A 139449-nucleotide genomic window follows, 5' to 3' on the forward strand; every position below is an offset into this window, starting at 1 on the left:
CAGGGGGCCCCCTGGACATCCATCCGCAGAGAGCCCAGGGCCGTCAGGGCACGAGCAGACCTGGGTTCAGGAGTGGCCGGCGTCTGCGCTGCATTCAGAGGGCGTGTGGTGCCCGGACACCTGTTCCGGGGAGGACAGGAGCAGCGTGGGTCGGGAGGGGAGGGGTCCTGTCCGTACCGCCAACGGGCCCGGGGGAGACCCGGGACAGCCCGGCCGCCTGCCCCCTGGTCACCACGGCTGGCTCGGCAGAGGCTGCTCGGGCCCGCGTAGCTCGGTGCTGCTCGTGTTGGGGGCCCGGAGGTGACGACACCTCACATCCCAGCACCAAACAGACCAAGCCTCAGGGACAACGGAAAACCAGACGCGGGAACCAGAATAGAGCAGAAAGGGGTCCTGGGCACCGCCACACCCCAAACGGCCAGTGTACCGAACCCGACCCAGCGGTCTGCCCCGGTGATGCCAGGATGTCCTGAGGGAGCGGCCCCAGGACGGGGCTGAAGGGAGGCGGCGGCGGTGGGCGGGACAGAGGGCGTATGGGCCAGGACCCGGAGCTCGTCTAGGACAGCCTGAGCGCCTGGGCTGAGCAGGTCCGTGGTGTGTGTGTGTGAGATGTGTGTGTGTGAGGTGTGTGAGGTGTGTGTGTGTGAGGTTTGTGTGAGGTGTGTGAGGTGTGTGTGTGTGAAGTGTGTGTGTGAGGTGTGTGAGGTGTGTGTGTGTGAGGTGTGTGTGAGGTGTGTGTGTGTGAGGTATCTGTGTGTGAGGTATGTAAGGTGTGTGTGGTGTGTGAGGTGTGAGGTGTGTGTGAGGTATCTGTGTGTGAGGTATGTAAGGTGTGTGTGGTGTGTGAGGTGTGAGGTGTGTGTGAGGTATCTGTGTGTGAGGTATGTAAGGTGTGTGTGGTGTGTGAGGTGTGAGGTGTGTGTGAGGTGTGTGTGTGTGAGGTGTGTGAGGTGTGTGTGGTGTGTGAGTGTGAGGTGTGTGTGAGGTGTGTAAGGTGTGTGTGGTGTGTGAGGTGTGTGGTGTGTGAGGTGTGTGGTGTGTGAGGTGTGAGGTGTGTGTGAGGTGTGTAAAGTGTGTGTGGTGTGTGAGGTGTGTGTGAGGTGTGTGTGTGTGAGGTGTGTGTGATGTGTGGTGTGTGAGGTGTGTGAGGTATGCGTGGTGTGTGAGGTGTGTGTGTTGTGTGAGGTGTGTGGTGAGGTGTGTGTGTGGTGTGTGTGGTGTGTGAGGTGTGTGTGGTGTATGAGGTGTGTGAAGTATGTGTGGTGTGTGTGATGTGTGTGTGTGAAGTGTGTGTGGTGTGAGGTGTGTGTGATGTGAGGTGTGTGTGGTGTGGGAGGTGTGTGAGGTATGTGTGGTGTGTGTGTGTGAGATGTGTGAGGTGTGTGTGGTGTGTGTGATGTGTGAGGTGTGTGAGGTGTGTGGTGTGTGTGTGAGGTGTGTGAGGTGTGTGTGGTGTATGAGGTTTGTGAGGTGTGTGTGGTGTGTGAGGTGTGTGTGTGTGAGGTGTGTGTGTGAGGTGTCGTGTGTGAGGTGTGTGTGGTGTGTGAGGTGTGTGGTGTGTGTGTGAGGTGTGTGTGGTGTGTGAGGTGTGTGAGGTGTGTGTGGTGTGAGGTGTGTATGGTGTGGGAGGTGTGTGAGGTATGTGTGGTGTGTGTGGTGTGAGGTGTGTGTGTGAGGTGTGTGTGGTGTGTGAGGTGTGTGTGTGTGAGGTGTGTGTGTGAGGTGTCGTGTGTGAGGTGTGTGTGGTGTGTGAGGTGTGTGGTGTGTGTGTGAGGTGTGTGTGGTGTGTGTGGTGTGAGGTGTGTGTGGTGTGGGAGGTGTGAGGTGTGTGAGGTGTGTGTGGTGTGGTGTGTGAGGTGTGTGTGAGGTGTGTGAGGTGTGTGTGTGTGAGGTGTGTGAGGTGTGTGGTGTGTGTGTGAGGTGTGTGAGGTGTTGTGGTGTGTGAGGTGTGTGAGGTGTGTGAGGTGTATGAGGTTTGTGAGGTGTGTGTGGTGTGTGAGGTGTGTGTGTGTGAGGTGTGTGTGTGTGAGGTGTGTGTGTGAGGTGTCGTGTGTGAGGTGTGTGAGGTCTGTGTGGTGTGTGAGGTGTGTGTGGTGTGTGAGGTGTGTGGTGTGCGTGTGAGGTGTGTGTGGTGTGGGAGGTGTGTGAGGTGTGTGAGGTATGTGTGGGTGTGTGTGGTGTGTTTGGTGTGAGGTGTGTGAGGTGTGTGTGGGGTGTGTGGGGTGTGGTGTGTGTGGGAGGTGTGTGAGGTGTGTGTGGTGTGAGGTGTGTGAGGTGTGTGAGGTGTGTGTGGTGTGAGGTGTGTGTGGTGTGGGAGGTGTGTGTGGTGTGTGAGGTGTGGTGTGTGAGGTGTGTGAGGTGTGTGTGTGTGAGGTGTGTGAGGTGTGTGGTGTGTGTGGTGTGTGAAGTGTGTGAGGTGTGTGAGGTGTGTGAGGTGTGTGTGGTGTGTGTGGTGTGTGGTGTGTGTGTGAGGTGTGTGAGGTGTGTGTGAGGTGTGTGTGGTGTGTGAGGTGTGTGTGGTGTGAGGTGTGTGTGGTGTGGGAGGTGTGTGAGGTATGTGTGGTGTGTGTGGTGTGAGGTGTGTGAGGTGTGTGAGGTGTGTGTGGTGTGTGAGGTGTGGTGTGTGAGGTGTGTGTGGTGTGGGAGGTGTGTGAGGTATGTGTGGTGTGTGTGGTGTGAGGTGTGTGAGGTGTGTGAGGTGTGTGTGGTGTGTGAGGTGTGGTGTGTGAGGTGTGTGTGGTGTGTGAGGTGTGTGAGGTGTGTAAAGTGTGGTGTTTGAGGTGTGTGTGGTGTGTGTGGTGTGAGGTGTGGTGTGGTGTGTGAGGGGTGTGAGGTGTGGTGTGTGAGGTGTGTGAGGTGTGTGTGGTGTGTGAGGTGTGTGAGGTGTGTAAAGTGTGGTGTTTGAGGTGTGTGTGGTGTGTGTGGTGTGAGGTGTGGTGTGGTGTGTGAGGGGTGTGAGGTGTGGTGTGTGAGGTGTGTGAGGTGTGTGTGGTGTGTGGTGTGTGAGGTGTGTGAGGTGTGTGTGGTGTTTGAGGTGTGTGTGGTGTGTGAGGTGTGTGAGGTGTGTGTGTGTGTGGTGTGTGAGGTGTGTGAGGTGTGTGTGTGTGTGGTGTGTGAGGTGTGTGAGGTGTGTGAGTTGTGTGTGTGTGAGGTGTGTGTGGTGTGTCAGGTGTGTGAGTTGTGTGTGGTGTGTGAGGTGTGTGGTGTGTGAGGTGTGTGAGGTGTGTGTGGTGTGTGTGGTTTGTGAGGTGTGTGTGGTGTGTGTGATGTGTGAGGTGTGTGGTGTGTGTGTGAGGTGTGTGAGGTGTTGTGGTGTGTGAGGTGTTGTGGTGTGTGAGGTGTGGTGTGTGAGTTGTGTGAGGTGTGTGAGGTGTGAGGTGTGTGAGGTGTGAGGTGTGTGAGGTGTGTGTGTGTGAGGTATCTGTGTGTGAGGGATGTAAGGTGTGTGTGGTGTGTGAGGTGTGAGGTGTGTGTGTGTGAGGTGTGTGAGGTGTGTGTGGTGTGTGAGGTGTGAGGTGTGTGAGGTGTGTGGTGTGTGAGGTGTGTGAGGTGTGTGTGTGTGAGGTGTGTGAGTTGTGTGTGTGTGAGGTGTGTGTGGTGTGGGAGGTGTGTGAGTTGTGTGTGGTGTGTGAGTTGTGTGTGGTGTGTGAGGTGTTGTGGTGTGTGAGGTGTTGTGGTATGTGAGTTGTGTGAGGTGTGTGTGGTGTGTGTGGTGTGTGAGGTGTGTGGTGTGTGTGTGAGGTGTGTGAGGTGTTGTGGTGTGTGAGGTGTTGTGGTGTGAGTTGTGTGAGGTGTGTGAGGTGTGAGGTGTGTGAGGTGTGTGGTGTGTGAGGTGTGTGGTGTGTGTGTGAGGTGTGTGAGGTGTGGTGTGTGAGGTGTGTGTGAGGTGTGTGAGGTGTGTGGTGTGTGTGTGAGGTGTGTGAGGTGTTGTGGTGTGTGAGGTGTGTGAGGTGTTGTGGTGTGTGAGGTGTGTGAGGTATGTGTGTGTGCTGTGTGTTCTGTGGTGTGTGTTGTGTCCACGTGCAGCAGCACTGTGGTGCCGTGTCTCAGGACGGGTGAGACAGGAGGTCCTATCCCCGCAGCAGCTGCTGGGCCTGCCAGGTTCTCGCTCCTCGTGCGGCGGGGGTGGTAAAGGCAGCGGGGGTGGTGGCAGTGGCCAGGGAGGGTCCAGCCTCGGGCAGAAGGCCGGGCCCCCGTCGAAGTCCCCGGAGGAGGGCGGGCACAGCTGCGGTGCACCGAGGCAGATGCGCTCTCCCAGCCCCGGGTGCCCTGATCCCCGGGGCCCTGACCCCGGGGGTGCTGCCCAGGACGGGCAGGGGCAGAGGTCCAGCCTCGCAGCCTGTCTGCCCTCCCCAGGTCCCCAGCATTAGAACCAGCGCACAGACCCCCGACGACCCAGCGCAGAGCAGAGAGGAAGGTCTGCAGCCACCGCCGGCCAGGTCTGCCTGTGGGGGCTCCGCGTCGGGTGGGTGGCCGGGCTCCCCGCGTCTGAGCACGGCCAGCGCTGTGGGCTCTGGCTTTCATGCAGACACACTGGCTCCCCCCACGGCCTGGATGCGAGGTGCCCGGGGTATCGGGGTGAGTCTCAGATCTGAAAATGTGAGTAGGTGCCCCGAGGTGCCTCCTTCTGTCCTGCCTGTGGTGACAGCCTGCCTGCTCATCTCAGGACAGGAGACTCGGCACTTGAACTTGATTAAGTGCCAGTTACATCGCGTTGTAGGTAATGCCACTGTTTTCTTCCGGGACACTGAGGACTCTGTCCTCGCAACTCCCATCTTCACCGCCGTAGGTTATTTCTTTTTTCCCTGCTTGGTTCTTGGAATGTGATTTAGGGCTGAAGTCTTCAGTCCCCTGCAATACACACACACTTTTTTCTTTGTTTCTTCTCTTACACCCTCTTCCTTTTCCTCGCCTGGAAACCCTAACAGACCAGCGTCATGCTGTGTCTCCAGCTTTGTGATCTGTGAAGTTTAATCTTATAACCATCGCTTCCCCACACCTCTGTTCCAACACCTGCAGGAATCCTTGACGCGACCTTCCGTGTGCCTGCTGTGTGGGAGTTGACATCAGCCCTTCCATCACATGCTTCTACCTGGGGATCATGTTTCAGCTCCAGGCCTGCCCCTCAGGGTTCTAATTCCCAGATGCCTTGCTCTTATTGCACAAATGTGCCGTTCGATTTGCTAGACCCCAGGAAACTCAGGGCCGCTGTGGCCTCTGTCTGCGTGGCGTCTCATCCAAGGACCTGGGTAGACGGCCAGCAGAGGCAGCAGCTGACATCCGCCCTTAGGACAGCCCCCAGGGGGAGTCACAGCTCACACAAGAGTCGGAATATTTTTCAATGTTTCTGTCAGTAATGAACTCCTGTCAGCTACACTTGCTGTGTAGGCTGTGCACAGGGTCTTCTAAACTCCCCCAGTTCCACCTGTAGCAGCTGTTAACAGTGTCACCCCTCCGACACCTACAAACACCCCACAGCCTCCCCCGGACATGTCCCTTCCATTCCTGGCAGGCCTGCCCACCTGATGGGCCAGAAGGGCCCGGTTCCCTCCCACCCCTGCAGGGCCCACCCCTGGGCCAGGACCCTGGCCTGCAGCCCTCCTGCCCTGGGGAAACACACAGGGTTTCTGGTGGGTAAAAGCATCTGACCAACCTGGCTCCAGCTGCCTTTTGCTCCCACTCTGGGCTTTCCCAGGGATGCGGACCTCTTCCTCATGTGGGTCCCCCACGTCCGTGGATTTTCTGATGAGGTGTGTGCGTTTCTAAAGTGACCAGTAGACAGTCGCTGTAGGTGGCCCGCCGGCTGCAAGGGACTGGTAACTGCCCTCCCTGGGGTCCCAGCAGGGGTGGGGGGGCCCGGGGACCACACCCGCCCCGGAACTGCTTGCCCAGCTGTGACGTCCAGGGTTGCATGGGCTGTGGACAGGCATCCATGGCCCCCTGTGCCCCTGCTGTCTTGCAGATGGCCTTCTGCGCCAGGAGGTCGAGGCGGGTCCTCTCAGAAGCGGCGTCCAGCAGGAACACGCAGGTGTCGCCGCCCCGCCTGTCCAGGGTGAATGGCTGGTCGCGGCCCTTGCATTCCTTCCAGATCATGGCCTGGACCGTGTTCCTGACTCTGGCCTTCACCACCTTCGGGGTCTTCATCCCCCTCCTGCCACGTGACTGGAGATACATTGCCTACAGTGTATCCTTTTCCCGGGGACAGCCTGTGGTCTAAGCTGGGAGGGGCTTCCCAAGGGGCCTCCAGCAGGCCTGGCTCCACCCATAGGGGTGGTCAGACCTGCCTCTGCCCCGGCTCCCATGGTTCAGCCATGGTTCACCCCCACCGTCTACACCAGAAACCCCACAGCCGCCCTCCAGTGGCTGTTGGATCGGGGTCCCGGCTGCCAGTTCCCACCTGTGCTGGGCAGGGGGAGGGTGCCCGGCTGGCAGCCGGGACGAGAGGGTCCTTGGTGGGCAGAGACCCCAGGAGGGGAGGAGCTGCAGACGGGCCGCAAGCTGCCCTGACTGTGGCTACACAGCCAGTCTGTGCTGTCGGAGAGGAACGGTGCGCATGCGCACGCGTGTGCACATGTGTGTGCGTGTTCATGTGTGCGTGTGTGCACGCTGTGCATGTGTGCGTGTGTGCATCTGAATGTTGTGTGCATGTGTGTGCGCGTGTGCATTGTTTGTGCATTGTGTGTGTGCATGTTGCATGCATGTGCACTCACGTGTGCATGTGTGCATGTGTGTGCTCGTGCGTGCACATGTGTGAACACATGTGCACGTGTGTGCGCATGTGCATGTGCATTTATGTGCATGTGCGTGCCTGTGTATGCACATGCATGTGTGTGCCTGTTGTGAGCATGTGTGTGTGCATTTGTATGTGTGCGTTTGTGTGCATGCACACGTGTGCATGTGTCTGCGTGTGCCTGTTGTGTGCCTCTGTGTGTGTGTGTGTGTGTATTTGCTTTCTCCATCTGTCTGGCTGCATTGGGTCTTAGCTGTGGCTCTCAGGATCTTTAGTCGCAGCATGTGGGGTCTCGTTCCCTAACTGGGGTGTGAAGCTGGGCCTCTTGCATTGGGAGTGCAGAGTCTTATCCACTGGACCGACTTGAGGTGCTCACATGCCCCCCTCAGGGTCAGGTGCACGGAGCTCCCCCTCCACACCTTCCCACTGAGGCACTGTTGTCTGTGGCCTCCGGAGTGGCCTTGTTCTGGGCACAAGACATCTGATCCCTCGGGTGGGCGTCAGGGTGGTGTGGGGCTCCGCCAGGAACCCTGGCCCCCACCCAAGGGCCACGGCACATTAGAGCCCGTGGACCGGTTGTGTGTTAGTCACTTCAGTCGTGTCCAACTCTGTTACCCCCTGGACTGTAACCCAGCAGGCTCCTCTGTCCATGGGATTCTCCAGGCAAGAATACTGGAGTGGGTTGCCATTCCCTTCTCCAGGGGATCTTCCCAACCCAGAGATCGAACCCACGTCTCTTACATCCCCTGCATTGGCAGGCAGGTTCTTTACCACTAGGGCTCCCTGGGAAGCCCCGTGGACAGGCTGGGCTGCTGTAAAGTGGGCACTGGAGCCGTCTTCTGAAAGTAGGGTGTTTGCACCTGCGCCATCGCTCTGCACTGAGGATACGGGCTACGCCGCCCACCCGCCAGGCGTCTGAGGCCAGGAACTGGAGGTGGCAGGGCAGGAAGGGCCCTCACGGACTTGCAAAGCTGCCCGAGTCTTGAGCTCAGCATCTTGCAGCTTTGAAAGAGCAGGGAGAACAAAGTGATGGACCTCAAATACCAGGTGCTAATTAAGACTGCCAGTCTTGTGCCGTGTCTCACACATGCTGAGCATCTTTAAAGCTCCCTCATGTGATGAGATGTCGCTGGAACGCCCAGGCTGCCTCTGACAAAGACGTCTGTCTCTACACCCTTCTGCTTTCTCACCTAAAAAATCCCTGGAAAGTTACCACCTGCTCCCTAATACCAAGGTTGGCACTTCCCCATTTCTAAAGTCCTTTTGCAGACGTGGGGCTGCACTGAGCCCCAAAGCACCCCCCCCCACCACCCCACCCAGCCTCCATCAGCCAGAGAAACCAGGGCATCTGTGTGGGCATCTCTCCTTCAGATGAGGCCTGTCTGTCCCTGCCCCTGAGTTAGCAAAGACTTCTTTGTGTAAGACTTGCCATGATCAATTTCCTCAGTATAGAAAAGGCTTTTCAGCTTCCTCTGTTTCATCTTGTCTGTTCTGGCAAGTTGTGTTTTGGGGAAATTTAAGTGTCACATTTCTTGGAGTAAAGCCCTTCACATGATCTCCTGTTATCAGGCCAGAGTCTGTAGGGTCTGTAGCGATGTCACCAGTGATCAGTCTTCCTAGGGTTTATCACTGTTATTGATTATTCAGGTTATGTGCTTTTGGACTTACTGATTTTCCCTGTTTACTTTCTCTGAATTTCTGCTTTTATTTTTACTATTTCCTTTCAATGTACCAGCTTTAATTGCTCTTTTTCTACCTTCTTAATGTGGAAGCTTCAGTCATTGGTTTTATTGTATCTGAAGCTGTAAGTTTACCTCTAAGCACGCACGCACACAGACCCAAACACACACACACACACAAGTATACATACAATGCACAAGGGACCCGCCGGCCACCCACACGAACACCCGCAGCGCTACGCACGCTGAGGCACAGATGCACAGGACGGAAGTGAGACGCCTGAGACGTCTGGGGGGAGCGGGGCCGTGCCCCCTGCCAAGCTCCTGGGAGCCACCCCAACTCTGCTGGCCCCAGGACCAGGAGTCCACTGGCTTCAGATCCGGCCGCCTCCGCGTCCTCACAGGGTCATCCCCATGCATGTCTGAGTCCTGGGCTTCTCTTCTCGTAAGGACACCAGTCCCATGAGATCAAGACACATCACAAGGACCTCAGCTTAACTTGACCATCTGCAAAGACCCTGTTCTCAGGTGAAGCCATGACAGGTGCTGGGGCTGAGACCGGCGCCGTCCAGGGCACAGCTGCGCCTCACCCACGGGGCTCCCCTCATGCTGTTGCTGCTCAGTCGCTCAGTCGCTCAGCCGTGTCCAACTCGTCGTGACCCATGGACTGCACACACAGGCTTCCCTGTCCTTCACTGTCTGCAGATCTTGTTCAAACTTATGTCCATCGAGTTGGTGATGCCATCCAACTTTCGCATCTCTTTTGCGCTTTCTCCTTCTGCCTTCAACCTTGTCCACCATCAGGGTCTTTTCCAGTGAGTTAGTTCTTTGCATCAGGTGGCCAAAGTATTGGAGTTTGAGCTTAATCATCAGTCCTTCCGATGAATATTCAGGACTGATCTCCTTTAGGATGGACTGGTTGGATCTCTTTGCAGTCCAAAGGGCTCTCAAGAGTCTTCTCCAGCACCACAGTTCAAAAGCATCAATTCTTTGGCACTCAGCTTTCTTTATGGCCCAACTGTGACATCCATACATGACCACTGGGAAAACCACAGCTTTGATGAGACGGGCCTTTGTCAGCGGAGTGTTATCTATGCTTTTAACACGCTGTCCAGATTGACCGTAGCTTTGTGCTGGGCTATGACCCAGTCTCTCTGCTCTCTTTTGACCCGAAACTTAGCTGAGTTTTGGCCCTGGGAGTCTTCTCAAGTGGCCCATGTGCCCTGTCGAGTAGCCCCTGTGAGCGCTCGCCTGCTTTGTGCTCGGCAAGGAGCCCCAGGTAGGCAGTCTTTGCTCCCCCCCGCCCCGCAGCCCCCGCCCCTGGGTGGCTCAGCACCCAGTCTCCATGAGCCCCTCCTGCCTGTCCCAGGCCGTGGATACAGGGTGGCCTTCCTGGCTGCCCAGAGCCTGAGGGACGTATTTTCTGATCAAGTCTCCTGCGGCCCAGACCCACCCTGTCACAGCAAAGTCCCTGAAAGGTGGCAGTGCGCTTGAGTGCTGCTCTCTGGCCACGGGGGGGCGCCAGTGCCCCTTGGCACCTGCAGGAACCCAGGAGCAGAGCCAACGGAGGGCCAGGGTCAGGGCTGTGGGGCTTCCGGAAGTAGGGCAGCACCCTACAGGCCCCCTGGAGATGGGGGGGTCAGCAAGTTGGACCCTGGCCGCCCTGTGTGTGCGGGAGGGGCAGGAGGGGTGGGGGTCTTCGGGGACTCAGGCCGTGGGGGTGCAGCCCCAGTGTGGGCTCCCCCCGGCCCAGGGCGGGTGCGGCAGCCGGGGGACAGGGCGGGTGTCCTGGCCTGCGCCGGTGCTGTTTGTTTACTGAACACAGATAGTTGCTAGGGGACCAGCCACGTCCTCCTCCTGGGGCGGCTCGGGTCCTGTTTGCTGGAAGTGAGACGCCAGACCAGGTTCTTTGTATTATTAACTTGAACCTAAGACTCTCCTGAGATAAAATTACATCCGAAAGTGAAAGCCGGCAGCTGGAGGGTGCGCCACCCGCCTGCACCCATCTGTTCTGGGACTCAGTGCCACTCCCCTTGTGTGTGACCAACGGGAATGGCCAGGCGATCGCGGGCAAGCATGGCTGACCTGGCCTGCCCACCTGCAGATGGGCCCAGGTGGGTGCCTGCCATGGACTCTTGATGTCTGAGGGGCCCCAACAGGTTGGCCCACCGTGTCTAGGTGGCACGCTGTCCTGGGGTCCCTGGCACCTGCGCTTTTGGGAAGTCCACAGGGCAGCCTGTCGGCTGTGGGTCGGGCGTCTCTGCTTAAGGCCGAGGGTCTGAGCATGGGCGCTGTGCCCATACTCCCTGCCTGGTCTCGTGGGGAGAGAGCACGTGGGCCGCCCGCCTGCCGTCCTGCCCATGGTCCCAGTGGGCTGGTGACCCCGGTGGGGTCAAGCCCACTGCGGCCAGCAGAGCAGGGCCTCACCTGGGCAGCGAGCCACTTCCTGCCCCCGCCGGCCCCTCCCGTCCGTGCTCCGGATGTGCTCCCGTTGCCCCGGGAACCACACAAACAGAGCGGCCCACTGTGCTCCGGGAAGTGGGTGCCAGGGGTCAGCAGGCACAGACCATGTGGTGTCCCCAGCTGTGACACCGCAGGCTGGCCGTGGAGCCCCGCCCACCACCCCACACCCTGCGCGGGGCAGGGCCCCCGTCTGCTGGTCAGCATGGGAGGAGACGGGCTTCACCCCCGCCCAGCCCTGCAGGGCCCCTGGCCACGGGAAGGGCCCCCGGCCACAGGAAGGGCCCCAATGACTCTGAGGGATCCAGCAGCCCCACCCCCATGAGGGTCCCCAGCCCAGCTGGTCCTTGGTCAGCCACGCTTCCCACGTCCTTCCTACCATGTGCCTGGCCAGCTCTGACTCGGGCAGCAGGTCTGACCCGGGCACCAGCCCTCCAGTCATCCCCACCCTCTGGCCCCACTCACTGCAGACTGCACGGTGGTCTCCGTGCCCCTTGGCTGGCCCGGGCCCCTCTCGCCCCATGCCTAGCACCCAGGGCCTGGGGTCTGCACTGGAGGCTGGAGGACAGGGGGTCAATCAGCTTCGGGCAAAGCAGCACCCACTGAGGCCGGCCGCGCCCTGCAGGTGGTGGGTCCAGGGAGGCCCACGCAGGCGTGAATGGGCACCCAAGCCTGGGGGGCCCTGCCGAGCCAAGCGCCGCAGGGGCCGCAGGAGCCTGGACCTGATGGCAGTGCTGGGTAAGGAGGGCCCGGGAGGCTGGCCCTGCCCAGAGCCCACACACGGCGTGGCCCCGCAGACCCTGCCTGTGGGCGGGGAGCAGACCAGAGGTTCTGCCCGCCGCGCCCAGGCGGCCCTTGTGGAGCAGGCCTGTGCACCCAAACCCCTCCGCAGGACCGTCCTGGGAAGCAGGGCAGGGCTGAAAGGAGCCAGAGCTGTGCTTCCTCCCATCTGTTTGGTTTCCATGGGGACAGTGTGTTGGTCCCTGAAGAGAATGTGCAGAGGGTGGATCTGAGCACGTCAGCTCACCCTGGGAGCCCTGGGGGTGGGGGAACGCTGAGGGGGCTGAGGGGGAGACAGACAGACAGACAGACAGAGACGGAGACGGAGAGAGACAGAGACACAGGGACAGACAGAGACACAGAGACACAGGGACAGACAGAGTCAGAGACACAGGGACAGACAGAGAGACAGACAGAGACAGAGTGACAGAGAGGGGGTGGATGCCGAGAGGGCTGGGGGAGAGAGAGAGACAGAGACACAAGGACAGAGAGAGACTGAGACAGACAGACAGGGAGACAGAGACAGACAGACAGACACAGACAGTCGTGGGCCCACTGGCCACAGAGGCTCACTGGCAGGTGTTTGAACCCTCCTACCCTCCTCATTTTCTGAGGACTCAAGCTCAGCATGGCCCCCCTGCCCCAAGGACTCCCACGGGCACGCACAGGCCTGACCTGCTCCTCCATGAGGCTCAGGGGGGTCTCAGGGCCATGGCCCACCATGCTCTGTCCCTGGAGGATGGAGGGCTCAGGGGTCCTGCTGGGCACGTGGCTATCAGAGGGGCGGGCCTGCTCCCTGCCGCCAGCCATGCAAGGGCCCCCCCAAACCCCGCCGGCGGCTGAGGGCCCAACCACCCACCTCCTGGGCGGGCCCCGCGCGTGCTGCCTGGGCAGAGTTTCTCCTTGACGTCCCTGCAGGTGACCGGCGGGATATTCTTCTTCCACTTCTTAGTCCACCTGATCGCCATTTCCATCGACCCGGCCGAAGCCAGCGTCCGCTTGAAGAACTACTCCCAGCCTATGCCGACCTTCGACCGGTCCAAACACCCGCACGTCATCCAGAACCAGTACTGCCATCTCTGCGAGGTCACCGTGTGTGTGTCTGGCGCGGGCAGCCACGGCAGGGGCGCCGCAGTGTGTCCGGGGTTGAGGAGGGGGTTGCGAGCAGGCTGGACTCAGGCTCCCCTGATCCCTGGCAGGTGCCTGGCACAGCCCCCTTCAGAGAGGCGGGGTCCCAGGTACAGCCCCCTGCCCCCTCCTGGGCCGAGTACCTGCCTGAGGTCTCAGACGAGCTGTTGATCCGGCTCTGCCCGGCGCCCCACCACACAGCCTACTGACAGGCTGCCTTGTCCACCCTTCCTCCCAGGAGTGCCAAAGCCAAGCATTGCAGCGCCTGCAACAAGTGTGTCTCAGGCTTTGACCATCACTGCAAATGGCTGAACAACTGTGTGGGAAGCAGAAATTACTGGTGAGGGTCCCTCCCCCCCCCGCCCCCTGATGGCAGAGGGGCCCTGGTGGAGGGCAGGACCCACCTCTTCAGCCTGCTCAGTGCCCCTCCTCTGGGGCACAACCCCTCAAGGTGCCTGCTCCCTGCCTGCATGCCTGGAGGAGGGCTGAGGGTGCTGAGCTCACGGGCGCTGCAGGTCCTGACACAGAGCAGGCTGAGAGGGGCTCCGGGCGGGGCAGGTGAGCCCAGGAGTCCCCATGTCCACAGACAGGGTCAGCAAGATGGTGCCATCGGGGGACAGGGGGCTGGAGGCCTGGGGGCAGGTGTAAGGGACCTTCAGGAAAAGCAGGGAATCAACTAAGTCTCGGGTGAACCAAGACCCTGTTTAATGTTGAAAACGTTAAAGGTGTAACAGCAGGAAGACTGAAGGAAGACATTTCAGTGAAACCACACTCCGAGAATTGCTGCCTAGGGTTTATTGTTTTGGAGGGAGAGACATTATTCTGGTCACAGGCTCTTGACAAGGGTCCTAGGGCTCAGCGGGTTCCAGGGGGCTTGGCGGGGGTCCTAGGGCTCGGTGGGGGTCCTGGGGGCTCAGCAGGGGTCCAGGGAGCTTGGTGGGGGTCCTGGGGGCTTGGCGGGGGTCCTGGGGGCTCGGCGGGGGTCCAGGGGGCTCAGCGGGGGTCCCGGGGCCCAGCAGGGGTCCAGGGGGCTCGGCGGGGGTCCCGGGGCTCGGCAGGGGTCCCGGGGCCCAGCAGGGGTCCAGGGAGCTTGGTGGGGGTCCTGGGGGCTTGGCGGGGGTCCGGGGAGCTTGGCGGGGGTCCGGGGGGCTCGGCGGGGGTCCCGGGGCTCAGCGGGGGTCCCGGGGCTCGGCGGGGGTCCCGGGGCTCAGCAGGGGTCCCGGGGCTCCGCGGGGGTCCCGGGGCTCGGCGGGGACACTCCAGAGCTGGCGGCACCCCTCCTGGGCCGTCGGGCCCGGACACTCAGCCAGCTCTGCCCTCAGGTGCTTCTTCAGCTCGGTGGCCTCCGCTTCGGCCGGTCTCCTCTGCATCATCATCATCCTTCTGTACATCTTCTTCCAGTACTTCTTCAGCCCCGCCACCCTGCGCACCGACGCACGCTACCGGAGTACGCGCCCCCGACCCCTGAGACCGGCTGCCCGCCCACCCCCCGCCCAGGGGGCCACATGGGGCAGTCTGGGCCCAAGCACCTGTCCAGAGCTAGCTGTGGGGCGAAGACATTTCAGCTGGAACGGCCTTCAGTGGCCCGCACACAGCCCCTCCCTGCTTCTCCTCACTTGGTTTTGGAACCTGTGTGGTTGTGGTGTCAGGCCCCCTTGTCACAGAGACTGTCCTGGAAACGCCCCCAAGGTGGTGGCTGTGGCCTTTCAGCTCTAGGGACAGTGGGGAGGGCCCAGCGCAGTGGACGCCAGGGTCAGGCTCTGTGACCTGGGCACTTAGTTACCCTCTCCTAGCCTCACCTGGACCCATAAGGGGAATCGTAATGCCCACCTCAGAGAGGAGGGGCTGCAAGGGCACTTAGGTCAGGCAGAGCAATGAGCAGGGGCTCACCTGGGCAAGGAGGGGCCCACCTGGACAGGGAGGGGCCCACCTGGACAGGGAGGGGCTCACCTGGACAGGGAGGCACCCACCTAGACAGGGAGGGGCTCACGTGGGCAAGGGGGGACTCACCTGGGCAGAGAGGGGCCCACCTGGGCAGGGAGGGGCTCACCTGGGCAGGGAGGCGCCCACCTGGACAGGGAGGGGCTCACCTGGGCAAGGGGGGACTCACCTGGGCAGGGAGGGGCCCACCTGGGCAGGGAGGGGCCCACCTGGACAGGGAGGGGCTCACCTGGGCAAGGGGGGGACTCACCTGGGCAGGGAGGGGCCCACCTGAGCAGGGAGGGGCTCACCTGGGCAGGGAGGCGCCCACCTGGGCAGGGAGGGGCCCACCTGGGCAGGGAGGCGCCCACCTGGGCAGGGAGGGGCTCACCTGGGCAGGGAGGGGCTCACCTGGGAAGGGAGGGGCCCACCTGGGCAGGGAGGGGCCCACCTGGACAGGGAGGGGCTCACCTGGGAAGGGAGGGGCCCACCTGGACAGGGAGGGGCTCACCTGGGCAAGGGGGACTCACCTGGACAGGGAGGGGCCCACCTGGACAGGGAGGGGCTCACCTGGACAGGGAGGGGCCCACCTGGACAGGGAGGGGCTCAGCTGGGAAGGCAGCGACCCACCTGGGCAGAGAGAGGCCCACCTGGGAAGGGAGGGGCTCACCTGTACAGGGAGGGGCCCACCTGGACAGGGAGGGGCCCACCTGGACAGGGAGGGGCTCACCTGGCAAGGCAGGGGCTCACCTGGGAAGGGAGGGGCTCACCTGGGAGGGAGGGAGGGGCTCTCCCAGTGCCAGGCACTGACCCCAGGAAGCACCTGATGAGGCGCTGCCTCCACAGGTATCTCCAACAAGGACACGTGGCTGCTGTTCCTCCCGATCTCCCCCGTGAGGACCAACCCCTGCGTCCTCCTGGCGCTCGGGCTGCTGGTGCTGCTGCTGGCGCTCATCAGCCTGCTGCTGCTCGGCCACCTGCTCTTCTTCCACCTCTACCTGAGTACGTGCTCCCCGGGTCCCCTCTACCTGAGCAGGTGCTCCCAGGCTCCCCCTCTATCTGAGCAAATGCTCCTAGGCTCCCCTTCTACCTGGGCAAGTGCTCCCAGGCTCCCCTCTACCTGAGCAAGTGCTCCCAGGCTCCCCTCTACCTGAGTACGTGCTCCCAGGCTCCCCTCTACCTGAGTACGTGCTCCCAGGCTCCCCTCTACCTGAGCATGTGCTCCCCAGGTTCCATCTCTACCTGGGCACATGCTTCCCAGGTTCCCCTCTACCTGAATACATGCTCCCAGGCTCCTCTCTACCTGGGCAGGTGCTCCCAGGCTCCCCCTCTACCTGGGCACATGCTCCCCAGGTTCCATCTCTACCTGAGCACGTGCTCCCCAGGTTCCATCTCTACCTGAGCACGTGCTCCCCAGGTTCCATCTCTACCTGAGCACGTGCTCCCCAGGTTCCATCTCTACCTGGGCACGTGCTCCCCAGGTTCCATCTCTACCTGGGCACGTGCTCCCCAGGTTCCATCTCTACCTGGGCACGTGCTCCCCAGGTTCCATCTCTACCTGGGCACGTGCTCCCCAGGTTCCATCTCTACCTGGGCACGTGCTTCCCAGGTTCCCCTCTACCTGAGTACATGCTCCCAGGCTCCTCTCTACCTGGGCAGGTGCTCCCAGGCTCCCCCTCTACCTGGGCACGTGCTCCCAGGCTCCCCCTCTACCTGAGCACGTGCTCCCCAGGTTCCATCTCTACCTGAGCACGTGCTCCCCAGGTTCCATCTCTACCTGAGCACGTGCTCCCCAGGTTCCATCTCTACCTGGGCACGTGCTCCCCAGGTTCCATCTCTACCTGGGCACGTGCTCCCAGGCTCCCCCCTCTACCTGAGCACGTGCTCCCCAGGTTCCATCTCTACCTGGGCACATGCTCCCCAGGTTCCATCTCTACCTGGGCACGTGCTCCCCAGGTTCCATCTCTACCTGGGCACATGCTTCCCAGGTTCCCCTCTACCTGAGTACATGCTCCCAGGCTCCTCTCTACCTGGGCAGGTGCTCCCAGGCTCCCCCTCTACCTGGGCATGTGCTCCCAGGCTCCCCCTCTACCTGAGCACGTGCTCCCCAGGTTCCATCTCTACCTGAGCACGTGCTCCCCAGGTTCCATCTCTACCTGAGCATGTGCTCCCCAGGTTCCATCTCTACCTGGGCACGTGCTCCCCAGGTTCCATCTCTACCTGGGCACGTGCTCCCAGGCTCCCCCCTCTACCCGAGCACGTGCTCCCCAGGTTCCATCTCTACCTGGGCACGTGCTCCCCAGGTTCCATCTCTACCTGGGCACGTGCTCCCCAGGTTCCATCTCTACCTGGGTACGTGCTCCCCAGGTTCCCTTCTACCTGAGCACGTGCTCCTAGGCTTCCCCTCTACCTGAGTACATGCTCCCCAGGCTCCCCTCTACCTGACTACGTGCTCCCCAGGCTCTGCCTCTACCTGAACACGTGCTCCCCAAGTTTGCTGGCCTTCACCCCTGTGCTCACACGGGTCCCCGGCAGGCCGCCCCCTCCAGCAATGAGTTCAGGGTAGAAAGGAACACCCCAAGAGGGCAGAGGGCTGAGTTCTACTCTGAGACCTTCAGAAACACAGAGGGGTAGAAAGTGGGCAGTGCCAGTGTTGAGAGAGATGCGGGGATGGAGTCTGTGAGGCAGGAACAGGGCGTTTAGAGAAGCACCCGCCAGAATCCCGGACGATAAGAACATTGGACCCGCCGACGCCGTCTCCAGCTCCTGTGTGGTTGGGGGGCAAGGAGGTGGAGGACGAGCCCCCGCAGACACGGGGCCCGAGGCAGAGCCACCAGGCCAGCACACGGCCGCGGCCGCAAGGAGCCTGGCCCGGCTGTGGTGAGTGCTCAGCGAGCCAGGGGGAGATGGCCTCAGGCAGAGGCGTGAGGAGGCTCCGGGCAGCTGCACAGAGGCCGAGGGTCAGACCAGGGACGCAGGCCCGTCCCGCGTCTCCTCCTCTGTGGGCTCACCGCCGTCCACACCCATGTCACTCCAGGCGGGCTCCAGGAGACACGCAGAGCCTGCCGGCAGCCTGCGTCTGGGGGCTTTGTGCAGACCTGGGCAGAAGAGTGGATGTCTTCACTAGAACGTCAGCAAGGCCCAGTTCTCATCCCCAGACTGCGACGGCCTCTGAGGGTGTGTGCAGTCAATGGAGAAAGAATTGAAGGCCCGAGAAGAAGCAGCCCTTGTAGGAGCCCCCGGGGAGGGGCCGAGCCCTGGCCCCCCTTGGGGAGCAGACCCCCGCCAGGGGCTGTGGGGGCGGCGGCCTTCCATCTGCTCCTCAAGCTGCAAATAGGCTTCTGTGGGTGGCCTTTTCTCTTTCCAGAAATAATTATAAACCATCTGTTCCCATGTTTGTCAGTTTTCGGAGAAAGAGAAATGGAAAAGTTAGGCCCCACCCCACACCACCAGGGCGGAGACACGTGACTGGATCGTGTTTCCTTCCGTTAGTGGTGGTCTTCTGTTGACAAACACATTAGAGACTCTCATAACCTGAGCCTGTCTGCCACGTGCTGGCCGCTATCTCACCTTATTTAAGACACAGCTGCACCCATACTGCTGCGGGCCTGTGAGGCCCCCTGGGGCCAGGGCGGGTGGGCTCCACGGGTGCGGGCACCTGCCGGCTGCGGCCTGAAGGTCAGCCAGGCTCGGGGTGGCCTTCCGGCCGCTCCCCAGGCTCCAGGCTGGGAGCAGCTCCCAGCACTGCGGGCGGTGGATGGGGGGCGGTGACTCTGTCTCTTGCCTGTGTTCTCCTTTCTAGTGGCCAAAAGGTTGAGCACGTTTGATTACATGACACAGGGCCGCCAACAGCAAAAGTCGAAACACGAGACAGGGAAGAAGGATGTGAGTTTACAAATGGAAGATCTGTCACAGGTAGGGCGCCCCTGCTCCCCCATTTATCCACCCAGGACTGGGGGCTGCCCAAGGCCACCTGTCACAGGTACTGGTGCCCCTGCTCCCCCATCTATCCGCCCAGGACAGGGGGTGGCCCAAGGCCACCTGTCACAGGTACGGGCGCCCCTGCTCCCCCATCTGTCCATCCAGGACTGGGGGTGGCCCGAGGCCACCTGGAGGCCGGGCCCTCTGTGCTGGTGAGGTGGGGGTGGGGTGTTGCACGCATATGTGAGTGTGTGGTGTGTGTGTGTGATGCAGTGCACGTGCGGGGTTCTGTGTGTGTGGGTCTTTGGCGAGTCTTGTGAGTGTGTGTGTTGTGTCGTTTCTGAATTCACTCTCCACAAGGCCAAGCCCACAGGGCTGACTCCTTTCAGACCCACCCATTTCTGCAGCTCCTTATCAGAGTTAACTTTTAGTCTTTAAAGGTCACCATTCAGAAAATGAAAATATAAGCCACAGAGAGAAATAATTATTTGCAAATCATATACATGTACCCAGAATATGTATAGAACTTTCAAAAGTCAATTACAAGAACACCGACCAGGTTTTTTAAATGGGCAAAATATCTGAACACACTTCACCAAACCCAGATGGTCAACATCAGCATCGTTCCACGTTAAGGAAACACAAGCTAAACCACGATAAGACACCGCTACTCGCCCCCCAGAGTGGCCGTAATCAAAAAGCCCAACCACCAGGGCTGGCAAGGCTATACACAGCAGGCTCACACGTGGCTGGCGGGGTGTGAAGCTACAAGCCTTTGCAGAGTTGGCATTTTCTTCTAAAATAAACACATCTCTCGTGACCCAGCCTTCTCCTTCCTGTTTCTTACCAACGAGAAGCAGAGACACTCACACATGAGCAAGCGCATGGGGAAGGGGGCTCCCCCGTGAGACCCCGAGGCACCTCTCCTCCATGTCGGCTGCAGATGCACGGGAGCTGTGCTGGCAAGTGCAGTGTCCACAGTGGCGGCATCCTGTGCTTCCCCCCACAGCCTCTGGACAGCTCCCTGGGATCCTCCGAGCAGGGGTAAGTTGCCATTTCCCTAGAGCTGTTTTGTGCGTCTGAAGTAGCTATATTCTCCTCTACTGCCTTGCTTTAAAAAATCGTTCTTTTTTCCACAGAATATCCTCCATACTCCTTGCTAACACTTTCGTAATTTTTATTTGCTTCATATTTTGGTTTTCAAACCATCTTCAATTAATTTTTTTTATTTAGTGAAGTAGGAGCCAAGGTTGTCTTATTACAGCCTAACTGGTGGTTGTTGTCTCGTTAACTAAATGGTCCTCTTTTCCTCATCCAGTCTTAAGGACGCCTTCCTGATGCCCCAAGTTTCCCTGGAAGCTGATCTATCTGCTTCTGGACACTGGTCTGTCCATCTGCTGTGTGTCCTACAGGACACTGTGCTGTTTAAGGACTGGACTTTACTTGCTGCTGTTCCCTCACTGAGTTAAGTCCGACTCTGTGACCCCATGGACTGCAGTGCGCCAGGCTGCTGTGTCCTCCACTGTCTCCCGGAGTTTGCTCAAACTCATGTGCATTGAGTCGGTGATGCCATCCAACCATCTCATCCTCTGTTGCCCCCTTCTCCTTTTGTCTTCAATATTTCTCAGCATCAGGATCTTTTCCGGTGAGTCGGTTCTTCTCGTCAGATGGCCAAAGGACTGGCGCTTCAGCTTCAGCGTCAGTCCTTCCAGTGAACATTCAGGACTGATCTCCTTTAGGATTGACTGGTTAGATCTCCTTGCAGTCCAAGGGACTCTCAAGAATCTTCTCCAGCACCATAGTTCAAAAGCATCAGTTCTTCAGCACTCAGCCTTCTTTATGGTCCAACTGTCACCTCCATACATGACTACTGGAAAAGCCATACCTTTGATTAGATGGACCTTTGTCGACAAAGTGATATCTCTGCTTTTTAATACACTGACTAGGTTTGTCACTGATTTCCTTCCAAAGAGCAAGCGTCTTTTAATTTCACGGCTGCAGTCGCCATCTGCAGTGAGTTTGGAGCCCAAGAGAATAAAGCCTGTCACTGCTTCTACTTTTTCCCCTTCTATTGACCATGAAGTGATGGGACCAGAGGCTATGATCTTAGTGTTTTTCATATTGAGTTTCAAGCCAACTTTTTCACTCTCTTCTTTTACCCTCTTCAAGAGGCTCTTTAGTTCTTCTTCACTTTCTGCCATTAGAGTGGTTTCATATGCATATCTGAGGTTGTTGATATTTCTCCCAGCAATCTTGAGTCCAGCTTGAAGTTCACCTAGCCCAGCATTTTGCATCAGGTACTCTGCAAAAATAAGCGGTGACAATATACAGCCTTGATGTACTCCTTTCCCGATTTGGAACCAGTCTGTTGTTCCAGGTCCAGTTCTAACTGTTGCTTCATGATCTGCATACAGGTGGTCTGGTATTCCCATCTCCCATCACTTGAAGAATTTTCCGTGGTTTGTTGTGATCTGCACATTCAAAGACTTTAGTGTAGTCAGCGAAGCAGAGGTAGATTTTTTTTTTAGGAAATCTGTTGCTTTTTCTATGATCCAACAGATGTTGGCAATTTGATCCCTGGTTCCTCTGCCTCTTTGATACCTTCACGGTCCACTGGAGAAGGAAATGGCAACCCACCCCAGTATTCTTGCCAGGAGAACCCCATGAACAAACAGTATGAAAAGGCAAAAATATAGGACGTCAGAAGATGAGTCTCCCAGGTCGGAAGGTGTCCAATATGCTCCTGGGGAAGAGTGGAGGACAATTACTAATAGCTCCGCAAAGAATGAAGCGGCCGGGCCGAAGCGGAAACGACGCTCAGCTGTGGGTGTGTCTGGTGGTGAAAGTAAAGTCCAATGGCTGTAAAGAGCAATATTGCGTAAGAACCTGGAACGTTAGGTCCATGAATCAAGGTAAATTGGACGTGGTCAAGCAGGAGATGGCAAGATTGAACAGTGACATTTTAGGAATTGGGTGAACTAAAATGGATGGGAATGGGAAAATTTAATCCAGATGATCATTATATCTACTACTACAGGCAAGAATCCCTTAGAATAAATGGAATAGCCCTTATAGTCAATCAAAGAGTCTGAAATGCAGTACTTGGGTGCCATCTCAAAAAAGACAGAAAGATCTCAGTTTGTCTCCAAGGTAAACCTTTCAGCGTCACAGAAATCCAAGTCTATGCCCCAACCACTATTTCTGGAGAAGATGGAGTTGAATAGTTCTATGAAGACCTACAAGACCTTCTAGAACTAACACGAAAAAAAAAAAAAAATATATATATATATATATATGTCTTTTTCATCACAAGGGACTGGAGTACAAAAGCAAGAAGTCAAGAGATGCCTGGAATGATAGGAAGATTGGCCTTAGAGCACAAAATGAAGCAGGAAAAGGCTAACAGAGTTTTGTCAACAGCCTGCCTGAAGAACTATCGACAGAGCTTGATAACATTGTACAGGAGGAAGTAACCAAAACCGTCCCAAAGAAAAAGAAATGCCAGAAGGTAAAGTGGTTGTCTGAGGAGGCTTTACAAATAGCTGAGCAAAGAAGAGAAAGATATACCCAACTGAATGCAGAGTTCCAGAGACTAGCGAGGAGAGATTAGAATGCCGTCTTCAATGAACAATGCAAAAAAATAGAGGAAAACAATAGAATGGGAAAAAGTAGAGATCCCGTCAAGAAAATTGGAGACATCAAGGGAAAATTTCATGCAAGAATGGGCATGATAAAGGACAGAAACAGAAAGATCTGACAGAGGCAGAAGAGATGAAGAAGTGGCGGCAAGAATACACAGAAAAACTATACAAGAAAAGGTCTTCATGACCCAGATAACCGTGATGGAATGGTCACTCGCCTAGAGCCAGACATCATGGAGTGCAAAATCAAGTGGGCCTTAGGAGTCATTAGTATGAACAGAGTTAGTGGAGGCGATAGAATTCCAGCTCAGCTATTTAAAATCCTAAGGGATGATGCTGTTCAAGTGCTGCACTCAACATGGCAGCAAATTTGGGAAACTCACCAGTGGCCACAGGACTGGAAAAAGCCAGTTTCCATTTCAATCTCAAAAAAGGACTTCATTTAGCTACCTTTTAATACCTGGCAGGTGAATCCTCCTCTCATATTTTTGTTTTTCTTTACATTTGACAATTCTTTCACATTTATTTTTCCCTATAGGCTTAAATATCATTTTGCGCAGTTCCAAGAAACCTGGGATTTGAACTAGAGTTAGGTTAGGTATGCACTTTATGTGAGAGGGACAAAGCCTGCCTTCCCACCTGCCCGCTCAGCAGCTGTGTTGAGAAGAACCAGGAAGCCAGTCTCCTGGGGTGGCGGGGGCATCGAGGGCCTGGAAGTGCCAGGCACACCTGCCCCTCGCGGCCTCCTTCTTCCTGGAAACCTGCAGGGCAGGCACTAGCGTTCCTGGCGGAGAAGATCGGGCTGCTGGGGCTCCACATCTCCCCTCTCTCCAGCCCAGCTGGCAGAGAGACCCGGGAAAGGCAGGCGTGCACCGGGAGTCCATTTCCCCAAAGCTGACAATTGCTGCATATTTCTGCTTAATGATCAGGGAGTATAGCTTAGTGTGAAAGGTCAGTCCCTTTCAAACATATTAGGAACTTACTGGCACTTAGTGAAAATCTTAGTCAGCTTGAATTCCAACTTCAAGAATCACCCAGCTATAGAGTCCTTTACATAAAATCTAAGAATAGTTTTTCCTTTATCCTTTGGTAAGAAACTAACTGGAATCAGTCTGGAAACTTAGCTCTAAAAGTAAACAAGACAAAAGCCTCTTTTTTTTTCTTCAAATTGCCTAATCAATGTATACTCATTACACAAAATTTGGAAACTGCAGAACTTCCCAGTGTGAAAACGAGCATCCCTTCTTCCCCCCGGGCGCCACTGCTGGCACTTCGATTAGTGTCTTTCGAGTCTTCCTTTAAAAATGTTTTGTGTGTATTAGCATACATCATGTCTTATAAAGTTGTAATCATATTGTAGAACTCTTTAGAAGCCTTAAAAACTTCATATATTGTGAATATATGGCTTTTTATGAATATAAGTTATTGCATCTTTGGAATGTACTGCATTCCTCATTTTTGGAATACTATTCTTCATTTTCAGTCTAATCTTGCATTCCTTTACTGAAAGGTTGATTGTGTGGGAACTGTGCAAGTTTCCCACCGTCCAGACCCAGTGAGCAAGAGAACATGCGTCCCTTTTGCTGCGGAAATCTTCCTGGGCTCATCTGCAGTCAGCCTAGCGACGGACTCATTGTTGTTCAGTCAGTCGTGTCCGACTCTTTGTGACCCCACGGACTGCAGCACGCCAGGCTTCTCTGTCCTTCACTATCTCCTGGAGTTTGCTCAAATTCATGTCCATTGAGTCGGTGATGCTATCCAACCATCTCATCCTCTGCTGCCCTCTTCTTCTTTTGCATCAAGTGGCCAAAATATTGAATATTTTGCTTCAGCATTTATCCTTCCAATGAATATTCAGAGATGATTTCCTTAAGGATGGACTGATTTGATCTCCTTGCAGCCCAAGGGACTCTCAAGAGTCTTCTCCAACACTACAATTCAAAAGCATCATTTTTTCAGCACTCAGCCGTCTATATGATCCAACTCTCACAGTACATGACTACTGCAAAAACCAGAGCTTTGACTACACAGACCTTTGTCAGCGATGGTCTCTGAGTGATGGTCTCTAAGTGATGTCTCTGCTTTTCAACGTGCTGTCTGGGTTTGTCACAGCTTTCCTTCCAAGGAGCAAGCGCCTTTTAATTCCATGGCCGACTCACTGTCCACAGTGATTTTGGAGCCCAAGAAAATAATCTGTCACCCCTTCTACTTCTTCCCCTTCTATCTGCCATGAAGCGATGGGTCCTGATGCCATGGTCTTAGTTTTTTGAACTAAGCCCTCCTTTTCACTGTCCCCTTTCACCCTCATCAAGAGGTTCTTTAATTCCTCTTCGTTCTGCCATTAGAGTGGTATTGTCTGCATATCTAAGTTAAACAGAGTGAGAATATACAGCCTTGATGTACTCCTTTCCCAATTTGGAACCACTCAGCTGTTCCATGCCCAGCTTTAACTGCTGCTTCTTGACTCTCATACAGGTTTCTCAGGAGACAGGCAAGGTGGTCTGGTATTCCCAATCTCCTGAAGAGTTTTCCACAGTTTGTCGTGATCCACACAGTCAAAGGCTTTAGCGTAGTCAATGAAGCAGAAGTAGATGCTTTTCTGGAATTCCCTTGCTTTCTCTATGATCCAGTGAGTGTTGGCAATTTGATCTCTAGTTCCTCTGCCTTTTCTAAATCCAGCTTATACATCTGGAAGTTCTCAGTTCACGTACTGCTGAAGCCTAGCTTGAAGGATTCTGAGCATAACCTTACTAATATGTGAAATGAGTACAATTGTCCTATAGTTTGAATGTTGTTGCCCTTCTTTAGGACTGGAATGAAAACTGACCTTTTTGAGTCCTGTGGGCCCTGCTGAATTTTCCAAATTTGCTGATGTATTGACATGCTAACTTTAACAGCACCATCTTTTAGGATTTTAAATAGTTCAGCTGGAATTCCATCACCTCCACTAGCTTTGTTCATAGTAATGCTTCCTAAGGCCCACTTCATTTCACACTCCATAATGTCTGGCTCTAGGTGAGTGACCACACCATCGTGGTTATCTGGGTCAGGAAGACATTTTTTATATAGTTCTGTGTATTCTTGCCACTTCTTCTTAATCTCTTCTGCCTCTATTAGGTCCTTACCATTTCTGTCCTTTTCATTCCCTTGATATCTCCAATTTTCTTTAAGAGATCTCTAGTCTTTCCCATTCTATTGATTTCCTCTATTTCTTTGCATTGTTCATAGAAGAAGGCCTTCTTATCTCTCCTTGCTATTTTCTGGAACTCTGCATTCAGTTGGGTATATCTTTCCCTTTCTCCCTTGCTTTTTGCTTCTCTTCTTTGCTCAGCTATTTGTAAAGTCTCCTCAGACAACCACTTTGCCTTCTTGCATTTCTTTTTTGGGGATGGTTTTGGTCACTGCCACCTGTACAATGATATTAACCTCCGTCCATAGTTCTTCAGGCACTCTATCAGATTTAATCCCTTGAATCTATTAATCACCTCCACTGTATAATCACAAGAGATTTGATTTAGGTCATACCTGAATAGCCTAGTGATTTTCCCTACTTTCTTCAATTTAAGTCTGAATTTTACAATAAGGAGCTGATGATATGAGGCAGAGTCAGCTCTAGCTCATGTTTTTGTGGACTATATAGAGCTTCTCCATCTTCAGCTGTGAAGAATATAGTCGATCTGATTTCGGTGTTGACCATCTGGTGATGTCCCCATGTAGAGGTATCTCTGTGTTGTTGGAAGCGGGTGTTTGCTATGACCTGTGCGTTCTCTTTGCAGAACTCTGTTAGCCTCTGCCCTGCTTCATTCTGTACTCCAGAGCCAAACATTCCTGTTAGTCCAGGTATCTCTTGACTTCCTACTTGGCATTCCAATCCCTTGTGAAGAAAAGGATGTCTTTTTTAAAGTGTTAGTTCTAGAAGGTCTTGTAGGTCATCATAGAACCGGTCAACTTCAGCTTCTTTGGCTTCAGTGTTGGGGCACAGACTTGGTCAGTGTGATGCTAAATGCTTGGCCTTGGAAACGAACAGTGAGCAGGACACACAGCCTGGGGGGTGCTGCTGGGGCAGGTCAGGTGTCTGGGCTTCTAGAGACCTGGGAATATGCTTGAATCCTGGGCACTGCCGCGTCTCACGGGTGCTTAGTGGAAGCACCTTGCAGGACTTTACAGAGTGTGTCTCTAGCAGCAGTGATCAGACCGATTTATGGGGAGTTTCCCTTTTGGACTCTTTGCTGCTGTGGGACTGTAACTGGATTGGGTTATTGGGACTGACCGGCCAGGATGAAAACGTGAGTGGGGATGACCACAGACAGGCAGGCGTGCACTGTCCAATCTTGCAGGTGTGGCCTGCGCCCGTCCCCACTGCTACATAGACCAAGTGACAAAGCGGACACAGTCCCAGCAGCTCACATGCCAGCCAGCACGTTGGGCTGTGCATGGACGGTCAAGACTCCCAGGGCCGCGTCCCCATGGATGGTGGGCCTGGAGCTCTGACTGGCCAGAGCTGCCCTTATGCTCCGCCGTCAGGTCGGTAGTGCAGGGCCGAGCCCCCCTCTTGTTCGTGTGATGACGCCGCCCCCTGAGGGTCCATCTCCTGGGGCCTCCGCGGGGAGGGGCCATGCCATGGCCGCGGGCCCAGCTCTGTGCCCTTGTGCGTTTCTGCAGGCCCCTGCCCCACTGCTGCCAGACTGGCACGCACAGGGGTCGGGGTGCTCGGGGCGGGGGACAAGCCCAGGCAGCTGCTCGGAGCCCTGCGGGGGAGGGGGCCGTGTGCAGCACCCCACCCGCAGCCAGGCGCCCCTGCTGACCGCCCCCCACCCCCGTCCTCACAGAGAGACGCCCAAGGAGCTCCTGCCCTCTTCCCGGCACCCGAGTCTGTGCTCCACCGCCACCATACAGCCAGAGGACACCCCGACATCGCTGAAGGTGAGCCCCCAGCCCCCAGCATGAGCTGCCCCACCGGGCTAGAGCCAGGCTGGGCCCAAGGCCCTCCAAGAACCAGGGCAGAGCCGAGTTTGGAACCGCTCGTGTGAACTGCAGCCCTCATGTGGTGCCTGGGGAGTGCCGCTCACAGGGGAATGAGGAGGTGGGGACAGAAGAGGAAGTGAGGGACAGACTCAGCTGAACCGTGGGCGAGTACTTGTGTGAGTGTGAGTGTGTGTGAGTGGTGTGTGTGTGCGATGTGATGCGTGTGTTTTCTGTGGGATGTGTATGTGTGTGACGTATGTATTCTGTGCGTGATGTGTGTGTGTATCCTGTGTGTCTGTGTGTGTGAGGGTGACGTGTGAGGGTGTTGCGTGTGCACATGCTCCATCATCTCCGCCATCCCAGGATGGAGCCAGCGGGGCCCCTAGAGGTCAGGTGCCCCGGGCTCTCTGGTGGGTTAATGTGAGCAGGTTTGCAATTGTACTGATTCCTGCAGGCAACTGGTGACTTCACTTTCTCTGCAGCAGAGATTCCTCTCACGACCCCTGCAGGGCATCAGAGAGGGGGCTTCTTGTAATAAGGTAGAACTAGGAAGGGGGTCAGTACCCACCTTCGGCAGCAGTGATGTTTTTCTTGTTTACACTTGTACCAGCAGCTTCCACTCGAGGTTTGGAAGCACATTTATGGGAACCTATAATCCTGTCCCTATCCCAGACTCAACCGCTACATGTGATATCCACTCCAAGGTGGGAGCAGGCAATCAGGGGTTATGCTTTGCTGTTGTGGAAGCCAGGGTGACCCCAGGTTCTAACGTGCCCGGGACAGTGCCACTGGACACCTGCTGCCAGCCCTGACCGTGCAGCCAGCACCCTGACGGATGCTTGTCACTGACCGTTGTGTTAAATCTCAGCAAAGGGTCCCCTGGATGCAGCTTTGTTACATTTATTTGGTGGGAAACAGGAGAGAGCAAGGCGATCTCTAAGCCTCTAAGAGCTGAAAGCTTCGTCTCTCCTGCACAGGACATATCAGCTCTGGTATTCAGGAACATGAAACCCAAATCACCAACGTGCCGATGACTTGCCAATGCGAAAATAGTAACGTCATGGGTTTGGGTCTCTTAGACTTTTCTATGCTTGATTGTAAGTCTTCCAAGGTTGAAACATGCTTTGTTACTCAAGAAAGGGATTTGCCATTCTACTTAATTGATACAAAGTACTAAGCGATTCAAGAAGAAATAGAAAACTCAAATGGACATATAACAAGTAAAAACTGGGAACTAGTAATTTTAAATTCTCCACAAAGAAAATCCTAGGCCCTAATGGCTTCATTGGTGCATTCTAGCTGATGTTTTAAGGGAAAAAAACCCAAATCAATCATGCGCAAACTTTCAGAAAATGGAAGAGGAAGAAATACCACCCAGTTCATCCTACGAGGTGGGTACATAATCAGTTCAGTTCAGTCGCTCAGTCGTGTCTGACTCTGAGACCCCATGGACTGCAGCACGCCAGGCTTCCCTGTCCATCACCGACTCCCGGAGCTTGCTCAAACTCATGTCCATCGAGTCAGCAATGCCATCCAACTATCTCATCCTCTGTACATATATGAGTACATAATACCAAAGCCAGATCCTGTCGCCAAAAAAGAATCTTATAAGCTGATGTCACCCGTGAATATAGAGGCAAATATCACTGACCAGACACAGGCATATACAAACACACACAAGAGGTGCATACGCTGTGACTGAGGGAGGGCTATTCCAGAAATGCAAGGTCGGCTCAACATCTGAAAATGTATTAGTGTAATGAGCGTCACTCCAGTCGTGTCCAACTCTGTGCGACCCCATAGACGGCAGCCCACCAGGCTCCCCCGTCCCTGGGATTCTCCACGCAAGAACACTGGAGTGGGTTGCCATTTCCTTCTCCAATGCATGAAAGTGAAAAGGGAAAGTGAAGTCGCTCAGTCATGTCCGACCCTCAGCGACCCCATGGACTGCAGCCTTCCAGGCTCCTCCGTCCATGGGATTTTCTAGGCAAAAGTACTGGAGTGGGGTGCCATTGCCTTCTCCGATTAATAAAATAAAGTACAATAAACATGAGCACACCCAGTCAGAAAGAGCATTTGCTAACAGCACCTCTAGATATGATAAAACAATTTCACAGCCTAAGGGTGGAGCCCCCTAAACCTGATAAAGAATCTGAAGAAACTCACCACTAACTCATACTTAACATGCTGAAGCGGTGTCCTTAAGACTTGGACCAAGACAAAAATGTGCCCTCCAAACGTCTGTCTGACATTTTACTAAAAACCTCCAGCCAGTACAGTAAAGCTAGAAGCAGGAGTCACACGCACGTCTATCTGAAAGTGCGACTGTGTTTATTTGCAGGTAACGTGATCCTAACAAACCTGCAGAAAAGCTAACAGGAATAATAGGATAACTTAGCAAGGTGGTAGGATACAAAATCAATATTAAAAACTGAATTATACTCCTGTCTACTCGCAGAGAAAAGTCTGGAAATAGTACTGAGGAAACTACTCCTTTCACAGCAGCGTCAAAAAACAACAAAGCAACAAATACAAAAGCTGTGCGTGTGAAGCTACACTGCTGTTGAGAGAAATTAAACACAACCCGGACGGACGGGAAGACTCACGACATTTAGGGGTTGGCCACTCAGTATCGTCATGACAGGAGACCTCTCCACACTGATCTACAAACTTACATGATCCCCACTGAATTCCCAGCAAGCTTTTCTCTTTAAGGAAGTATCAAGCTGTATGTGGAAATTCAGAACCCTTACAAATGACCAAAATAATTTAGAAAAAGAAGAAACAAATTGGAAAGCTTCCATAATCTGATTTCAAAATTTACTACGAAGCTACTGTATGGAGCCAGTGTTAAGGACAGACATACAGACATACAGACAAACAGAGTCGAAGCTCCAGAAACAAAACATTTACATTTCTGATCATTGGATTTTAAACCAAGATGCCAAGGCAATTCAATGGGGAGCAATGTATTTTCAATAAATGGTACTGGAACAATCAGATACCCACAAGGAGAAAAAATGAACCTCACGTGCTGTTCCACAGCAGGTACAAAAGTAACTCGAAATCAATCTCAGAGCTAAATTTTAAGGCTAAACCCATAATACTTTGGGAAGAAAACAGAATAAAATCTTGTGATCTTCGTTAGGCAAACTTTTCTTTAATATGACACCAAAAGCACTATTAAATAAAAATATGAAAAAATTGGACTTCATAAAAGTGAAAAATATTTGCCCTTTGGAAGTCACCATTTCAAAAATAAAAATACTTTGGCTGGAATATTTCCAAATCGTCTACTTGTATCCAGAATATATAAAGAATTTTCAAAACTCAATTATAAGAAAAATGACCCAGGTTTTTTTAAATACGAAAAGATTTGAACAAACTTTGCACCAATATATATATATGGAGAAGGCAACGGCACCCACTCCAGCACTCTCGCCTGGAAAATCCCATGGACTGGAGAGCCTGGTGGGCCGCAGTCCATGGGGTTGCTAAGAGTCAGACACGACTGAGCGACTTCACTTTCACTTTTCACTTTCATGCATTGGAGGAGGAAATGGCAACCCACTCCAGTGTTCTTGCCTGGAGAATCCCAGGGACGGGGGAGCCTGGTGGGCTGCCGTCCATGGGGTCACACAGAGTCGGACACGACTGCAGCGACTCAGCAGCAGCGTATATATGTGTATATATATATATGGGTGGCAATTAAGCACATGAAAAGACGGCCAACACCGTTAGACATCAGGGGAATGCAAATCAAAGCCACAGTAAGACGCCGCCGCACGGAGTCAGGGCTTCCAGGCGACACAGTGGTGAAGAGCCTGCCTGCCAGGGCAGGAGACGCAGGTTCGATTTCTGTGTCAAGAATGGCCCCTGGAGGAGGGCATGGCACCCACTCCAGTATTCTTGCCTGGAAAATTCCACGAACAGAGGAGCCTGGAGGGCCACAGTCCATGGGGTCGCAGAGTCAGACATGACTGAGCGCACACGCACTCATGCACACCTGAATCGGAATGGCTAACACCGAAGAGGCAACAATACCAGGTGATGGAGAACCCCTAGAGGAGCTGGGTGTCTGACGCATTAAAAGTAAGACGAGGACTTACAGCGGCACCACTTGGGAAAGCCGTTTGGCGGTTTTCTTAAAATTTAAACATATTCACGCTCACTAAGGAGAAATGAAGCCACCCTGGGTGTGCAGCATGGCTGGGGAGGACAGAAGCTGTCCCCTCGGTGAGAGCCTTCCCTAGGCCTCAGACATCCCCGCAGCAGCATCAGGTGAGTCCACTAACAACAGATGCGAAGTTTCCAAAAAAATAACCTCAACATCGACAATATCTCTTGTGCAATGTTACTGATTTTTATTTATTCTCACAGAAATCAGTTGCCAACTTGAGTTCATCTGTGCAGAGGTAAGTTAGATCAAATAGATCGCTTAACATTACTAACAATTACTCATATCTCAGTTTTACTTATTTTGCAAAAAGTACAATAATTCTTAGCCTGCTTTACAACTAACATCCGGACGAATACACGAAAGTAAGACCGCTCATCTATCTTCTGTGCCACCCGGAGAACATGGGCAGTGTTGTGTCTGAGGGTCTTCTGTACGGTCCCCAATAACATTTGGTTTCTGCTCGATGGACGTGAGTCTGAGTGGACTCTGGGAGTTGGTGATGGACAGGGAGGCCTGACGTGCTGCGATTCATGGGGTCGAAAAGAGTCGGACACGACTGAGCGACTGAACTGAACTGAAGCTCCTGGGAGTCAGGGCGGCTCCTTCTGAGTCAGTTGGTCCGTTACCGTAATGGTTTCGGGCTCCAGTGCAGTCAACTGAACTGAAGCTCCTGGGAGTCAGGGCGGCTCCTTCTGAGTCAGTTGGTCCGTTACCGTCACGGTTTCGGGCTCCAGTGCAGTCAACTGAACTGAAGCTCCTGGGAGTCAGGGCGGCTCCTTCTGAGTCAGTTGGTCCGTTACCGTCACGGTTTCGGGCTCCAGTGCAGTCAACTGAACTGAAGCTCCTGGGAGTCAGGGCGGCTCCTTCTGAGTCAGTTGGTCCGTTACCGTCACGGTTTCGGGCTCCAGTGCAGTCAACTGAACTGAAGCTCCTGGGAGTCAGGGCGGCTCCTTCTGAGTCAGTTGGTCCGTTACCGTCACGGTTTCGGGCTCCAGTGCAGTCAACTGAACTGAAGCTCCTGGGAGTCAGGGCGGCTCCTTCTGAGTCAGTTGGTCCGTTACCGTCACGGTTTCGGGCTCCAGTGCAGTCAACTGAACTGAAGCTCCTGGGAGTCAGGGCGGCTCCTTCTGAGTCAGTTGGTCCGTTACCGTCACGGTTTCGGGCTCCAGTGCAGTCAACTGAACTGAAGCTCCTGGGAGTCAGGGCGGCTCCTTCTGAGTCAGTTGGTCCGTTACCGTCACGGTTTCGGGCTCCAGTGCAGTCAACTGAACTGAAGCTCCTGGGAGTCAGGGCGGCTCCTTCTGAGTCAGTTGGTCCGTTACCGTCACGGTTTCGGGCTCCAGTGCAGTCAACTGAACTGAAGCTCCTGGGAGTCAGGGCGGCTCCTTCTGAGTCAGTTGGTCCGTTACCGTCACGGTTTCGGGCTCCAGTGCAGTCAACTGAACTGAAGCTCCTGGGAGTCAGGGCGGCTCCTTCTGAGTCAGTTGGTCCGTTACCGTCACGGTTTCGGGCTCCAGTGCAGTCAACTGAACTGAAGCTCCTGGGAGTCAGGGCGGCTCCTTCTGAGTCAGTTGGTCCGTTACCGTCACGGTTTCGGGCTCCAGTGCAGTCAACTGAACTGAAGCTCCTGGGAGTCAGGGCGGCTCCTTCTGAGTCAGTTGGTCCGTTACCGTCACGGTTTCGGGCTCCAGTGCAGTCAACTGAACTGAAGCTCCTGGGAGTCAGGGCGGCTCCTTCTGAGTCAGTTGGTCCGTTACCGTAACGGTTTCGGGCTCCAGTGCAGTCAACTGAACTGAAGCTCCTGGGAGTCAGGGCGGCTCCTTCTGAGTCAGTTGGTCCGTTACCGTCACGGTTTCGGGCTCCAGTGCAGTCAACTGAACTGAAGCTCCTGGGAGTCAGGGCGGCTCCTTCTGAGTCAGTTGGTCCGTTACCGTCACGGTTTCGGGCTCCAGTGCAGTCAACTGAACTGAAGCTCCTGGGAGTCAGGGCGGCTCCTTCTGAGTCAGTTGGTCCGTTACCGTCACGGTTTCGGGCTCCAGTGCAGTCAACTGAACTGAAGCTCCTGAGAGTCAGGGCGGCTCCTTCTGAGTCAGTTGGTCCGTTACCGTAACGGTTTCGGGCTCCAGTGCAGTCATCCTTGACACTTGTGGCACGCTGGCTCCAGGAGTCCCTGCATTTAACAAAATCCACCGATGCTCAAGTCGCATAGTTAGCCATCCACGTCCATGCGTTCTGGACCCAAGGGCTCAACCAAACACAGACATTTCAGTCCAAGCTTTGGTGATACTTGGATATGAGACCCATGAATCCAGAGGGCCAATGGTATACTGAAACACACACACACATGTGTTAACCAGCACAGTCCAAACTCGTGTTGTTCAAGGGTCAACCACTCACCGTTTTTGAAGAGACACAATTTGGTCCACATTGTCTGCCCTCTGGCCCCCGAAAGCCCACTCTCTTCTGTCACACAGAATAATTCATTGCATCACAACTTCCCTGAATTCAAGCATCAGCTCTAAGTCCCAAAGCCTGTCACCTAAGTCGTGCAGATCTGTGATGGCTGAGACTCCGGGCAGGATTCATCCTGGACCAAAGTCCTCTCCATCTGTGAACCTGTGAAACCAGACAAGCCATTTGCTTCCAAAATGCACTGAGGGGACCATCACAGGCTAGACACACCCATTCAAGAAGGAAGAACTCAGAAGGAAGCAAAGGCCACCAGCCCTAAGCCTGTCTGAAATCCAGCAGGGCAAATGCCTCAGATTTCAAGTGTTGAGAGCAACCCCCTTTGGCCTGGTCATCTGTGGTATCGCCGGAACCCCCACCCCCGCCAACTCCACGCCAGGAGGCCGGGCTGGTTGCCCATTTAAAGTGTGAGAGTTGGCTGGGATTAGCTCCTCACTGCTTCTTCATTATATGTCGTGACATGGGCTCGTGAACCAGTGTAGAGACAGCGGCACTCCCAGCAGAACCTCAAGGGTGACGCCCGAGCAGCTCTCAGCGCGCTCCATCCACGCATGAAACTCACAGGGTTAGATGACACCGCACCTGTCCGTCTGCTGCGCCCTCGTTCACACCCCAGCCACACGTCAGGGCAGCTCCTGTGACCCTGCGGGCAGACGCGACCGCCTCTCATCGGCAGCATGGTCGTCCTCCACGGGCGAACCATGCCCTGACAGACCGGGAGGCTCTGGCCTCCCAGTGGTTTTTTCTGACAGCTCTCTGGGAGTGTCTGCCCACATTGTCAGCTGCACGCGTGTGCTGAGTCACCTCTGTTGTGTCTGACTCTTTGCTATCCTGTGGTCCGTAGCCCGCCAGGCTCCTCTGTCCATGGAATTCTCCAGGCAAGAAGCCTGGAGTGGGTGGCCATGGCCTTCTCCAGGGGATCTTCCTGACGCAGGGACCGAGCCCGTGTCCCGCACAGTGCAGCTGGACGCTTCACCGTGGAGCCCCTGAGGGGCCCTGTTGTCGGGTACTGCTGGCGGACGTCCACAGGCAAAGGGCTGCCTGTGCTACACCTTCATAAGTCTTCACGGTGACGTTCCCCAAAGCCAGAGGGACTCAGGCTTCCACCAGTTTCCCCAGACTCTGCAGCATAAGAACAGTATGTTTGGTTTTATCCAAGTAAAACAATTGTTTCTATGTGCATTCCTCTTGACACCAGTGGGAACGTACATCATTCCGTCTGCCTTGACTGTTCGACAATCTCTCTTGTGTGCATTGCATTAGGTTTTCATATATTTTCCCCATTTTTATCCTGGAGTATTTGCATATTATCCATTTTAGAGCTCTTTGACTATTGAAAATACTGATTAATTCTTTGTTCTTTGTGTCTCAAATATATTTCATCCAATCTGTCATTTTAAAAAGTTTATTGTGTCTTTTGCAATGTAGAGGTCACAAATTTTTCTGAAGCCAAATGTGTCAAATTTTTATTTTGTCTTTTAAAAACCTTCTTGCTCCTGAGTTTTCCAAACATTCCTCCAATCTTTGTAATATTCTCGCAGTTTTACTTGCTTCCTTTGCACTTTGATCCTCAGGCCATCTTAGCTTTTGGATACAACGAGAGAGGGGACAAGCTCAGTGATCCCCATGGCATAGGTGGCCCGCTGACCCTCCGTGTCTGGACCTGCTTGCTTCTGCCTCCGACATCTCTTTCTTCTGCAGCCTCTCTTTACTCCCTAGTAGACAAATTCCTCCCAAGCCTTTCTCATTTTTCAAATTTTTTGACAATTCTTGCACATTTGTTTTTCCGTGTAAACTTTCAAGTGATTTTGTCCAGTTCCAAGTCACTTGCATTTGGGGTTGGCGTTGTGCTGAATACACCTTCACTCACGGGGGACTAGCCTCCTCCCAGCGTCGCTGCCCCAGGTGGGGGCACAGAGTCGTCTTCTTTGGGGGCGGGGAAGGGGCCTGGAATGACTTCAGGAAGGGCGCCTGGAGCCGGGGCTCCAGGGGCTGTGGCCCTGGGGTCATTGCGTCCCTGTCCTGCATTCAGAGGGGCAGAGAGGGCCCACAGAACCCCAGGAGTGGGGAGCTTAGAGAAAGACAGCACTCGGCAGTGTCCCAAAGGCTGAGCGTTCCTGAGGTTCTTGCTTAGTTAACAGTTGGCCAGGAAATGCAGTTCACCGTGCAAGGCCTGTTCTCTTTCAAACAACCCAATAACTTTTCTTCCAGGTTTTCTTCCTTAGAAATCTGATTGGCAATACTAACATGTAAATCCACATCATTTTGAATTTCACTTCAAAATATCATTTAACCATGATCCTTTAAGTAAAATCTAAGAACATTTTCTATTTTTTCCTTTTCTGGTAAGAAAGACAGTAACTTAACTGGAACCAGGATGATAGACTTTTGCCTTAATTTTTTTTTTTTTTTTTTAGAATCAACGCGTATTTATTACACAAAATTTGGAAATACAAATTCCCAGTGTAAAAGCAGAGACACACAGACTTCCCCGCCCACTAGTAACTGTTGCTGGGACATCGACTTGTGTTTTTTACATCTTTCTTTCCAGTTCCTTTTCTGTGCATATACATACACACACACAATGTTTTATTTTATGAAAGGTTCCTTAGGAGCTTGTTTTACCTCATGTATTGTGAGGTTCTTTCTGTTAAAAGAAAACAAGACTTTGACGGGTGCACTCACCCCCTTGAGCAGGGGCCACGTGCATATCTATGGGAACATTTGTTTTCATTTCCAATCCAGCTTGTGTTCCTTCTCCTGGAAGAGAAGCCGGCCCTATTTAATCAAGGCTCAGCAATGGGTAAAATGTGATACAAGTAGGTCACAAACCCTCTGGAGGAGACGGGAAGTAAACTCTGTAGTCTCTGGCGGCAGGGAGCGTTCTCCGAGTAACGCAGCTCCTGGGTCCCGTTGAGCGAGTTGGCACTGCTGACGGCCATTCCCAGCCCCACTCCCGAGGCTGGCCCTCTCAGAGTGTTAGAGCCAGTGGGGTCGAGTTCACAGCGGTCAGAGGAAGTTTCTAAGCCTCGTGACACCTGCCAAAGGAAGGAACACGCCCAGCACACACCCGTGCGGTGTGTGGGAGCTCCGCGGGCACGTTTCCGAGGAAAGCCTCTACGGAGGACGTTACAAAGTGTCCCTGTGGTGGTGGCGGTGCCGTTTCTAAGAGAGTTTCTTCTGGCCTGTTTTGTCTGTTCTGAAATGTTAAGTGGGTAGGATGAGAATATGAACAAGGATTACGGTCTCACACGCGAAGACACACCGGCAGGCATCTTCTCATGGTTTCCTTGGAGCAGAAACCCGGCCAGGTGAGCCTGGTGTCTGCTCTGCCCCGCAGGGGAGGACCCCCGGGAGCGCCGGGAGACAGGCTCACCCCCTCCTGCTTCGCTCCTTCCCAGCCGCAGCCCCAGTCCTCCTCATGTTCCGATCTCTCTCAGCTAGCCTTCCCGGGCCCTCCATTCCTCAAGGCTCAGATGACCACATGTGGATAATTCAACGTGACCCTCCCGTGCGCATTTTAGGTTCAGTGCGACGAATTCCCACAAAACAGGGGCTTAAGACAGGAGGCCCCGGTTCTCCGTCCATGTCGGAGGCTCCGGGGATCAGCAGGGCTGCTTGCTTTCTGACTTTTCTGGGGCAGGGGGATCCCGCGACCCATCCCAAGCTGTGAGGTCCTCAGGAAAATGGAAAACCAGGATAGAGAGACTTTCTGGGCCCCCAAGAGTCCCCATTTGCTGACACGTGTGCTTTCTCTCTCCTGTGCGTCCCCACCAGCGTGAAGTCCATGCAGCTCTTGCCAGCAGCCCTGGACCACTGGCGGGTCTCCAGCCTCGACACCCATGCCAGCAGCTGCTCGTCGCAGCAGGTGAGCCTGGTGCGGGGGTGGGGGCAGGAGGCAGGGGCGCAGCCACCCCAGGACCCTGCAGAGGACTGCACGGCACAGGAGGTGCTGGTCCAACGTGCTCACTTTAAGCGTTTGCAGTGTTTCAGGCCGTGCTCCTTGCCCGGGAACAGTGGTGGGCACGCGTGCGAGAGAGCAGGTGCAAACCGTGTGCTACAGAGGCCTGTAGGGCCAAGCGTACCGTGTCTGCGTGGCCCCAGCCCGTCTGCTGCGGGTCTGCCCCTCGAGGGCTCAGCAGCCCGCGGGCACGCAGCGCAGGCTCTCCGAGGCCTCCCGGGGCAGCGGCGTGGACACGGTCCGCCCCTGAGGGCGTGCTGGTCCTGGGTCCTCACCGGGTCAGCCTGCAGCGGCAGAGGCCGGTCGGTTCCTGTCGGTCCTCGCAGGCCTGGGTGTGGCCGTCTGGAGACGCTGCATTCGTCCAGCGGGCACCGTGTCTGAGGCCTGGGTCTGGTTAGGGTTGGACAACCATCGTATGGATGCGGCGGTCACTGCAGAGCGAGGACCGGACGGCAACAAACTCCCTTGCATGATTTTAAAACAGCCCCAGCTTGGGAACGCAAAGACAAGACCCCCATTCCCTCAGGGGGCACCTTGAAAGCTCACAGCTAGCATCTTACCTTGTGATGAAAAGCCGAAAGCCTCCCCTTAGGACACGGGGTCCACACTCACCACTTGTACCTGATGTCGTGCGCGAGTCCCAGCCCGGGTGAAGGTGAGGGTTTGACCTCCTGCATGTGGGTCTGTGTTCACTTTTGAGACGTGTGTTTGTGTGGGTGAAGCAGGGTTCTGTGTCCATTCTCAGGTCCAGACGGCACTTAGACACACACTCGTTTCTCCCCGTTCACTGCTTCTGGGAGAAATCGCGTGTGATCTTGTGTTGATTTCCTGTGTAAGGTTTCCTTTGGTATGGCACACAAAGTGCTGCCTATGAAAGAGAAAAAAGACCTATGCGTCCATTGTGAATGACTGCAAGTTATCACCCCTCGTCTCCTTTGTGTGTGAGAGACGACCTTGAGATGCACTCTGAAATTGCAAGTTCAGTCACCATGAGGCATCTTAGGTCGCTGGTTTACTTTTAAAGGGTCTTCCTTTGGGTAAACGCACTGATAAAACTTTTGGACCCAGGAATTGCACTCCCAAGAATTAAAATAGATTCGAAGGCTTCCCGGGTCCGACCCTGTTCTGCAGTTACCTGGGCAGGGGACCCCGCGCAAACCTCCGAGTGTGTGGGTGACGATTAAAGGAGACGACCCACTGGCACAGCCCTCAGCACGCGGGAGCATCGGCTGTCTACCACCATTAACTTAAAGCCCAATCTTAGAAAAACAGACAAAGCTCTATGACAGAGACGTTCCCTCTAACGTTGTTTATAAAAACAAAGATCTGAAATAACCTCAGTTCAGTTCAGGTCAGTCACTCAGTCGTATCCAACTCTTTGTGATCCCATGAACCACAGCACACCAAGCCTCCCTGTCCATCACCAGCTTCCGGAGTTCACTCAGACCCATGTCCATCGAGTCGGTGATGCCATCCAACCATCTCATTCTCCGTCATCCCTTTCTCCTCCTGCCCCCAATCCCTCCCAGCATCAGAGTCTTTTCCAATGAGTCAGTTCTTCACATCAGGCAGCCAAAGTATTGGAGCTTCAGCATCAGTCCTTCCAATGAATATTCAGGACTGATTTCCTTCAGGATTGACTGGTTTGATCTCCTTGCAGTCCAAGGGACTCTCAGGAGTCTTCTCCAACACCACAGTTCAAACTGTAGATTTTAACGAACTCTTCACCGAAAGCGATCTGTGGGTGGCAAATGAGCACCTGAAAAGATGCCCAGAATCAGGCCCTGAGGACGCGCAGATGAGAGCTACAGGAGGCGTCACCACACACCACCCATGAGGCTCCAACCTACAGATGCAAAGTCTGAGCCAGAGGCGGGGAGGCCAGGCCCGTGCCCAGGAGTTAGGTGGGCGCCTTGAGAGCTGGGGCTGTCCCGCTCCTGCCCTGACCAAGGAGAAGCGAGCGCACGCGTGTGTTTCTCTGCTGGGGCTGCAGAGGCTGGCCAGGCAGCTCACTTTCTTCTCCCATCCTGGAGCTAGAAGTCTGCGGTCAGGGCACCGCCAGGGCTGGTACCTCTGAGCCCTCAGTGCCACCTGGGCACATGGTCTTCATCCCGAGCTCGTCCTCCCAAGAGGACATGAGGCCTCGTGCTCTGGGACCCACACGGGTGACCTGGCTCCACTGTTAATAGCCTCCGTGGGGCCCCGTTTCCAAGGATGGTCACGTGCTGCATCACGAGGGACAGGACTTCAATCACGGAAGAGAGGGGACGCAGCTCAGCCAGAGCTCGAGGGTGGGGCCGGGCGCCATCCTCCAGCGCCCTCCCTGGACCCGGGGCCCCCAGGCGCCCTGACACGACATCCAGGGTGGGGCTTGGCTCCTCCTGACCAGCTGCTCCTCCCCCCCTGCCCGCAGGAAGCTAGTGCCAGCCGAAGCACGTCCGCAGTGCGGTGAGTTGCCAGCCTTTCTACCCCACGGGGGCTGGGGGTGCGCCTCAGCGCAGGTCTCCTAGGAGAGCGAGCATCTGTGACGGAGCATTTGGGGCAGGAAACCCCTGTGCGGATTTCAGTCACTGACTCTGGCTCTCAGCTCTGCCCCAGCCTGGAAGGCACGACCCCTCACGGTCACCCTGCTCACGGCTGGCGCCTGAGCTGGACGGACACCAGGCATCACGCTCGTTTGACCTTTGTCTGTGGAAGTGTAGGCAGCCCTTCTGACGGTTCACACACACGCAGACAAGCACACACGCGTGAGCGCGCACACACATGCACACGGGCACACACACACTCTCCCCTGCAGCCCTCAGACACCCCCAGCCCCGCCCCCCGGCTCCCTCGTGGCGCCGCCCCATGTCTGTCTCCGTCCAGCAGAATCAAGCGGAAGGAGTTCCTGCCCGCGCTCTCCAGGTGCTCCAGCCTGAGCTCCGTCAGCACCGTCACCCCTGAGAGCTCCCCACCATCCCAGGTGAGCCCGCGGGCCCGGGGGTCACAATTAGGAATATTTCAAAGATAGTGCTTTGGGGCTGTGTTCACAAATCTTGCACCCAAAGACCTAAAGGAGAGTCTTCGATACTTCCTACCGAAAGTTTAACATGCTGGTCTTGAGAGCTGGGTCCTTTCCTATCTGTGGTTGGTGTGTGTGGTGTGAAGCAGGGGTCTGGCTCCCCAGTTCCCATGGGATTTCTACTGTTTCCTGCTTCATTCATGTTTAAGGTAATTAACCAGTAGATAAGGATTTACTTCTGCTACTCAGCTATTATATATACATTGTTCCTCAATTCCTCCATTAGGAGTCGAGGAATAAATACAACTGACTTTCTATATTTAATTGAATTTTTATGTGGTACCCATTGCTTACCTTCTTCCTTTTCTAAAGGCCTTTAGTCATCTTCTTAATGGTTACCTTGAGGATTACAATGAACATTCTAAATTTATAACAATAAAGTTATACTTTATTGAATAATACTAATTCAGTTTCAGTAGTATTTTAATTCAGTATTCAATAGTGTTCCAAGACTCTATTCTCATACATTTCCATCTCTCCTCCTTTATGTTGTTAATGTCACAGATTATGTATTTGTATACTGTGTGCCCATGAACAAAGATTTATAATTAGTTTTATGCATCTATCTTTAAATCATATAGAAAAGGGGAAGTGTTACGAATCAAAGTACAATAGTACTGGCTTATAAATTAACTTTTGTAGTTACCTTTACGGAGAAGGCAATGGCACCCCACTCCAGTGCTCTTGCCTGGAAAATCCCAGGGACGGAGGAGCCTGGTGGGCTGCAGTCCATGGGGTCGCTGAGAGTTGGACACGACTGAGCGACTTCCCTTTCACTTTTCACTTTCATGCATTGGAGAAGGAAATGGCAACCCACTCCAGTGTTCTTGCCTGGAGAATCCCAGGGACAGAGGAGCCTGGTGGGCTGCCATCTATGGGGTCGCACAGAGTCGGACACTTAGTAGCAGCAGCAGCAGCATCTCTTCATTTTAACCTGAAGAATGTGGAGAGACTAGTAAACTGTGTGTCTTTTCAGCATTTCTTGTGTGGCAGGTCTATTGTAATGAAGTCCCTCAGCCCTTGTTTACCTGAAAATGTCTTAGTTTCTCCATCATTCTCAAAAGATAGCTTTGGGGGCTTTGGAATTCTTGGTTGGCAGTTTTTTTTTCCCTTCATGACCTCATGCCACCCCAGTGCCTTCTGGCCTGCATGGAATCTGATGAAGAGTCACTGTTTATCACACTGAGGAGCTCTCCTTTGTGATTAGCTCTCTCTCTTGCTGCTTTCAAAATTCTCTCCAAGTTCTAAGAAATTGGCTGTAATATATCTCACTGAGAGTTTTTTTAGTTTATCTTGCTTGGAGTTAAGTTAAGCTTCTTGACTGTGTTGCTGTTGTTCAGTCGCTCAGTTGTGTCTTTGCGACCCCATGGAATGTAGCACGCCAGGCTTCCCTGTCCTTCACATCTCCTGGAGCTTGCTCAACATGTCCATTGAGTCAGTGATGCCACCCGACCATCTCATCCTCTGGCGTCCCCTTCTCCTCCTGCCTTCAATCTTTCCCAGCATCAGGGTCTTTTCTAATGAGTCAGCTCTTCACATCAGGTGGCCAAAGGATGGGAGCTTCAGCATCAGTCCTTCTTTGGCGCTCAGCCTTCTTTATGGTCCAACCCTCACATCCATACATGACTACTGGAAAAACCATAACTTTGACTATATGGGACCTTTGTTGGCAAAGTAATGTCTCTGCTTTTTAATATGCCTTCTAGGTTGGTTTAATATGCTTTTCTTCCAAGGAGCAAGCATCTTTTAATTTCATGGCTGCAGTCATCATCTGCAGTGATTTTGGAGCCCAAGAAAATAAAGTCTGTCACTGTTTCCATTGTTTCCCCATTTATTTGTCATGAAGTGATGGAACCAGGTGCCATGATCTTAGTTTTTTGAATGCTGAGTTATAAGCCAGCTTTTCACTCTCCTCTTTCACCTTTATCAAGAGGCTCTTTAGTTTCTCTTCAATTTCTGCCATTAGGGTGGTGTCCCCTGCATATCTGAGGTTACTGGTATTTCTCCCGGCAATCTTGATTCCAGCTTGTGCTTCTTCCAGCCCAGCGTTTCCCATGATGTTCTCTGCATAGAAGTTAAATAAACAGGTGACGGTACACAGCCTTGACGGACGCCTTTCCCAATCTGAGCCTGTCTGTTGTTCCATGTCCTGTTTTACCTGTTGCTTCCTGACCTGCATACAGGTTTCTCAGGAAGCAGGTCAGGTGGTCTGGTATTCCCATCTCTCGAAGAATTTTCCACTGTTTGCTGTGGTCCACACAGTCAAAGGCTTTGGCATAGTCAATGAAGCAGAAAAGTAGATTTTTTTTCTGGAATTCTCTTGCTTTTTCTATGATCCAACAGATGTTGGCAATTTGAGCTCTGGTTCCTCTTCCTTTTCTAAATCCAGATTGAACATATGGAAGGAAGTTCTTGGTTCATGTACTGTTGAAGCCTGGCTTGAAGAATTTTGAGCATTACTTTGCTAGTGTGTGAGATGAGTGCAATTGTGCGGCAGTTGGAACATTCTTTGGTATTGCTTTTCTCTGGGATTTGAATGAGAACTGACCTTTTCCAGTGCTGTGGCCACTGCTGAGTTTTCCAAATTTGCTGGCGTATTGAGTGCAGCACTTTCACAGCATCATCTTTTAGGATCTGAAATAGCTCAGCTGGAATTCCATCACCTCCTCTAGCTTTGTTAGTAGTGATGCTTCCTAAGACTCACTTGACATCGCACTCCAGGATGTCTGGCCCTAGGTGAGTGACCATACCATCGTGGTTATCTGGGTCATGAAGATCTTTTTGTATAGTTCTTGTGTCGCCTCTTCTTAATATCTTCTGCTTCTGTTTGGTCCATACAATTTCTTTCCTTTATCGTGCCCATCTTTGCATGAAATGTTCCCTTGGTATCTCTAATTTTCTTGAAGCGATCTCTAGTGTTTCCCATTCTATTGTTTTCCCCTATTTCTTTGCACTGATCACTGAGGAAGGCTTTCTTCTCTCTCCTTGCTCTTCTTTGGAGCTCTGCATCAGATGGGTATATCTTTGTTTCTCCTTTGCCTTTTGCTTCTCGTCTTTTTCAGCTACTTGTAAGGCCTCCTCAGACAGCCATGTTGCCTTTTTGCATTTCTTTTTCTTAAGGATGGTTTTGATCACCACTTCCTGTACAATTTACAATCCTCCATCTATAGTTCTTCAGGGACTCTGTCTATCAGATCTAATCTCTTGAATCTATTTCTCACTTCTACTGTATAATCCTAAGAGATTTGATTTAGGCCATACCTGAATGGTCTAGTGGTTTTCCCTATTTTCTTCAATTTAAGTCTGAATCTAGTAATAAGGAGTTCGTGATCTGAGCCACAGTCAGCTCCCAGTATTGTTTTTGCTGACTGTATAGAGCTTCTCCATCTTCAGCTGCCAAGAATATAATCAGTGTGATTTCGGTGTTGACCATCTGGTGATGTCCATTTGTAGAGTCTTCTCTTGTGTCATCGGAAGAGGGTGTTTGCTCTGACCAGTGTGTTCTCTTGGCAAAACTCTGTTAGCCTTTGCCCTGCTTCACTCTGTGCTCCAAGGCCGAACTTCCCTGTTACTCCAGGTGTCTCCACTTCCTACTTTTGCATCCTGGTCCCCTGTGATGAAAAGGACATCTTTTTTGGGTGTTTAGTTCTAGAAGGTCTAGAAGGGCTTCCCTGGGGGCTCAATTGGTAAAGAATCCGCCTACAATGCAGGAGACCCCAGTTCGATTCCTGGGTTGGGAAGATCCCCTGGAGAAGGGATAGGCTACCCACTCCAGTATTCTTGGGCTTCCCTTGTGGCTCAACTGGTAAAGAATCTGCCTGCAATGTGGGTGACCTGGGTTCGATCCCTGGGTTGGGAAGATCCCCTGGAGAAGGGAAAGGCTACCCACTCTGGTATTCTGGCCTGGAGAATTCCGTGGACTGTATAGTCCTTGGGGTCACAAAGGGTCAGACACAACTGAGTGACTTTCACTTTCACTTTCTAGATGGTCCTGTAGGTCTTCATAGAACCACTCAATTTCTACTTCTTTGGTATTACTGGTCGGGGCATAGGCTTGGATTACTATGATATTGAATGGTTTGCCTTGGAAACGAATAGAGATCATTCTGTCATTTTTGAGACTGCATCCAAGTACTGCATTTCAGGCTCTTTTGTTGACCATGATGGCTGCTCCACTTCTTCTGAGGGATTCCTGCCCACAGTTGTAGATATAGTGGTCATCTGAATTAAATTCACCTGTTCCGGTCCGTTTTAGTTCACTGATTGCTAAAATGTAGGTGTTCACCCTTGCCATCTCCTGTTTGACCACTTCCAATTTACCTTGATTAATAGACCTAACATTCCAGGTTCCTACGCAATATTTTTTTACAGCATCGGGCTTTACTTCCACCACCAGTCACATTGACACCTGGGCATTGTGGATTTTTTGCTTTGGCTCCGTCTCTTCATTCTTTGTGGAGCTACTTCTCCCCTCTTCTCCAGTAGCATATCGGGCACCTGCCAACCTGGGGAGTCCCTCTTTCAGCGTCCTATCTTTGCCTTTTCGTGCTCTTCATGGAGAGTGTAGATTGGATGTGTAGATTCATGATTTTATCCGTTTTGGGAAGTTTTCATTATTTATTCAGCAATTTTTCTGCTCTGTTTCTCTCTCCTCCTCCTGGGAATCCTACAAGGTGTATCTTGATATCTTTGATGGAGACCCACAGGCCCACCAGGCTCCGTTCACTTCCTTTCATTGTTTTTTCTTTACAGTTCAGACTGGATGTTAATAATTTCAGTTTAGTCAAGTTTTTTTTTGGATCCTTTTTTCACTCGTCAAATCTGTTGAGCTCCTCTAGTGAATTTTTAAATTTCAATTGTTACACTTTTTAGCTCTAGAATTTGTTTAGTTTCTGTTCATAATTTCTACTTCTTTGTTGATATTCTGATCTGTTCTTACACTGTTATCCTGATGTCCTTTAATTCTTCATCCTTGATGTCCCCTGACTCATTGAGTATTTCTGAGACAGCTGATTTAATATTCTTGACTATTAACTTGAAAGTCCAGACTTCCTATTTCTTTGTAATAAATCATGTGATAACCATGGAAGTCAGATTTGTTCCTTGGGGATTATAGATTTTTGCCTGTTGAAGGCTGAATTTTGCAAAGAGTGTGTTTCTTGCCACTGAAAATTTTCTTCCGTTGCCTGTCTGGTCAGCCTGTGGCCTGGGGAAGACATCCTTGACTGTCTGGCTGCAAGCAGGAGGGGGAAGGTCCTGTCTCTTTAAGTCTTCCACTGGGCGGCACTTGGGAGGCTGTTGCTGCCAAGGGGGCCAGAACCAGGACAGCAGCTGTGCCCATCCCTCAGGGCAGGGCCGGGCCAGCCAGAGTGCACACCCCACACGTGCAACGCGCCAGCCACCAGCACTGCACAGAGTGGGGAGTGGGGCTGCCCTGCCTTGAAGCTGCAGCTGGACCCCGTGGACTGTAGCCCACCAGGCTCCTCTGTCAATGGGGTTTTCCAGGCGAGAATACTGCGGTGCATTGCCGTTTCCTCCTCCAGGGGATCTTCCTGGTCCAGGGATTGAACCTGTATTTCTTAGCTCTCCTGCACTGGCAGGCAGGTTTCTTACCAGTAGTGCCACCTGGGAAGCCCCTCGGTGGAGAGCAAGCTTCTGGGTTCTGACAGCTCCCCTCTCCTTTTGGCAGACCCCTGTGTGCTTTGATGCACAGCCCCACCCCACCAGCCCCCACGTCCTCCTGCAGGCTCTGCTCCACAGCCTCCAGCGCCTCCGCCATCTGCTGCGTTGCGTTCTCCTCTTCACTCCACAGCAGCGCTTTGGTCCTGATTCCCAGCGGGGCTTGGGTGTTTGGTGACACCTCGACCCATCTCCGCTTCCTGGGCGCCACGCCCTTGCATGTGTGTGCGCTCACACTGCCCTCTGTCCGCTGAGGTTACCGTTTTCATGCGGGGCAGGCACCCCGCTGTTGCTGTGGATTCAGGAGGTTTTGCAGCAGCGACCTGCTGCCTGCCTGGCCGCTGGGCCTGCTGCGGCCCATTGGGACCCCCACTGCCACGGCCACCCCGCCTCCCTCGTGGTGGATTCCACGAGAGCCTCACCCGCCATCCACAGCAGCCTCCTCTGGGCCTTTGCTTTCTCCTCTTGGGGTGTCGGTGCTTCTGGCCCAGCGAGGCGTCCCTCCTTGTTTCCCCTGAAGTTGTATCTTCATGCACTCACGTTATCTATCGATATTTGTACCTTGATGATAATTTTAAAGTCCTGGACCAGGGAAGGGTCGAGAGTATTTACAGATGTGCTGTTTGGACTGAGAAGTCTCCCAGCAACAGATCTGCTTGTGAGTCTGTCCAGACTCTCAGAAGTTTTGCACAGGCCCAGTCTCTGGGACCGCACATGCACCACTGAAAGCTGGAGTGAGAGCATCCCTGACCCTTTGGCTAGTCTGGCAAGAACTGCGGTCACCCCTCCGACCTGCCAGCCGGCGGACACAGGACAACACCGCCGTTGGTCTGCAGGGCCAGGGCAGGAGACACACGCCTGTGTTCAGATACAGGTGAAATGCTCAGGCTTCTTGGTAGGCAGAGCCCCGCACAGGGAGCAGCCAGCCTTTCTCGTGCCGGGAATCACAGGGGTCTCCCTGGCTTCCTGAGGCCCTCACACGCATCAGACAAAGCACACCTGTGTCCGTCCTGACGCACAGGCTGGAGGAGGGTCAGCCTCTCGCTGAGGCTGCCAGGTTCCAGCCCCAGGTCGAGGGGAAGGTCCTGAAGCTCTCGGTGACCACCGCAGCTCACGGCGGGTGGGGCGCAGACCTGACTGTCTCTGAAGCGTCACCTGCTTTGTTCTCCTCGACAGTATGACAAACCCTACATCGTGGATTCCCTGTGATTTCTCTTCTGTAGAACACAAAGGACCAGAGAGAAAGAAAGCAACCTCGAGCAGGAGACGTGGCTGCAAACCAAGCCTCCGCATCAGGTGAGACCCTCCGCAGTCTGGGCACGTCGAGATCTACCTACATTTGATTGTCTAGAATGTCCAATATTCTCAAAAGAAAAAGAAGGAGAGAAATCACCAGAGAAAGCCAGGGCTGGGACCCTTGTGTCTGTGACTGCAGACAAGGGGGAGCCTGCCAGGAGGTCCGTAGACAGCCCCTGCCCCTGCTGAGTGCCAGACAGTGGTGGGCTCCAGAGGTGCAGCTGGGCACGGGTCTAAGCAGCAGCAGCCAATGTCTGCCCGGGCTGAGGGCCGCTCTGGTGTCCTCTCCTGTGGCCCCACCCGAGCTGAGGAGCCCAAGGGGACGGCAGCTGAGCTTGCGGTGGCTGCAGGGCAGGGTCCTGCAGACACTCGGGCTCAGCCCCGCCGCACCCCGCCCGCCAGGGTCTCCAGAGCCTTCACACAGACCTCCTCATTCGTGAGTCTTCATCCTTTCAGAGCGTAAACAACACCCACCACTCGGCTCTTCAACAGTGAGCGTTCACTATGCGAACTGCTCACGAGCGTGCGTCCCTGAGTACAGGACACCTGAGCTGTTAGCTCTTCAAAACGCCTGACGTGGGGCTTGGCGCCTCCGACCCTGGGAGGGAGCGGGCGGCTGGGAGGGCTAGTTTGATGTCTACGTGGTTCCACGCAAGGACCACACAATACAAACGTGCTGTCAGGGAAACTGGTGCAGAAGGAGGGAGGCCGCTCCACGAGCCTGAGCAAGCAGACTGGCGCCGAGGAGGAAAGGCGCGGGGTGGGCGCGGGGCGTGCCCCGCACGTGCGGAGGGTCTCCTGTGGGCGGTGAACCCGCTGGGAGGTAAGGGAGTCTTGGGCGGGGACTGAGGCAGAGGGACGCCCAGGGCACCAGCCCCGCTGAGTTTAACCTTCACAGACGTGCAGGAGGCAGAAACAGAGGGCCAAGTCCAGGGCTGACTTGCTTTACGGGTTAAGCTGTCCCATAAAACCGGGACCCCCAGGGGTAGAGGTGAACAAGAGGGCCCCAACACTCCACCCCCAGCCTCAACCCTTGGGGAGAGGGGAAGAGAGCAAAATCACTGCTGACTCTTGGACCCCGGCCAACCCGACTTTGTGAAAGGGGGTGACCCTCTGAGACTCGCCCTTCATCACGCAACGCTGCTTCCTTGCGGACGACACGGACAGAACACGGAAAACAGGCCGCTCCTTGTCCAAGTGGCCGACGCCCCGTGGAGACAAGGCCCCTGAGTGAGAGTCAGCAAAACCACGGGAGAAACAGCCCAAGGGCCTCGGGACTCAGCAGGTGAAACCACCAAATAACTACAGGGTTTACTTTGCTTAGAGAAATAAAAGACAAAGTTCAAAGTATCTGAAGAGAACAGAAAACTGTTAATTACCAAACACGTTTGAGGGGCTTCCCTGGTGGCTCAGTGGTAAAGGCCGAACTGCCAAAAGCAGGAGACCCAGATTCCATCCCTAGATCAGCAAGATGCCCCGGAGAAGGAAATGGCAACTGCTGCAGTGCCCTTGCCTGGAAAATGCCACGGACAGAGGAGCCTGGTGGGCTACTGTCCACGGGGTCGCAGAGTCGGACGCAGCTGAGCATGAGCAAAACACGTCTGAGAAAGAACGAAACGGAGCTCACAGACGTGCGAGGGGCAGCAAGAGGCGCACGGGGCACAGACGCGCGAGGGGCAGGAAGGGGCGCACGGGGCTGAGCTCACAGACGCGCGAGGGGCAGCAAGAGGCGCACGGGGCACAGACGTGCGAGGGGCAGGAAGGGGCGCACGGGGCACAGATGCGCGAGGGGCAGGAAGGGGCGCACGGGGCTGAGCCTGCGCTCTGCTGCCAGCGCTGGTTCCCGCTGTCTGGGGCCTGCGTGCAGGGCCCTGTGCGGTGTCTGGGCTCCACTCCCATCCCTGCCCTGAGGTGCTCACGGGGATGTCTCCTTTCTCTGCAGGAGCCCAGGGACCTGAACCAGCTGAGTCCCGCGTCCAGGGGTCCTTTTCCACCAGGATCCCAGCTGTGGAGTCTGTCCTGGAAACCCTCCAGCTGCCGTCCCCGCTGCAGGGCCGTGACCAGGACGTGTGGCCTCAGGTGCACCAGGACACTGTCCCCAGCCGCCAGGAGCCCTGGACCATGGAGTCCACAGTCATCAACATCCCTGGAGGGCTGGACGGCGAGCTGGACGTCCAGCAGGTGCCCCGCACGCTGGCAGTGATGCCATTCGTCCAGGCGCCTGAGAGCCTGCCTGGCATCAAGGAAGAGTGTGGGGAGGAGGGGACCCCGGTCATCAGAGAGATGGGGGTCCGCACCCCCACGAAGGCCCCTGTGCCCAGCAGCCCCACCCCCGTCACCATGATCATGATGCCGGAGGACCCGGAGCTGGGGGACAGGGCACCTCAGCTCGTGTAGAGTCAGAGCGCGTCCCCCAGGCCCCCAGGCCGCCCCTCCCTCTGGCTGGCATTGCCCATGCCGCCCAGCCTGGCTTCCACCTCAAGGAGGACACCTGGGCCCCGCCGCCCACCTTCAGAGTCCCCCCACCCCTGCCCCGGCATCAAGAGGGAACAGCCGAAGCCCGCTGCTCTGGCTACGCGGAAGAGTCTCATGAACTCGCATCTCCCTCACTCCAGGAGCCGTATCTTAAAGACCCGCCTAGTTTTCTAAATACGTCTATATGTTATTCCATAAAGAAGGCAGATTCAAGATGGGCTGGCTGCCACGCTTTCACTTTCGCTGATTATGAATGTTTTGAACTGTATGACTTTAAGGAGCTTTTTAAGAAATGCTTCGGAGCTCTTTATTAAGTTTTATGGGAAATAATAAAAGTTAATTCTAACGGCAATGAACTTGAAATCAGTCCTGGTAGATGGCTTTTGTGGAGGGCTGGCGACCGACCCTAGCCCTCCCCCATGCTGGCGCTGGGCTCTGCAGCCGGGCAGGAACCAGGCCTGGTCTGGGCCTCCAGAACAGGCTCCCAAGCCCGTCTCTGGGGGGAGACCCTGAATTGAGGTGTGACCCTCCAGGCCTCTCTGGCTGAAACTAGAGAAAGAAAGTGAGCTTGGAGATAAGTGGTGGGCACACAGAAGGGTGGGCTTCTTTAAAACTAGGCCTTGAATCAAAAGCAGCCTGGGTGCAAGATTCCAAGACAAAGTCAGGGACTGAGGCAGAAACTGAAATCAAGTGGCCAAAGCTGAGATTCTAGATTTCTCAGCGCTCTAGATTTCAAAGTTTAAGATCAATGAAAACGAGCTCACAATCAAAGATCAAAAGAAAACACCATCATGAGTAGAAGTCAACAAACAACAAAGGTGGATTCAGGCTCTGGGAACTTGAGATTTGGAATCAGAAATGCAGAGTATTCAGTTGGGTGCATAAAATATGTAAATACATGACAATCACAAAAAATAAGCAATAAGTGGATTTTCTGCATGATCAGAAGGACATGTAAAATAATTTTTAGAAATAAATACAGTTGTTAAAGTAAATGAAACAATAAACAGAGTTGAAGAAAGACTTATTAAACTGGAAGATAAAGTGAAGAAATTACCCAGCAGATAGGATGAGATGGACAGAGGAAAGGTCAGCAGAGATGGAGGGCCGAAGGGCATGTCGTGTGTCCAGCTGGAGGCCAGGAAGACGAGCATGCAGGGAGGCGAGTATTAGGGTGACAGGGTCCCCTGAACTGACAAAGGATGTGGAAGCACAGACATGGGAGGCGTAGCGTGTGCCAAGCTGCGTAAACAGACACCTCCGCCTAGAGATCTCGAGGAGGAGGGCAGGAAGGTAACACCAGGAGGGGGACATCACAGGCTGACAGAAATAGCAGTCAGTATGGAAGCATGGACCCGATGACGCCAGCACAGGGCGAAGACACGAGGGTCAGCACTGCAGGTCTGGCGCAGTCAGTATGGAAGCATGGACCCGATGACGCCAGCACAGGGCGAAGACACTGGAGGGTCAGCACTGCAGGTCTGGCGCAGTCAGTATGGAAGCATGGACCCGACAAGGCCAGCACAGGGCGAAGACACTGGAGGGTCAGCACTGCAGGTCTGGCGCAGTCAGTATGGAAGCATGGACCCGACAAGGCCAGCACAGGGCGAAGACACGAGGGTCAGCACTGCAGGTCTGGCACAAGCAGAGGTGAGGAGGGACGGGTGGGTGGCGGGTCCCCAGACCCAAGGGGAAGCCCCTGGCCTCCTTGCTCAGCTGAAGCCAGGCTAGATTTTCTTAGAAGCAGAGTAAATAACAGGTCCCAGGTCCTTAAAATCTTATTACAATAAAAATTATGGAATCATCTTAAACCATGAGAAATTTATACGGCTTTCTTAATAAGACTGTATGCCCAGATGGTGACTGCAGCCATGAAATTAAAAGTTGCTTACTCTTTGCAAGGAAAGTTATTACCAACCTAGATAGCATATTCAAAAGCAGAGACATTACTTTGCCAACAAAGGTCCATCTAGTCAAGGCTATGGTTTTTCCTGTGGTCATGTATGGATGTGAGAGTTGGACTGTGAAGAAGGCTGAGCACCGAAGAATTGATGCTTTTGAACTGTGGTGTTGGAGAAGACTCTTGAGAGTCCCTTGGACTGCAAGAAGATCCAACCAGTCCATTCTGAAGGAGATCAGCCCTGGGATTTCTTTGGAAGGAATGATGCTAAAGCTGAAACTCCAGTACTTTGGCCACATCATGTGAAGAGTTGACTCACTGGAAAAGACTCTGATGCTGGGAGGGATTGGGGGCAGGAGGAGAAGGGGACGACAGAGGATGAGATGGCTGGATGGCATCACTGACTCGATGGACATGAGTCTGAGTGAACTCCGGGAGTTGGTGATGGACAGGGAGGCCTGGTGTGCTGTGATTCATGGGGTCGCAAAGAGTCAGACACGACTGAGCGACTGATCTGATCTGATGCCCAGGTTTGTGACTGCAAGGGTGAACCTCAGCCAAAGTACGGGTCTCCAAGGTGAGCGTCAAGCGCGTGCTGGTGGTGGGCGCCAGCCCTGCCCCGAACCCACTGTGTGTCCTGGGTCAGCAACTCAGCCTCTGAGTCCCGGGGGCACTGCCTTAAAGTCGGGATGGCAATCAGGTCCATTCACACCTAGGACCCCGGGAGGCGCTGGGGCTGGTCCAGTGCTCTGCCGCCATTGTGAGATTCTTCACGATCTGGAGCAAGTGTCTGGCCCCTGACGGGCCCTGGCTAGACGTCCACCCCAGGAGGCCTGTATGTGCAGGGGGACAGGGCCCCCACGGGCACAGAGCGGGTCTGGGCATCCCCAGCCGCCACACTGGGCCGTCCTGAGCATGTTCCTCCAAGGAGCTGGCTGTCCACCCTCCCCACACACCTCCCACAGGGTAGGGGGCCCCGCCGGGTGCTGACCTGCAGCGAGCTCACAGAGCGGCCCCGCCCCCATGCAGTGTCCATCCGGGGCTCTGTGCTGAGGGCTCCCCACTCCCTGGGCTGCACAGAACTCCTCAGGCCTCGTCTGTGATGAAGGGCAACTCTGCCTGAGCTGAGCAGCACCACCAGGAGGCCCAGAGCTCTGCCCCCGCCCCCGGCGAGATGGACGGGCCCCCACTGCCACTCGAGTGGGGCCTGGACACAGCCCGCGGCCCAGGAGCGGCTTCCCACCTGGGGAAGACTGCGTGGTCCAAGATGCAGCCACCCAGGGCCTCCAAGCGTGTGGACAAGGACGCATTTCAACCAAGAAGGTATCCTTCGGGATTTAAAATAAGGACCATGTTCACGCCCAGCATGTGGAGTTCGGTACTGCCCAAAAGCCCAACGCCTTCCTGCCCACAGCCGCCTCCCATCGAGGTGGTCCTTGGGGAGGGGGCCCAGGGTCCAGAGCCAAGCTGGCGCAGTCGAGACACGGGATGCAGAACCTGCCCAGGACGCTGGGCTGGGGCCGCTGGGCCGCGGAGACTTAGCGCCCATCCCAGGGGGACAGCACAGACGGTGGTCTCTGCAGGCACACTTAGGGGCTCGACAGGAGGGCACCCCAGACGACCCGCATGGGCCCTAAATCCACGCAGGGCGGAAACAGACACAGGGGAGGAGGCCATGTGAAGACGGAGGCCTGGGTCGGGCGATGCAGCCTGGGGCCCAGGGATGCCTGGCTGCCGAGAAGCCGGAGGAGGTAGGAAGGGCCCCAGAGCCATTGCAGGGAGCACCCCGACTCTGGACTGTGCGGACTTCTGCTGTTTAAGACACCAGCACGTGGTCCTCTGCCCCGTGGCCCTGAAAACCAGCAGTGTTCCGCAAGGGCAGATGGTCCCATCCGTGGGCCTCCACACGGCCACGGTGCAGATCTGCTCCTGCCCACTCAGGCTGGGTTGTAATAACTGCAGGGTAGACGGGGATCATCCAGGTCTTGTCAGAGGACCAAGGGCCAGGGGGTGGTCATCCCCCACAAAAGATGAGTCCGGCAACCACAGATGGAAGAAGGGTCCCCTGATCCCAAACCAGGACATAACCTGCCTCCCCTAGAGAAGGAAATGCTCGCAGCAAAACAGCCAACGTCACTATTTCAGGGGATTTTCTGAGTGTGCCCAGAACGGACCCCATGCTATGAAACAGCACACTGTGAACTCAAAATTTCGCTCGCAGACAACTAGAGGCAGCCTTCAGAATGGCACCAGGGCTCCCCTCTGCTTTTGGCAGTCTGCGCCTGGGTGTGGGGCGGGGTTGAGGGCTGCGGCTTCAGCCATTCTGTCGTTGGAGGGGAGCACGTGTTGTGGGAGCCCACCTTGGCCCCCAGGCCCCGTCTCTGCGTCCCAAGGACTCTGTCCCTCAAGCGTTTCTACCCCTGAAGCCTGCCACGCGCCTCCCAGAGCAGTTCTACGTTGGCAAAATCACCAGGGGTCACGTCACGGCATTTGCACTGGTTTTGAAAAATGGATTGAACACCTGCCTTTTGGCTAATACGATAATGGGGACATAATACTGAAAAGTGGTCTTCATGAACAATGTGGACGGCAGTCAGGGCTGTGGGGGCCCAGTAGGGTGCAGCCCAGCATCCACCTGGAAAGTCAGGACCAAGATTGGCCAGGAGCGGGCCTCGGGTGACTCCCTGCTCTTCCTGCTCTTACCGGTCTAAGATTCTGGACTCACCGGGCTCTGCAGTGTGAACCTTTGCAGAGGAATTAGAACTAGAAGCCTATCTTCGGCCAGTTTTGAGCAGAAGCAGAAACCAGAGGGCTTGAGGGAAAGGCCCAGGGCCGGGGTGGGGAGGGCAGGACTCACCTGCCTGCCACGCTCCCCAGGGGGAACCGCGTCCTCTCACCTGTGGGGCTGCCTGTCGGTCACTCCTCCTCCGGCTCAGCAGCCTAGCTTCCTCTGCTGCCTCCATGGCCCCCTGGCCTGGCTGGAATCCCAGGTGAAGTCAGAAGCTGCTGCCACAATTCTGATTCAGATGAGACTCAAGTCAAGTTGGGGTGCGGGGGCTTTGCAGCCAGGACAGAGGACAGGTCCTGGGGGTGGGGGTGGGGGGTGTGGGGTGTGTGTGAAGTGTGTGTAACCGTGGGGGAGGGGGTGGCTTTGCAGCCAGGAGGGGAGGAAGGGCCTGGGGTGGCTCCTTGGCCAGTCACAAGGCAGTGAAACTGGAAACGACCTGAAGGCCACTCTTCCCCGGGAAGCTGGGCATCCCGGCAGCCTGGGGCAGCTTCCTCCACTGGAGGGGGTCCTGGAGGATCCACAGGAAGATCCCTGCACCCCATGCCATAGCACTCAACACTGGCACCTCCGTCACCCCAGCCCGAGAACCTCTGCTGAGCACTGCTTTCCAGGGCAGCGGGGGTGCCTGCGAGCTCACTCCTGGAGGTGAGAGGGCAGCAGGTGCCCTGAGAAGGACGGAGACAGTGGAAGAGGGTCTGAGGTCTGCGATTTCACATGGGAAGCCTGGGGTCCAGGCCGTCTGCAGGAAGACCGACCGATCGCCTCCAGCTGGAATGGGGTTACACCCCGCCCCCACCCCCACCCCCCCACCAAAGCGGCCCAACTGCGCACGGCGCCCAGTGCCCGGCCCCGACCCCACCGAGGCGCTCACCGCACGCTCCCGCCGTCCCCCAGCTCTCGCAAGGCGCCCCCACTCCCCGCCCCCCTGCACTCGCTCCGTGGGGTCCCAACCCCGCAACCCCGGCCCCCAACGCGGACCCACAGCGTCTCCGCGGAGAGGCTCGCACCCGACTGGCCCCCCAGGGAGGCCGGTCCGCGCGCCCCTCCGTCTCCCAGCGCCCGGGGGCCGGAGGGGCCGGAGGGGCCGCCCCCGCCCGCGGAGCCGTGTGGCCCCGGGGCCCGCGCCGACCCGCCTTGTAAGGCAGAGGCCGAGCGAGGCCGGCCTCGGTGCGTCGGGCGGCCGGGGGGAGGGCCGGGCAGGGCGGCCGGAGCGCGCGGGGCGGGCCGGGGCCGCGTTTCCCAATGAGAGCGCGCGGCGCGCAGGGCGTGGGCCGGGCCGGGCGCGGAAGCGGGGGGCCGGGGGCGGGCCCGGGCCGGGGGCGGGGCCGGCGGCGGGGAGCGGCGGCGCGAGCGCAGGCCGGGCACCGGGTCGCTCGCGGCCGAGTCGCGGAGGCGCTGCCGCTGCGGTCGCCGCATCTCCGAGGTAAGTGGCCGTGGGGCGCTGTCCCGGGGCGCGGGGCGCCTGCTTCTCTAGCCACCTGCACCCGCAGGTCGGGGCGCGCCCCCCGCTCCGCGCGCCGGCCGCGTCCCTTCCCCGAGGCCCCGCGCCCCCCAGCTGCCGGCGCTCGGGCCCCCGCGGCTGCGTCCGGACGCGGGTCTGGGGACGGGCGGCGGGGCGCGGGGGGCACGGGCTGGAGCGGCCGGCGACGCAGAGGACGGGTTTGTAATCGGCCCTCGCTGGGGCGCCCCGGCCTTTCTGCCCGTCGGTGCGCAGAGGACTGAGCACGCCCCTTGCAGCCCCTTCCCCCTCCGGGTCCATCTGCATAAACCGTTCACATGCCCAGGCCCAGGGTGGCGGCTGCCAACGAGACGGCAGGAATTTAGGGCTTGGAGGCTTTGAAATGGAGCCGCTGTCATGCTGCACGGATTTCAGGGCCACAGAAAGGGCCGTTTGCGTCCGCGGCCCAGAATGAGCGTGATCTTCTGGCGAGAACACCGCCCCTCTGTGTCGGGCATTGCTGTGCTCTATCGGAGCAGGTGAGTGTGTCAGACCGACACTCTGCGACCCAGAATCCGCCAGAGGGGTGTTATGTTTTCTTATCGCATGTGGGCGCATAACCGTCAATCTAGATAAAGAGGTTGGCGGCCAGTGCGTGCGTTCCACACGCCCCTGGGGACCAGAGCCCCGCCCTTGAAGGAGGATCCGGAGAAACCCTTTATCTGCGGTTTCAGTTATGTAAATGAAGTCTGGAAACGGGGTGGGAAGAAGGGACCCCTGTGCCTGCCGTGTTGATGGGCGTCTTGTGTTCTCTGAAGACGAGACGCCTTTTAGGATAAGCTGGCTGTGCGGTCACGCGTGTGTGGATTTACTGGCTAATTCATCTGACATTTACGAATGATCAAAGACCTGGCTTCCCAGGCACCCAGCACACATTCTAGGGCTCCCCAGGGCCGGTCTCTCAGGGAGGGGTGCTGGCAGGGCCTCCCCAGAGCCTGGGAGGTGGTCAGTGAACCCTGACCTGAACTCCAAATGCCCTGGGACCACATCCGGGGATGGAGCGATGGGGTGGGGAGGGCGAGCTTGGAGCAGGCAGGAAATGGGGTGGGGCGGGCCGCGGGAGGGGCGCCTTGAGGGGGCCTTCCCCTGGACTCTGGATCCCGGCTCTGGTACGGCCCTTGTTCCAACCTCGCGGTTGGAATCCCAGGGCTCAGGGATAGCAAGGGGGCAAGCCTGTGTTGGTGAATTTCCTGGGAGTATCTGCCAAATGTGACACACACGAGGGTGCGTGTTTTCTTGGGGAAAGGGCCCGTGGCCTTCATGGCTTTCAGAAGGATCTCTCAGGAAGGTGTCATCATTTAAGTACTACATTAAAAAATTCTCCTTCGTTCTGGAATGATGCCGTGAGAGACCAGAGGAAGCCATCTGGGGCCGTGTTCCTATCGCCTGGGCATCGTTTGCCTCATCTTTGCGAATCCTTTGAAGTCGCAATAAATAAACTGTTTTAACTACATACAAGGTTATAGATGCTCACTGTGGGAAATGTGCAAATCACAGGAGAATTTCATAAAGAAAATTAAAATGGCTCATCACTGATTGAGGTTTAAGAGAAAACCGTGAGCAGCCAAAGTGCCCTCGGGGCCGCTTCCGCGTGGCTCCCTTCCCCAGTGGGTAGAGGAACCATTCCCTGCAGAAGAGGCTGAGAATTAAATGCTTCCTCGGGGAGAGGCTTGCTGACTTAGCGCCAGGGCTATTTATAGCTGGTGATGTTGCTGGTGAGGCTGGAGGAGCACTTACAAGAGATGCCATCCGGGGATGTGGGGGCCACGTGGCACCGGGCATCAGGTCCTCCTCGGGCCCCGCCTGGCACCACCCTGGAGCCACTGCAGACCTAGGGTGCGGGGCACTGTGAGGAGCCCACGCGAGCTCACAAGCCAAAGACCAGGCAGGCCGCGGGCGCAGGCAGGAGGAGCGACCGGCATCCAGTCCCGGCCGCTCCATCGACAGGTGTTCCCAGGGCAGGAAGGAGTGGAGCCCTGGTGGGGCCCGCGGGGCCCCGGTGCACTCGCTCACCATCCAGCCCTTCCTGGGAGAGCAGCTTCCTCTCTGGCTGTGGAGGTGGCTGTGGGGTCACAGTCCATGGATCCCCAGAGCTGGCACCCCCAAACCCCAGCATCCTCGCGGGACCTCGGTGTACCAGCTCAGCAGTGCCTCTGTGGGGGGCACGTCCTCTGCGGCATTCACGTGGCTGCTCCTGGGGTGCGTCACCAAGGGGGTGCATCACCAGGGGGTGGGTCACTGGGGGGGGGTCACCGGGGGATGCGTCTCTGGGGGGGGGGTGTTGCATCGCCAGGGGGTGGGTCACTGGAGTAGGGGGTGCGTCGCCAGGGGGTTGGGTCACTGGGGGGGGGTGCGTCGCCAGGGGTTGGGTCACTGGGGGGGGGGTCACCAGGGGGCTGCGTCGCTGGCAGGGTGGGGGATTGCGTCGCCAGGGGGTTGGGTCACTGGGGGGGGTGCGTCGCCAGGGGGTGCAGGTTCTGTGATCTGCAGCCTCCAGGAGAGGTGTGGGGGGGAAGGGAGGGGCTGGGAGAGGACCATGGCAGGGTCAGGAGTGTGCTGTCGCCCCGGCAGGGAAGCAAGACTCCTTGCAGGTTGCAGAGTTGCCCTTTGAGTGTACCAGAACATGCGGCGACATGCAGTGAAGCTCAACCGCAATGTAATGTGTAAGTGTCCAAAGAAGGACCTTCTTGGCTGAGAACACATAAACTGACTCCCACAGGGCGTGAGGGTGATGGGGCTTTTGAGCCTCCAAAGGGCTCCAGCTTTGGCACGGAACGCTTGTGTCTCCTGTGACGTGGGGGCGGGGAGCTCGTTCTCTCGTTCACACCGCTTTCCCTTTTCTTGCTAGATTTGTGGAAAGGAAGGACTGTCCTTTGTCCAAGCCTAGGAGTTAAGAACACCCAGGGCCCTTCCCCCGCTGCACGGCGTCCCTGAGTGTGCCCCTCCTGTCCCATGTGTGCGTGCCCAGCACAGTCCCCTGGCCTGGGCCGAGTTCCCCAGGGTCTCACCCTGTTGCACCCGTGTGTTAGGGGCCAGATGCCCGGTCGCAGGTGAACCCTGGGAGGGCCGCCCCGGCGGGAACGTCACGAAGCCGGACGTCTCACACGCCCTCTGTCTCTGGCCGCCGCGGCCACAGCTCTGAGCCTGAGCAGCCTCCGGGAGCAGGTCCAGGGCTCACTCCGCCCAGCAGCCCTGGGCCCACGCCTCCCGGGGTGCCCTCCTGTCTCCTGCAGGGGCCGGGCTCTGCCTCCTCCGCCCCCTGCCCCTCGTCTAGTCTAACCTCAGCTCAGAGCACGTGCTCTTGCACCGTCAGAGCGTGTCTGTTCTGTGAACACGCCACCGCCGTCTGCTGCTCCGCTGTGCCCCTCGGGCCCTGAGTTGCTTCTGATTTCTGGTTCCTGTGAGTGTGGCCGCCAGGAGCACTCCCTGCTCTGCTCCTTGGGGGACAGGCGAGCATCTGCAGGGCCCCGGGCGCCGCCTCCCAGTCGCCGCCCCATCACCAGCAGCGCCGGGTAGGCCATGGCCACCTGCAGGGCGTGTGTCAGAGCCTGTGCTTCAGGCCACGGTGACAGGCCTGGCGCCCAATCCCCCCCGCACCTTGCAGATTCCTCTGGGGTTTCTGGTTGATCCACAGGGCTCTCTCTAGATTCTGGAGACCAGCAGCGTAGGTTGCACTCAGGAGACACCTTGTCCACCCCACAGCCACCTTTTCACTCCTTAAATGATACTTTTGGAGGAACAGAAGCTCCACATTTTAATCTGGGCCTGTTTCAGAATCTTCTGCTTTGGGACAGTGGTTTTGTGTACCACGTACAGTTTTTCCCACGCAAGGACATTGGATGTTCTTAAGCATCACCCACCTGGGGCTTAATGGCCTCGCCTCCTGCTGCCGTCGGCACCTGAGTGAATTCTCGTTTCTCGCCGTGTGTCTAGTCAGTAAGCCTGTCTCCTTTCTTGGAGAACGTTTTCTTCCCTCTTTTCCTGCAGGACCACCTTGCCGTCCACACCGTCTCCACCTTGCGGGTGGGTGGGTAGCTTTCTTCTGCCCCGTGGTTTATTCTCTGTTCTAGACCAGGACCACACACCACTTCATTTCCAGAACTTCCCATCAAGTCTCAAAACTGCTGAGCAAATCTTCCACCTGTTCTTCCTCCGAGATGGCTAGTTAATTCACGATCTTTGGCCGTTTCGTTTGCTTTGCATTCAGCTTGTCTCACAACCCAGACCAAAAAAAAAGTGTAGGAAGTTCTGACTGGATTAAGTGAAAGCTGTGGGTGGATCTGGGGATAACGGGCGTCTTTGTGGTCAGACTTAGTCCGTGTTCATGATGCAACTATTCTCTCGGTGACGTGTCGACGGTCCTACACAACTTTTGTTAAATTGATCCCTAGGAAATTGATTTCCTCACATTATTTTAAATGATGTATTTCTAAACACTGTTATTGTCTGGTTTTGCTGCTTCATGGAAATAAAATAGATTTTTGTATGTTCACCATGTAGGCAGGAATCTTGATGAACTTACACTGATTCTGAAAAGTCTCCCAGGACCCCTCCGACGCTGTGCGTGCACAGTCATGGAGACTGCAGCGGTGGCAGGTCCACTTCTGCCTCCCGTGTTTATGCCGCTCTGTCCTTGTCTCACCACACTGAACAGAGGCGAACAGAAGTGGCGACAGCAGGCAGGCATCCTCCCCTTACTCCAGCTTGAAAAGAAACATTTTCAGTATTCACATATTTTTGTAGTTTTTTGTAGGTGCCCATTATCAAGGGCTTCCCTGGTGGCTCAGATGATAAAGAACCCACCTGCAGTGCGGGAGACCGGGGTTCAATCCCTGGGTCGGGAAGATCCCCTGGGGAAGGGAATGGCGACCCACTCCAGTATTCTGGCCTGGAGAATCCCATGGACAGAGGGGCCTGGTGGACTACAGTCCATGGGGCTGTAAGGAGTAGCACATGACTGAGCAAGTAACACACCATCCATTACGAAGTTGAGAAATGTGTTTCCTTTTCTGATTTGCTAAGAATTTTTATGATGAATAAATGCTAAATTCCATCAAATGATTTTCATTTGTGTGTACACCATGTGTCAGTCACTCTCTGCAACCCCATGGGCTGTAGCCCGCCAGGCTCCTCTGTCCATGAAATTCTCCAGGCAAAAGTACCGGAGTGGGCTGCCATTCCCTTCTCTGGAGGATCTTCCCCACTTGGGATCAAACCTGGGTCTCCCTCACTGCAGGTGGATTCTGTATCATCTGGGCCAGCAGGGAAGCCCATGGGCACCACACACACACACGCGCGGTCTGTATACACACGCGTACACAAACATGCACGTCTGCACGCGGCCGTCCCTGTACACTGTGCACACACGCATGTTTGTGTACATGTGTGTACACACGCGTTTACACCACATCTAGGTGTTTTCTTTGGGGGATTTCTGATCCAGGAGTTCTTTAATCTTCCCTGCTGTAAAACTGATCCACTGAGTTCTGAATTTTAGTTGTTAACCTTTTCAGGGCTAGACTCTATGTGTTCTCTTTTCAAAGCCGCTTCCTGCATTCTCACAGCCGCTGTTCTCTTCTGGAATTCCTCATCCCGCCCTTCCTCTTTGCACATGGCATGCACCACCCATTTCTTCTGCACACAGCACATGCTGTTACTTTGAGTTAGTGTCCAGTTGAGTCCAGTATGGAGAGTGGAGCCTCTCGTTTCTGTCTCCGCTTGTCTCTGCAGGCTCTTGGCACTTCCCCTGTTAAGCTCGGCTGTTTCTTTACCGTGTGTGGATACGGTGATCTAAAGATGTCACAGAAATGTCTCTGTCTCCAGTGGGAGTCTCTTCCTCTGGAGTGGGTGTGTCCAGCGGTGTTTGGAGCACCAGCGATCCAGGGCTCCCAAGTCCACGTTGTGAGTTGAGAGGAGCCCACTTGGCGGCCCTTGCTGGCTGCCCGTCCACTCCCGGGCATCCCTCTGTCTGGCAGACCTCGCCTTGCCTTGCCCCCAGCCCTGAGCACGGGGCTGGCCGCTATGGGGCCTCCCTCCCCCGGGGTGAGCCGGGGGCTTCCTGCTCCCCGGGGATGGTGGCCCGGCCTCCACTCCAGTGCCACCTCTCCCCTCTGTGGGGCTTTGAGGCCCGTGGGCCACACTGTCCCCCACCTGCCAGCCAGTCAGGTGTGGGCAGTGGCCCACCCCCCAGCCCTGGGCTTGCCCCTGGCCTGTGCGTGGCCTCCCACTGTCTGTGGCCCCGCCGGGCCCACCCTTGGTGCCATGGTGTCGAGGGATCCTGGTGGTCCCGGGCAGGAGAGGCCTGGCTCTGGGACCAGCTGTGCGGGGCCGTGGTGACTGCCGGGCGCCGCCGTCGGAGAGAGGCCAGGCCGCCCACTGCAGCCACGTTTCTGGAACGACAGGCTTCCTGCCGAGGCCTCTGCCTCTCCCACCGTGCACAGCAGCAGGGGGCCAGAGCCCAGGACGGGCCCGCTGCCAGCTCTGGCCGCCGGGTCTGTGTGCCCGCCTGGCGCTTCACCACTTGGGCCTCTGCAAGCACTTTTCTCTGGGGCAGGGACCCCCTCCCCAGCCCCCTGGTCTCCCCAGTGTGCGAGGATCCAGGGCTGCTGTAACAAATGCCCGTAGGCTTGGCTGCAACAGCGGAAACGTGTCCTCCTTCCGCTCTGGGCCAGAGCCCCGTCCGAGACGAAGCTGGCGCAGGACTGGGCTCCCTCGGGAGGCCCCAGGAGGGTCCCTCCTGCTGCTTCCATCTCCCGGGGTGCCAGGGGCCCCTGGGCTCGGGGCCACGAGGCTCCTGTCTCTGCCTCCGTCTGCACACGGCCTCTCCTCTGCGTCTGTGTCTCTTCCCTTCTGTCCTTTGCAAGGACGCCTGTCGCTGGACTTAGGGCCACCCCGGTCCAGAGTGGGCCCATCTAGAGATCCTTGGCTTGATGGCGTCTGCAGGGACCCTTCTTCCAAACAAGGACACCTGACTCATCCTGGCACCAGGTGGGCTGCAGGTGCTGTGTTCTTGGGCTTTGTAAGAAGCAGGCTGATGGCAGAGGCCGGCTCTGGGGCCTGGACACTGGGGCCCGGGTGTGGGTCCTGGGAGGCCAAGGAGTCCCCAGGAGGGAAACCCCCAGCCTTGCAGGGACCCAGTGACCTCTGTCCACATGGGTCTGCTGAGGGCAGGGCTGGTGTCCTGGCCTCTTCCTCCTCCCCTCAGCCCAGCGGCAGCAGCCCCCAGGTTCAGGGGGTGGGGTGGCTCCCACAGCAGGCTTGCTGCAGGAGAGTGGCCCTGGTCCTCGGTGGACGCCTCCCTCGGAAAGACTGCCCACCTACCCCTTTCTTCTCATCCTGGAGACATCACCTCTGACTCCGGGACCCGGACCAGTGTGGCTGTGACCCGGCTGCTCCAAGGGACACCTCGCCCCATGCGGGAGGTCCCCACTTCCAGGGGCCTTTCTGGGCCCCTGGCCTGAAGTGCGTGACGCGGGCCCCGAGTGTCTTCCTTGTCTGACAGTGCAGTCACGCAACCCTCCCTGCCGGGGTCTCTGCAGAGCCTGTGAGAGGCAGGCTGGGGCAGGGGGCTGCGTCCATGCTGAGACTCCAGGCACCATCAGCTCCGCAGGGTGGGTGCCCGCCTGGGGAGGCTCCGCTGACTGGGATGGGTGGTCATTCACGTCGAGTGCTGGGCAGCTGTGGGGTGGTGGCCGTATCATGATTCGAATGTGAACAACTGCCAAGCGGCTGCGAATGGGCTCAAATGAACTCTGAGATAAAGGGCCAAGGCTTCAGGCCCTGGGCAGCCAGCGGGTCTGCAGGCTCAGCTCTGCTGCTCCCGGGGCTGTTTGCTCGGGGACTGTGCCCTTGCTGGAGGCTGGACCCGACCCTGGGAGTCGAGCTCTGGTGGGTGGGGGGCCGCAGAGTAGTGGTGTCCACTCCCTCGGCTTGGTCTTTTGAATATACTGTCTACCTCCTCCCCCCGCCCGCAAGCTCTTCTGCAGGGGTCCGGCGCCCACACCTGGCGGGGGTCCGGGGAGCGGGCGGGGGTCCTCCCTGGCCCAGCTGACCCGGCGCCCAGCCTCCTCTGCGTGGCTGCAGAGCGAGTGTGCTTGGGGCTCCCGTGAGGACAGCGGGCGTCACACCCCCAGCCTCCCCGCTCCACCATGTCTGCCCTGAGACCAGGCCCCCAGGGGCTGAGCCGGCCAGGGGGCTGAGGTGCCCCGGGAGGTGCCCGCTCACTCTGCACTGCCTCCGCTCCATCCGCCCGCTGCACAGGGCCTCTGGGTTCCCTCTGTGTGTCCAGCGGTGTCTGGCGTGGGGCCTTCTGTGGCTCGGCCTCCATGGGGCCGAGATCAGGTGCCCTTAGCAGACGGTCAGCCTGGCCGGCGTCTGGCACTCTGTCGAGGTCCAAGCTCAGCCCACTTGTCAGAGGCTCAGGGACCTGCAGTTTCCAGGGCCCATGCAGTTCTTACACAGATGCTAGTCAGCAGGACCCTGGGCCTGGGGGTCACGCTGGCTGGCCTGGCCGTGGCCCAGGGACTCGGGCTCCCGGCCCGGCAGGAGGGTGCTGCCCGTGACCCGGCTCGTGGGGGCGGCCGGCTGCCAGCTACCCTGAGGAACCGACAGGAGCCTCCAGGGCTTGGGTTCCCTCCCGGCCCAGCTCCCACTCCTGAGCGTCTTCTTGGGACGCGGCCCCCAGTGTGGTCACTCAGCGGGGCGGGGGCCCCCAGCTCTTCAAGTAGGGGCTGCGATGCCGGCCCGACAGCCCAGCCTGGTGACCTGGCAGAGCCTGAGAGGGGTCCAGGCACCATGGTTCCTGGGCCACGGCCCCAGCTCCTCCGCGTTGCCAGCCCGGCTCGCTGGGTATGAGGTGGGAGAATCACAAAGCTTGTAGTTGGGGTGTCCTGAAGCCTGAAGGCCCCTCGCCTACTTGGGGCTGGTCGGCCCTGGGTTTTGCAGAGGAGGACCTCACACAGCCCCCGGGGAGGTGCTGGGAGCTTGAGGGGTGGGGGGCGGAGGGTCCCCTGTGCAGGTCCGAGCTCCAGACATGTGCATCCTGCCCCTCTGCACACCAGCCTAGACCCCTCTCCAGCGACGCTTGTCCCCCGCCCAGGGAGGCTGGGTCATCTGGGCATACCTGGCACCCACGGGAGGCAGTGCATCTGGGGTGCACCGAGACTTCGGGCCCAGAGCACACCAAGGGGTGGGAGGGGCCTGGGCTGAAGGCAGCTGGCTTCCCAGGGCAGGATGCTCCATCCTATCAGGAAGTGCCTGCAGGCTGGGGTGTAGACCCCTTCAGGATGAGGGGCTGAAAGCTGAGGGAGCCAAGGAGCGGAGGTGTGTTCATACCTGCAAAAGAAGGAATCCACATTCCATCTTCACTCTCAGCTCAGATCTGCCTTCTGCTCCAGCAAGGAGAACCAGGAGAGGCCGAGTTGACGCTGCCTTTGAAACAACACCTGGTCAAGCTCACAGACACACCTGGTTCCGCTCACAGGCACACCTGGTCCCGCTCACAGACATACCTGGTCCCCCTCACAGACACACCTGGTCCCGCTCACAGACACACCTGGTCCAGCTCACAGGCACACCTGGTCCAGCTCACAGACGCACCTGGTCCCGCTCACAGACGCACCTGGTCCACCTCACAGGCACACCTGGTCCCGCTCACAGACACACCTGGTCCCGCTCACAGACACACCTGGTCCTGCTCACAGGCGCACCTGGTCCAGCTCACAGGCATACCTGGTCCACCTGGCACACCTGGTCCCGCTCACAGACACACCTGGTCCAGCTCACAGGCACACCTGGTCCCGCTCACAGACACACCTGGTCCAGCTCACAGGCACACCTGGTCCCGCTCACAGACACACCTGGTCCCGCTCACAGACACACCTGGTCCTGCTCACAGGCGCACCTGGTCCAGCTCACAGGCATACCTGGTCCACCCGGCACACCTGGTCCCGCTCACAGACACACCTGGTCCAGCTCACAGGCACACCTGGTCCCGCTCACAGGCACACCTGGTCCAGCTCACAGGCACACCTGGTCCCGCTCACAGACACACCTGGTCCAGCTCACAGGCACACCTGGTCCCGCTCACAGGCACACCTGGTCCAGCTCACAGGCACACCTGGTCCCGCTCACAGACACACCTGGTCCAGCTCACAGGCACACCTGGTCCCGCTCACAGGCACACCTGGTCCCGCTCACAGACACACCTGGTCCCGCTCACAGACACACCTGGTCCCGCTCACAGACACTTGGCCCTGTTGCAGGCACATCACTATCATGGATCCCCGGCCCTCCTGGCTGGGACACTGTGCTGAAGTCACGCAGAGGCGGTGGCTGTGGTGTATAAGCATCTGTCTTGTGAGACCTTTTCTATAGGTGCTGCTTCAGGCGCCCGTCTTAAGGGCATTGCCAGGCAGAGTCGTTCTGGACATACAGCTCCTCCTCATTTCCCTCTCCCGAGGCCTCCGGGGTCTGCGGGCCGCAGCAGGGCCGGCCGGGCCACCTCAGGCGGCTGCCTCCAGGTCCCCTGCCCGCCCACCTGTCCTCCCACCCCCAGCCCTGGTCCACACCAGGACCAGCTGCTGAGAAGCCTCCCTTGCAAACAGGGACAGAGCCTGCCGGGCATCCTGCCTGTAGGCACTCACCTGCTCTGCATCCGTCGGATGCGACACGGGCTGTGTGATTTCTGCTCTCCCACCCAGCCCGGCTTCTTCCCAGAACACCTTGGGGTCACTAAGGAGTCCCCTTGGAGAGCTTCCCACCCGCACACAGGGTCTGACTCCGGTTTTTTTTTTGTTTATTTTTGGCTGTGCTGGGTCTTTATGGCTGTGTGCTGACCCCTCATTGTGGTAGCTCGTCTTCTTTCCTTATGGCTTCCAGGCTCCAGGCACCCTGGCTCAGAACCTGTGCTGCTCGGGCTTAGCTGCTCTGCGGTGGGTGGGACCTTCCCGGACTAGGAACCGAACTTGGGTCCCCTGCACTGGCAGGCAGATCCTTAACCACTGGACCTCCAGGGAAGTCCTGACTCCTGTTCTTTTTGTTAAAGTAATTTTCAGGTTATTAAGATACTGTGTGCTCACGGTGAATGTGGAGCTCTGGATGGAGAGCTTGGCTCTGGGGCTCACGGCCGCATCCACAGCCGTGTCCACCCGGCCCCGAGCCCTGGGCCCGGGGCCTCCCGCACCAGTGACGGGGCCTCCGGCGTGTCTCGAGCTGTGCTGACCTTTCTCTTCGGGGAACTCGTAGGTCCTGAGTTCAGCCGGGCCTGGCGGGGACTCCTGCCTGGCCGGGCGCTGCTTTCTGTGCTCTGACTCAGACCTGAGGGTTTTCTGTGGGTTCAGCCATGAGCAAGCTAGCTGTCCACGGCTCTGGGTGCCCAGCTGGCCTCTGTGCTTGGGCCGCATCCTGCCTTCTCTCCACTCGCTGACCTGCTGGTTCTCCAGAGGCCGCTGCTCCTCCCGGGGCTGGGCTCTCGGGTCCTACTCTAGCCACTGGCCATGCCTCTGGGGGTGTCAATGCTCAGCTCCGGGCCCCCCAAGCTGCTGGAGGTGGAGGTGTCTCAGCCTCACAGGGACCCAGGCCCAGCCTTGGGGATTCGCTGGGCTCCGGACCCCGTCAGCCGTCCCCCCAACATGGGGCCTCCACCCTGGGCCTGGGCGCAGCTGTGCTCAGCCCTTGGGGTCCCCCAGACGCCTGCCCTCACCTGGGGCCCCCTCTGCCCCCAGCACTCAGCTTGGCCACCCGGGTGAGGGGTACCCTGGTCAGCAGGCCAGGCCCTGAGGTGGGGGCAGTTGTGTGACTGCTCTGGATCCTCGCCACAAGGACCATGTCACCCCACCGGTGCCCAGAGGGGTGTTGCTCGGGGAGCCCCCAGAGCAGTAGCTGGAGGGGAAGGTGAGGGGGTTCTGGAGTGGTCCTGCACCCCCTGGGCTGCTGGCTGCATGCTCCCCCCGTGGCTGGGGCTGGGACCTTGGGGACAGGTGGACAGGGTGCCAGGGCCGGAGGGGCTGGGCTGTGTCTGCAGCAGACGCAGGACACTGTGTCCCCCATGGTTGCGAAGTCGCTTCTGGGCAGGGCTGCTGTCCGTGGGTGCCAGGGGATCTCACACAGCCACCCACAAAGCAGGTGACCTCTCCTCTCTTCCTCCCAGCAGCATGGCTGACAGCAGGCCCAAGCCCGCCAACAAGACGCCCCCCAAGTCCCCGGGGGAGCCCGCCAAGGACAAGGCAGCCAAAAGGCTGTCGCTCGAGGCGGAAGGGGCCGGCGAGGGGGCGGCCGCGGCGGGCGCGGAGCTGAGCGCCCTGGAGGAGGCCTTCCGGAAGTTCGCGGTGCACGGGGACGCCCGGGCGTCGGGCCGGGAGATGCACGGCAAGAACTGGTCCAAGCTGTGCCGGGACTGCCAGGTGATCGACGGCCGGAGCGTGACCGTCACTGACGTGGACATTGTCTTCAGCAAGATCAAGTGCGTGCCGGCCCCGCCTGGGGCTGTCGGGGGTGGGGGGCTGGGTCCCTCGGGCGGGGCCAGGGGCTCGGGTGGGGGCAGTCACAGCCGGCTGCGGGGGCCCGAGGGTCTCGCGTAGGTGAGTCCTGCCTGCGGGAGCTGGCGGGGCTGGGGCTGGGTCCCTCAGGCGGGGCCAGGGGCTTGGGTGGGGCCCCGAGGGTCTCGCAAGGGTGAGTCCTGCCTGCGGGGCCTGGCGCGGGTGGCAGCCGGAGGTAGGCGTCCGTGGTGCGGCTCCTCAGCTCTGGGGGGCGTTCCCGTGTGAGGAAGGGCAGGGGTAATGAACAGTGGCCTCTGCATGCGTGTCCACGTGTGTCCACACGCGTGAGCACCTCAAGGCGTCAGCGCGCCCCTCCCCCTCTCTTGGCCGCCACACCCGGGACCACACCCGAGAAAAGCACCCGCTGCATCACACACGTGTGCACATGTACGCACACGTAGAGCTCAGGGCTCCACTCCCTGATCAGGGCTCACCTGGAGGACAAGCAATTTGGACAGGCCCGGAGACTCCGTGTGCAGGACGCGTGGGCAGTGGGGGGACACAGGCCCTCCTGCCCCAGGAAGGGTGGCCCCTTCTGGCCCCAGCCCCACTCCAGAGGGCAGGATGCCAGCTGCTCAAACATGCAGGCCACCCCAGCCCCCCGGCTGCCCGGACCCCAGGATCGCTGCCTCAGCTTGCGGGGTGCTGGCCGTCTGGGGGCACGGGCCCAGCGAGGGTCATGATCAAGACACAGTTAAGAGCAGCCTGTGGCTCCTTCCCGCTGCCCTCCTGAACCTAGACTCCCCGTGGGGTCCCTGTGACCTGTTCCGGGGGCGGACCCCCCCAGACCTCCTGGGTATGGAGTGAGGGACCCACCCTCACGCTCTTGTCCTGGGGAGAGGCGGGCGGTGCTCCGGGTAGGGTCCTGCAGGACAGGCCGGGGCCCCCTGGTGCCCAGGTCTGCGGAGCGTGGTGCGGCGTGGACGTGTGCATGCTGGTTGAGGGTCCCCAGGTGGTGGCCCCGGCAGAGGCGGCCCGGCTCGTGGGAGCCTCGGCTGCGGACTCGGAGCCTCGGGGGCTGATGGCGACGGCTGTTTCTGTTTGGGGTGGTTGCCATGGCTCGGTGGCCCTGCCGCGCCGGTATCTGCAGCCTCTGTTTGGGCCTGTCGCCGTGGCAGCGCTTGTTTGTTTTGATGTTACTATGTGTTAAGTTTTAAACAAACTTCTTGCCGCTCTTCCCTAGGCCTTGATCGAAAACTATTGTTTCTGAGACGGGGCTCCCCACCCCCATCCCTGCTCCGCTGCCCCAGGGCCAGAGGAGTGAGCGCAGGACACCATTCCCACGAGCACATCGGGGGTCCATGGGCCGCAGGGTCCCTGTGTGTGTGCCCAGGTGGGGCAGGCAGGGATGGGGGGCTTCCCCTCCTGGCCCCCACTCACAGCTTTCTGGACAATGGTCACGTTCCCCGTGATTCCGGAGCCTTGTCTGGGCTGGTTGGGACGGCGCGGGCCGGGGCGGGGCGGGGACTGTCCGAAGCCTGGAGCTTGGCGCATCCACGGGGCCTGAGGGAGCAGGTGGGGTGGGCTGAGCTCCTGGGACGAGGTGTCAGGCTGCCCCTGCGTCCAGGCTGGTAGGGACGCCGCCCCTAGGTCCTGCTTCCAGCTTTGGTGTTGCGGTCTCACAGGGTCCGGGGGTCCCTCTCCCGGCCCCCCGAGGCCGTGCAGGCATCCAGCAGAGCCTGGCCTGGCTTGCTGCGGCCCTCCTGGTGCATCTGCAGAGCCTGGGCCCGGGGTGGGGGGCCGGCCGGCATCCCAGAGCTGTGTGTGAGCAGTGTCGCCCTCGGGGCCCAGGCCCAGGCCGGGGTGAGGCCAGAAGGCGGCCCGCAGAGGGGAGCCGGGCAAAGAGCAGGGGCCAGTGTCTGGCGCCACTTTTGTGGCAGCCTGCATGTCTGCTGCGGTCCAGTCCCCCAGGCCCCCCCCCCCAGCCTGGGCCTGCTGGGGGTCAGGTCCCACCTCCTGCTCTCTGGATGGGTCGCCGTGTCCGGCTCCTGCAGGTCAGGGGCGTCCGGAGTTGGCTTCTTCCAGCCCCGCATGGGGCAGGTTATAGTCCAGGGCGGGTTGGGGGCGCCCTTGTGTCCTGGGACGTGTTGGCCAAAGTCCAGGGCCCTTCATGATGCTGGCCCTGGAGGCACAGACCTCTGTCCTCGGAGGGCTGGCTGGCCCCCCGCCAGGATCCCTGGCCACCAGGCGTCCCTGGGTGACCTGCCCTGGGCCTGCAGGCCCAGGAGTGCAGCGCCCAGGGAGCTCAGCGCGGGGGCCATGTGTGCACCCGGTGACCCCGTTACCGCTGGGCCAGCGTCCCCACAGGACAACAGCCTCTGACCCAGGTGCCAGGCGGGAGAAGAGGGGTCTGCTATGGGGACCCTCTCATCTCTGTGCTCTGCAGAACAGGCGCCCTGTGTCTGCGCAGCTGTGTCAAGTAACCAGGCGTCTCCAGAGAAGAGCTGGCATTGTCACTGGAGAGCTCCCCGGGGACTGCTCTCAGTGGCGGGCCACGGGCCCCTGGGGAAGCTCCCTGCTGGTCCCGACCAGGCCCCGAACTCTGTGGGGCAGTCACGGTGGGGACGCCTGCCCCGCCTGGTGCGGCAGGCAGGTCAGCCCTGGGCCCCGCGTCCACACGATCTGAATGTGGCCTCTGACGGAGGCCCAGGCGGTCGTCCCTCCACCCCGGCCAAGTGACTCACGCTGGTGGCGCCTGGCGCCGTGGTGCGGGGAGGGCTGTGTGCCCCCCGGCTGGACACTGGGCTGCCAGTTGGGCCTGGAGCCTGTGAATAGAGACAGGCTCGCCTTTGACGGCCCGGGACAAACAAGCGGGACCCCGTGGCCGTGGAGGGTCATCCCCCAGCTGGGACAGCAGGTTCCCTGCCCATGGCAGGGCCGGGCGCATGGCCTCAGAGTGGCCATGCAGGGCGGCGGGGCTTCCAGGGGTGGGCGCAACCCACGACCTGGACGTCCAGTCTCACGAGGCCTCCTTCCACTGTCGCCCTGACCTCGGCATAGTTGGTCAGCGTGTCCCATGTCCTCAGGCTCACGTGTCAAATGTGAGTCCCCGTGTGTGCCGGGGATGTCCTGAGGTGTCTGTCCATCGTCGCCGAGCTGCTTGAGTTCTGGTGACTGAACAGGTCCGTGAACAGGAGGGTGAGCAAGTGGGCCAGGAGGGGTCACGGGGCTGTGTGGGCCGCCGGCCTCCCAGGGCCGCCGCGCCCCGCTGTGCGCTCATCCGGCCTTCACGGCAGCTGTGCCAGCGGGTGGGTGCCACACCAGGCCACGCTGGGATGCCCTCTCACTCCCCTCACGCCCAGCAGCATGGAACGTCCTTCTTGGGCTGGTTTGCAACTGGTAGACCTTGGACAAAGTGCCCGGTTCAAATATTTTGCCCAACTTTTTACCTTGTGTTTTCTTCTTCTTGTTATTTGCGTATTCAGACATGAATACTTTAGTGAACTTTCTCCAGTCTGTGGCTTGTCTTTTGCTTCTCTGAACAGTATCTTTTTGAAGAGCATGGTTTTAAAAGTTTTGGTCAAGTCCAATTCATTTTTTTTTTTCCTGGATTGTTTTTTGGGGGCTGTTTCTAAGAAGATCTCTGCCTAAGACAGGGTCACAAAGATTTGCACCTGGATGGTCTCTCACAAGGCAGCCAGTTCAGGCACTGTGACAAGCTCAGGACTGTGGTCCAGTTACTACTGTGGGTGGTGTGGGGCCAGCCCAGGTCTGCTCCTCTGCACACGGCCCACCGGTCGCTGTGGCTCTGTTTGCTGAAAAGACAGTATGTGACCACTCACTGCCTTTGTGACCTTGTTGAAATCCTGTGCTCCCCATCTCTGACGCCGTCCTGCGGCTGCTGTGGCCAGTGGCGACGTGGGCGTGGCGCCTTCCACCCAGGGTGCCCTCCAGCCAGGACCCCGGGCACCGCAGCCATGCTGCCGCTGGAGTCCTGGGCTCCTGCAGGCGGCCTCTCATCCCAGGCGCGTCCCCCACCTTCTCTTGCTGTAAAACACTGAAGCCCTCACTGAACGGATTAGCTGGGGGAGATCTGCTCCAGGGAGCAGAACTGTTTACCAGTTAAGATTCTCAGAGATGGAGAGCCAGTTCAGGCATCTTGAAGTTGGGAGGATGACCCGCCAGGTCCGGCCGCCAGGGGCTGTGTCTTCATGGAGAGCTGCTCCCAGGCCCCTGGTCAGGCCCGGACGTGGGGAGGCGGACCCCAATCCTGTCCTTGGGGGACGGTGCCTCCATGCAGGCTGGGGGCCCCAGGCGGGACTGAGATGCCCTCCACACCGTAGGGGGCGACGTGCTTCCCACCCTCTCTCTGTGCGGGTCTGTCTCCCACGGAGGCCGCACGCTCGCCTGCTTTAGAACTAGATGAAGCTGTGTTTTGATGTCCAGTCTTTCATAAATGATGTGCTTTCTTTAAGCTTCTCTCCAAGACAATTTATATTTGCTGCCGTTGCCAATGGCAACCAACTGCTGGGTGCAAATGCTGCAGACTGAGGTGGGGGAGGGGCAGGCTCACTCTGGGCTCTGCAGGGGAGGTGGGGGTCCCCGATGTCACGGGGCCTGGGGCAGGGTGGGGGTCCCTGGGCGCCCCCTGAGACTCCACTCCCTGCAGGGGCAAGTCCTGCAGGACCATCACGTTTGAGCAGTTCAAGGAGGCGCTGGAGGAGCTCGCCAAGAAGAGATTCAAAGACAAGAGCGCGGAGGAGGCTGTCAGGGAGGTGCACAAGCTCATCGAGGGCAAGGCCCCCATCATCTCGGGGGTGACGGTGAGTGCCCCGGGCAGGCAGGCGGGACAGGTGTGGGTCCCCACGCGGGTGGCCCGTCTGTGGTCTGGGGCCCAGGCTGACCTCCCCCACGTCCCTGCTGTCTTGCAGAAAGCCATCTCCTCGCCCACTGTGTCACGGCTCACGGACACCAGCAAGTTCACGGGCTCCCACAAGGAGCGCTTTGACCCGTCAGGCAGGGGCAAGGGCCGGGCGGGCCGCGTGGACCTCGTGGATGAGTCGGGCTACGTGCCGGGCTACAAGCACGCGGGCACCTATGACCAGAAGGTGCAGGGGGGCAAGTAGCCGGCGGGCCTCCCGTCCCTGGGCCCTCACCACCTCCACTTCGTTACATTCCTGTGCTCACCGGCAGAACTCGGACCTGGGGCTGGGTGGCCGCGGAGCCCCCCGCCTCCCTCTTGCCCAGCCCTCGTGCCCCCTGGACCCCAGCTTTGGCCCCTGAACTCACCTTTCCTAACACACATGCTTCGTCCCTGCCAGGAATTAGACGGCCTTTTCCAAAGTGTCTCCCAGAACCAGACCACACCGGCCACTGGCTTGCAGCAAAGGGGTGTCCAAAGGAGCTGGTGGACAGGCCCCGTCGGGTCTGTGCTGACGACGGCGCTGACCTGCAGCCCCAGTGACGCGGAGGAGCCCAGTCAGGGCCCCATGGGGCCCAGAAGGCACCGTGCAGGCAGGGGAGGTGGCACACGCACGCGCGCACACACACGTACCCACACGCTGTGCACGCACACACACGCTATGCACACACAGGCTGCACACACGCACATGTGCGCACACGCTGCACACACATGCATGCCCATGGACCAAGGCTGTGCTAAGGGTGGGCACTGAGCTGAGGGCTGCTGTGCAAAGGAAGGAGCCTGCTCCGTCGACTAAACTGACTTGAAGTGTGAAGTTATAGGGTTCTAAAACTAAGGGCAATTCATTTCATTTCGCTTTTCTGAGAAGAAATAAGAAATGGTTATTAGAGTTTGCTCTCAGAACGGCTCAGGGAAGACCCAGAATAGCCTGTCTCTGGGCCTCTCTCCCACAACCCCTGTGCCTCAAGTCCTGGGCCAAGAAGACTCCTGGGCTCAAGGCTGCGGGGGGCTGGCTGCCCCCTCCCTCCCCGTCCAGCTGGCCGCTGCAGCCTCTGCGAGTGGCCCCCTCGTCCACCACTGCCCAGGAAAGGAGAAACCGCAGGGCGAGACCAGCCCAAGGAGGGCCTGAGCGGCCAGCGTCTGCGTTTGGGGTCTCCGAGAGGCCAGAGGCGGGGCCTCCTGTCACACTGGCTCCTTGGCAACATGTCCTTTTGTGTGAACACAGCCGCAGCCTGGCACGTGACCCACTGGGCCCCAGGGTCCTGGTGTCAGTCTTGGGAAAGTCCATGGCGGCCCCTGGAGAGTGCCTCCTGGAGCCCAGCGCTCTGCCACTGTCCGTCCTGTGTCCAGGGCAGTGGGCTGCCTGGGGCACCCCTCCCTGGACGCACGGCCGGCCCACAGCACAGGTAGCTGCGAGAAGGCCAGCACTGCCACGCGCACTGGTCCCTGCTGGACCTGGAGGCCCTGCCCACCAGAGAGGGACTCAGGCTAGCGCTGGACACGCTGGATCGGCAGTGGCTTCCGTGGGCAGCTTCATTCTAAGCCCCTGACATCTCACTGTAGAAACACCTGGGAAGTGAGAGATGGAACACAGGAGTCCGGAAGCACTTGGAGGACAGGGTCACTGCCATCTGGGAAGTCTCCAACTTGGGGAAACAAGGCTGCCCGGCCAGGCCCTCACTCCACTGCCAGGAAGCCGAAGGCTGGGGGGCAGGCGGGCAGGACACCGGCCCCCGCCCTGGGCTGTTTTCCTCTCATAGGCGGCTGTCAGGTGGGGAAACGTGTCCCACAGCCCCCAGGGCTGGCCTGCAGGGCAGCACCCCTGCTGCGGGAGACCAGTTCCCCCGGTCGCGGGGGCCCCGCCCCTGGGCCAGGGAAGGTCAGTGCACGGTGGCCACCCAGGCCCGGCCCAGCCCCGCGCTCTTGGGCTCCTGAGGCGTCTAGAGGCATCCGGCCGGGTCTCGTGTGTCCCTGGCCCGGCTGAGGTTCCCTTCCCTAAGTGCAGTTCTGGGAACGCACCTCCAGCTCAGGGCAGGGCGATCGGAGGTCCCAGGCCTGCTGGCCCTGTAACTCAGCACGGACACGGATCCCACACTCAGCACAGATGCTGCAGACACAGGCAGGTGTGCGTCTTGCTGCATGTTCTCTGCAACACCCGCTCGCTTCTGCTAACCGTGGTCAACTAGAAATTACATGTCTGTGAGCCAAGGGAACTGCACAACAAGCCCGCTGGGGCACGGGGATGTGGTCGGGGCACTCCTTGTGGAGGGCGCCCAGCCAGGCCCGCAGCGCGCACGCGAGCACCACTGCCCCCGTATTTATTTCTATTTAACGCTGTAGGAGAAGCAACCGGGCAACAGTCAGGTCGCCAAAACTGAAGCTGAAACCACGTATGTTTAAAATATTACAGGAAGAGGTCTATATTTGTACTGGAGTATTTTTACACCTTGAGTATCCTCAGTCTTAAGGTTCAAGCAGGTGGAAACCGGTCGGGAAGAGGCAGGTGGGGGCTTGGGCCGTCCACACTCCAGGGGCCGCCAGCTCAGGGCAGGCCGAGGCGGCCCCTCGAGGCCTGGGGACGGAGGCTTTGCGGGAAGCCCAGCAGCCTGCGGTCAGGGGGCCTCTGTGGCCGTGCGGGCGGAGGGAGGCGAGGCGCAGGCACAAGACCCACGGTCACCGGGAAGGCCGCCGGTGCGGACCCCACTGTCACCTGTCCCCAGGGCACAGGGTGCCGACTAGGCCACACTGTGAAGTGGCGAGGCCGTCCTCAGAGCTCTGACCCCGAGCAGCCTCCCTCCAGACCGACTACTGACCGCTCTGGGGCTCCGCAGCTCAGTGGTGTGGCCTCGCCTGGGGAGGGAGGGGGCTGCCCCGCACTCGGGGGTGCTTCCGCTAACGCTCTCGTCCCCACACCAAGCCAAACAACAAGGAAACGCACATAACTCAGACTTGAAAGGGATCATAGGCTACTGGTTTGTACTAAGTCTTTTCAGGAAAGGGAAATAAATGTACATAGAGATGCGGTCTATTTTTGCACTGTTTTCTTACTGTGAGGGAGTGATGAGAGCGTTGCCTGGTCAGTGTGCTGGGGCAAGCAGTGGGCGGCAGCATGGAACCCGGGCTCAGAGCTGCTCTCCAGGAGCTCCGGGGGCGTCTGGGGGACTCAGAGCTGCTCTCCAGGAGCTCCAGGGACGTCTGGGGCAGGCATGGTGTTCCACTGGAGCTGCTGTCCGAGGCCTGCTCGCAAACCTGTGGTGAAAGCTCGTTGTCTGTCTGCATACCTCCTCGTGTGCTCCCTGTTGTTAACATTGTGTCCGGTTGGTAAAGTGACAAATAAAGGTGTTGAATCATGGCTGTGGTCCTACAGCTGCGCCGTGTGTGCGGGCGTCACATGGGGCCACAGCAGCACGGACTGCCCCGCAGGGCCCGCGGCTCACAGCAGTGCCTGCCGCGGGCCAGGCGCGAGGCGGGGAGTGGGGTCTGGACACAAATCACAGCACAAACGCCTGCAGCAGCCCCGGACGCAGCTGATGGCGCCCTCAGGAATGACATAAAGGGCGTTTTTGTATCGTAATGGGGGGGGGGGGCGGTCTCCAGCCAGTAGGTGAGAAAGGAGATTCCAAATGCAGAAGGCGAGGACAGAAGGCAAGTCTGAGCCCTAAAGGGGGAAGTGGGGTGAAGAGTGAACGGTAAATAACCACAAACAGCGACCGTGCCTGGTTACACAGAAGACGTCACTGAGGCTCGAGCGCTGTGTGAGCCGGAGGGAGCCCCAGGGAGCCACATGCTCAGAGCTCGTGTGTGGCATCAGCCATGCTGATCAAACATATGAGCATGCTGTGATGCCCCCCACGCCGGGAACAGGGCACACAGCGTCCACACTTGCAGAGGTGGGAATGTGAACGACAGAAAACTATCCAAAAACAGCAACACCAGACAGGAAAGATCACACGAGAAGAAGCAGCAGCGCAGAATGAGACACGATTCAAACTAAAACTTATCAATTACATCGGCTGATAAAGCGACTGAAACGCATCAGAGTGGGCCGTGGCACAGCCCAGCTCGGGAGGATGCAGGAGCGAGCGGGGCCCCTGCCCACGGCCAGGCTCGCCAGGGTCTCGGTCAGGGACCGGAGGAGCCCCCGGCCCTGCTGGGGCCGCTCGGTCACTGGCTGGGGCACAGGCAGCAGCACGCATGTAAGGAAAGGTTTATAGGACAAGGGAGAAAAATCGTATGATCATCCCAAAGCGTGAGAAGAGTGTCTTATTAATAAAATTCATCCATTCACGATGACAAATTCTTAGCAAACCAACAACAGAAGGAGCAAGGTCAAAATATCTATTTCAAATTTGTCAGAGAAATGGTGAAAGCCCCCCTTGATTCTGTATCAAGACAGGCGCCCTCTACGGCCACACATAATCCACACTGCACCAGGTGAGCCCGCCGGCATGGAAAGGCAAAACTCGGAGAAAGACCAAAACGAATGCATACAGTAAAACCCAGAGTGACAGCATGGAACAGAGAAGAGCCATTTCTCACGGAGCTACAACTGTCCTAGGAAGGTCAGTACACCTACAGGAAAATTGGTAAGAATCTAACAAGACTGCTGAGTATAAAATTAATATACCAAAAAATCAATTATATTTCCATATAATGAAACAAATACATTTTAAAAATATATCTTTTAGATATGGCATCACAAAATAAGAAAAACCTAGGAATAAACAAGAGGTAGATAAGACCCCCACCGAGAAAAGTACAGAACTGTAATGAGAGGAGATCTGGTCAGTGGACACAGACCCTAGACTCATGGCCTCTAAGACCCAATCTTACCTGTGACAAGGCAGTCTCAGACAAAACCCCAACTGAACCAGCTGATTCTAAAGTTCATGAAATTCAAAGGGTCACAAGTAGCGCAAATGTCCTGAGAGCGGACGGGAAGCCCTGACCTGTGGCTGTGGCGCTGCTCAGGGATGGACAGGACAGTGTGGGAAGCAGACACAGAAACTACTCTGACCGAGCGGCCGTGCGAGTGATGACGCTGGGCAACTGGACCTATGTGGAGGGACCCTGGAGCTGGGCTGCTAACCCGCACACATGCATGCAGTCAGCTCCGGGGGAACATGTGTCTAAAACTCAAAACAGACAGAGCTGTGCACTCTTTTAAAAGATCCACGCAATGTGTTACGATAACCACAAACAAAAATCATCATGGAAAAGACTGATAATGTCATTAATTGCCTCCTATTCAATTTTCTCTTCCTCAAAAGACACCATTAAAATGTGAAAAGACTAGAAAGAGCTATTTGCAAACATATTCCACAAAGTACTAGTATCCAGAATTATAAATAACTCCTACAAATAAGTAGGAAACAGACCCTCCTGTAAGAAAACAGAAGGCTTGAAGAGGCCCTCTGGAAACCCAGGTGCTCGCCCAGGGACAGGGCGGAGGTGGGGAGCAGGGTGCGGGCTCTGGAAGGAGGCAGGGCGCAGGGTGCGGGGCTCTGGGAGGGAGGCGGGGCACAGGATGGCCTCTGTGAGTGAGGCGGGGCGCAGGGGTGCGGACTCTGGGAGGGAGGTGGGGCGCAGGATGGCCTCTGGCAGGGAGGTGGGGCGCAGGGGTGCGGCGCAGGGGTGCGGGCTCTGGGACTGAGGCGGGGCGCAGGGGTGCGGGGCTCTGGCAGGGAGGCCGGGCGCAGGGACGCTGGCCTCTGGCAGGGAGGCGGGCTCGGGAAGCTGCCAGTGGGAGCAGGGCCGGCAGTGCCCCCAGACCCGTTGGCAGGCGTGTTAGCTGCCTCAGCACCACAGTTTCCCCGGACCTGCACTAAGGCTGTTCAGAAGACTCACATGAAACGTGAACATATGGGAAATAAAACCTTTACAAGAAAGGCTTCTTTCCTTTTTATAAAAGACCACCAAATGGAATTTTAGAACTAAGAAATATACAATCTCTGAAATTAAAAATTCACTCTACAAGCCCACACAGCACATCAGACAGGTGAAGTAGAGGGCAGTGAGCTGTGCCAGGACGGGAGAGGCTGAGAACCGAGGAGGAGATGACCTGAGTGCAGGGAAGTGGGGGCCAGGCCCAGGGTTTGAGGCAGCGGCATGGAGTCCCAGGAAGGCAGGCAGAGGCTGGGTCAGGTGAGAAACACCAGGAAACGGTCGCCAAAACTTTCCCACATTTGATGAGAAATACAAACTCAGGTTTCCAAGAAGATGAACAAAATCCAAACCAGAAACAAACAGCACGGTGATAATTTCCTACAGGCTTAAAATGGATTAATGCAAAAATCTTTAAATTAAAAAAAAATCTGATGATGACCCCCTCCCCCAACTTCCCCACAAAGTTACAGAAACAAAACATGACCTGAAGGGGTGATGCCCCCACCCGGGACCCACACAGCCCCCATCTCCACCTGCAGCTCTGCCCCAAAATCTACCACAGGCTCTTTCAGCAGATCACGTCATTTCACCAAAGACAGCAAGAGTCCCATGAGATACGTTTCCAAACTCAAAATCTAGCTCTGTGCTCTGCTAGAACGTAATTCTCAGAAACGCCCTACAAACAAGAGCTGGCGCTCGGGCAGGCATTCCCCCATGGACGTCAGCTCTGCAGACAACAGTCTCCACAGCCCTAAGGGCTCCTTGTATTCAGTCTTGGTTCTGACAGTTCCTGCTCATCAACTGTGGAGCACAGCTTATTTCATAACAGAATTCATTGTGAAACTCAGTTACAATAAGAGCCACTTTGTAGAACGTGTTTATTAAATAAGGTTGCCTGTTACACCATAAATTATTTTCTTTAATCGCCCTAAAGAGCTGCTTTCTTGCACGTTAGGCAGAAAAATGCAACATTCTCTTTACCTCAAGACAGTTGATGAAAAAGGAGACATCTGACTGACTGACACGTGAAGGGTGTGGATGAACCTGTCTTTTTAGGACGTTTCGGGCCCTGAAGACAGCAGAGAGGGGCTCACAGGGCACGTGGCGGGGAGGCGGGCCGCGCGTCTCGGGGGCTGCCAGGGAACCGCGCCAGGGTCTTCTTGAGCTCCTTGTAGCTCCAGTGCAGCTGCTCCACCTCCGCCTGGTGCTGCGCCCGCACCTGGTCCAGCTCCTGCAGCAGGCGCTCGTTGGTGCGGACCAGGGAGCTGGGGGCGGGGACAGCGCTCAGCCCGGAGCCACCCGGCCCCCTCGTGGCCCTGCCTCCCCTGCTGCTGCCCAGTGCCCCCCTGGGCGGGTCTCCTTGGCCGGGGGCTGGCGGGTGCCCCACTGGCCTGTGAGCTGAAGGGGTAGGGAGGGCCCTCAACACTGACAACTCTGTTCCATTTCTAAACAAGGCTCAAAGACAGAGACACTTCTAATTCCTGGTCAAACACAATTCTGATGTGGACACAGTAAACTCGAAGTCCTGATTCTGGGTCATTGGGGCCATCTTTAACTCTGGAGGGGTCTCAGGAGGAGGGTGGGGCTGGACACTGCCGACCCCGGCCCAACGCTGACTGAGGGCCTTCATGGCACCACGAGGAACTGATGGCACAGGGCCGTGTTCTCCACAGAGCTGCCCCCAGGGACAAACCCCGTCTGCTAGGACAGCAGAGGGCTGTGGTGCCCCGTTGGCCAGGACCTGCCTGGCCCTCCCCTCTGGGTCAGGGGCTGGGTGGGCACGGGGCCGTGGCCCTCCACCCCCACAGGGTCACGGCCTGGCTCCACTGGCCGCAGGGGAGCTGCGGAGACCTCAGCCCGACAGTGGGGAGGGGCAAGGGAGCAGAGGACGGGGGAGGGCGCCGCCCGTTTTACCCCCCGGCCGGGGTCCCCTCTCCAGACACCACCCACTCTCCCCACAGGTCTCTTCACAAAAACTGGGCCAGGGAGTGAGGTGGCATCTCCACTTTCCCAGAGAACAGTCGAGAACCACACCAGGGGCTGTGTGCAGGCTACCAGGCACCGCGCACTGCCCCGGAGGCTGCGGGGAGGGCCGCGGGCGGCACCTGTGGCTCTCCTGCAGCATCTGCGTGAGCTCCTGGATCTTGTCGTAGTGCTCCAGGTGCTGCCTGAGCTCCACAAGCTCGCCCGAGAGCCGCTTCATGCTCGCCTGGAGTCCTGATGGGACAAGGGTGGCTGTGCTCAGGGAAATCACTCACTCCTGTGCTGGGAGACGAGATGATTCTAGGGTGTCAGTGAGCCTGGGGAACGTGGGGCGAGGTCATTGGGGTGGACAGCACGGCCCCCTCGTCCCACCCAGGCCCTGGGCCAGCCCTGCTGGGGGCGAAGCCCCGGACTCCACCCTCTGGACGCCCGTGAGGGGCCCATGTGCGAGGAGCAGAGGAGGGCAGAGGGGGCTGGATCTGCTGGACGGGCTGGCCTTCAGGGAGAGCCCAGAGCCAACACAGCTGGAGTGAAGGTCAGGGGGGTCGCTCACCGGGCAGGAGGGCCCAGGAGAGCCTCCGCAGTGGCCGTGCTCATGCCTGAGATGCGTCTGCCCAGCGGGGCTCTGAGAGACCAGAACGGAGCAGGTGCTCAGGCAGAAGCCCCCGGGGGACCCTGCGATGCCTCACCTACCCCAGGGCAGGCTGCACCCCAACTCCAAGTCCCAAGGGCATGCCTGCAGGACTCCAAGAGAAGGAAGAGAGGAAGACATCGACCTGGGTATGGATGGAGCCGTGAGCAAGGAGTGCCGGGGAGGGTCCTGCAGCCTCTAGGGGTCAGCGGGCTGGCCCCGTGCACGCCCGCCCAGATGCACTCACAGCTCCTGCCGAGCCTGGGCCCAGTGACACGGGGACGCACACACAGTGAGAGCCACGAGCTCACCGGAGATCTGCAGGTTCAATGCGGACGGAGCGTCAGCGGTCCTCACATCTTTCTTCATGCTCAACAAAAGCGACTTCAAGCTACTGCTCTCCTCCAGAGATCTGTCCAGATGCTGCCTCAGATAATCCTGGACAGAACAACGCATGCAAACAGGTCAAACTCTGCCCACCGCACTGGTACAAAGCCGGCACCCAGGTCCATTTGCCTGGATGCACAGGGGAAGGGGAAGGGGTGCCACCTGCTCATCCACCCAAGCCTCCAGATCTGTGGTCCTGCTTCCAGGCCGCTCTGCCCAGAGGGATGCCGCGGGAGCCGCCAGCGCTGTATCACTGCCTTCACGCGTCCTCTAAAGCGAGGCTCTGTGTGGGGTCTCTCTTGATAAAACAGTGAGCACCAGACATTTCCAACACTTGTCTCCAGCAACCTCGTGGCTGCTGTCCCTCCTGTTCTACAAATGAGGGGACAGAGCAGAGGGTGCTCTCGCCCTGGAAGCCTCCCCCTTTAAGCGGGCCAGCCCACTGCACACGCGACACACAGAAGCCATGACATGCACGCTCAGGGTGGCCTTCCGCCTGGGTACCCTTGTCAGCAGCTGTCGCGGTGTGACTCCCGGGACTGCCTGGAGTAAGTGCAGAGGACCCACACTCCCTTGAGCCTTGGAGGCGACCACAGCCCCAAGTTGCAGCCTGATGGCAACTTCAGGAGACCCCGAGTCAGCCGCGTTGCGCCCTGACCGGAGGCCACACGGGGAAGCATGTGTTGTCTGAGGTGTGGCCAGGTGGTAGCTCCCTGGGCAGCAACAGACAACCGAACACAGAGGGCTCGGCACCAGCTTCTGCCCCACAGCCCCTCCTCTCAACCACGGACAGAAACCAACAGCTGCTGCACAGCCAAGGAAACCAGCAATGAAATGCAAAGCCAGCTTATGAACTGGAAGCAAAATATCTGCAAACCATTTATCTAATAAGAGGTTAACATAAAAAATACATAAAGAACTCACACAACTCAACAGTGAAAAAACATGATTTAAAAATGGGCAGAGGATCTGAACAGACATCTTTCCAAAACATACAGATGGCCAACACGAACATGAAAAGATGCTCAGCATCACTAATCACCAGGGAGACACAGGTCAAAACCACAGTGAGGTATCCCCACCCTTGTCAGGATGACCATCATCAAAAAGACAAGTGACAGCAAGTGTTGGTGAGGGTGTGGGGAAAGAGGCCCTCCTCTGCTGCTGGGGGGATGTAAGTTGGTACAGCTGCTATGTAAAATCGTATGGTGATTCCTCGAAAAGTTAAAAAAGAGCTACCAGAGAAAGCAATTTCATTTCTGGGTATTCATCTGAAGAAAACAAAAACACTAGTTTGAAAATATATGCACACCTCCATCTTCACAGAAGCATTACTCACTATTCCCAAGATATGGAGCAACCTAAGTGCCCATTAACAGATGAATAGACAAAGATGTAGTATATAAATACAATGAAGAAAACAAACACCACGGGATCTCACTCGTATATGAAATCTAAAAGGACAAACAAACAAAAGAGCTGAAGCTCATGGATGCAGAGAACTTGGTAACTGCCAGCGACAGAGGACAGGGCTGGGAGAAATGGGTCAGTGGTTTTGGTTTTCTAGTTTAAATCAACTGAATTTTTAAAAAATGCTGCTGCAAAGAAAAGGAAGAGGTTGTTAATTAGATAAAAACAAAAGACCCAAGTGTATGCTGCCTAAAAGGAACCCACCTTAAATATAAGCACTAAAGCAACACTAAGGTGGCTATGCTAACATCAGACAAAGCGGAATGAGACAGCAAGCACATGTGGGCACAGGGGGTAAGTGTGAGGGGAGCACGGCACACTCAGGGCCCTGACGGGAGTGACACAGCAGGCTGGAGTCAGGTGACAGCACCGCATGGAGGGAGAGGCAGAGAGGGGCCCGGAGGGGCGCACGCGGGACGGCAGCGCCCAGAGGACTCTCACTGCAGACCCCACGCTGAGCACACGGGTCACCACGGCAGCTTACCTGCACATGCGGGCACAGCCGCGGGCCCAGCCACATGGCGCAGGGTGACCAGACTCGCACCACCAGGCAGCCTAACTCCAGCGCCCACACACTCACCCTGACGACACCTGAGCCTGACCACAACAGCAATTATAGGATGTGAATCGAATCTTTCTTGTTATAAACCATAAATAAACCTGAACTAACAGGAGAACACTCTAGATAGTCCCCATGCCATTACACTGAACCGTAATCAGCGGAGGTGAAAGCCTCTCGCACTGACGCACGTTGGTCTCCCTTCCTACAGCACACGGTCGAGGCACCCGGTGACGTCACGTGACCTGCACGTGCACAGTGACGCCATGACCACAGTCAAGCCAGTGCACACGTCTCCTCACAGAGGAAGCATGTTTTGGTGATGAGAGCACCAGGACTCTGCTCTCAACACAGCTCCAGGGTCAACATGGTCCGACTAACGTGACTGTCAGCCATGCTCAGAGCCCTGGACTAACCCCTACAGAACTGCTGCTCTGCCTGGGCCCATAGCTCCCCCACCTCCCACTGAGGGTGACCACCGGTCTACCCTCCGCTTCTGTAAACTCAACTCTTAGACCCCAGGTATGAGGTCACGGAGGTTTTTCTTGCCACGTCCGACTAACTTCACTTAGACAACGCCCTCGAGGTCCATCCAACAAGACCAACTCAATGGCCAGGAGTTTGAGCAAGCTCCGAGAGATGGTGAAGGACAGGGAAGCCTGGTGTGCTGCAATCCACGGGGTCGCAGAGTTGGACACAACTTAGTGACCGAACAGCAAGACCGCCCCACTGTAGGCTGTGTGAGGAGTCCCCATACTATTTTCCAGTGTCTGTGCCAAGTCACACTCCCGCCACAGAGCACAAGGGTTCCCCCGTCTCCACACCCTCCACGTGCTGTCTCCTTTGACGAAAGCCACTCTGCAGGTGTGCAGTGGTGTCTCGCTCTGGTTTTGACTTGCATTTCCTTGGTGATTAGTAATACTGAGCATCCTTTCCACGTGTCTGTTTGGCCACACCACGTGGCCTGTGGGATTACAGTCTCCAGCTGGGGACTGAATCCACACCCCGACAGCAGAAGCAGAGTCCTAACCACTGATTGCCAGGGAGCTCCCTCCCAGGAGTTTTATAGTTTCAAGTCTTATACTTAAATCTTTAGTCCATTCTGAGTTGGATTTTGTGCTGTTAAGACAAGGGTACAGGTTCATCTTCTGCATGTGAACATCAAGTTTTCCCAACACCATTTACCAAAGAGATCACTCTTTTACCACGGTGTGTTCCTGGTGCCTTTGCCAAAACTCAGTTGACATCTATGTGAGGGTGTATTTCTGGGCCCTCTATTCTGTTTCGGCAATCTATCCCTGTTTTTATGCCAGCACCATACTGTTTGATTACCAAAGCTTTGTAACATAATTTTAAACTAGGAAGTGTGATGCCTGAAAAATGATCTTTCTCAAGATTGCTTTGGTGATTTGGGGTCTTTGTAGAACCAGAAAACGAAGAATACAAATGATAAGAAACATACAAATTTTAGAATTGTTTTTTCTGTTTCTGTGGAAAATGCCATGGAATTTTTACAGGGATTACACTGCATCTGTAAATGTCTTTTGTTTAAGATCTTTAACCTTCTTGGTTAAGCTTATTCTTAACTGTTTTATTTTTTTGACACTATAAATGAATTGTTTCGGAATGCTCATTGCTATAAAGAAGTAAGAATGATCTCTGTTATGCTTTGTATCCTACAACTTCACTGAATTTATTCTAGTTTTCTCTCGTGGTATCTTTAATATACATCATTTATAAGCAGAGGTAACTGTACTTCTTCCTTTCCAATCTGGATGCCTTATATTTCCTTTTCTTGTCTGCTTGCCCTTGCTAGCATACCTGACCCCTGAACAATGGCGGGTGGAGAGGGTAGGGGTGCCAACTCTCCTTGCAGCCGAAAATCCACAAATAATTTATACTCAATTTATAGTCAACTTCCCTAATCTGCAGTTCCGTATCCAAAGATGCAGCCAACTCCCAACTGTACAGTATCCCTGTATCTACTGGGCTTCCCAGGGAGTGCAGTGGTGAAGGATCTGCCTGCTGATGCAGGAGACACAGGAGGCACAGGCGCTATCCCTGGGCTGGGAAGATCCCCTGGAGGAGGGAATGGCAACCCTCTCCAGTATTCTTGCCTGGACAGAGGAGCCTGGCAGGCTACAGTCCGTGGGGTCGCAAAGAGTCGGGACACAGCTGAGTGACTGAGCACAGCACATATACTATTTACTAATAAAAAAAATCTGCATATAAATGAATCCATGTAGTTCAAACCCACATTGCTCAAGGGCCAACCGTCCTTCCAGCAGAAGAGACGATATAAGAGTGGACATCCTTGTCTCATACTGGATCTTAGAGGAAAAACTTTCAGTTTTCTCCACTGATCATGAGGCTGGCTGAGGGCTTCTCATAAACAGCCTTTATCATGCTGAGGAAATTTTCTTTTAAAACACCTATTTTGTTGAGCTTTTTTTAAAAATCATGAATGGATGTGGAACTCAGTCAGATGTTGCACCTGTATGAACTGGGCTGACAGTATTCTCTGTCTCTCTCTCCATGTGTTACTGTATCTGTGCACACAGCTCCCTCGGGGCGTACAGTCTTCTTGATATGCTGCTGCACTCAGGATGCCAGTCTTCTGCTGAGTCTCAGACAGCAGCAGTCTGTAGTTTCTCTTCTTGTGGAGTCTTTGCTTTGGTGTCCAGGAAATGCTGGTTTAATAAAACAGTGTGAAAGCAGGCTCCCTACTTCTATTTTTTGGGAGTTTGAGAAGGGTAAGTATTGATTTTTCTTTGAGTATCTGGTAGAATTCAGCCATGAAACCATCTGGTTCTTGCTTTCTTAAGAAGTTGGATACTGTTCCATCTTATCTGTTATTGACCTATTAAGCTTTATTTCTTCTTGACACAGCCTTAGTAGGTTGTACGATTTGAGGAATTTATCCATTTCTAGGTTCTCCAAAATGCTTGTAAATAATCATTCCTTGACCTCATTTCTGAGGCATCCATTGTAATGTATCCACTTTCAATTCTGATTTTGAGTCTTCTCTCTTAGTCTACCTAAGAGTTTTTTGTGTCTTTTCAAAATCCAACTCAGTTTTGCTAATTTCTTCCTGTTGTTTTCTACTCTGCACTTATTTCTGCTCTGATCTTTATTATTTCCTTCCGTTTACTTTGGGTTTAGCTTCCTCTAGTTCCTCGAGTTGTAAAGTTAGGTTGTTTATTTGCTATTTTGAGACCTTTTCTCCTCTTCAGCGTAGGCATTCATGAATGATGGTCTCATGGTGAAGTTACAGAGGACGAGGGAGTTGAGCTCCTCTGCCAGGTCCGTACCACACTGGCTCTGGCTGCCCAATGGTGCCACCTGGTGGTGGAGCTGTTGCAGGGCCAACAGGACAGCCCGGCCCCACACTGGCTGGGGCAGGCAGGACAGCAGCAGGGACCCAGGTCACCCAGGTCCCTGGAACCTCCTCACCAGTGGTCTCAGAGCCTGGGGCAGGGAACACCGAGACCAGAGAAACTCCCCCGCAAGCCCAGCCTCATCCTCCCGCCTCTCGCAGAACAGAACAAAGCCGCTTGGGGCAGGCAGAGCTGGGATTGGCAGCAATACAGACATCTGCAGCCACTGTCATGAGGGGTCCTGGAGTGAGAGCCAGGCCGCGCTCCTCAAGGGCAGCTGGCATCCTGGATGGGGAAGCCTGGTGGAAGAGGGGGTTCATGCTCTGCAAAGGCAGGAGGGGCCCCAGGGTTGTACCCGACAGCTGTTAGGGGAAGCACAGTTGAGAAGCTACGCTCATTCTGTGATGTCAAGACTGTTTTTGCCCCTACTAGGAATAAACGGAACAAACCATCTCCTTCCGCGTGTCGCTGAGTTCCAACACCACCTCAGTCATCTTCACGCCGTACTGTTGCTGCAGCTCAGTAAGGCGACTGTGCAAAGACTTATTTTCCAGAGTCAGGGAGCTAATTTCTTCATTCACAGTTGTCGAAGTGTCCTGAGTGGTTGTAAACTCTTGAACAGACGACAAAATGTGTCTTGCCTGAGCTAGAAGAGAGCATGTTAAGAGAATGAGTATAGACAAAACGTGTTCAATGCATTTTGAAAAATACAGGCTGCACACCTCAAAAACATTGACAGGTATGAAGACTAGAAAAGGGACATGTACGCCATTGAAATGGCCTTATCAGGCCTGTTTACCCCGAGGCGTGGATGGGGACGACAGGCAGACAGCAACAGCTCTAGGGACCTAGGGGAAGGAGCCAGCATTGCTGGCTGCCGATGCCTTCCAGGAAGCTGGGCACCAGGCAGGCGGGGAGGAGCAGCCACCGGCCACTGGCGCCTCCTGATCTGCTCCTCCTGAGCACCCTGACACTGTAAGCAGGGCCCTCGGGACGCCCCTGCAGCCCAGAGGGCAGTGAGGCCGGGAACGGGTCCAGCGAGGCCAGGGGACCAGGGCCCAGCAGCAGGCAGGTGCTGGCACGCAGCACCCTGGGCCAACTCACCAAGGAAGGCTTCACTGCTGTGCAGGGACCTGCGGCCACTCCAGTGCCTGTCCACCAGGTCAAGGAGCGCTTCCAGGAGCAGCGCCTCCAGGGTGGCCTTCTTCCCGGGCAGCGCGGTGGAGTGCAGTTTGGGACATGCCTGCCCAGAGACAAACCCCCCCTTGGCTCCTGTGCCCGACCCAGCGGGCGCGATGCAGTGTCAGACTGCTGCCTCGTCCGCTGCCTACGCCATGGAGGAGGGTCACACTGCACACACCTGCAGGCATGGTAGGTGGGACTCGCCTCCCTACCCCCTGCATGCCTGTCCATGTCTGTGAGGCGGGGAAACCATCCCTCAGTGGGAGGAACGGCTGAGCTGTGGCCTGTGTCAGTCAAGAGACCAGGCGGTTCTGAGCGCCGGCGTCCTGGGCCCTCCTGACCAGCCCCTGCCACTCTTGTGGGGTGGGGAAGAGACAGTCTCAGCTCAAACGCTCACTGCAGCCCGGTGGCCCGAAGTGTGACCAGCGCAAACAGGACCAGAGGGAGGGCTGGCTGGGCCGGTGCAGCAACCGGCTGCTAGGCAGAGCCTCACGGCCCCAACCATGCTGGGCCCACAGCCACTGGCATTTCCATCAGCGCTTACTTTTCTTCCCTTTAGAAATCATTTCATCAATTTTAAGGGATTACTGTAGAAAGGGAGCTGGCTCCTGCCCTCTGGCTCACTTTCTGAGTATCCAGGGAACATTTCCTGAGAAGCGGGGATTTAGCGAGTCAATACCAGGAGGGCCAGAGCTGGGATGAGGCCCGGTGTCCTCACTGTTAAGACAAAGCAAAAGTTTCCTCATAAAGAGCATCTGGGACAGCCAGCCAGACCTGGAAGGGGGTGCAGGAGCCACCGGGCCCCTCACTCCCGCCACCCCCCACCCGCGGGAGCCCAGGGCACGGGGATGCACAGGCCCACGAGGGGTCATCGGGCTGGGGCAGCCGTCCCCTGGGGCTGGTTGGCGTGGGGACACTGAGGCCAACAGCTGGCCACAAGCAGCGGAGGGTGAGAAAGTCCAGGGGCACCAGCATCAGCACTTGCGTCAGAAGCTGCACCGACGCGGCCTCAGGCGCAGGAGCAGAGCCCAGTGGGGTCAGGCTTCTGCCTAGCACTTGAGGAGCTGGGGTCAAGCCCTCTCCAAGACAACCACCTGGGGCCACAGTGCTGGGAGGAGGGGCGCTGCAGGCAGCATTCCCTCGTGCAAAGTCCCAGCCCCGCAGTGAGGGGGCCCATCAGGGCGGCTCTGCCCACAGTTAACATCCTTTCGGGGACAGGAAAGCCCCAGCACAGTCCTGCAAATCTCCATTTTCACGCCTTCCCTCAGTCCAGTAAGAGACTGAAGATGCAGCCAGACCAGCCGTGGAAGCAGACCTCGGCCCATGGCCTGAGGCAGCCACCCCAGGAGCCACCCAGCACCTACGACTCCAGCGTCCCTGGTTCTGCTGGTCTCCATTCAGGACCAACCACAGGGGCTCAGCACTCCCCTGGCCCACTTTGAGCTGGTGGAACCCCCCAGGCCCTCTCAGCTGGGGTGCTCTCCCCTCCTCTGCCCACGTGGGGCGCTGTGGCAGGGCTGCCTGCTGCCCCCTGTCCGCACGGTGGTCTTTACTCGAACCCCAAACCTTTGAGAACACCTCAGTCTCCAACTTGGCCATAACAATGGCCTACGACCACTGTCTACGACCACTGTGGGACAATCTGGGGAGAACCTCCTCTTGTGAACCCGGAGAATCACAGCACACACAGCTGGGACCGCGTTCACGATAGCCCTGGGGGAGCACCAACCACGGGACGAGAGGCAGTGTGGCTGGAAGGCCCGAGCGGATACCTCAAGGCGCCCCACACCAGAAGACAGCTGGAAGTGCATTTTCTAATGGCAGCGGTGACCACACTACGGAGACGTGCACGTGAGGGCCGTGTCCACCCCGAGCACCCCCACCCCTGCTCACCTCGCTGGCGCTGGGCGGTCTTGGCTGCTCAGGCCCCGGGGTGGCTGAGAGGGAAGAGGTGGCCTGGCCCCAGCCCTCCGAACTGCTCCTCCGGCTCACACTCAGGCTCCCCTCCAGACAGCTGAGACAGGCCTCGTCTGCAGGCGCCTGGAACCTCCCACCAGGCATCCTCCGCTTCCTGTACTTCTCAGGAGCAGGTAAGGGGTTTAACATTTTTTGTGTCGACACGCTGGACTTCTGAGAAGAAGCACCTGAGTCCTCAGTCTCCGTGGAGTCTGTAACAGAGAAGCGGGCAGAGCCCTCACCATCAGGCTCCGGGGCTCAGGGACCAAGGCCGCAGTTGTGTGCACACAAATACGGGAAATTGACCAGAAAGTGAAAGACTGACCAATTACTGTGTCTTCCTGCAAAACTATGTATAACCAACTGGGTCAACTGCGTCTGTGAGCAGATGAACCACTGCTGTCTGGCTGCCTGGGTCAGAGACCACCTGGACACCAATGCCCCCGGCTCCGCGTCCGTCACCAAGTTCACCTGACCAGTGTCAGCAGGCCACCAGGACCCCCTTGCCAGGACTGGTCTGACTCACAGACTCAGAGGGACCCAGCACCCACCTTCCACAACCCAAATGCACACCAGTCACTCTCCATGCTGCACCCCCCACTATGTGACACTGCCCCATTTCCCCCTGACCTGCAGCAGCCTGGGGCTTCTGCACGAGCCCACACCCCCACAACACCCCCGCCGAGTCTGGCCACAAGGAGCCAGCAGAACAAGCCACCTGGGACTGAGGGTGACCCCACAGAAGTACAGTCTGAATGCTTCAAAGCTCCGGGAGAGAGACTATGGAAACCGAGAACGTGTTCCTGCTCACAAGCATCTGAGACGTAACATTAAGATACTCCATGTGGACTGGATGGATCCTGGACCAGAACACGCACACATGCACCCCCACGTGAATCCGTGTAAAGGGACACGTGTGAGATCTCACGACACTACGTACATGCAGCGAGAGGCCGTGACTGCGGGCCATGGGCACTGGGCAGGCGCCACCACGACCTGCCCTGCCTCCAAGGCCCCACAAGCTCACCTGGATACAACTCAGGAAGGGACTAGGTTTGCTCACACTCAGGAGGTTTCTGACGCTTTTTCCACCTTCATGCAAACAACACTGTCAATTAACTTATTTATTTCCGTTGTCTTTGTGTTATTCAGTTGCAAAGTTGTATCTGACTCTTTGTGACCCAAAGGATCGCAGCATGCCAGGTTCTTCTGTCCTCCAGAGCAATCTCCCAGACATTGCTCAAATTCAGGTGCATTGAGTCAGTGATGCTATCTAATCATCTCATCCTCTGCTGCCCCCTTCTCCTTGTGGCTTCAATTTTCCCAGCATCAGGGTCTTCTCCAATGAGTCAGTTCTTCACATCAGGTGGCCAAACTACTGGAGCTTCAGCTTCAGTTCTTCCAATGAATATTTAGGGTTGATTTCCTTTAGAATGGACTGGTTTGATCTCCATGCAGTCAAAGGGACTCTCAAGGGTCTTCTCCAGCAACACCATTCAAAGGTATCAATTCTTTGGTATTCACCCTTCTTTATGGGTCATACCTGAATGGTCTAATGGTTTTCCCTACTTTCTTCAATTTAAGTCCGATTTTGGCAATAAGGAGTTCATGATCTGAGCCACAGTCAGCTCCTGGTCTTATTTTTGCTGACTGTATAAAACTTCTCCATCTTTGGCTGCAAAAAATATAATCAATCTGATTTCGGTGTTGACCATCTGGTGATGTCCATGTGTACAGACTTCTCTTCTGTTGTTGGATGAGGGTATTTGCTATGACCAGTGTGTTCTCTTGGCAAAACTCTATTAGCCTTTGCCCTGCTTCATTCTGTACTCCAAGGCCAAATTTGCCTGCTACTCCAGGTATTTCTTGACTTCCTACTTTTGCATTCCAATCCCCTATAACGAAAAGGACATCTTTTTGGGTGTTAGTTCTAGAAGGTCTTCTAGGTCTTTATAGAACCGTTCAACTTCAGCTTCTTCAGTGTTACTGGTCGGAGCACAGACTTGGATTACCGGGATATTGAATGGTTTGCCTTGGAAACGAACAGAGATCATTCTGTCGTTTTTGAGACTGCTTCCAAGTACTGCATTTCGTACTCTTTTGTTGACTGTGAGGGCTACTCCACTTCTTCTGAGGGATTCTTGCCCACAGCAGTAGATATAATGGTCATCTAAGTTAAATTCACCCACTCCAGTCCATCTTAGTTCACTGATTCCTAAAATGTCGACATTCACTCTTGCCATCTCCTGTTTGACCACTTCCAATTTGCCTTGATTCATGGCCCTAACATTCCAGGTTCCTATGCAATACTGCTCTTTACAGCATGGGACTTTGCTTCCATCAGCAGTCACATCCACAACTGGGCACTGTTTTCACTTTGGCTCAGCCTCTTCATTCTTTCTGGAGTTATTTCTCTACTCTTCCCCAGTAGCATATTGGGCACCAACTGACTTGAGCAGTTCATCTTTCAGTGTCACATCTTTTGCCTTTTCATACTGTTCATGGGGTTCTCAAGGTGAGAATACTTAAGTGGCTTGCCATTCCCTTCTCCAGTGGACCACGTTTTGTCAGAACTCTCCACCATGACCCGTCTGTCTTGGGTGGCACTATATAGCACGGTTCACAGTTTCACTGAGTTAGACAAGGCTGTGGTCCATGTGATCAGATTGGCTAGTTTTCTGTGACTGTGGTTTTCAGTCTGTCCGCCCTCTGATGGAGAAGGATAAGAGGCTTATGGAAGCTTCCTGATGAGAGACTAACTGAGGGGAAAACTGGGTCTTGTTCTGATGAGCATGGCCATGCTCGGTAAATCTTTAATCCAATTTTCTCTTGATGGGTAGGGCCATGTACCCTCCCTGTTATTTACCTGGGGCCAAACTAAGAAGAGGTGGCAAAAATACACAGAAGAACTGTACAAAAAAGATCTTCACGACCCAGATAATCACGATGGTGTGATCACTGACCTAGAGCCAGACATCCTAGAATGTGAAGTCAAGTGGGCCTTAGAAAGCATCACTATGAACAAAGCTAGTGGAGGTGATGGAATCCCAGTTGAGCTATTTCAAATCCTGAAAGATGATGCTGTGAAAGTGCTGCGCTCAATATGCCAATAAATTTGGAAAACTCAGCAGTGGCCACAGCACTGGAAAAGGTCAGTTTTCATTCCAATGCCAAAGAATGCTCAAACTACAGCACAATTGCACTCATCTCGCACGCTAGTAAAGTAATGCTCAAAATTCTCCAAGCCAGGCTTCAGCAATACGTGAACCGTGAACTTCCTGATGTTCAAGCTGGTTTTAGGAAAGGCAGAGGAACCAGAGATCAAATTGCCAACATCCGCTGGATGATTGAAAAACAAGAGTTCCAGAAAAACACCTATTTCTGCTTTATTGACTATGCCAAAGCCTTTGACTGTGTGGATCACAATAAACTGTGGAAAATTCTGAAAGAGATGGGAATACCAGATCACCTGACCTGCCTCTTGAGAAATTTGTATGCAGGTCAGGAAGCAACAGTTAGAACTGGACATGGAACAACAGACTGGTTCCAAATAGGAAAAGGAGTAACGTCAAGGCTGTATATTGTAACCCTACTTATTTAACTTATATGCAGCGTACATCATGAGAAACGCTGGGCTGGAAGAAGCACAAGCTGGAATCAAGATTGCCAAGAGAAATATCAATAGCCTCAGATATGCAGATGACACCACCCTTATGGCAGAAAGTGAAGAGGAACTAAAAAGCCTCTTGATGAAAGTGAACATGGAGAGTGAGAAAGTTGGCTTAAGCTCAACATTCAGAAAACGAAGATCATGGTATCCGGTCCCATCACTTCATGGGAAATAGATGGGGAAACAGTGGAAACAGTGTCAGACTTTATTTTTTTGGGCTCCAAAATCACTGCAGATGGTGACTGCAGCCATGAAATTAAAAGACGATTACTCCTTGGAAGGAAAGTTATGACCAACCTAGATAGCATATTCAAAAGCAGAGATACTACTTTGTCAACGAAGGTCCATCTAGTCATGGTTACGGTTTTTCCAGTGGTCATGTATGGATGTGAGAGTTGGACTGTGAAGAAAGCTGAAGGCCGAAGAATTGATGCTTTTAAACTGTGGTGTTGGAGAAGACTCTTTTGAGTTCCTTGGACTGCAAGGAGATTCAACCAGTCCATCCTAAAGGAGACCAGTCCTGGGTGTTCATTGGAAGGAATGATGCTGAGGCTGAAACTCCAATACTTTGGCCACCTCATACGAAGAGTTGACTCATTGGAAAAGACCCTGATGCTTGGAGGCACTGGGGGCAGGAGGAGAAGGGGATGACAGAAGATGAGATGGCTGGATGGCATCACTGACTCGATGCACATGAGTTTGGGTGAACTCCGGGAGTTGGTGATGGACAGGGAGGCCTGGCGTGCTGCGATTTGTGGGGTCGCAAAGAGTCGGACACGACTGAGCGACTGAACTGAACTGAACCTACAGTGGAGGTAATGAAGATAACGGCAATCTCCTCCCATGTACGCACTGCTATACGCAGTGCCCCCAACCCAGCAGTAGGCCACCATTGACCCACACCTCTGCTGGAGACTCCTGGACACTCGAGGGCAAGTCTGGGTCAGTCTCATGTGGGGTCATTGCTCCTTTCTCCTGGATCCTGGTGCGCACAAGGTTCTGTTTGTGCCCTCCAAGAGTCTGTTTCCTCAGTCCTGTGTAAGTTCTGGCAGCTCTATGGTGGGGTTAATGGTGACCTCCTCCAAGAGGGCTTATGTCACATCCAGGTCTGCTGCTCCCAGAGTCCCTGCCCCTGCGGCAGCCCCCTGCTGACCCGTACCTCCACAGGAGACACCCAAACTCAGTTCTGTCTCAGTCTCTGTGGGGGCTCTGGGTCCTGGTGTGCACGAGGTTTGAGCCCTCTGAGCTTCCCTGGTGGGTATGGGGTTTGATTCTAAACGTGATTTCATCCCTTCTACCGTCTTGCTGGGGCTTCTCCTTTGTGTAGAGTTACCTCCTGGATTATTGGAAAAGGATGTTTGCTATGACCGGCATGTTCTCTTGACAAAACTGTTAGCCTTTCCCCTGCTTCATTTTGTACTCCTAGGCCAAATTTGCCTGTTACTCCAGGTATCTCTTGACTTCCTACTTTGCATTCCAATCCCTTATGAGGAAAAGGATGTCTTTTCTCAGTGTTAGTCCTAGAAGGTCTTGTAGGTCATCATAGAATCGGTCAACTTCATCTTCTTGGACATTAGTGGTTGGGGCATAGACTTGGATTACTGTGATACTGAATGGTTGGCTTTGGAAATGAACAGAGATCATTCTGTCATTTTTGAGACCGCACCTAAGTACTCAATTTTTTATTCTTTTGTTGACTATGAGGGCTCCTCAATTTCTTCTAAGGGATTCTTGCCCACAGTAATAGATAAGATGGTCATCTGAATTAAAATCTCCCATTCCCATCCACTTTAGTTCACTGATTCCTAAGATGGTAACGTTCAATTTTGCCATTTCCTGCTGAACACATCCAATTTACCTTGATTCATGGACCTAACATTCAAAGTTGCAATGCAATACTGTTCTTTACAGCGTCGGACTTTACTTTCACGACCAGACACATCCACACCTGAGTGCTGCTTCCAATTTTGCCCGGCTGCTTCATTCTTTGTGGGGCTATTAGTAATTGCCCCCCACCTTTCCCCATAGCATACTGAACACTTTACAACCTGCAGGGCTCATCTTCTGGGGTCATGTCTTTTTGCCTTTTCATACTGTTTGTTCATGGGGTTCTCGCAGCAAGAACACTGGGGTGGGTTGTCACTTCCTCCTCCAGTAGACCACGTTTTTCACAACTCTTCACTATGACCCGTTCATTTTGGGTGACTCTGCATGTCATGGCTCATAGCTTCATTGAGTTATGCAAATCCCTTTCCACGACAAGGCTGTGATCCATGAAGGCATTTCTAAATTGTAGCTATTGTCATAGGCCCATGATGTATTCAGAAGAGAATGTGTATGCGAGTCCAAGTGTATCAAGAAAGCACCAAAGTACTCACAGAGCAGGAACCTACACCACGCATGTTTTACAAATGTTAGCTTTCATTTGTAAAGGAGCGTATTCCCTTAACACATCTCAGGGTCACACACACACACAGTCGAGAGAAGAGGAGCACAGCACACCGGGGGGCTCACCTGGGGTGAAGCGCTGTGGGGGGAGCTCGCCACAGCGCTGGTCCTGCAGCCTCGGCTCCACGCAGCCCGCCCTGGAGCTGTTCCTGCGCCGCTCAGGGCCCTTCCACAGAGAGTCCCCGCACTGGTGCTGGACTGACTGAGGGCTCAGTCGGTGCCGAGACTCTTCTGTGTTCAAAACATTTAAAAAGTTTATTCCATTAAAACTTACACTTCCGGTTTCTGACAGCGTAGCATATCTGTCAAGCACACTCCTATGTGGGGTAAACAGGAAAGAAAAGCTGAGTGGATAACACAGCGCCAGCCACCCTGCAGGCGTCACTGCCCACAGCACCCCAGGCGAGGGGACCCCGCCCGACCTCCAGCGGGAAGCACCATCCAGCCGATGAGTTGGGACAGACACAGCAGTCAGCGGATCCAGAGACTCCGGCCACTGAATGAACAACCTTGCAGGGTTGTCTTTGCAATAAATGGCACTGGTACAGCTGGATACACGTTGGGACAGACGGACAACCTGAGCCACTACCTCACACCACAGCCAGAAATTGACTCTAGAGAGCAGCTCTCAGATCTAAGTGCAGGTCCCCAGGAGGTGGACAGGGGAGGAAGCCTCCACAAGCACGGCCAGCACACTGAAAAGCACCACCACGAAGGAAAACAGGGTGGAGCGACCTCACTCAGATAGAACCACTCCTGGAAGCACTGCTTAGGAAATGAAAGGCAGGCCACAGGGTGGGCAGAAATCTGAGACAGGCTGTGTTCTACCAGCATAATGGAGTCCGGGGCATCAATACCAAGAAAGGAATAGGGGAGGGGGGCAGCAGGAACAGAAACGGCTCACAAGATGACATGAGCGCATGAGCAGGCTGCTGGGACTCATCTCCAGGAAACAAGAACTAAAGCCCTCAGTAGACATTGCCGCACGCTCAGGACGGGCGCCACACTGGAGGGCCCGACAGGCCCGGGAGGTGGCGGGGAGGCCGAGGCAGGGTGCTACTGCAGCAGGAAGACCCAGATGCTGTGACTTCACGAAAAGCTCCTGGGACCCATGAGAGAAGCAGCAGCAAAGCAGCTGAAGCTCATACACGAGTCCTGGCGGAAAAGCCGGCACGGGCGTGAAGGAGCTCACATGCCCGCCCTCGTCAGGTGTCAACCCCTCACTCACATGCAGCTGGAGCCAGAGAGGAGCCCCCTTGAGGCCAGCGGGGACTCAGCCCCTCCAGCACAGGACGCCCCACATCTTCGCTACCCCCGCAACTGACCTGAGAGGGACCTGAGGTGACAGACTTGCAGTGACTACATCCACCTAAACACACTGACTTCTCCTGCAATTCCACGACCAAATTACTGATATTTCCAGGTGCACAAGACTTCCTGAAGGGTCTACATTTAAAGGTAAATTCTCTTAAAAAGGCGGCATGGATCCTGAGGCAGCAGACATCAGCCCCCCAGCCGGGCTTGCACCCACCCTCTCGGCGAGGAGCAGCCTACCTTGGGAGGTCTGGAGGCTGGCCTCTGACTCCTTCTGGCTGGAACTCATGCCCCCAGGAGGGTTGCTCAGGTCCCACTCGCACTCGGCAATGAGGCTCAGGACCGCCTCGTCATCCGCATCCATGACCAAGCACTTCTTGGCGGAGGAGTCAGTGCACTTGACTCTGGAGTGATGAGGTCTACAAAGACAAGCAAACCTGGCTCTGTGCTCCCACCCCCACCCAGCGCGTGAAGACCCCGGGACACAGCCGCCCGCACTGCTGACCCTGCCTCAAGGTCTCAGGAGGAGCAGCGGGGGCTTCTGCCACAGGGAAGGCGGAGTGAACTCGGCCAGGATGACTGGTCACCACACCCGGCTTCATTAAAGGGTGGCAGTTCCAGGAAGCCCCCCGTGCAAGGATCTCCTAGCACTGTGGTACACGTGACCAGCAAAATTCAAGGAGGGACTTGTCTGGCAGTCCAGTGGTTAAGATCCCATGCTTCCAATTCAGGAGGCACGAATTCTATCCCTGGTTGGGGAAGCGAAGATCCATATGGACCGACCAAAAAACAAAACAAAAAGAAAGTTCAATAACATGGTGTTCCAAATTTCTATTTTCACATTAAGTGAATATATCTCTCTAGCAACTGAAACGTGAGGCTGTAGAATAGGATGTCCCTCCATACAAAGGCAAACATTCACAGGAGACCTAATTCTAACAAAGGCAGCTTAAGAATCACTCTTCAAAACAGAACTCAGTCACACACTACGAACACTGGCTTTATGACCCTGATCACACTTTGAGAAGTCAATGACACTCTATTTTCTAGAGCTGAGAGTCTTCCAGGTCCCTGCAGAAAGAAGGGGACTGGGTTCTCCTTCAAGGTCTGCCCACAGACACCTGATGGTGGACACATACAGCCTATCGGGGTCTCTACTGTCACCTCTGGATAATAAGGTCACTGTACCAGATCATCTAAACTCTGTGATAACTTAGTCTTGAGATAATCAAGGATAAGTCAACTGAAAACACGTTCCCCAGGTGGCTCAGTGGTAAAGAATCCATCTGCTAATGCAGGAGATGCAGGAGACACGGGTTTGTTGCCTGGGCTGGGAAGATCCCCTGGAGGAGGGAATGGCAACCCACTCCAGGATTCTTGCCTGGAGAATCTGGTGGACAGAGGAGCCCGGCAGGCTACAGTCCATGGGGTCGCACAGCGTTGGACATTACTGAGAACACACAGACTGCAAAACATCGCTGAAACAAAGTAAAGATGACATAAGTAAGTGGAAACACACCACATATGCATAGACTGGAAGACTCAACACTGTTAAAATATTCATTGCCCAAAGAAATCCACAGAATCTGTGCGATCCTATCAAAATCCCAATGATATTTTCCCCAGAAATAGAAAAGCCATCCTAAAATGCATCTGGAATCTCATGGAGCTCCAAACAGCCATAACAACATTGAGAAGAGTAAGCACTAGAACCAGGTTCAGAAACGCTGGATGAAATCAGGCTTTGATTTTAGACAACTGTGAGTAATAATACTACAAGATCTAATGGAAAAAAGAGAGAATGTGAAAGAACGGACGGGAAACCCAAGCAGAGATGGGGAAATTCTAAGAAAGACCCTAATAGAAACGTTAGTTGAAGACACTGTAACAGATGAAAAGTGCCTCTAATGAGCTCAACAGTAAACTGGATGTGGCTGAGGAAAGAACCTCTGAACTTGATAACATAATAACAGAAACTCTAAAATTGAAAAGCGAAGATTAAAAAAGACTGGAAAAAAAAGAAAAACCAGAATAGAATACCTAGAATCGTGGGCCAACACCAAAAGGCCTAATATTCACACATGAGCCTGCCAACAGGAGAGAAGGGAACTGAAGACGACTAAGAATCCCTTAAGGGAATGTCAGACACCAAATCACACAAACAGGAAGCTCTGAGAACAGTGGTAGAATAAATGCTGGGAAAAATTACATCAAGGAATATATCCAAACTGGAGAAAAGCTAAGACAAAGAAAAAAATCTTCAAACAAGTCAGAAGGGAAAGTTCTTTATGTACATTATTGTTGTTCAGTTGCTAAGTCGTGTCTGGCTCTTTGTGACCCCATGGACCTCAGCATGCCAGGCTCCCCTGTCCTTCATCATCTCCTGGTGTTTGCTCAAAATCACCATCATTGAGTCCATGATGCCAATCCAACTATCGCATCCTCTGCCGCCCCCTTCTCCTCCTGCCTTCAATCTTTCCCAGCATCAGGATCTTTTCCAATGAGTCGATTCTTCACATCAGGTGGCCAAAGTATTTATTGGAGCTTCAGCATCAGTCCTTCCAATCAATATTCAGGATTGATTTCCTTTAGGAATGACTGATTTGATTTCCCTGCAGTCCAAGGGATTCACAAGAGTCTTCTCCTGCACCACAATTCAAAAGCATCAGTTCTTCAGCATTTAGCCTTCTTTATGGTCCAACCCTCATATCCATACATGACTACTGGAAAAACCATAGCTTTGATTTTGTGGACCTCTGTCAGCAAAGTGGTGTCTCGTCATAGCTTTTCCTTCAAGGAGCAAGCGTCTTTTCGTTCCATGGCTACAGTCAAGCCCACAGTGATTCTGGAGTCCAAGGTGAGAAGAATCTGTCACTGCTCCCACGTTTCCCCCTTCTGTCCGCCATGAAGTGACAGGACCAGATGCCATGATCTTAGCTTTCTTACTGTTTACACTGTACTTAGTCTATTAAGTGAGCAACAATATTATATTAAAAAACAATGTATACACTTTAATTTTAAAACGTTTTATTGCTAAAAAGTGCTAACCATCATCTGAGGCTTTTGCAAGTCATGGCAGCAATGGGATCACAGATCACTGTAATATAAAAAGCTGAAAAAGTCTGAAATACTGCAAGAATTACCAAAATGTGACACAGAGACATGAAGTGAATAAGGAACAAATGCCACTCGGAAAATGGCACGACAGACTCGCCTGACTCGAGGTTAACACAAACCTTCAATCTATGAAAACACGGAATCTGCAAAGCACAATAAAGCAAAGCACAGAAAACGAGGTCTGCCTGTCCTGTGTGCTCAGGGCGACCACCAAAGTGAAAACATGCCCATAACTGATGTGTTAACGGGGAAATGGAATCACTGGATGATCACGTAAAACCAGGAAAGGAAGGGAAAGATCAGAAGACAAAGTAAGAACAAGGGCATCAGACAGAAACAGTGAACACAGCAGCTGTTAAACCAGCTGCATCAAGAATCACTTCAGACACCAGGGTCTAAACGCACCAAGTGGGGGGCAGAGACGGTTAGCGCGGATCAAAATACAAGGCCGACTACATGTTACCTACAGAAGCCCCCTTCAAATATAAAGATGCACAGGTTAAAAGTAAATGGACAGAGAAAGAAAAACAGACTATGCTAACACCAATCAGAACAAAGTGGAAGTAGCTACATCACTTTCAGACAGAGCTGACTTTGGGTGGTGAGTGCAACCTGGGATAAAGAGGGGTCAGGACTCAGGGCAGCTCTGCAGGAAGACGCAGCAGCCCTGGACGGGCTTGCACCAATAAGACAGCATCAGGTTACCCAACACAGCCACTGAGGGAGCTCAGGAGGACGGATCCACTTCCCTACCCTGCGTCAGAAAGGGGTGGATCCCGCAGGCAGTCAGTCACCAAGGACACAGCTGGGCCCGACACCACCACCTGGAGGAGCCGGCGTCCACTGTGTCCAGACAGCAGGACACTCGTCCCACAGTCACACGGAACACTCACCAACACAGATTCGTCCTGGGCCACAAAACATGCCTCTACACGTTAAAAAGAAAACAAATCACACGATATTTGTTCTCAGGGCACAATGAAATTAAACTTGTAATAAAATAAGTAACAGAAAGATAACTGGAAAATCTCAAAAAAAGGAAGATTAAACAACATATTCCCAAATAACATGAGTCAAAGAAACCTCAAAGTATTCTGAAGTAAAGTACTTCAAAATAAAAATATTTTCAACCAAATTAAAAAGAATATACACCTCACTGAAATTTGTGGGATGCAGTGAAAGCAATGTGTAGAAGGAAATACATAATACTGAATGCATAGTAGACACAGTACAATCCAAAATCAGTGACCTAAGCTTCCATCTTAGGAAACTAAGAAAATAAATCCAAAGCAGGAAGAACAAAAGTAATAGTAAAATTTAGAGTAAAAATCAATAAAGTTGAAAACAGGAAAAAAAGAAAATCAACAAATCCAAAAGCTAGTTCTAAATTTAAACACATAAATAAAATGGAAAAACCTCTATCTATAACAGGTTAACTAGGGAAAAAAGACGCATCACTAACACAGGAAGTAAAAGCAGCAGCACCACTGGAGATCCTGTGGAGCAAGAGGGTAACAGAGAGCACCCTGCCCACAAACGGGATAACCCGGATGAAACGGAACCGTCCTGGAAACGCACAATCTTCCAAAACCCACACCAGGAAAAGTAGATAGTAAGAACAGACTTGTATGGATTACAGACCTTGAATCAATCATTGATAGCCTCCTAAAATACCAGGTCCAGATACATTCACTGGTAAATTCTACCAACATTTAAGAAAGAAATTATACCAATTTTCTATAAGACAGAAGAGGAAACAGAGAGAATACAGACTAACTTATTCTATGAGGCCAGCATTACCTTAATGCCAGAACCAGCAAAGACAATGCAAGGAAAATACAGACCCTTTATCTCCCATGAACACGGATGCAAAAAATCCCCAACAAATACCAGCAACTTGAGGCCATGAAGGTATGAAAAGAAGTCTACACCACAAGAGAGTGGGGTTTATTCCAGGTGCACAGCTGGTTCAACATTCGGAAAAAAGTCAGTGTAATGCATCACATCAACAGGCTCAAGAAGAAGAGTCACGTGACAATATCAGTAAATACAGAAAAAGTATTCGACAAAGTCTAATACCCATCCGTGATAAAATGGTCAGTAAACTGGGCATGGATGGGAACCTGCTGCACTGGATAAAGAACACCAAGGGAAGCCCGCAGGTGGCAGCAGACCTGGTGGGAAACACCCGCTGCCACCCCGCCAAGACCAGGAGTGAGGCGAGCACGGCCCCACTGCCCACGGCCTTCACACCATACTGGATGTCCCAGAGAGACCTGCTGCCACCCTGCCAAGACCAGGAGCAAGGCGAGCAAGCCCCGCTGCCCATGGCCTTCACACCATACTGGATGTCCCAGCCAAGGCAGTAAGATGAGAAAAGGAAATTAACAGCATACAGATTGGGAAGGAAGACATATACAACTATAGATGGCATGTTCAAAGATGACATGCCATCTACAGAAAATCAAAAAATCAGTCTTACAGCAAACTCATAAAATTCAAGATGTATGGGTTACACTGTGTCCCCTAAAAAGGGATGCTGAAGTCCTAACATCCTACACCTCAGAGCATGACCTTATTTGGAAATAAGAGTCTTTACAGAGGTAATTGAGTTAAAATGAGGAAATTATGGGGAGCCCTCGGAGAAGGCAATGGCATCCCACTTCAGTACTCTTGCCTGGAAAATCCCATGCATGGAGGAGCCTGGTGGGCTGCAGTCCATGGGGTCGCTAAGAGTCAGACATGACTGAGCGACTTCCCTTTCACTTTTCACTTTCATGCATCGGAGAAGGAAATGGCAACCCACTCCAGTGTTCTTGCCTAGAGAGTCCCAGGGATGGGGGAGCCTGGTGGGCTGCCGTCTCTGGGGTTGCACAGAGTCGGGCATGACTGAAGTGACTTAGCAGTAACCAATATCACTGATGTCCTTAAGAACGGGGAAATCTGGACACAGGACAGACGGGCACAATGGGGAGCTCTGTGAAAAGACGCAGGGAGAAGACAGCCACAGTGAGAAGACTGGAGAGAATGCTGGAGATGGTCAGCAAACCGTTGAAGCTGGAGTCACGGAATGGATTCCCTCTTAGAGCCTCCAGGAGGAAGCAGGGCTGACAACACCTTGATTTCAGATTTCCAGCCTAAGAACTGTAAGGCAATAAATTTCTGTTATTTTAAGCCACCCTGTTTGTGGTACTTCGTCACCAGCAGCTGCATACAAGCCAAATGCTTTCATATATTGTCAGCAATGAACAACTGGAATTTTAAATTAAAAAGCCTAAATTAGCCTCAAAAGACCAACATACTAAAGCATAAGTCTAACAAAATATGTACAGCATCAAATCAGGAAAACTACAAACCTCTGATAAATGAAATCAAAGAAGAACTAAATAAATGGATATTCCATGTCCATGGATATGAAGACTCAATAGTGTTAAGATGTCAGTTTCTTCTCATCTGTAATTCAACACAATCTCAATCAAAATTCCAGCAAGGTATTTGGTGGATATCGACAGATTAATTCTAAAAGTTATATGGAAAGTAACTGGCAACTCAGTGTTGAAGGAGGACAAAGTCACCAGACTGACACTGCGTAACTCATAAATGCACATGGATGTGGACGAAGCTAGAGAGCTCTGCGGGGTCTTTTCTGTAGGAAGGCACCAACTCCACCACGAGGGCTCCACCCGCAGGACCTCGTCGCCCCTAACAGGCCCTGTCCCCTAAGCCACTGAGCTGGGGGTTGGGGCTCCAGCATGTAAATCTGGGGCACACAATACTCAGAGCATTCTGCGGGGTTAGTTAGCTGGGTTTGAAATGGGGATGTGAGGGGAGGGGAACTCCAAGCGAGACAGCTGAGGGAAGAGGAGATTCCCGGAATTTGGAACTGATCTTAAGATGTTAGAACAAAGTATGGCCCACGAGTCAAATCCAACCCACACCTGTGTTGTAAAAGGTTTATTGGAACACAGTCTTTAGTTTATGTACTGTCTACAGTTGCTTTCATCTACAAAGTCAGGGTTGAGAAGTTAAAACACAGATCATACAGTCCATGGAGCTGAAAACACTCTTTCCAGCCCTTTACAAAAAAAGTCAGCTGACCTCTACGTTAGAGAAATTTACAGATGAACTAAGGTGTGTAATGGAAGAGAAAGAAAACTATTAAAAGCTTCAGACAAAACAAAATGGTATTTAAGAAGGAATATATAATCCTCACACATTACAAGCTAGGTAAACACCATGGACTGACTTACACCTTTAGAATCAACCAAACACACGAAGACTGTGCTTTCAGAACACACGTGCTACCACCCCGACATCTCAAGTCAGACATAAAGATGCAGACGGCAGGCGCTGGGAGGCGCTGAGAAGCCAGGCACAGGCGGCACAGGCTCCCACAGCCCGGCACAGCGAGCGGGAGCCCTGCCCGCAGAGCAGAGAAAGGAAGGGGGACGCCGGAGGGAGCAAAGCCCAAGAACCGACATGGCCAGGTGGGAAGAGGGGGCTCCAGAGCTGCCAGGTCTGTCAGAGTGCTCCCGTCCACAAACAGCAGTGTCTGCACCATCTGAGATCAGAAAGGAACAAACAGAGCCTGGAAGCAGCAACCATTAGAGACGGGCAGGCGGCTGCCTGAGGGGTGGGCGGGCGCTGGTAGGTGGGACCGCGGCTTCTTGCCACAGGCCTTTCGAGCTACGTATCCGACATCAATTACTTTAACAACGTTTTCAGTATTGGGTTGGCCAGAAAGTTCTTACCATCTTACAGAAAAACTCAAACATTTTGGCCAAACTAATATTGAAAAGTAACCTACAGAAGATGTGATGGACAGGAAGAGAGGCTGTCCTACGGTATCCTTTATCGCCAGCTGGTGTGGGGCGTCTCTCCCACCCCCACCACACCTCCCGCAGGACTGCCCTCTAAGTGGCAATCCGCATGCAGAGTTTGTATCTTCAGTTAATACAGAGGCTGGCATTTTTCTATCAACAGTGAACACTCCTCAAGAAGTTCAAACACCACTTCTGTTCATGGGCTTCCTTGATAGCTCAGCTGGTAAAGAATCCACCGGCAGTGCAGGAGACCTGGGTCAGGAAGACCCCCTGGAGAAGGGCAAGGCTACCCACTCCTGTATTCTCGCCTGGAGAATTGTACTATACAGTTCATGGGGTCACAGAGAGTTGGACATGACTGAGCGACTTTCACTCTCGCTTTTTCTGTTCATACCTTTCTTCTCTGAAAACAGATGGGAAGCTCTGCTCTGAGTCCAGCGATTCCTCTGAACCAAAATGCAGCCGGGACGCTCTCCGCTCACTCTCCCTCACGGGGCGGTCATCTACAGAGAAGACACCATGGGAAAGTAGCGCCCAGAGGCAGGTGCCAGGCCCCGCCGTGGCGCACCTGCCGGCCTCCCATGGGGAGCAAAGGTGTCCTGCCGCCCACTCAGCCTCACACGCACCTGACCAGAGGCACTGCCCTGTTCTGGGGCCCTTCCCTCCCCCGAGGGCCAACCCACCACAGGAGCCCGTGGAGGTGCTGAGCGTGATCCCCGGAGGCGGCCCCTTACACCAGGCTTGAGCCTCAGACAGGAAGGGAAACACACACTTTCTCGTCTCCTCTTGACACATATCAGGGATGCTGGGCAAGGTCCCCAAACACCCCTAACAAGTGTCCACGGGCGAGGAGCCCAACACACTGGAGAGAAGAGGCCCAGGCCACGTGCTGGCACCCAGGGCTCACCTCTCAGATCCTGGGACTGGAACAGGGGGCAGAGCCAAGCCTAACTGTTTCCACACGTGCCCTGGACCCAAGAAGGCCTCACGTGTCCACAGCCACACCTCCTCGGGAGTGCCCAAGGGAGGCTGCCCTCCCAAACGCTGGTGGCCAGCCCTCAGGAACTTGTCAGGACCACCCCAGACTTGCTCAGGAAGCTGAGCCCACAGCGCCCAGAGGCACATGTCCCAGTGAGAAACAAGGACCAAGGTGTGGACTCTGCATGGCAGCCCTGGCCCCATGCGGGGTGCCCCCGGGAGCCCCCTCCATCCCCTCGGGGACTCCGTCCGCCACACGCTGGTCTGAGGCCTCCTGGGCTCTGCACTCTCATGGCCTGGACGTGGCCTTCATGCCAGCAACTCACGACTCTACTTGCTCAGCCTGAACTTCACTGAGTCAGCGCCATGCCCCTCACTCTGAACTCAAGCTCCATGTGGCTAAGACCAGCGCAAACCTGTCTCACCCAGACCACACCCTCTCTGCACGGCAGCGGCCCCCAGACCCGGCGAGGGCCTCCTCTGCTCCTGGCCAGAGCGCTTGGGTTACTCCCTCGGAGCTCCCACGGCGCCCGGCGGGAGAGCGGGCCTTCCAAGAGCTCCAGGGCTCCCGCAGCACGGACTCCAGTGACTCTCCTTTCTCATGTCTGAGTACCTTTCAGACTGGAACAACTCTATAAGACCGAATCGAAAACTTTTATCACAAGTAGAAACTAATCATTTAAGACTGAAGACTGCACAACTTTCAAGAAGGATTGTAATGCTTCAATAGTTTACAGAATACTTATACAGTCAACTAAGGAGACCTGTGTTCAATCCCTGGGTCGGGAAGATCCCCTGGAGAAGGAAATGGCAACCCACTCCAGTACTGTTGCCTGGAGAATCCCATGGACGGAGGAATCTGATGGGCTACAGTCCACAGGGTCGCAAAGAGTTGGACACGGCTGAGCAACTTAACTAACTAAGGACACAAGCATTTAATCCTCCCAAATATCTAAAAACCAACAAAACGTTGAAACCCTAAGTAGGTCTGAACAAACAGTGCGCCTCTGGGGGGTCAGTGCCCCAGGCCCAGGCTGGTGTGACCTAACCACGCAGCCAGGCTCCCTAGAGCCAGGGCCACCAGCCCGGGGACAAGGAGGTGAGCCAAGGCAGGCACAGCTGGGGTGCTTGTGAGAGACGCTCTGTGCAGCTGAGGGGGCAGAACCCGGAGTGTCTGCAGGTCCTGTGGACACTGAACGGGCAGGAGCCATGGTCTGCCCGCTGCCCAGCATCTACCTGACAAGCGCTGCCGTGTGGGTCTCATTTCATTATCTCAGCACCTGGGAGGTGGAGACACCCTGGAATCCCTCCAGCCTCCCCAAGCGGTCAAAGGCCCTCTGAGTGGACAACACGCACTGATCACTGGGGGCACAGAAGGACCACCACCCTCTAATCAGACAGTCTTAACTGCCCTCAAGCGGCACTTCCACAGGAGGATCAGGTCTAAGACTCTACGCCCTTCTTCCCCAGGGCCTCCCGACTGGCACGCCCTCGGCTCCCGCCGCTTGTCCTGCAAGCCCCAGAGATTCAGTTCTTCCTGGGCCATGGCGGCAGCTGCACCTGCCAAGAGGCTCTCCTGCGGAGGCCCTCCCACTCTCTCACGCTGTTGCCCGGGGCGTGCGCAGCACAGTAACCTCTCATTCCTGTGCTCTAGGCGCATGCAAAACCAGGCTGAATCCAGCCGTCCGACTGAGCCTGGGACAACACCCAGGAGGCCATGCGAGGAAATAGACAACAGAACTTGAGAACAGCTGGAGAGCCGAGCCAGCCCACACCTGTGCCCCAGCCAGCCCAGCAGGCACTTGTGGTCTCAGAAAGTGGCTCCCGGCCGCCTTCCCAGGCAGCTTTTCTGTGAGAGGAGGAAACCAGCTCCCCTCTCCAGAAGGGGCAGCAGCGCGATCGCCCCAAGAACACGAGCAGGGCACCGAGAGAGGCTGGGAGCGCAGCCGGCCTACCCAGCTGCTGGAGCCCTGGGAGCATGTGCACCACGAAGAGGCGGTAGTCAGGCTCGCTCTTCACCACGGGGTTCAGCCGCAGGTCCACGTTCAAGAGCCCCGCCAGGGAGTGGAGCCGGAAGACCTCTGCCAGCGAGGAGATGCGGTTGTAGTAGAGGTTGAGGCTCTCCAGCGCCGTCAGGCACTCAATGCCCTGCCGGGACAAACGCACGGTGACACGGGCGTCGACACACACTCACTCCACACCCCCCGCCCCCCATCACTGGACAGCAGAGCAAAGGTGAGCTCTGCCGGGAGCTGCTCCTGGGCGCGAGGCGGCCGAGCCGGTCAATCCCTGCGGGGCCTCACGCACCAGCTGAGCGACGCATCCAACGCCAAGCTCTCACACCCAGCCCCGTTGGCGGAAGCACCGCTGCCCCCGCTTCACAGATGAGAAGACTGAGTATAGCCGGGACGAGATCTTGCGGCAGACGCTGATGCGAGGGGCAGGGCTCCCAACCAGGTTGGGGCGCTGACAGACTCGCGCTCCAGGCAGGGGCGTCCTGCCTCCCTTTCCCCCCACCGCAGGCCCTGGCAGTTCACACGGCGTTCCCATTCGTCATCGCCTGGGGACTTCTTGCGTCCTCTCCGTCACCAGTGCCTGCTGCGACAGGCACACAAGCCATTCAAGGGCCCAAGGCCACTAACAGTCAGACACACATGGATGAGAAGTGCAGCGTGGGTGCAGAGGACAGCTGATGCAGGATGAAGGCGGGCACACACACGCTCGTCTTTCGGGCCTTTTTTCTTTTACAGACACAACCATCTTCGTCAGAGCGGGGTGATTTCACGTTATAGTTGGAATACAACGCGATGCATAGCAAATCCAGCTCACAGCAAACACAGAGAATGCGGCACAGCACTCACAGTCACTTTAGGTGCACAGTTTACAAGTTTTAGAAGCAGTCGTGAAACACAGTGCCTTTTTTTTTTTTTTTTTTTTTTACCATAAATGTACTTCCCCCTGCTATTATAGCAATAAATTTTCTTTTAAGAAACAAACCTAAAACTTACCTCTAGACTAACCAAGGAGTTTCGTGAGAGATCTAGAGATTTTAGACTTGTTAAATTCATCAAAGAATTTCCCAGGTGAGTAATCTTTTCTTGGTAAGTTCCAGGAATAGATAATGACTGAAGTTCAGCTAAGAATAGAAAATTAAGAGATTTTAAGTTTATTATTTTGCTGAAAATTAATTATTACAGTAATTTAGTCTCCCTCCAAAACCCACTCACCAGGAAGCCCTAAGGGGGCTGCCAGCCCACTGCCTCTAAGCTTCCACGCAGGGATCACATCTGAAACCCTCTCAGGGGCTGACCTGAGGTCACGCCATTACGGGTGATGGCCAGTGGCACTTGGGGGGAACCATACACTTCTCTGGGACACACCCGGTAAGCACTCATAAGACAAATGTCACTACAAATATAAGTTTCCCCTCCAGGATTTGGTGATGGACAGGGAGGCCGGACGTGTTGCAATTCATGGGGTCGCAAAGAGTCGGTCACGACTGAGAGACTGAACTGAACTAAGCTGAAACTGAATGAAACAGACACTCTGCGTTTGGATGCACCAAATATTTCCCTGGAAACTTTTGTTTTAAAACACATTTTGATTAAATACAAAACTGGTTTTTGGCTTTCCAGTTTCAGACAAGACAGAGCAGACACATTTCACCCTCTTCCTCCCATTAGACCTAACAACCCTGGACAACAACACAGGAAGCAAGTGCCTGGCAACTGAAGGGTGGGGGCAGAAGGCCAACCGTCTAGGGACCTAAAAAAAGGGTCAAGCACTGAGGGCTGGTTTTGTTGTCTCCTATGCATCCCAATCTGAATGCAAGAGAAGCTGGCCGCCCACAAACACCCATGGACATCTACCAAAAGATATGGGTAAGCCTGCTGTCCACTGTCAAAGATGGTCAGTGATGGCCTTGCAGGAGAGATGGCCTTGCAGGACAGACTCCTGACAACCCCAGCCCCACTCCCACCCAACACCAAGGGAAAATCATGGACCTCGTACCCTTGGCCTTGCACAGTGGCCAGCACTGGGACCGCGAGAGTGGACCCAACTACTGTCCTGGGCTGTCTGTAATGAGGCATCTGTAGAGGCTGTGTGTATGACAGGGGCCTGGCCACCGCCTCAGCAACAAGGCAGCATCCAGGCAGTGACAGAACCGAGTAACAAGATTTAAACAGGAAGCAGAATCCCAATCAAAACGATCAATCAAAAATGATGAAGAACTAGGAAAATCTCAATCTGGATGAGAGAAAACAATAGACACCAATAATGAGATGAGAGAAACCAGAATTATCTAACGAGGATTTTAAAGCAACTGATACAAAAATAGTTCAATGAGCAATTATGAACATGCTTTAAAAAATGAGAAAGTAGGGATTCTTGGCAAAAAACCAGAAGATATAAAGAAGAAACAAATAGAAATTTGAGAAGTGAAAAATAACTGAAAGAAACAAACAAAAGCCATGGGAGCAGCTTAATAACAGAATGGAGATGCCAGGGAAAAATTCAAAGAAATTAAACACAATTGTCCTATCTGACCAAGAGAGAAAACAGACTAAAAAATGAACAGAGCTTCAAGGTTCTGTAGAAATAGAAAAGCAACCTAACATTCATGTCCTTGGGAACCCATGGACTTCCAATGAGAGTTTCAAGAAGAGAAAAACAGCATGGCTTAAAAAAAAAAAAAAAAAATTAAAGAAGTAACAGCTGAAAACTTTCCAAATTTGGCAAAAAAACAAAACCCTACATATTCAAGAAGCTGAAAAAACACCAAACAGAATAAAGGCAAAAGCTAACACATCAGAATCAAAACCACTGATGGCAATGAAAGAATCTCGAGAGCAACCAGAGAGAAAGGCATCACCCAGAGGGAGACACAACTCCCGTGGTAGGGAGTGACTCTTCAGAAACCATGGTGGCCTAAAGGAAGTGCTCTCACATTTTTCAATTGCTGAAAAAAAGAACTTTCATCTTAGAAATCTATATTCTCCAATAACAGTCTTTACGACTGCAGGTGAAATACAGGTCTTCTTAAACGAAGAAACGCTAAGAGAACTTTTCACCAGCACGCCTGCCAGTAGGTAACTGCTTAAGAAAAATCTTTAAACATCAAGGAAAGATAAAAGAAGGAAACCTGGGACATCAGGCATGAAGAAATGAAACAGGTAAACACTTGGGTTAATGCTTCCTCCTAAGCTATTTAAACTGTCAGATGATTGTAAAAAGCAAAAATCTCACCATTACTGTGGCTCTCAGGTATGCAGATGAAATATCTAGACAAATCATATAGTGGGAGAAAAATGAAACCTAAATGGTGGTACACTTGCAGAGTACATCATGTGAAACGCTGGGCTGGATGAAGCACAAGCTGGAATCAAGATTGCCAGGAGAAATATCAATAACCTCAGATATGCAGATGATATTTGCATATATCATACAGGTGGCTGCATTCCCTGGTGGCTCAGATGGTAAAGCATCTGCCTGTGAGGCGGGAGACTGGGGTTCGATCGCTAGGTTGGGAAGATCCCCTGGAGAAGAAAATGGCCACCCACTCCAGTATTCTTGCCTGGAGAATCCCACGGACGGAGGAGCCTCATGGGCTACAGTCCAAGGGGTTGCAAAGAGTTGGACACGACTGAGCGACTTCATTTTCACACAGATGACACCACCCTAATGGAACACAGTGAAGAGAAACTAAAGAGCCTCTTGATGAGGGTGAAAGAGGAGAGTGAAAAAGCTGGCTTAAAACTCAACATTCAAAAAATGAAGATCATGGCATCTAGTCCCATCACTTCACAGTAAACAGATGGGGAAAAAATGCAAACAGTGACAGACTTTATTTTCTTGGGCTTCAAAATCACTGAGGACGGTGACTGTAGCCATGAGATTAAAAGACACTTGCTCCTTGGAAGAAAAGCTATGACAAACTTAAGACAGCGTATTAAAAAGCAAAGACATCACTGTGCCGACAAAGGTTCATATAGTCAGGCTATGGTTTTTCTAGTAGTCACGTAGAGATGTGAGAGTTGAACCATAAAGGCTGAGCGCCAAAGAACTGATGCTTTTACACTGTGGTGCTGGAGACTCTTGGAGAGTCCCTTGGACTGCAAGGAGATCAAACCAGTCAATCCTAAAGGAAATCAACCCCAGATATTCACTAGAAAGACCTATGTTAAAGCCCCAATACTTTGGCCACCTGATGCGAACAGCTGACTCACTGGAAAAGACCCTAATGCTGGGAAAGATTGAAGGCAGGAGGAGGGGGCAGGAGAGGATGAAATGGTTGGATGGCATCACTGACTCAATGGGCATGAATTTGAGCAAAGTCCAGGAGACAGTGAAGGACAGGGAAGCCTGGCGTGCTGCAGTCCACTGGATCTCAGAGTCGTACACAACTGAACAGCTGAACGACAACAACAAAAAATGGTGGTAAAATTTCTATTTTCACTTGACATGGTAAACCATCCACACAAGTAAACTGTGTTAAATCACATAAACACTGTACACTGTAATACGTAGAGCAATGACTAAAAAAGGTATATGAAGAGATATGCTCAGAAATATAATAGATAAATCAAAATCAAATAATAAAAAATACTCAAGTAAGGAAGGGGCTTCCCTTGTGGCTCACCTGGTAAAGAATCTGCCTGCAATGCAGGAGACTTGGGTTCGACTCCTGGGTTGGGAAGATCCCCTGGAGAAGGAAAAGTCTACCCACTCCAGTATTCTGGCCTGTAAATTCCATGGACTGTATAGTCCATGGGGTCGCAAAGAGTCAGACATGACTAAGGAAAAGGAAGGAAAGAGGAAACACGGAAAGGAAGGAAATAGGAAACAAAAGAAGAAAAAACAAAGGGAGTAAACAGAAAAATAATAAATGGCACACATAAGCCATATTAATATTAATAAATGGTCTAAATATGCTATAAAAGGGAAGCTTCCCTGACGAGTTAGACAGTAAAGAACCTGCCTGCAATGCAGGAGATGAGGAACCAATGCAGGGTTCGATCCCTGGATCAGGAAGATCCCCTGGAGAAGGAAATGGCTACCCACTCCAACATTCTTGCCTGGAGAATTCCAAGGACAGAGGAGACTAGCAGACTACAGTCCATGGGGTCACAAAGAATCAGATACAACTGAGCAACTAACATTTTTACATTGTAAAAGACAGAGGTTAGCAGAGTAGATTAGAAATTATATATAGTATATACTGATTCCCCTGTTAATTCAGTCAGTAAAGAATCTGGCTACTACGCAGGAGACCCGGGTTCGATTCCTGAGTGGGAAAGATCCCCTGGAGAAGGAAATGGCAACTCATTATAGTATGCCTGCCTGGAGAATCCCATGGAGAGAGAGCCCAGAGGGGCTAGTCCAATGGGGTCACAAGAGTTGGACACAACTTAGCAACTAAACCACCATATACCATCTACAAGAAATTTATTTCAAATATTACGATATATGTACACTTACAGATGAAATAGTAAACAAATAGATAAAGACATACCCTGCAAATACTAGACAAAAGAAAGCTGGAGAGGCTACACTCAGTCAGTTCAGTCGCTCAGTCCTGTTGAACTCTTTGCAACTCCATGGACTGCAGCACGCCAGGCCTCCCTGTCCATCACCAACTCCTGGAGCTTGCTCAAACTCATGTCCATTGAGTCAGTGATGCTATTCAACCATCTCATCCTCTGTCATCTCCTTCTCTTTCTGCCTTCAAACTTTCCCAGCTTCAGGGTCTTTTCCAGTGAGTCAGCTCTTTTCATCAAATATTCAGGACTGATTTCCTTTAGGATGGACTGGTTGGATCTCCTTGCAGTCCAAGGGACTCTCAAGAGTCTTCTCCAACACCACAGTTCAAAAGCATCAATTCTTTGGCGCTCAGCTTTCTTTATGGTTCAACTCAAACATCCATACATGACTACACTAATTAGGCTACAGTGTTGGAGAAGACTCTTGAGAGTCCCTTGGACTGCAAGGAGATCCAACCAGTCCATCCTAAAGGAGATCAGTCCTAGGTGTTCATTGGAAGGACTGATGCTGAAGCTGAAACTCCAAAACTTTGGCCACCTCATGCGAAGAGTTGACTCATTGGAAAAGACGCTGATGCTGGGAGGGATTGGGGGCAGGAGGAGAAGGGGACGACAGAGGATGAGATGGCTGGATGGCATCACTGACTCAATGGACATGAGTTTGAGTAAACTCCAGGAGTTCGTGATGGACAGGGAGGCCTGGCGTGCTGTGATTCATGGGGTCACAAAGAGTCGGACACGACTGAGGGACTGAACTGAACTGAATATTAGATAAAGTAGATGTCTCACTGTAGAAAATTATCAGGGATAAGGAGGAATACTACATATGTTACAAAGGTCACTCCAATATGAAGACATAAAAATCCTAAATATGTATGCACCAAATAGCAGTTTCAAGACACATGAAGTGGAAAGAGAAATAGATAAATCCACAATTATAGTTAGGGATCTCAATACCTATCTCCTGGTAATTGAGAGACTCACTGGACAGAAAATCAGCAAGGATAAAAAAGAACTGAGCAACGTAAGTCAACAGAATCAAACTGATGTTTATACAACACTCCAGTCAGTGACAGAGTACACATTCCTTCCAACTGCACTTGGTACATATAGGCCAGACTGTGGGCCATAAAACTAACTTCAACAAATTTAAAACAATTAAGACCATACAGAGTATGTTTTCTGACCATAATGGAATCACATCAGAATAAATAACAGAAAGAAAAAAATACCAAACAAACTAGGAAAACCTCCAGTCACACAAAAATGAAAAAAAACATTTCTGAACAATCCATAGGTCTAAGAGAAAGTCAAGGGAAATTTAAAAAACGCAGTGAACTACATGAAAATGAAAATACAACAAAACTTTTGGATGCAGCTAAAGTTGTGCTTAAAGGGAAACTTACAGCACTAAAATGAAAGTCTCAAATCAGAAATCTAAATTTTCATCTCAAGAATCAAGAAAAAGAGCAAAATAAATGCAAAGCAGCAGGAAGAAGAAAATAATACAGAATCAATGAAATTCAAAACCAAAAAACCTATGAAGAAAACCCAAAAGCTGGCTCACTGACAAGTGTAATAAAATCCATAAACCTCAAGACAGACCAAAAAAGACAGAAATGACCAATATCAGAAATGGAAGAAGGGTATCACTACAGACCACACAGACATTAACAAGCTAATAAGCAAATACCACAAACTCTATACACACAAATTTAACACGTTGGATGAAATCAGTTCTGCAAAACCCCACACAACCATAACTCACTTAAGATGAAGTCGATAATATGAATAGTTCTATAACAACTGCAGACATTGTATTTGTAATTTAAAAGCTTCAAATACAGAAAATTTCAGGCGCATAAGGTTTCGCTGGAAAGTTCTATCAAGCAAAAAAGAACTGGCACCAATTTTACAGAATCTCTTCTAGAAAACCGAAGAGGCACTTTGCCCACGATGTCATGAGCCCGGTGTTACCTTGATACCAGAACCAGACAAAATAATAAAAAAAGAAAACTAGCGCCCAACATCCGTCTTGAACACGAGTCCAGAGATCGTCGGCCTGGGAGGGGCGAACGAGTACGTTTCAGAGATCCTCCAGAAACGAAGGTGCTTCAAGCTTTCGGAGAAAACCAGCCTAATCCAGCTGACTAACGGGTGAAAGGAAACCCAAGTGATCTTCCCAGATAACGCAAAAAACACCGCCGCGAAGGCTCCGCAGACGCGCCCCAGAGGAGCTCCCCTCAGACGGCGCGAGGGCCGGGCCGCCCCGGCCCCTCAGGGGCCTCCGCTCGGGACCCCAGCTCGCCCCGGGCCCCGCTCTTCGGGGGCCCCCAGGCCCGCGCTCTCAGCCCCACCGCCGCCCCGCCCCGCTTTGCGCTCCCCGCGCCCGCCCCTCAGGCCTGGGGCGGCTCGGAACCGAGCGGTCTCTTTCGGCACCTCTGGCCTGACCGGTCCTCCGACACGGCGGCGGGAAGCTCGCGCCCTCGGCCAGCGCCGCCCGCCGCCCGCCGCCCGCCGCCTGGCGCGCACCCAGGTCGCAGTGAGGCGCCAGGCCGCTCTTCTCCCGGATCTTCTCCTCACACAGCACCACCCGCCCGCCCGGCGCCATAGTTTCAAACGGCGCGCACCTGCCCGCGCCTGCGCGCCGGGGACGCAAAGGGCCGGGGAGGGGCGGTGCTGAGGGCGGTGCCAAGGGGCGGTGCTGGAGGGAAAGGGCGGGGGTCGAGGGCGAAGTGGGCGTGGCCAAGGCTTGTAAGGGGCGGGGGCTGTGGGGGCTGAATGAAGGGGCGGGGCCGAGGGCGGGTGGGCGCAGCCAAGGCCGTAGGGCGCGGGGATGTGGGTCTGGCCGAGGCAGCCTGGAGGCGGGGTTAGGGTAAATTGGGGCCCGCCCCAGGGCATACCTGAGTTCCCGCCCCACTTGGGGACCTCGCCTCACCAGGGCACCTGCCCCAGCTGGGGCCCCTATCCACCCCCAGATTGGTCTGCATCCTGGGCTCCGGACCCGCGGATTCTGCCCGAGGTTGCGGCGGCCTACGTGGGTCACTCGGCCACGGCGGGTCCGGCTCTGCCCACGTCCGCAGTTCCTAGGTGACAAGCCTGAACCGCGGGGTTCACGGTGTGTCGGGCTCCCTGGGCCTTTTGTGGAGCGCCTCCAGGGAAGACCTGCATTCCCGTCTGCCTGCCTCTGCCCCAGGCAGCCCGCGTCCTGGGGGTTCCCTTGCCCAGGTCTGGCTTGTTGGTAGCTTCCCCTCCCCTGGCATGTCACAGCCTGGGTGGTGGCACCGGAGGTGTAGATAAGATTGTAGGGGCAGGTATAAGGCGCTGGTGTGGGACAGTATGGCAGAGTGTAGGAGAGGTGTAGACAGAGTGTAGGGCAGGGTGTAGACAGGGGCTGTGCTCAGGGGGCTGGGGTGTGGGTCCCCTGCAGGGTACCAGAATCTCTCCTGAGCAGGGCAGGGCTTCACGCCTGCTGGGCCAGGCCCCGTGGGGCCCTGTGCCAAGTCACCTATGGAGACCAGCAAACATTCAGTGATGCTTCATAACTGCCCAGTGTCGCGCTTCCCACAAGACCATGGAGGGACTCTGGCACAGCCAAGGGCATGTGGTCACCAGCCAGGGCTGCCTGAGCGGAGTTGGTGCAGCAAGGACGCTAGAAACAGAGCAAATATCCTGGCTTTCAGAAGTAAACAGGGGCAAACAAAAGGCTTCTGTCACTGACCGCCCCCCCCCAAAAAAAAGCAGCTTGTCCGTCAGGGCACAGCCCACACTCCAAACACCACTGCTTCCTCCTGCTGCCAGTCACTTCAGGTCGGGCAGCCCAATCCTGAGTCCTCTACAGCTTTCTAGAGCATTCCAGGGAGGCTTCCAGGGCCCTCAGCCTTGAGCCCCAGACTGCAGGGTCAGAACATCCCAGGGAGAAGCTGGCCACAGAGATGGAGACCTGAGGGTGAGCCCACGGCAGTCATGCACTGGGCAGTCAGAGGGATCCTCCAGGGCGCTGGTGGCCTGGGCCGTCTTGGACTTTTCCCGCACTTTATCTGGCCTTGGCTGGGCGGTGAGGGGCAGGAGGAGACAGGGCAAGCACCTGTGGCACTGGCCGTGGGCCCTGGGAACTGTGGCCTTTTGTATCAGTGTCTCTCTACCCTGGGGTGGACGCCAGCATGGTGACTTCATCCCCGAGGAAACACCAGCCGGCTAGGGGCACCTGGACCGAGAATCAGACTTGAGCTCAGCCCAGGGGTGCTTCTGCACCAGGCCCTCCACACAGGAGGCAAGGAGCTGCACAACCCCGCCTCCACTCCACTGAACGCCTCTGGCAGCCCGAGCTCCAACTCAGGCGGCCATTCCCCTGCCAGATGGCAGGGAACCCCCCATCACATGCGAGGCACCGCCCAGCGGCCAGGGCTCTGGGGCCTCACCCATCAAGCGACAGGCATCTGGTCAAGGACAGCTGCTCACTGGTTCTTGTGCTCATTCGTTCATAAATGTTGAAGAAAAGAGCCCTTTCCCAGCGGTTTTTATATACAAGGTCAACACCAATATGTGTGAATTGTCAATGCATCATTTTGCCAACTAGCCTGTATCCAAAGTGTGGCATACAATGGGGTGTGATGATGCCTGCAGCTGTTTGGAAGGTGAACCGGATTGAGAGTGGGCAGGGGCTCATGTAAACATCTTACTATCATGACTACCTCAACTGAACACAGAATGGAGTCTGTGTTCACACATACGTGTAAATGCTTATATCCAACTGAGCTTTCAGTTAAGATGCAAGTAAAACCCACTGGACCCAGGAGCTATCAGGGGGACCTGACGTAAGGACAGCCGGCTAGAATCCCTAAAGTGGGCTGAGCTCAGCTTGGCTGGCTGGCAGCCAACCCTCTCTCCTGGACACTTGGCCACGCAGCTCGGTTCACAGGGGCAGGGCTCCTTCCTGGCTTTGTCCAGCTAGAGATCCTGCCCTGCCCACAGAGTCCACAGCCCCAAGAGTCCTCTGTTCTGCTGACCTGGGTGGACCGTCCCCAGAGCTCCTGAGCCACCTCTGTGCCCACCAGGGCTTCAGCTAGGTGAGGAGGTAACTGAAGCCAGCTTCTCCCTACAGTTGATGACACCTAAAAGCCTGAGTTCCGTTCAGTCGTTCAGTTGTGTCCAACTCTTTGGGACCCCATGGACTACAGCACTCCAGGCCTCCCTGTCCATCATCAACTCCCAGAGTTTACTCAAACTCATGTCCATTGAGTCAGTGATGCTATTCAACCATCTCATCCTCTGTCATCCCCTTTTCCTCCTGCCTTCAATCTTTCCCAGAATCAGGGTCTTTTCCAATGAGTCAGTTCTTCGCATCAGGTGGCCAAAATATTGGAGTTTCAGCTTTAGAATCAGTCCTTCCAATGAATATTCAGGACTGTTTTCCTTTAGGATTGTCTGGTTGGATCTCTTGGCAGTCCAAGGGACTCTCACGAGTCTTTTCCAACACCACAGTTCAAAAGCATCAATTCTTCAGTGCTCAGCTTTCTTTGTGGTTCAAAGAACCATGTCCATATATGACTACTGGAAAAACCATAGCCTTGACTATACGGACCTTTGTCGGCAAAGTAATGTCTCTGGTTTTTAATATGCTGTCTAGGTTGGTCATAGTTTTTCTTCCAGGGAGCAAGTGTCTTTTAGTTTCATGGCTGCAGTCACCATCTACAGTGATTTTGTAGCCCAAGAAAATAAAGTCTGTCACTGTTTCCATTGTTTCCGCATCTATTTGCCATAAAGTGATGGGACCAGATGCCATGATCTTAGTTTTCTGAATGTTGAGTTTTAAGCCAACTTTTTCACTCTCCTCTTTCACTTTCATGAAAAGACTCTTCTCTTTAGTTCCTCTTCACTTTCTTTCATTAGGGTGTTGTCTTCTGCATATCTGAGATTATTATTTCTCCCAGCAATCTTGATTCCACCTTGTGCTTCATCCAGTCCAGCATTTCTCATGATGTACTCTGCATAGAAGTTAAATAAGCAGGGTGACAATATACAGCCTTGACGTACTCCTTTCCCAATTTGTAACCAGGCTGTTGTTTCATGTCCGGTTCTAACTGTTGCTTCTTGACCCACATACAGATTTCTCAGGAGGCAGGTAAAGTGCTCTGGTATTCCCATCTCTTGAAGAATTTTCCACAGTTGGTTGTGATCCACAAAGTCAAAGGCTTTGGTGTAATCAATAAAGCAGAAGTAGATGGTTTTCTGGAATTCTCTTGCTTTTTCTATGACCGGATGTTGACAATTTGATCTCTGGTTCCTTCCTCTGCCTTTTCTAAATCCAGCTTGTACATCTGGAAGTTTTCTATTCATACACTGTTGAAGCCTAGCTTGGAGAATTTTGAGCAGTACTTTGCTAGCATGTAAAATGAGTGCAATTGTGTGGTAGTTGGAACAGTCTTTGGCATTGTGTTTCTTTGGGACTGGAATGATAACTGAACTTTTCCAGTGCTGTGGCCACTGCTGAGTGTTCCAGATTTGCTGGCATATTGAGTGCAGCACTTTCACAGCATCACCTTTCAGGATTTGAAATAGCTCAGCTGGAATTCCATCACCTCCACTAGTTTTGTTCGTAAGTAATGGTTCCTAAGGCCCACTTAACTTCACATTCCAGGATGTCTGGCTCTAGGTGAGTGATCACACCATCATGATTATCTGGGTCATGAAGACCTTTTTTGTACAGTTCTTCTGTGTATTCTTGCCACCTCTGCTTAATATCTTCTGCTTTAGGTCCATACCATTTCTGTCCTTTATTGTGCCCATCTTTGCATGAAATGTTCAGTTGGTATCTATAATTTTCTTGAAGAGATCTCTAGTCTTTTCCATTCTATTGTTTTCCTCTATTTCTTTGCATTGATCGCTGAGGAAGGCTTTCTTATCTCTCCTTGCTATTCTTTGGAACTCTGCATTCGAATGGGTATATCTTTCCGTTTCTCCTTTGCCTTTTGCTTCTCTTCTCAGCTATTTGTAAGGCCTTACAAAAGCCTGAGACTTCTCAGGAAAATCAAAACTTCCAGCTCTTTCTGAAAGTACAGAGACAGGACACCTGGGCGTGAATTTCTGCGTGGGCGCGTGGGCGCGAGCAGCGGCCGCCCTGCAGGCAGGCCATGGCTCCATCTGGACAGCCCCTCAGGACTCTCACCCAGAGATGCGGGACTGGGTGCACCTAGCCTCTTCCAGGTGGGAGCTGCCCTGCCCACCCCTCCCCGCCACACACTCCTGCTCATCCCACCGGGGCAGACACAGGGATGAGGGCAGACCTCAGCTGAGACACCAGGGGCCCTGACCCTCCCGAGGACCAGGCAGAGTATGACCTGGGGTCGGCAAGCCTCACAGGCCTGCTCCCACCCTGGTCCCTCACCACCAGCCTCGGTCAGCCGCTTTCACTCCTCCCCGACAACCTGCCTGTGCTGACCCTGAAGATTCCAGCATCGCCCTGCCTGCCCTGGAAGCACTGGTTCCCACTGGGCTTGGAGCCCTCACGTGGCAGAGCTTGGTGAGTGCCCAGCAAGGGGCCAGGCGCTGCAATGCTTTTGACAGTCACTGGTTACGTCTCCTTTATAGCGGGCAGCGTCGAGGGCCACAGGACTGAGAGCCAGGCACTCAGGTTGAACAGTACAGCTGGAAGAGGGGCCTGTTGTGGGGCGTAGGGGAGCCAGCCTATGACCAGCAGGGTGCCCTGGGCTGGCTTTCTGGCCTGTGTGGCTTGGGCAAGCTGCTCTCCAAACATAGTCTTCTCATCTCTATAAAAAAAATTAACAAGGTTCTCCAGGGGAGCAGTGGTTCCTAGCCCTCTTCAACCTTGTCTATTTATAATGTAGGGGGTGGAGACCCTCTCTACATCTCTTACAGCTGTGGTTGGCCACTTCTGACTGATAAGAACTAAGCAGGAGGCTGCAGTGGCACTTGGGGATAAAGTTTTGATTTTCCGGAAAAAGGAATACGTATAGGTGACATATGCCAGGACCTTCTTTTTTTGCCTTGACACAGTTGTGATACCTGGAGCTGCAGCAGCCATCTTGGCACAATGAAGGAGGAAGGAAGTTGACATCACAGAGGTGCCCAGCCTGTGCTCCAAACCAGTGCCAGTCGCTGGCCTCCAGCCTCCTGGCCCAGAGAGAAGAGACTAATGCGGAGTGACCGGTGCTGCAGCTGAAGGCATGCCCACCTGATCCTGGGATCAGTTGAGGTGGGAGATGGAACGTGTGTGATACAGACTAGACCACTCAGTCAAGCATGTTCAGAGCACATGCAGCTGTAAGGCACATGTGTACAGGCAACAGCTGTAAGGCACATGTGTACAAGCATGTTCAGAGCACATGCAGCTGTAAGGCACATGTGCCACAGGAGGGCTCCCTTTCCACTCGGGGGAGACAAGACATGGTCCCCAAAGAGGAAGGGGAGGGCGTGTGGGGGTGGGTGCTCCTAGCAGAGGAGTGGGGAGTGAGAGGCCCCCAGGCTCAGTCAGGGAAGAGGAGACGGACCGGGTGGACCTGTCACTTCCTCTTCTCAGGGGCCCCGTGTGGCTCTGAGTGTGGGTCCAGCCTGGCCCAGTCCAAGCTTCTTGATGATGATGGAACAGATCAGGGCGAAGTACAAGCAGAACCTGAAAATTAGCTGACTGGTTTCCCAGCTACAGAGTGAGTGTGGATTCTGAAGCCATGCCCTCTGCCCTTTGTCACTTATAATGATCAGCAGTTGAAATGAATAGTCCATGATGAGGCTCCCAGAAAAGCAAACAAATGCAGAGGGAGATCTTTGCTCCGGGAGCTCACAGTTTCCTGCGTAGTGTGTTTTGTGAAACTGAAAAATGCTCTTTCCCCCCAAAGAGTCCGTGTGGAACCTGTGGTGCTCCTGACTGTTGCCTGTGTGTCAGAAGACGAGATTAACCTCAGGGTCTTGGGGGGATTTTCTCCTGGGTTTCTGGGTGGGCCCATGCGCCATCACAGGTGTCCCGGTAAGAGGAGGGCAAACGCAGACACACACACACACCGAGGACCACACGCTGACAGAGGCGGAGCAGGCGCGACGCTGCCACAGCCCCAGGGGCGTCCGGAGCCCCCAGGAGCTGGGGGAGGCAGGGAGGCCCTTCCCCGAGGCCCTGTGTAGGCGGGCACGGCCCTGTGACACGGGCAGCTGTCCACGTGGTCACCGTGACCCTACACGTGAGCCTCTGCGAAGAGGCTCCCTGGGGTTCTGTACCCTCTCACGTCTCAGGGGCACCTGGAGGGACCCGGAGGCCTAGGCAGGTGTCCAGAGAGGAGCTTTGCCAGCCACGGGATCTCAACCGACAGCCACAGGACCCCCAGGGTGAGGGGCATCGCTCGGCACTCACCTGAGCTCTGCTCTCCAGCAGTGATGGAGACCACCCCCCACGAGACCCCGGGCACCAGAAAGGAGGGGCGGCCACATGGCCAGCCTGCCACAGAGGGCCAGGCACAGGCTTCCTGGGGTGGGTCCCCCTGGAGCCGTATCACCTGAGGTGCACCTTCTTCGGGACCCCACGGGAAAGACTGAGGTGTCTCCTGACCTCTGCGCTTGTGTGAGTGCCTGGTCGGGTCGGACTCTTTGTGAGCCCGTGGACTGCAGCCCTCCAGGCGTCCCCGGGATTTCCCAGGCAAGAGCACTGGAGTGGGTTGCCATTTCCTCCTCCAGGGGATCTTCCACCTGGGAAGCCCCTTTCTGCACTTAGTTAACCCCAAGCAACCGTTTTCAGAACTCAGTCTCTGTTAATGGGTTTGTTCAAAGGGCTCTTTTCAGTCTCAGGGAGCAGGAAGCAATATCCTTTCAAAAACCAATTAGCTCCATATTTTGGCTCATTAAATAAAGAGTTTTCCTTTGGACTCCATTGATTTTTGAGATAGTGAACAATGGGCTGACTCACCTGTTTGCAGCCCCTTTTCTCTGGGACCTTTGAAGTCCTGGGAGGCACCTGCTCCGCACAGGGTGGGGCCCGGTCATGTCCCACAGACACACACCTGAATTCTCACCAGCTTCATGGACGTGAAAAAGTAGGCTTTGATTTGCTGACATCTCCCTGCAGGGAAAATGCCAAGAGGACTCAAAGGGCCTCAAAGGGGCAGGACAGAGACGTGGCTCTGGGCCAGGTCCAGCTTTCCATGTGGGTGTCTGAACTGACCGCGAGGTCAGCTGTGATTCCCTGCTCGGGGGCACAGAGAAAAGCCAGTGGCGGTCGCCTTGATGCTGAAACGAGACAGCTCCCTCACCCGAAAACTTCCTTTGAGCCTCCCTTTTGTAGTCAAACCCTTCCTCCAGCCCAAACCCCTGGAAAACCGTCACCTGTTTCCCCACCTCTGAAGTGTTGTCTTTTCCGGAAGGTCATGTGGATTTACCTTTTGAGACCGCTGTCTTCACTCAGCAGCGTGTGTTTGGAGTCACCCGTGTTGTCATGGCATTCAGTAGTTTGTGCCTTTTAACTGCTCCCTGGTATTCCATCCACGGACATCCACTCACCTGTTGAGAGATATGAAGTTGTTTCCAGATTTTGATTGTGGATTAAAATGACTAAAAAGAGTGAGGTATAGATTCTACTGGCGAAGGCAATGGCACCCCACTCCAGTACTCTTGCCTGGAAAATCCCAGGGACGGAGGAGCCTGGTGGGCTGCAGTCCATGGGGTTGCGAAGAGTTGGACACGACTGAGTGACTTCACTTTCACTTTTCACTTTCACTCATTGGAGAAGGAAATGGCAACCCACTCCCGTGTTCTTGCCTGGAGAATCCCGGGGACGGGGGAGCCTGGTGGGCTGCCGTCTATAGGGTCGCACAGAGTTGGGCACGACTGAAGCGACTTAGCGGCAGCAGCAGCATGACTAACAATGTTGAACGTCTTCTTATGTGCTCATATGCCACCTAAAAGTCTTTAGTGAAGCGTCTGATGAAGTCCTTCACCTTTATCAACAGGGTTGTCTGGTTGTCTGTTTGACACCTGCTTCCCAGGAGGCACAGCGGTAAATAATCTGCCTGCCGAAGCCGGAGATGCAAGAGATGCCGGTTCCCTCGTTGGGTCAGGAAACTCCTCTGGAGGAGGATACTGGCAACCCACTCCAGTATCCTTGCCTGGAAAATTCCATGGACAGAGGAGCCTCATGGTCTACAGTCCGTAGGATTGCAGAGAGCTGGACATGACTGAATGACTAACACTTTATCTAGAAACATTTGCTGAGATTTTTATTGGAATTGCATAAAATACATAGATCAATTTGGGGAGAACTGCCCTTTTACCTTATTGAGTCTTCCAGTCCACACACGCTTTATGTCTTCTTTGATTTCTTTCATCAGCTTATTGTCCCTTTCAGCTTACAAGCCCTGTCGCACTTCGTTAAATGCGTGTACTGACTGCTAGGTCGCTCAGTCGAGTCCGACTCTTTGCGACCCCGTGGACTGCAGCCCGCCAGGTTCCTCTGTCCATGAAGTTCTTCAGGCAAGAACACTGGAGTGGGTAGCCATTCCCTTCTCCAGGGGATCTTCCTGACCCAGGGATCAACCCCGAGTCTCCTGCCCCTCTTTCATTGCAGGCAGACTCTTTACCGCTGAGCCACCAGGGAATGTATATGTTATGTATACATATGTATCCATTAAATCTGTACATATTTTATTTTGGAGCAATTATGAATGGCTCAGAGCTGTAAATTTTGGTCTCTGTGTGTCTGTTGTTAGGATATAAAAATGTGATTGATTTTTGTGTGTTGAGCTTATATTCTGTGACAAATTCTGTGACAAATTAATTCTAATTTGTTTGGTAGCCCTAGTTGTTCTTTTTTGTAAATTCCTTCATTTTTTACATAAACAATTGTAACACCTACCAACAGATATGGTTTTATTCCTTCCTTTCCAATCTGTAAGTCTTTGTGGCTTTATCTTCTTTTGCACTACGGTTTCCAGCATGATGTTGAAAGGAGTGGTGAGAGCAGACACACTTTCCTTAATCCAAATTTTGGCAAGAAATTATTCAGTTTTTAGCCACTGAGTGTGGTGTTAGGTGTACATTTTTAAATAGACAACATTCATCAGGTTAAGGGTACTCCCTTCTAGTCCTAGTTCGCTGAGACTTTTTGTCATGGATGGATCTTACATTTTATCTTCTTTTTTTTTGTATCATCTGAAATGATCACATAGTTTTTCTTTTTTATCTGATGAATATGGTAGACTATACTGGCTGAATTTCAAGTGTTTATCCAGCCTTAACATCCCCCTCAGTCACAGCGCATCATCATTTTTACACCTTCTTTAGTCTGACCTCCTAATATACTGTTGGGCATTTTTGCATCTCGGTTTATGAAGTGTGTTTCCATGCAGTTTCATTTCTCAGCTGTTGCTTGCCTAGTTTTGCTCTCAGGGCGATGCTGGCCTCAGAGCGTCAGGTAGGAAGAGCTGGTCTTCTGTCTTCCAGGGGCGATTGTGTAGAGCTGGTTGTTTCTTCTTTAAATATTTGTAAGATTCACTAATGGAACAATCTGTATCTGGAGTTTTCACCAGGTTTTCCACTGCGAATTCAATTATTTTACTACAAGAAGGATTATTTGAGCTGTTTATTTTTTCTTGGATGAGTTCTGGTGATCTGTGTTTAAAGTAATTGGTCTGCTGCCTCTGATTGCCAAGCGCACGCACTGGAGCAGCTCTCAATGGTCCGTACAACGCCTTAACATCTGTGGGGTCGCCAGGCACCTCCTCTCCACTTTCTTTGTGTCTCCTCTCTCCCTCTCTCATCCGTTTGGTTAAACGTTTGTCAGTCTTATTGATATTTTCAGAGAACCAGCTTTTAGCTTCATTGATTTTTTTTTCTGAATTATCTTTCTGCTTTCAATTTCATTGATTCCTCTTATCTTTATTCTTTCTTTCCTTCTGCTTGCTTTCAGTTTAACTTGGTCTTCATTTTCTAATTTCTTGGTAGAAGCTTACATTGTTAATTTCTAATTTTCTTCTGTCTTTAATATTTCTTTATTACTTCAAGTTAAATGCTTATAATATAAGCAGTTATTTCTATAAATTTTCCTCTAAACACTCTTTAGTTTTGATATGTTGCATCTTTATTTTCACTCCGTTCAAATAATTTCGTTTTGCTGAAATATCCTCCCTGGTACGTAAATTATCCAGAGGCATATTGTTTAATTTCCACATATTCGGGGAATTTTCCAGATGTTTGTCTGTTATTGATTTCTTCATTAATTCCTTTGAGAATTTTGTTTTTAAGCTTATTAAGTGTGTTCTGAAGGCAGAAGGAGAAGAGGGCATCAGAGGGTGAGATGGCTGGACGGCATCGCTGACGCAAAGGTGAACTTGGGCAAAACTTCAGGAGACGGTGAGGACCAGGAGGCCCGGTGTGCTGCAGTCCACGGGTCACAAAGGGCTGTGTCGTATGGCCGAAGGCGTGTCTATCGTGGTGAATGTTCCATTGGCGCTTAAAGAGAATGCGCGTTTTGGCCTTGTTTGGTGTGTTAACTAAATGTCGATTAGATCCAGTTGGTTCATGGCCCTGGTGGGTTCTTATATGACCTTGCTAATTTTCTGCCAACTGTTTTGTCAGTTACTGAGAGGAGTTGTTATGGACAGAATTGTGCTTCCCCCAAACGTATTCTGAAGCCCCAACCTCCAGCGTTTCTGTATTTGGAGAGGGGATCGCTAGGCGGTAATTAAGGTCACATGAGGTCATGAAGATAGGGCTGTAAGCCACAGGACCAGAGAGGGAAATGCCAGATCTCTCTCTGTGTCTCTCTGTCTCTCTCTCTGTGTCTCTGTCTCTCTGACTCTGTATCTCTCTGTCTCTGTCTCTCTGTGTCTCTCTGTCTCTGTCTCTCTCTCTGTGTCTCTGTCTCTCTGACTCTGTATCTCTCTGTGTCTCTGTCTCTCCATGTCTCTGTCTCTGTCATTGTCTGTCTCTGTCTCTCTGTGTCTCTCTCTCTGTGTCTCTCTCTCTCTGTCTCAGCCTCTGTCTCTGTCTCTCTCTGTGTCTCTCTCTTTCTGACTCTGTATCTCTCTGTCTCTGTCTCTCCATGTCTCTGTCTCTGTCATTGTCTGTCTCTGTCTCTCTGTGTCTCTCTCTCTGTGTCTCTCTCTCTCTGTCTCAGCCTCTGTCTCTGTCTCTCTCTGTGTCTCTCTCTTTCTGACTCTGTATCTCTCTGTCTCTGTCTCTCCATGTCTCTGTCTCTGTCATTGTCTGTCTCTGTCTCTCTGTGTCTCTGTCTCTGTCTCTCTCTCTGTCTCTCTGTCTCTCCATGTCTCTGTCTCTGTGTCTCTCTCTCTCTGTCTCAGCCTCTGTCGTGTCTCTGTCTCTCTGAGTCTGTATCTCTCTGTCTCTGTCTCTCTGTGTCTCTCTGTCTCTGTCTCTCTCTCTGTGTCTCTGTCTCTCTGACTCTGTATCTCTCTGTGTCTCTGTCTCTCCATGTCTCTGTCTCTGTCATTGTCTGTCTCTGTCTCTCTGTGTCTCTCTCTCTGTGTCTCTCTCTCTCTGTCTCAGCCTCTGTCTCTGTCTCTCTCTGTGTCTCTCTCTTTCTGACTCTGTATCTCTCTGTCTCTGTCTCTCCATGTCTCTGTCTCTGTCATTGTCTGTCTCTGTCTCTCTGTGTCTCTCTCTCTGTCTCTCCATGTCTCTGTCTCTGTGTCTCTCTCTCTCTGTCTCAGCCTCTGTCTCTGTCTCTCTCTGTGTCTCTCTCTTTCTGACTCTGTATCTCTCTGTCTCTCCATGTCCCTGTCTCACTCTCTGTCCCTCCATGTTTCTGTCTGTCTCTGTATCTCTGTCTCTGTGTCTCTGTCCCTATCTCCTTCTTTCTCTGTCTCACTCTCTGTCTCTCTCCCCCACAAGCACAGAGCAAGGTCACATGGGGTTGCAGCAGGAAGGTGACTGCTATCCGCCTGGGAGAGGACTCTGGCTGGGACCAGCCCTGCCAGCTCCGTGATCTTGGACTCGAAGCTCCAGGATGTGGGAAGGTCGTGTGGCTCTGGCCACTCAGGCCCCATGGAGCTGTGCCGGCCGCGGGCTGGCTGAGACTGGCGGGTGGAGCCCCACTTACAGTGGTGGGGCCACCACCCCCCTCAAGTCTATCACGCTGGGCTCCTGTGATTTGAAGCTCTGCTGTCAGATGCCCATGCATTCAGGATTGTCACGTCTTGGTGACTTGGTTATTTTGTTGTTACGTAATCTTCTTTACTCTAAAGTTCACTATGTAACCTCAGCTTTTTAAGTTGGCATGTGCTCAGTGTCTTTTTCTATCCTTTTATCTTCAACGTCTGTATCTTCATATCACAGCAGCTTCTGTAGGTGGCTGTGGAGAGCTCTTGTTACCTGTGTCCAGGCTGACCGTTTCTGTCTTCATTGGATTCTTAGGTCATTTGCCCTTATTCTAATTGTTGATACATCGAATTTAGAGCCACTGTTTTAATACATGTTCTCTATTTGTCTCCGCCTCTTCTCCCCCATTTCCTGTCTTCTCTTGGATTATTGGAATATTTGTCAGTATTTCATTTTGATCTGCCTGCTGGTTTTCTAACTAAATCCATTTGCACAGGGATTACTATATACACACAAACTTCTCCCTCTACTATCAATCTAGCAGAATTGGTATCTCACCATTTCAGGTGGGATGTAGGAGGCGCATCCATCACTTCCTTCCCGTGTGTGTTGTGGTTGTCATGCACATCGCATCAGCATCCACTGAAACTCCAGTGTCGTGTTACAATCGCTGCTTGTAACAGTCGTATCTTAAAGACACATCTACAAGCTACCTGCAACCTAAAATATAATAGTGTAGGTAGGTTATAAAGGAATGGAAGAGCTTATATCAGACAAACATCAATTAAATAAAACTCCTCCCATGGCCCTGTCACTGCCAACAAATGGACTTCAGGACCAGGAACATGCGCAGGAGTGACGAGGAAGAGCCATGTGCTGAGCCTGCCCCGCTCCCCTCCCTTCCCTCATTTTGACGATGCTCTGATGAACACACAACTCTGACTACATGGCCCTTTGGGTTTGCCTTAAGTGTTGTTTTTTTTTAAGTAAAATTGATTTACAATGTTGTGGTGGTTTCATGTGTACAGCACAGTGATTTAGCTTTATGTACACACATACCTATATTCTTCTTCAGACTCTTTGCCCATCTAGGTTATTATACACTATTGAGTATAGTCCCCTGTGCTGCTTATCTATTTTATATATAGTAGTGTGCATGTCTCTTGACTTCCCACTTTTGCATTCCAGTCCCCTGTGGTGAAAAGGACATCTTTTTTGGTGTTAGCTCTAGAAGGTCTTGTAGTCTCACAGAACCATTCAACTTCAGCTTCTTTGGCGTTAGTGGTTGGGGCATAGACTTGGATTACTGTGATATTGAATGGTTTGTCTTGGAAACAAATTGAGATCATTCTGAGATTGCACCCAACTACTGAATTTTGAAAAAAGATCTTTACGACCCAGATAATCACGATGATGTGATCACTGACCTAGAGCCAGACATCCTGGAATGTGAAGTCAAGTGGGCCTTAGAAAGCATCACTATGAACAAAGCTAGTGGAGGTGATGGAATTCCAACTGAGCTACTTAAAATCCTAAAAGATGATGCTGTGAAAGTGCTGCACTCAATATGCCAGCAAGTTTGGAAAACTCAGCAGTGGCCACAGCACTGGAAAAGGTCAGTTTTCATTCCAATCCCAAAGAAAGGCAATGCCAAAGAATGCTCAAACTACTGCACAATTGCACTCATCTCACACGCTAGTAAAGTAATGCTCAAAATCCTCCAAGCCAGGCTTCAGCAATATGTGAACTGTGAACTTCCTGATGTTCAAGCTGGTTTTAGAAAAGGCAGAGGAACCAGAGATCAAATTGCCAACATCCACTGGATCATTGAAAAAGCAAGAGAGTTCCAGAAAAACATCTATTTCTGCTTTATTGACTATGCCAAAGCCTTTGACTGTGTGGGTCACAATAAACTGTGGAAAATTCTGAAAGAGATGGGAATACCAGACCACCTGACCTGCCTGTTGAGAAATTTGTATGCAGGTCAGGAAGCAACAGTTAGAACTGGACGTGGAACAACAGACTGGCTCCAAATAGGAAAAGGAGTATGTCAAGGCTGTATATTGTCACCCTACTTATTTAACTTATATGCAGAGTACATCATGAGAAACGCTGGACTGGAAGAAGCACAAGCTGGAATCAAGATTGCCGGGAGAAATATCAATCACCTCAGATATGCAGATGGCACCACCCTTATGGCAGAAAGTGAAGAGGAACTAAAAAGCCTCTTGATGAAAGTGAAAGAGGAGAGTGAAAAAGTTGGCTTAAAGCTCAACATTCAGAAAACAAAGATCATGGCATCCAGTCCCATCACTTCATGGGAAATAGATGGGGAAACAGTGGAAACAGTGTCAGACTTTATTTTTTGGGGCTCCAAAATCACCGCAGATAGTGACTGTAGCCATGAAATTAAAAGACACTTACTCCTTGGAAGGAAAGTTATGACCAACCCAGATAGCATATTCAAAAGCAGAGACATTACTTTGCCAACAAAAGTCCATCTAGTCAAGGCTATGGTTTTTCCTGTGGTCATGTACGGATGTGAGAGTTGGATTGTGAAGAAGGCTGATGCCGAAGAATTGATGCTTTTGAACTGTGGTGTTGGAGAAGACTCTTGAGAGTCCCTTGGACTGCAAGGAGATCCAACCAGTCCATTCTGAAGGAGATCAGCCCTGGGATTTCTTTGGAAGGATTGATGCTAAAGCTGAAACTCCAGTACTTTGGCCACCTCATGCGAAGAGTTGACTCATTGGAAGAGACTCTGATGCTGGGAGGGATTGGTGGCAGGTGGAGAAGGGGACGACAGAGGATGAGATGGCTGGATGGCATCACTGACTCAATGGACTTGAGTCTAAGTGAACTCCGGGAGTTGGTGATGGACACGGAGGCCTGGCGTGCTGTGATTCATCGGGTCGCAAAGAGTCGGACAGGACTGAGTGACTGAACTGACTGAATTTTGGACTCTTTTGCTGACTATGAGGGCTACTCCATTTCTTCGAAGGGATTCTTGCCCACTGTAGCAGATATAATGGTCATCTGAGTTAAAATCACCCATTCCCACCCATTTTAGTTCTCTCTTTCCTAAAATGTTCACTCTTGCCATCTCCTGTTTGACTGCTTCCAATTTATCTTGATTCATGGACCTAATGTTCCAGGTTCCTATGCAATGTTGTTCTTTACAGCATCAGCCATCTGATGAGAAGAGCCAGTTCATGGGAAAAGACCTGATGCTGGGAAAGATTGAAAACAGGAGGAGAAGGGGACAACAGAGGACGAGATGGTTGGATGGTGTCACCAACTCAATGCACATGAGTTTGAGCAAGCTCCAGGAGATGGTAAAGGACAAGGAAGGCTGGCGTGCGCAGTCCGTGGGGCCGAAAGAGTCAGATGCAACTGAACTGAACTGAACCGAGTGTGACTATATTAATCCCAGACTCCTAGTTGATCCCTTCCTCCTTTTCCCCTTTGGTAACCATGAGTTTGTTTTCTTTCTTCCCCCTTTATTTTGTAGCTTTATTGAACTATAGTTGATTGCCAATATTATATTAGTTTCAGGGGTGCAGCATAGTGATTCAATATTGTTACAGTTTATTTAAATGTGATTACAAGATAATGGCGGGACTTCCCTGGTGGCTCAGAGGTTAAAGCATCTGCCTGGAATTCAGGAGACCTGGGTTTGATCCCTGGGTCGGGAAGATCCCCTGGAGAAGGAAATGGAACCCCACTCCAGTACTCTTGCCTGGAGAATCCCATGGAGGGAGGAGCCTGGTGGGCTGCAGTTCATGGGGTCACAAAGAGTCAGACACGACTGAGCGACGTTACTTCACGAGATAATGGCACCAGTTCCCTGTTCTCTTCGCATCATGTGGCCCAAGTATTGGAGCTTCAGCTTCAGCATCAGTCCTTCCAATGAATATTCAGGACTGACTTCCTTTAGGATGGACTGGTTGGATCTCCTTGCAGTCCAAGGGACTCTCAAGAGTCTTCTCCAACACCACAGTTCAAAAGAATCATTTCTTTGGCGCTCAGCTTTCTTTATGGTCCAACTCTCACATCCATACGTGACCACTGGGAAAACCATAGACTTGACTAAACAGGCCTTCGTCAGCGAAGTGATGTCTCTGCTTTTTAGTCTGGTTTTGTCTTAGCTTTGCTTCCAAGGAGCAAGCGTCTTTTAATCTCATGGCCGCCGTCAGCATCCTCAGTGATTTTGGAGCCAAAAAAGTAGTCTTTAGATAGTGGCGCTCACTGTGCTCCAGAAGACAGATGTAAGAATGAAATTACAACAGAAGGTTGGAAACTATCAAAATATGACACAGCAGATTAGAACAAGAGCCAAATAGAAATTCTAGAACTTTACTACAATAACTAAAAATTAAGAACCCACAAAAAATAAGTTTAACAGAAGATTAGCAAGAATGAAAGCAATTCAGTAACTTGGAAGATAGTTAGGAAGAAATGATCCACAGTGAAGTCAGGAAAAGAGAGGAGGGCAAAGAGGAGAGGGCCCATCACAGTGAGGTACCTGACCTGTGCGTGATCAGAGCTGCTCGAGAAAAGAGGGAGAATCCACATGGAAGGAGATGGCAGTCGAGACGTTTCCAAAAGTGGGCAAAGACACCAATCTACATGCTCAGAAATTCCAAAGAACTCGAAAAGAAAGGAATTAGAAATGAATCCAGGAGTGGGTTCACGGTGCTTCCACCAGCAGGGTCCTGGGTTCAATTCCTGGTCAGGGCACTAAGACCTTGCAAGCTGTGTAACACAGCCAAAAGAAAATTTATAAATGTTTTAAAAAGCCACAGCTTAGGCACGTTATAGTAAAACTGCAGAAAATAAAAAGGAAATCATAAAAGCAGCTGGAGGGCAAAGTAAGTTTACTTTAAGAGGAGCGACACTTCCCTGGTGGTCCAGTGGTTAAGAATCCGCCTATCAACGCAGGGGACCTGGGTTAGATCCCTGGTCCAGGAGGATCCCACATGCTGCGGGGCAACCAAGCCCGTGAGCCACAAATACTGAGCACATTCTCTAGCATCTGCAAGCTGCAATTACGGAAACGTGCATGCTCTGGAGCCTGTGCCCTGCAACAAGAGACGCCACCGCAATGAGAAGCCTGTGTACAAGAGAGAGTGGCCCCGCTCACTGCAGCCAGAGAAAGCCCTCGCACAGCAATGAAGAACCAGTGCAGCCAATAACAAGTGCAATAATTAATAATTAATTAAAAAATAAAGACAAAAAAGGATGACACTTGCTAGACATCTAACTTCTCGACAGAAGTAATGAAAACTAAGGACTTCCCTGGTGGCGCGGTGGATAAGAATCTGCCTGCCAGTGCAGGGGACGTGGGTTTGAGCCCTGATCCAGGAAGATTCCACACGCTGTGGAGCAGCTGAGCCCGTGAGCTGCAGCCACAGAGCCTGCGTGCTCCCGCTCCTGAGGCCTGCAGACCTAGAAGCTGTGTTCTGCACCGGGAGAAGCCACCACAACGAGAAGCCCTCGCTCCACAAGGAAGGTTAGCCCCTGATCCCTGGAACTAGAGAAGCCCACGCAGAGCAGTGAAGACGCAGCACAGTCCGAAATAAAAATGGATTGATTTTAAAAATAATGAAAGCCAAGGGCAAGGGCATCATGTCTTTAGTGCTCTAAGAAAGAAGAAGAACTCCCAGCCTAGAACAGTGTATCCAGTAAAGACGTATTCAAGAACGAAGTTTAAACATAACTATTTTCATACTAAAGATAAAAGAAAACAGAAGTGTGGGAGATCAACAAAGGGGCTGCAAAAACACGATCTTTTCCGGGAAGAGCGTGGGGTCAGTTTTGCGTCTTCGGGGGAAACACTGAGACGTGCCTGACACAGGGCATCTCCCCTGAGCCCTGAGAGCCCAATCCTGACAGCAGGTGCCCCTCTCAGAAGTCTGAGCTTTAAAATTTTAATAACTGTAGTAATTTAAACTTTTAATAATTCCAATCTTCCCCCTCCCCCTCATCCACAAACACAGTAGCTGCTTTTGGAAGTTTCTACTTATTGATATAAGATACCCTTCAGAAAATCCCCTAGTGGTCCAGTGGCTAAGACCTTGAGCTCCCCATGCAGGGGCTGGGGTTTGATCCCTGGTTGGGGAATTAGATCCCACATACCACAACTAAGGCCCAGTGCAGCCAAACAAATTAAGAAAATAAAAGATACCCTTCAGTTACCTGATAAACGTCATATCCAGTTAACAACACTTTCTATTCAACTCCCTGTGTAAATGCGACGGTGGGAAATTGCGGAATAAAATCTGCACCTCTAGTGTGAGAGTCAGACCATAAAGAAGGCTGAGCGCCGAAGAATTGATGCTTCTGAACTGTGGTGCTGGAGAAGACTCTTGAGAGTCCTTGGACTGCAAGGAGATCCAACCAGTTCATCCTAAAGGAAATCAGACCTGAATATTCATTGGAAGAACTGATGCTGAAGCTGAAACCCCAATACTTTGGCCACCTGATCCGAAAAGCTGACTCATTGGAAAAGACCCTGATGCTGGGAAAGATTGAAGACAGGAGGAGAAGGGGACAACAGAAGATGAGATGGTTGGATGGCATCACCAAATCGATGGACATGGGTTTGGGTAGACTCCAGGAGTTGGCGATGGACAGGGAGGCCTGGCGTGCTGCAGTCCATGGGGTCACAAAAAGCTGGACACGACTGAGCGACTGAACTGAATATCTTCAAATAATTGAGGTTCTGCTTCCTGCCTGTGCCCTCATTCACTGATACACAAGGTATATGACTTGTTATCATTGACTAAAAAGGTAATTATATTTTAAAATAGATAGTGAAATATCATTATAATACATCATTGACAGTGAATATTCTTAATAAGAAAATTATACCTTTAGGTTGTCAAAGGAACCCATCTAATTATACCTAAGGCCTTCTCTGGTCGCAAGAGACCCTGATGCCGTCTCTCTTCTACCCTGGCTGCTGTGTTTCTGTTTGGTCATCTCTTGTACCCCTGAGTCAGCTTGCTTTCTTGATTATTCCAAACTACGCCTTCACACGCTGAGATCCCTATTTTTCTCTTACTTTCACTGTGGACCAATAACTTCATCTACAGTTTATGGAAAATACTGTGTCTGTGATTATTCATTCATTCATTAGAAAGTATTTATCTTCCAAGAAATATAATAATCTTCCTTTTTTTCCAGATTCTTCCTCAAGGCAAAAGTTGTGCTTTTCTCTTAGAAATTGTGTGGAGTAGAATAGAAATGGAAATTATCTCTATCACCAGCTAATTATGCCTTTGTATCTGAGGCAGTTTCTGCATCTCTCTGCAAGGCCAATTCCTTCTGCAGAAAAACATGAAGATTAAACAGTGTGACTGTTAAGTTCTTGTCAGATGTATGATCTTTTGCTACAAAACGTAGCACAACATTAGAGACACACCAGGCAGCCAATAAATGTTCATTTAAAGTAAAGGAAATCCACCTCAATGTGTTCCCGTGCTGTGGCCACCCCGCAGAGCCCGTGATCCTCCTGGCCTCACCCCTTGTGCAGTCGCCTCCCTCACGCACCAGGGAGGCTGGGGAAACGGCGTCACGGTGAGCTGGGCCGTGTTCCTCCCTGAGAGCTGTTCCTCTGGCTCTGGGTGTTGCCCTGGCAGCCTCTGGGGCGAAACTGATGCCTCCTGCCAACCCCTGTGCATGAGCTTGGGTGGGCATCCACCTCCCCCAGTGAGCCTCCAGGTGGGAGTGCAGCTCCCCTGAGACCCCCTGATTCAGAGCAGCTGGCCAACCCCCAAACCTTCATCCAGGAGCCAGGGCTGCGAGTGTTCGTTCTTTCCAGCTGCTACAGTCTTAGGGCAGTTAGTTATGGTACAACAGGTAACTTCTCTGTAGACAGTTTGGGTGGAGATGTGGAACGCAGGGGTTTGAACCCTGGATGGTGCTCCCTTCAAGCATGAGCCATGACTTGGTAGTTGTCTTTCTTTGGAGAAAAAAAACAACATGTTCCCAGTTGCATCATTTATGACTAAGCAAAGCAGTGGCATGACTGTAAAACAAGGCTATAGATCACAGTGTCCTAAGGATTAGCCGCCAAAGGGCCTGGGTCAGCAGGCTCAGCCTGGGCTTCTGGAGATGCTTCCTGCAGGACCAGGTGGCACGAAACAATCCCTCTCCTCTGAAGGTGGGAACCTCTGAGCCATGAACAGCAAGGGGGGCCCCCAGGCCCTGGCACATTAACTGAGGTCCTGAGGGGGTGCCCAGAACAACACAGACCTCCACCTGCCATCCTGGAAGAGCTCTGGGTCTGTGGCCACTCCTGTGGGTATTGCTGAGAGCTGAGCCCCAGTGCTCAGGGAAAATCTCACTGGGAAAAGGCAAATAGACAGGAAAGATAGGAAACCAACCACGTATACTAAACGTTCCTACCGGTTAGCAGGAAGGTTAAAAGACAAAAGTGGTCAAGTCATCTATACCCATGATAAGCAATTAAGAGACACCACAAAACAAAAAGATACAAAATATAATGTCAAAACAGTAATCACGAAGGAGGGATAAAGTGTAGAGTTGTTAAAATGCATTGAGCTTAAGAGATCAAGTTAAAAGCAACTTAAAATAATCACGTATAAATACAGATTGCTATATAAAAACCTCATAATAGCTGCCAACCAAAAATTTATAACAGGTGCACAAAAAAGAGAAAGGAATGCAAACACACACTAAAGCCAGTCATCAAATCACAGGGAAAGCAAGAGAGAAAACGAAAGGAGCAGAAGCCACCCACAAAAACAGCCCCAAACAAGTAACAGGTGGCAATAGGGGGACTTCTCTGGTGGAGAAGGCAATGGCACCCCACTCCAGTACTCTTGCCTGGAAAAGCCCAGGGACAGGGGAGCCTGGTGGGCTGCCGTCTATGGGGTCACACAGAGTCAGAGACAACTGAAGCGACTTAGCAGCAGCAGCAGCTGGTGGTCCAACGCTTAGGACTTTGCCTTCCAATGAGGGGGTGTGGGCTTGATCCCTGGCTGGGGAGCTAAAGATCCCATATACCTTGTGGGCAAAAAACCAAAGCATAAAACAGAAGCAATATTGTAACAAATTCAATCAATATTTTTAAAATGGTCCACATAAAAACATTATTTTAAAAATGGCAATAAGT

General features: G+C 53.8%; 4 protein-coding genes and 1 long non-coding RNA gene across 18 annotated transcripts; 3 read left to right on the forward strand and 2 right to left on the reverse strand.

The window, feature by feature from the left end:
* The first annotated feature begins 11390 nt into the window (after nt 1-11390).
* Nucleotides 11391-18876, forward strand: LOC113879060 (probable palmitoyltransferase ZDHHC11B). Its single transcript, XM_027520304.1, has 6 exons — nt 11391-11735; nt 12568-12743; nt 13016-13117; nt 14100-14224; nt 15544-15699; nt 18500-18876. The coding sequence occupies exons 1-6, from the start codon at nt 11391-11393 to the stop codon at nt 18832-18834; spliced, it is 1239 nt and encodes a 412-aa protein (XP_027376105.1). The 3' UTR covers nt 18835-18876.
* Nucleotides 18877-37459: 18583 nt separating this feature from the next.
* Nucleotides 37460-50739, forward strand: LOC113879061. The gene is made up of 8 exons (XM_027520305.1): nt 37460-37542; nt 37651-37741; nt 38118-38247; nt 38427-38489; nt 39532-39574; nt 40295-40796; nt 47798-47870; nt 49813-50739. Exons 1-8 carry the CDS (start codon nt 37460-37462, stop codon nt 50265-50267), a joined length of 1440 nt encoding a protein of 479 aa, XP_027376106.1. The 3' UTR covers nt 50268-50739.
* Nucleotides 50740-52696: 1957 nt separating this feature from the next.
* Nucleotides 52697-56203, reverse strand: LOC113878977. Its single transcript, XR_003507173.1, has 4 exons — nt 55905-56203; nt 55143-55262; nt 53489-53573; nt 52697-53342 (listed from the first exon to the last, which is right to left on the reverse strand). It is a non-coding gene; the product is annotated as an uncharacterized LOC113878977 (long non-coding RNA).
* A 151-nt stretch (nt 56204-56354) lies between these two features.
* Nucleotides 56355-77283, forward strand: TPPP (tubulin polymerization promoting protein). 4 transcript variants are annotated; one of them, XM_027520078.1, is made up of 4 exons: nt 56355-56456; nt 68683-68991; nt 73677-73830; nt 73939-77283. In XM_027520078.1, exons 2-4 carry the CDS (start codon nt 68684-68686, stop codon nt 74131-74133), a joined length of 657 nt encoding a protein of 218 aa, XP_027375879.1. In that variant the 5' UTR covers nt 56355-56456; nt 68683; the 3' UTR covers nt 74134-77283. The 4 variants fall into 4 exon arrangements, with proteins under 4 accessions (XP_027375879.1, XP_027375880.1, XP_027375881.1 ...); XM_027520079.1 differs by having other exon boundaries at nt 56367-56456; nt 68680-68991; XM_027520080.1 differs by lacking the exon at nt 56355-56456 and adding an exon at nt 58379-58730.
* A 3393-nt stretch (nt 77284-80676) lies between these two features.
* CEP72 (centrosomal protein 72) lies at nt 80677-117893 on the reverse strand. Of its 11 annotated transcripts, none has more exons than XM_027520233.1 (12): nt 117786-117893; nt 110721-110848; nt 109668-109860; nt 107129-107237; nt 99035-99213; nt 97547-97708; nt 91300-91574; nt 89329-89467; nt 88674-88870; nt 82743-82869; nt 81923-82034; nt 80677-81082 (listed from the first exon to the last, which is right to left on the reverse strand). In XM_027520233.1, exons 1-12 carry the CDS (start codon nt 117862-117864, stop codon nt 80908-80910), a joined length of 1875 nt encoding a protein of 624 aa, XP_027376034.1. In that variant the 5' UTR covers nt 117865-117893; the 3' UTR covers nt 80677-80907. The 11 variants fall into 11 exon arrangements, with proteins under 11 accessions (XP_027376034.1, XP_027376026.1, XP_027376025.1 ...); XM_027520225.1 differs by having other exon boundaries at nt 97547-97711; XM_027520228.1 differs by lacking the exon at nt 80677-81082 and adding an exon at nt 82354-82425 and having other exon boundaries at nt 81937-82034; nt 97547-97711.
* Nucleotides 117894-139449: the final 21556 nt, after the last annotated feature.

The sequence above is a fragment of the Bos indicus x Bos taurus genome, chromosome 20 (genome assembly GCF_003369695.1).
Source record: "Bos indicus x Bos taurus breed Angus x Brahman F1 hybrid chromosome 20, Bos_hybrid_MaternalHap_v2.0, whole genome shotgun sequence".
NCBI lineage: Eukaryota > Metazoa > Chordata > Mammalia > Artiodactyla > Bovidae > Bos > Bos indicus x Bos taurus.

What these genes read in the sequence shown, in the direction of transcription:
- LOC113879060 (XM_027520304.1), top strand. Translation starts at nt 11,391, where the DNA reads ATGCCTAGCACCCAGGGCCTGGGGTCTGCACTGGAGGCTGGAGGACAG. An exon ending in GTGGGAAGCAGAAATTACTG is followed by an intron (nt 13,118 to 14,099) that starts GTGAGGGTCCCT and finishes CTCTGCCCTCAG; the next exon opens with GTGCTTCTTCAGCTCGGTGG. An exon ending in CTTCTTCCACCTCTACCTGA is followed by an intron (nt 15,700 to 18,499) that starts GTACGTGCTCCC and finishes TCTCCTTTCTAG; the next exon opens with TGGCCAAAAGGTTGAGCACG.
- LOC113879061 (XM_027520305.1), top strand. Translation starts at nt 37,460, where the DNA reads ATGTCGGAGGCTCCGGGGATCAGCAGGGCTGCTTGCTTTCTGACTTTT. An exon ending in GCAGCTGCTCGTCGCAGCAG is followed by an intron (nt 37,742 to 38,117) that starts GTGAGCCTGGTG and finishes TCACCGGGTCAG; the next exon opens with CCTGCAGCGGCAGAGGCCGG. An exon ending in GTTAGGGTTGGACAACCATC is followed by an intron (nt 38,248 to 38,426) that starts GTATGGATGCGG and finishes GCCTCCCCTTAG; the next exon opens with GACACGGGGTCCACACTCAC.
- TPPP (XM_027520078.1), top strand. Translation starts at nt 68,684, where the DNA reads ATGGCTGACAGCAGGCCCAAGCCCGCCAACAAGACGCCCCCCAAGTCC. An exon ending in ATTGTCTTCAGCAAGATCAA is followed by an intron (nt 68,992 to 73,676) that starts GTGCGTGCCGGC and finishes CACTCCCTGCAG; the next exon opens with GGGCAAGTCCTGCAGGACCA. An exon ending in CCATCATCTCGGGGGTGACG is followed by an intron (nt 73,831 to 73,938) that starts GTGAGTGCCCCG and finishes GCTGTCTTGCAG; the next exon opens with AAAGCCATCTCCTCGCCCAC.
- CEP72 (XM_027520222.1), bottom strand. Translation starts at nt 117,864, where the DNA reads ATGGCGCCGGGCGGGCGGGTGGTGCTGTGTGAGGAGAAGATCCGGGAG. An exon ending in CCCACAGCGCTTCACCCCAG is followed by an intron (nt 91,575 to 97,546) that starts GTGAGCCCCCCG and finishes TCTCTGTTACAG; the next exon opens with ACTCCACGGAGACTGAGGAC. An exon ending in ATTGAACCTGCAGATCTCCG is followed by an intron (nt 82,035 to 82,742) that starts GTGAGCTCGTGG and finishes TTGTCCCATCAG; the next exon opens with GACTCCAGGCGAGCATGAAG.